Source organism: Pelophylax lessonae (assembly GCF_965119305.1).
Source record: "Pelophylax lessonae genome assembly, chromosome: 5".
In the NCBI taxonomy this organism is placed as follows: domain Eukaryota; kingdom Metazoa; phylum Chordata; class Amphibia; order Anura; family Ranidae; genus Pelophylax; species Pelophylax lessonae.
In genome coordinates, this window is record NC_138772.1 from 399,804,121 (window position 1) to 399,948,299 (window position 144,179).

The following is a 144,179-nucleotide window of genomic DNA, read 5'->3' on the forward strand; positions in this document are numbered from 1 at the left end:
TAGGGACTTACAGTGATGTGTGACAGATTGGGTAATGCTACTGCCTTATAGCAGATTTCCTGAGGACAATCTCACCAGGACGCTAAGTAGATGAAGCTAGTACAACATTCTTATAAATTGAATATTTTGTTATCTGCTTAAACTGTTCCTGGGGTTAAGCCTCGCACACACTACTAGTTTTTTCATTCAACCCTGCTGGTTGATCGAAAAAAAACAAAACGGAGGCACTGTACTAACTATGCGATATTGGTACAGTGATCTTCCCTGCTGAGCTATTGTGTTCTGACAGGGGGGACGGCCCTCCCGACAGAAAACCCGGGTCAAGCGATGATCGGGAGCCTGTTGGCAAACCTTTTTCGGTCACAAGCCTTTGACAGCAGCTGCCCGAATGGCTGGCTTCTGTCAGGCCGGCTGCTGTACACATGGGCCGAATGTCGGCAGGTTTCTATTGATCTGGCCGATGCCAACCGACATTTTGCTGGTGTGTACTAGCCTTTACTCCGAGACGGTAACTAATAATATTGCTATAATTGATATTCCTTACAGTGGACTACACTGGACTATGGACAATGGTAAATACTAATACCACAATACCAAATAAATATGTATATTTAATACACTTTAACAGGTTGGGAAACCTTCCATGTATGCACAGAGGGTCTCCTATTTTACAAGTTCCAAACTTCATAATGACTGGGATTTTTGGGAGTGGGGGGGGGGGGGTGCATAAATCTGGTGAAACTCTGCACTGAAACCAATCAGCTTCCAGGTTTTATTCTCAAAACCTTAATTAAACAAGTTGAAGTTAGAAGCTGATTGGTTACCATGTACAGCTGTACCAGATTCTGAGTACTCCAGTTTTAGTAAATCTCTCCCATAGAGTTGCTGCAGGTAGTAATTTAGTGCCATAACCACCCAGATATAAATGACATCTTAGAACATATTTATATCTTAATGGTTTATTCCACTAAAGAAATGTGAATGTTGGGATAAGAAGAGAGCCAAATGCTTTGCAGTAGGGAAATAGCAATTTCATTTTCGTTTAGAGATACGGGTTGTAAGAAATCTATTCTTTTTTTTTTCTTTTTTGTGTTTTTGTGTGTTTACTCCAACAGCTAAATGTACTACAAGGTATTTCAGGTTTTTAGAGGGCACGTGTCATCTTTTTTTCTGTCTTTACTTGCATCTCTATTGCCTCTCACACGTTCCTGAAGACGCCTAGGCTTTAAGCCGTGGCCTCATGGGGCTACGAGACTCCCCCCTTACCTGTCTGGTCCAATTTCTGTCAGATCAGTGATGCTGGCCCCTGACTTTTATCTTACAGGTCACAAGGTCATGCTGTCTCTGGGTAGAAAAATCAGTTACGGTAGATCTTGATTATACCATTGCTGGGCAGAACAGTCAACAAGGCTTCTATCCAGGAAGATCTTTGAGCTATCACTTACCTCTGATTGCAATTTCATTATGCGAAGTGAAGATCTCTACCATTTACCAGGTTATTCTGTATTTTACTTTTTTTTCTCATGACTAGGCTGTCCGCATTGGATTGGCTGGATCTTGAGCTGTTCCCTCCCTATGTTTCCTTTTATTACGGTATAAACGATATGAAATCATAATCTTTGTGGACATTAGGAATTTTACACATTATTCTGCATTTAGGGCCTGAACGTTATGCTGGCCATAAAGTTCATAAAGTAAAAACAGTGCATGAAAAAAAAAATTGCATAAAGTAAAACAGTCTTTTACTGTTTATGTGTTATTCTAGTTATTTGGTGAGTTCTTGAGCCTTTATGGTCCACCTTTATAATTAGTTAATACTGCTTATGGTAAGTTTTTATTGTTGTTAAACCCTATAAACCTACTGTGTCTAAAATTAAGTTACTTTAAATTTAAACCTGTTTGGTCTGGTGTACATTACTTGTTATGCTATGATAATGTCACTAGTTTCATCAGCATTCTTTTAGCTGAAACAAAGGCCATATGCACTGAAAAAGCAAGACCTACTTATTAGGGTCCCCTTCCCCACAAAAATTCACAGCTTGAAAGTGTAAAAACAAAAATCTTTGGGGAAAAAGTTAGTATTTATATACCCCTGACTTCTACCCACAGTACCTAGGTGTCGTCAGGCTCTTCACAACAATATCCCAGGTAATACTAAGTACATGAAGCCTTGTAAGAAAACACTCCTGAATTGTGCTGGAGCGTCTTCCTGTGAGATTTGGGATATCCAGCAGTCCCTGGATTCCCACCAAAAGAATGGTGATAATATTCTCTGTAGCGTTAAAGCCAGTGCCTGCCAAAAGTTTTAAGAATTACACAAATAAAAATGTTCACAAAGTCTGCTGCTTCTGTGTTTTTAGCACTTTTTGTCAAATGTTACTATGGTATACTGAAGTATAATTGCAAGCATTTCATAAGTGTAAAATGCTTTTATTGACAATTACATTAGGTTTATGCAAAGAGTCAATATTTGCAACATTGACTCTTCTTTTTCAAGACCTATCCGATTCACCTCTTGAGGATTGATCACAAGTTCTCAATGGGATTAGGGTCTGGGGAGTTTCCTGGCCATGGACCCAAAACTTCAATGTTTGGTCCCTAAAGCCACTTAGGTATCACTTGTGCCTTATGGCAAGGTGCTCCATCATGCTGGAAAAGGCATTGTTCCTCACCAAACTGTTCTTGGATGGTTGAGAGAGGTCTCTCTTGGAGAATGTTTTTGTACCATTTTTTATTCATGGCGTTCTTAGGCAAAATTGTGAGTGAGCCCAGTCCCTTGGCTGAGAAGCAACCCCATACATGAATGGTCTCAGGATGCTTTGCTGTTGGCATGGCACAGGACTGATGGTAGTGCTTACCTTTTCTTCTCCGGATAAGGTTTTTTTCGAAATGCCCTAAACAATCAGAAAGGGGATTCATCAGAGAAAATTACTTTACCCCAGTCCTCAGCAGTCCAGTCCCTGTACCTTTTGCAGAATATCAGTTTGTCCCTGTTGTTTTTCCCGAAGGTAAGGGGCTTCTTTGCTGCCCTTCTTGACACCAGGCCAGCCTCCAAAAGTCTTCACCTTACTGTGCATGCAGATGCACTCACACCTGCCTGCTGCCATTCCTGAGCAAGTTCTGCACTGGTTGGGCCCCGATCCCACAGCTGAATCAACTGTAGGAGATAGTCCTGCCACTCAATGGATTTTTTTGGGCACCATTAACCTTCTTCACAATAATTGAACTCCTTGAGGTTCTTGATGATCCGATAAATGGTTGATTTTGGTGCAATCTTAGTAGCAGTAATATAATTGCCTGTGAATCCGTTTTGTGCAGAGCAATGATGACTGCATGTGTTTCCTTGCAGGTAACCATGGTTAACAGAGGAAGAACAATGATTTCAAGCATCACCCTCCTTTTAAAGCTTTCAGTCTGTTATTCTAACTCAATCAGCATTATAGAGTTATTTCCAGCTTTGTCCTTGTCAACACTGACACCTGTGTTAACTACAGAATCACTGACATGATGTCAGCTGGTCCTCTTATGGCAGGGCTGAAATGCAGAAATGTTATTTTTTTGGGATTAAGTTCATGTTCATGCACTTAATTAATTGTAATTCATCTAATCATTCTTCATAACATTCTGGAGCATATGCAAATTGCCATCATAAAAGTGAGGCAGCAGACTTTGTGAACATTATTATTTATGTCATTCTCAAAACTTTTGGCCAGGGCTGTATGTATATTTACCAACATTTCTCCCCCAAAGGTTTTTATTTTCTCTACCTTTCATGCAGGAATTTCCAATAGGGTCTTGCTTGTTAGTGCAAAGTCCAATTAAAAACTTTAGTAGTAATATGTCTGTGAAGAAAATGTAGGGGGGGGGGGGGGAGTACTGCGCTTCAGAGAAATATATGCGTATGGTAAGCTGATATATTCAAGTAAGTAAATATTATTCATATGTATAGCTGGAAGCGATATCGCTGGTGTGATACATACAATAAAACAAATGATCTCATATGAGTAATAAATTGTTCACGTAAAACCTTTTCACTTAGAGCAATAAAGATATCTGTGCAAAGTGCGTTCCTTATGTGCAAATATACAATAGTTAAAGTGCTTCATGTAAGACACGCCGTGATGGGTATGGGGGAATAAATAATATATATGCAGTGCCGGTAAATAGAAAAAAGGAATGGTGTAATAAATACCAATATATAAAGTGCAAATGCATAAATAGGTGCCAAAAGAACATAAATTATCTCCATTGAGACTTCATAAATTATAGTATTATTCACTAAAACTATGTGCTAAAGTGTCCAATCAATAGGTGATAATTTCAATAATTGCTTCTTAGATTCGGTCTTCCTTAGTTTACTTCTTTCACCTTAGAACAGTGACCCAGGTGCTCTTCAGTGCTGGCACTTCTATGTGCTCTAACTGCTCACCTCAAGATAGTAACAAATACGCCTGTGTTTTATATGCTTGAATCCTATGTCTCCTCCACTCCTTAATCTCCTTTGAATGGCCAGGTGACTGCAGATTTCCCTTATGGAGGGTTCCTTTCCTCTCTTTAATTGATCTGGGGGTTGTAGTTCCTTTATCTTTATATCGACCTTTTGCAGCTCATCAAAATAAAGGGGCCATCATTGTGTAGTAAATTATAATTCCTTTATTTTAAAAAATGTAGTAACTCACATTTGAAATTGTAGCGATCTGCTCGTATGTCTGCCGCGGGACCCGTTCAGTCCGTCCCGTAACGTCACTTCCGGTTTGCCTTTGGTGTACGCCCTACGCGTTACGTCACGGTACCACATGACTTCCTCAGGGGATCTGTCTGTGAAGGTTTTAATTTATCCTGCTCATTGTATAGATAGTAGAAATTTTTTTGTTTTAATTTATCCTGCTCATTGTATAGATAGTAGAATGTTTTTGTTTTAACTGGATGTGTTCTATAATGTTGAAGACATTTTGTCACTCATCCAAATAGTTCTCCGTTCAACAAGAATGAAGAACATTCAGTAGAAGGACAGTGAGATACGCATTGTGGACAAGGAGGACAAATGGTTTGCAAGGGGAACTGTAGCAGCCATCCCTAAGCCCCTGTTCACACCGGTGCGACTTGTCATGCGACAGTTTGAAATCCGCTTCCGACATGCACTGGTTTGAAAAAAGTTCTTGCAATATTTTCGGCAATTTCATGTGTGACTTGCATAGACATCTGTATATGAAGTCACACAGATGTTGGCAAGGCGCACATAAATTCACACTGACCAGCAACTTTGAAATCGCACTGAAGTAGCACAATTTCAAAGCCGCATTCAGTGTGAACAGCGTGTAAACAAGGATGAGGGTCTTTAACTCCACCTATTACACACATATACCCTCCACCTATTACACACATATACCGGCATTTTAATATCTTTATCTACGCAATCCACACCTTCAGCCATTTAACTCACATAATTAAACACATATACCAGACTGTACAGCACCATGGCAATTGGATTGTATAGATTAAAATAGGTAGGTTTCACAAACTTTAACACCCTTATTATGTTCTTGGAGAAAAAACATCTGCTTTGACACATTTTATGACACCATGTAACTAAATTAGGGCGAATGAGTTACCCATGGTGCTGTAAATGCAGGGGAATTTTCCTGACACATGTTGGAACTAACGAAGCCACTTAATGTACAGTATATGAGTGATGAAATACCTTTAACATTACAGGGCAAGTCTAGTTGACTGTGGATAACCAATACTAGCAAATACAGTGAAGTCTATGATAGATCCTATGAGATATTAAAGCTTACTTCCACTTTTGTTGAGAAAAAAACATACCCCTCTGGGTGATCTATGTACATTACAAGGATTTTAACAAAATTTGTTGCAGATTCCTACCTTTTATTATTCTGAATAAAACATTGTTTGCTCTGTGCTGAGTGAGTCAAATGGGAGTGGTTTCATAATTATCTATCAGCTGTGCAGCTGTAGAGCTCTAATGAGGAAAGCTGCTGGGCCTTTAGACGTGTTCCTATTGGGAGTATCTCACCAAAAATTACATTTTTGTTGCAGGGGATGCCAGAAATCTGACTTGTATCTTAGGCAGACTTCTGGGAAAAAAGGGTGAGCCAATCACACAAGCAGGAAATTATGTTTCTGGGGTGTGGCCAGTACACATTCTGTGTACAGAACAGCTCCAGGTAGCCATATTGCATTGCACTTTCAGAAAATTACAACAGCTGCAGATTGAAAAAGAAAGGTCATTTTTTATATATTTTTTTCTTTATATGCTATTTTTTTCCCCAAGAAAGTGGAGTTACCCTTTAAGCCCCATGTTCCTGTGTTTTCTTCAATTGCTGCAGATTAGCAGCTGAAATTGGAAAAGCAAACACACAACTGAGGACTAAGTTTACATAACCAGTATTACATGTACCATTAGGTAAAACATGATTAAAGAGATAATAAATGATACGATATCATATACATGTTAACAGTCAGTGAACACTTACCAAAATTCATATCAACCTTTCCGCTGCTTTTCATGTTGCAGACCTAATTAGAAACATAATAATTTAATTTTAATAAACTAAAAGCAGAAAATGTACCGGATTTGAATTGCATACTTCTTTCCAGACTTTACTGCCAAGCTGGCAAATGACAGTTAAGGGCCATACACACTATAAGATTTTCTGAAGACTATTTCCTTTAGACTTACCAAAACCATATAATATGAGGTCAAACCTAAACACTTTCAATTTGTATGCAATCTGGCAGGCCCTTGCACTACATAGAAAAGGTAAATCTGAAGGAAATCTAACCACAAAAGTTGGATAGTGTGTATCCAGCTTTAGGTCTTCTTTGTCCTGGAAACCTCTATCAAGCCATACACCATAACACCTCACAAAACTGTACTTTTCTCCAAGACAGGAAATTATTTGTATAGGATATAGGAACAGATATTACCTCTTCACCTAACCATAGTCGAACATGTCTAAACAGTGGAAGGCTGGTTACTTACGGTCTCTTCTTTTATGACCTGTGAAGCTTCAGCTACTGCTGATCTACTGTCCAACAGGGATAGTATAGTTCAGCCTTTTTCAACCAGGGTGCCTTGAGGTTTCTTCAGGGGTGTCTTGCCAAAATGCCTAAAAATTGATCAAAATTTGTATACAAGCAAGCAGGTGGTCCAAGCCTGCCTTTTATTTACACAAAGCCACAGGTTTTATTTATGCACCATTACAACTTTCTAGACACTGGCATTCTAACAACCAATGATGTCATCAGTTGACAAGGAGGATGTCTGTTGCCTCCACAGCATCCTTGTTTGACCCTCCCCTGCTCCTCTCCCTCACCACTGGGGTCCCATTAGCTGATTGATGGAGAGAAATTGAGGAAGGAGAAAAACACAGGAATACTAGTCAGTATCAGTGTGCAAAAGTGTATTTGCTTTGTAAGAATAAATCACTTCATAGGCAGGCCATAGATGGTGCGCATTTCTTTCCTGCAACCACTGGTTGCAGGAAAGAAATTCCCAAAACTCCCCCATCAACACTGTCAGTGCTGACAGGTGAATCCCTCTTGCTGAGCAATTGTCTGCTCCTGGGCGGGGGCGGGCAGGGGAAGCCATCACCACTGGGAGAAGGCAGTGATTATTATAAATCATGAGAGCGGGGCACATGATTACATGGGAGCAGGGCACACAATTACATGGGAACAGGGCACATGATTACATGGGAGCAGGGCACATGATTACATGAGAGCAGGGCAGAAGATTACTTGAGAGCAGGGCACAGGGTTACATGGGAGCAGGGCACATGTTTACACAAGAGTAGGGCACATGATTACATGAGAGCAGGGCACAGGATTACACGGGAGCAGGGCACATGATTACACGGGAGCAGGGCACATGATTACATGAAAGCAGGGCACAGGATTACATGGGAGCAGGGCACATAATTACATGGGAGCAGGGCACATGATTACATGGGAGCAGGGCACATGATTACATGAGAGCAGGGCACAGGATTACATGGGAGCAGGGCACAGGATTACATGAAAGCAGGGCACAGGATTAAATGAGAGCAGGGCACAGAATTACATGAGAGCAGGCACAGGATTACATGGAGCAGGGCACAGGATTACATGGGAGCAGGGCACATGATTACATGGGAGCAGGGCACATGATTACATGGGAGCAGGGCACAGGATTACATGGAGCAAGGCATAGGGATTACAAGAGAGCAGGGCACATATTTACAAAGGAACAGAGCACACAAGTACATGGGGGCGGGGTAAATTCCTACATTTGAATAGGGCACATTCTTACATTGGAGCACATTCTTACATTGGAGTTTCCTTTTCATGCAGAGGTACACAGGGAAGCTGTGATAGTCCTGACACTCGCACGCTGTTCCCGGCCAGCCCTTCCTTCCTTGTCCCTCCTATCACATACAAGCACCTGGGATGGATGTGAAGGGGGAGGGACTGGCCTGCAAGAAGACGTGAGTGTAGGCAGTGGAGATGCATGCTACCTGTCAGCGGCTTGCGATTGACAGGTAGATCACTGCAGAACCCCTGGGGACCTCTCGTGGACCCCAGTTGAGAAACACTGCTGTAAAGGTTCTCACTGTGGCAGTGCAGTTACAGACTTCAGGGCGATATGTAATAGACTGCTTGAAAAAATAGATCATTACATTTCTTGGCAGGATTTAATATTAACCAGTGACAAATAAAGAAATGCTGACATTGAAAATGTCACCTAACACCTATGACACCTCTTTTGTTCTAATTTCATGTAAAGGGAAGGAACAATCATTAGCTTTTGTTCTATTGATGACGTCAGAGGCTGACAAAAAGGTTTCTGTACCAGACCTAATGTCTTTCTGTACTCATTTATGATCTTACAGTGCTTCATGGAAGGCATATGAGGAGCTGGATCAATAATGTAATAGCTCGATCAAATAAATGGAATGTTACATAGTACCTATTCTATGGCCAAATTCATTACATTGCTAAGTCTGAAGGGTAAAATAAAAGAAGTGAGAATTGCTGCCATTTTCTTTACAGTGTACAATTTCCAGTACCGTAAGTGAGCAACACTAAAGTGGAGCTCCAGGATTTTTTTTTTATTGGAAACATCACAGGGCACACTGTTCAGACACCAACAACCGAGTTTGGAGCGATTTAATTTTGAGTGCTTCAACATCAGATTTGGGCCCCAATGTACTGGTCAGGAGAAAAGGATTTGACAAAGACTGCTGGACCATTGTCATAGCAGCGCTCCCTAGACAGGACTTTCCCCAGTATAGGGATTCAGGGTCACTTACTGGTCTGCTTGTTTATTACCAGATTTACTGTATACAATAATTTTCAACTGTTTTACATACTAAAAGTGTTTATTGCCATTTTCTACATGGGTATTTTTGTAATTTACACATTGTTGCAGTAAATATCTCCTCTACAGCTCAGGTGTGTCAGAGAGGTTGGTGCTGCTTACAGAGTCCTGGGCTTTTGGAACAGGAGACCAGAGAAGACAGAAGCTTCTTTGGAGGTAAGGATGCTGCGTGAGATCACCAATGCAAAAATAAAAAAAGTGTAAACAAGAATTTTATTTTAAAAAATCAATAATTTATGATATATATTAGATTAGGGTTTACATTTACTTTACATTTTTTCCATTAAAACATGTGAACCCTTCCTCCACCACCTTCTCATTGCACTTAATACAATTAGAAACAAGGAAGTAGTGATGTCATATAGGCACCTTGGCCTCTCTACCGACTCATTGTGGATATGTAACATCTTTCTTGTGTGTCCTCTTGTAAAGAAAATGCTCACATTTGCTGCAAGACCCACCTATTGCCTCTCTCTCCCTAACCTTTCAATGAGGGCTGCATTTATGGCATGTACCCCCTGTATTTTACTACAAGTAAAATTCAGATTTTACTTGTGCCTGCAGAGTATCTTCATGTATGCAGCTGTTAAGGGAAAGTCCCTACAGAAATATGCCTGCATAATGGTGGAGATCTTTACAATTATGTGTTATGTGGGGCGATTAGGGGGAACTTCCAACAAAGTCTATGGGCCCAAAAACATGCATGTCTGCCCCAAAGACACCCATGTACTTTATCAAGCTTCCTGTGACAGGCGAAACAGCACTCAGGTGTGAATGAGCCCAAATGGAAATCACACATCAAAATGTCCAGGTGTGAATGGGGGCTTCTGAATTGCAGGCCAGATACAAACATACACTATATTGTCAAAAGTATTGGGACACACGCACATGAATTTTAATGGCATCCCAGTCATAGTCTGTAGGGTTCAATATTGAGTTGGACCACTCTTTGCAGCTACAACAGCTTCAACTCTTCTGGGAAGGCTGTCCACAAAGTTTAGGAGTGTTCTATGGGAATGTTCGACCCTTCTTCCAGATGCGCATTTGTGAGGTCAGGCAGTGATGTTGGACTAGAACGTCTGGCTTGCAGTCTCCGCTCTAATTCATCCCAAAGGGGTTCATTTGGGTTGAGGTCAGGACTCTGTGCAAGGCAGTCAATTTCCTCCACCCCAAATTTGCTCATCCATGTCTTTATGGACCTTGCTTTGTGCACTGGTCTAAATCATTTGGTGGAGGGGGGATTATGGTGTGGGGCTGTTTTTCAGGGGTTGGGCTTGGCCTTTAAATTTCAGTGGAGGATATTTTTAAGGCATCAGCATACCAAGACAAATTCATACTCCCAATTTTGTGGGAACAGTTTGGGGATGGCCCCTTCCTGTTCCAACATGACTGCGAATCAGTGCACAAAGCAAGGTCCATAAAGACATAAATGAGTGAGTTTGGAGTGGAGCAACTTGACTGGCCTGCATAGAGTCCTGACCTCAACCCGAAAGAACACCTTTGGGATGAATTAGAGCGGAGACTGTGAGCCAGGTCTTCTCGTCCAACATCAGTGCCTGACCTCACAAATGTGCTTCTGGAAGAATGGTCAAACATTCCCATAGACACACTCCTAAACTTTGTGGACAGCCTTCCAAGAAGAGTTGAAGCTGGTATATCTGCAAAGGGTGGGCCAACTCAATACTGAACCTTACAGACTAAGACTGGGATGCCATTAAAGTTCATGTGCGTGATAAAGCAGGCGTCCCAATACTTTTGACAATATAGTGTAAAAGAAAATAGATAACAAAAACACTTTTTGACTTCGCCTAAAATAAAGACGAAAAACTCTGGTCAGGTTTTGAATCAGAGAAGTTATACTAGCATGCTATAGAGTCTAGGTGCTCTGCAAGAAACATTTTTTATTGTATTATTGTTATTATTAACACTTGACAATTTCATTTCCTTTCTTCCTGCAGTGCCAACAAAGCATTACAATCTCTGGCCTCCGTGACACCGAACAAAACAGGCCAATCGGTCTACAGGGGATCCCTTCCGTCTATTAAAAACACAAGCAAATGCCAGGGAGACACACAGCCCCACCAATATGTGTCCTCAGCTTGACAGGACCTGGTCAATGTCCCACTGCTGAGGGTCGTGGTAATTTACGTCCACTCTGTGTACTTTAACTTATCTGTGCTCTAGCTGGCTGGTCTCTTTCAGTCAGCCTGTCTCCTTGCAGGCTGTGAGACTTTCCTGACTGAGGGACTAAGTGGGAACTGGCTGCTTTCCTCCTGCCAAGTTCCCTAGCCTCACCAATAACAACAAACACAGCAACCCCATTCCAAGGCCCAGCAGATACTGCACTACGATTCAGCTGCATGCCTCAGCTCTTCCACATTTATTTCCAGCAGCTCCTTGCCTCATTTGGGCTCTTCTGAACAGAGGAGAAGGCTAATTGTTAATTGCTCCTAGTGGATGTCTTTGATGTCACTTATGCAGTGTTACAGTACTGAGGCCTGGCAGAGCAGTCGGAGTTTGGTTTGTGGATTTTTATCCCACAGTTCCTCAGGGATACATTAGTACACCACTCTGCTAATACACATCGATTTGTGTAACAACATAACTGCAACATGTTGTAATCTGCTTTCCTTCTCTCTGCTCCATGTCATCATTTATTAGTCTCTCTCCAAGCAAGCTTACAAGTGATTAAATGCACAAACAATGCATTTTTTTTTACAATTTCATTTGTGGCAAAGCTACATGGAGACTGTAATCACAGGATGACATACAAGAAATGTCTTGATGAGGACGCATGTAGTGAGGCAATAGCAGAAAAACTGTAAACGAATGTAATAGAATCTGTTTGCTGCGATTTACGGAAAAGATATTTAAATTCTCAAACTGCCAAAGTTTATTACCTGACCCCATTCATGTCAATGAACACTATCATATGATCGGGAAAAAAAGCGTGGTCTCAAAATCTGGTCACCTTAAACATCCCACTAATTCAACCTGCACACAATATAAAAAATTCAAGAAATCAATATTTTTTTGCATGTCGTGATGAAATATGTTGAGCATGGAACTGAGGGATGTCATCAAATTGCTTAGACCACATGTGTCAAATACAAGGCCTATTGGACAAATCTGGCCCTCCGGGCCCAATTTGTCTCAGCAGTCAGCAGCAGAGACGAAGACAGAACTCCTCTGCCAGATCCTTGTGGCAGAGAAGCTCGTCTCTGACCACCCCCCCCTCCGCCTCAGCAGTTGGCAGCAGAGAGGACAGAACTCCTCCTTCAGATCCTTCACCTCTCTGTGCAGCCACAGAACCCCCTCTTCTCCACCTCACCTTTTGCATAGGCGTGCGCACGGGGTGTGCCCAGGCACACCCTAATCACCCTTGTGCTTCCGCCATGGCCGCCGCTGCTGAGTCTGCTCTCTGCCCCTGGCTCACTGCTGGCTGGCCTCGGCTTGGCGGCTCGGCCGCTCAGCTCCAGGCCGAATCCGATTCAGTCGGCGCCGCCCACTGTGGAGTGGTGGGGGAGACAGGCGTGCGGTGCAGAGAGGGACTGTCTGGGGGAGGGACTAGCCTGGTCATCCCGGATCTATATAGGGGACCTCACCTCACCCTGGCCTGCTGTAAGGGGGATCCATATGGGGGACCTCACCTCACCTGCTATAAGGGGGATCTATATGGGGGACCTCATCTCACCTCACCCTGGCCTTCTGTAAGGGGAATCTATATGGGGGACCTCACCTCACCCTGGCCTGCTGTAAGGGGGATCTATATGTGGGACCTCACCTCACCCTGGCCTGCTGTAAGGGGGGATCTATATGGGGGACCTCACCTCACCCTAGCCTGCTGTAAGGGGGATCTATATGGGGGACCTCACCTCACCCTGGCCGGCTGTAAGGGGGGATCTATATGGGGGACCTCACCCTGGCCTGCTGTAAGGGGGATCCATATGAGGGACCTCACCTCACCCTGGCCTGCTGTAAAGGAGGATCTATGGGGGACCTGCCCTAGCCTGCTCTAAAGGGGGATCTATGGGAACCCTGCTCTAAAGGGGATCTATGCCATAGATCCCCCTTCAGAGCAGGATCCCCATAGATCCCCCTTTAGAGCAGGGCCCCCAGATCCCATTTAGAGTAGGCCAGGGTCCCCATAGATCCCCTTTAGAGCAGGCCAGGGTCCCCATAGATCCCCCTTTAGAGCAGGGTCCCCATAGATTCCCCCTTAAGAGAAGTGTCCCCATAGATTATATTTTAGTTTACATTTATTATTATATTTTAGTTTACATTTATTTATAAAAGTGTGTGTGTGTATATATATATATATATATATATATATATATATATATATATATATATATATACACACTGTGACAGAACCCACTGTCACTGTGTGTTTTGGAGGGGACTGTGCGCAAGCCTCCTACCGACAGACTATGGGCCAGAAGCTACTGGAGTTTGGCACTGCAGCCTTTTGACTTTACCATCCACTACTGGCCTGGGAAGCAAAATGGCAACGCTGATGGGTTGTCCCGGCAAATGGAACTCAGCCCCTAACCTAAATCCGGACATCCCCAAGTTGACCTGAAAAGGGTCAAGCCGGGTCTGCCGGAGTGTTCCACAAGGGGGGAGCACTGTGACGGATCACCCTGTCCCTGGATTGTAAACCCCTTTGTGTCATTTTCCTATGAGTTTGGGACATTGCACTTTTATTGCATTTTATTTCCTCTTTATTCATCCTCTGAACAAAGGAAGATGGCAGGACTCATGCCATTGAGTTAATGTAATGTTACAGCCCATCCCCCCCCCCTCCTCCTGTTCCTGTGTCTAAGTGTGTGGATTCATGATACAGACAATAGCCTGAGCTGGGCTGGAGACCTCTCTCCGCAGGGGGTGTGTATTAAGACTTGCAGTTTCAAATGTACAAATGTTCAGTTCTCATTGGTTGTTGGTTGGTCCTTGTCTCATCCCCCCCCCCTTGCAGGGCTAAGGGGAGTGCCCCTTAGCTGTGTGTAACTATTGTCTTGGAATGTAATAAACAGTTTAAGCTCTGCATGGCTAACCCTCAACACCTGTGTGGATTGTCTCGTGATTGAGGGGTTACGGGCTGGATATGGCTTCTCTGCAGGCTGTGGGTGCGTTTGGAGGACAGGAGACACAGATCCGGCGGATGTGCCCACCTGGGGTACAAAGATCCGTTACATTGGTTGGCAGCGGTGGGATGTCTCCTGCAGTCCAGGACATCCAAACCACCACCAGGATTCAAGATCTGGGCAGCTGCCGAGGAGTGATACGGGGACCAGCCAGCATGAGAGCGGAGTTCGGGAGGAGGCTGCAAGGCATGCGGAAGCACCATCGGGGACCAGCGACAGAGCACACCAGGCTCGGCTGGGAGGATGTGATCCGCCGGCAACTCTGGCATGAGGCGCTAAGCCACGAGCGGCACCATCAGGGGAAGATCCTTCCCTCCTCCACAGAGATGTACCGGAAGCAGTACCGTGCGCGAGAGGTGTTCCTGAGGGAACGACCGCGAGATGAAGGGAAGACGGAGCTCGGAAGATTGGTCCAGGAGGAAATGAGGCTGGACGCAAGCTACAGAGCCCTCCGGTGGTTCGCGGCTCAACTGTGGCCAGGTACAGCAGATGGCAGCCCAACAAAAGGCGTTGGCTATGGCGGCGTGGGGCTGCTCCATCAAAAAATGTACGGAGACCCAGACTTTGGGAACGATGAGGAGTGGCGGCTGGAACACATTCTGGATTTCCGAGATGAGGTGCTGGACCTCCCCGACGAGGCGTGTGACCTGGAGGAATTGGAGTTCCTGGTTGAGCAGGAATGGGAGCTCGAGATTGCCTACAAGCGGCTGTTTGACGGTGATCAGCAGCCTGGCATGGCTCCCGTTGCCTGGGACTGTCCGAGAGAAATAGCAGACAGTCACGAAGATGAGAAGCAAATGGGGCCAGGGGTGACCCTGCGTTTTCCCGTACTAACTGCAATGGAAGAAGCAGCGATGATACAAAGGGCACTGCGAGCGCTAGAATGCCGGAACGCACCGGAGGTCCACCAGGCAGCGAGACAAGCTGATAGCATGAAGGTCTCAGAAGGCGGAGTTGAGACAGGCGCTGGAAGGCTGGGAAATGGTGATCAGCAGCAAGTCCAGAGTATCTCATCTGGTGCCCCAGCAGAAGCATTGGCTACAGGGCAGAGTGCCCCTGGCATCTGCCCAGCATCAGAAAAAGAGTTGGATCCGGAGAGTCTGAGAGAGGATCTGCGTGAGCTGTTTTCCCAACAGCAGATACCCCCACCGGGAGTAGAAGAAGCAATTCTCCCTCCCCAACAATTGGACACTACCCCAGTGTTTATCCCCCCAGCAGAAGCGCTGGCTACGGGGCAGAGTGCCGCTGGCCTCTGCCCACCCTCAGAGGTAGATCCAGGGAGTCCGAGGGGTGACCTCAGTGAGCCGTTTCCCCAGCACTTGGACACTACCCCAGTGTTTATCGCCCCAGCAGAAGCGCTGGCTACAGGGCAGAGTGCCCCTGGCATCTGCCCAGCATCAGAAAAAGAGTTGGATCCGGAGAGTCTGAGAGAGGATCTGCGTGAGCTGTTTTCCCAACAGCAGATATCCCCACCGGGAGTAGAGGAAGCAATTCTCCCTCCCCAACAATTGGACACTACCCCAGTGTTTATCCCTCCGGCAGAAGCGCTGGCTACAGGACAGAGTGCTGATGGTCTCTGCCCAGCATCAGAACCAGAGATGAAGAATCCCGGAGGCAGTCCCTGCAAGATACCTTCTCAGCGGCTCGTAACTACACCAGGAGAAAAGCAAGTACCTTTTTCTCCCCAAATGCATAGCCCTACCAGCCTACATTCCCTACCAGCGGAAGCGCTGGCATCAGGGCAGAGGATTATTCAGTTCCCCCCAATATCTGCAACCCAGCCCCGGATCAGAGGAGTGCAGACAGTTGTTCCCACTCTGCAGCGGCTGTTTTTATTCATGGGAGACCCTATGTGCAATTTTGCTCCCCAGCGCCAGAGTCGTACTTTTACTTTTCCTGGTTGCCTGGGGTGGAAGTTTGTGACTAACGCAGGTCCAGACCAGTTGAGGGTCAGGAACCTGGTTAGTCTGTTTTTAAAAGGGGAGAAATGTGACAGAACCCACTGTCACTGTGTGTTTTGGAGGGGACTGTGCGCAAGCCTCCTACCGACAGACTATGGGCCAGAAGCTACTGGAGTTTGGCACTGCAGCCTTTTGACTTTACCATCCACTACTGGCCTGGGAAGCAAAATGGCAACGCTGATGGGTTGTCCCGGCAAATGGAACTCAGCCCCTAACCTAAATCCGGACATCCCCAAGTTGACCTGAAAAGGGTCAAGCCGGGTCTGCCGGAGTGTTCCACAAGGGGGGAGCACTGTGACGGATCACCCTGTCCCTGGATTGTAAACCCCTTTGTGTCATTTTCCTATGAGTTTGGGACATTGCACTTTTATTGCATTTTATTTCCTCTTTATTCATCCTCTGAACAAAGGAAGATGGCAGGACTCATGCCATTGAGTTAATGTAATGTTACAGCCCATCCCCCCCCCCTCCTCCTGTTCCTGTGTCTAAGTGTGTGGATTCATGATACAGACAATAGCCTGAGCTGGGCTGGAGACCTCTCTCCGCAGGGGGTGTGTATTAAGACTTGCAGTTTCAAATGTACAAATGTTCAGTTCTCATTGGTTGTTGGTTGGTCCTTGTCTCATCCCCCCCCCCTTGCAGGGCTAAGGGGAGTGCCCCTTAGCTGTGTGTAACTATTGTCTTGGAATGTAATAAACAGTTTAAGCTCTGCATGGCTAACCCTCAACACCTGTGTGGATTGTCTCGTGATTGAGGGGTTACGGGCTGGATATGGCTTCTCTGCAGGCTGTGGGTGCGTTTGGAGGACAGGAGACACAGATCCGGCGGATGTGCCCACCTGGGGTACAAAGATCCGTGTGTGTTTTGGAGGGGACTGTGCGCAAGCCTCCTACCGACAGACTATGGGCCAGAAGCTACTGGAGTTTGGCACTGCAGCCTTTTGACTTTACCATCCACTACTGGCCTGGGAAGCAAAATGGCAACGCTGATGGGTTGTCCCGGCAAATGGAACTCAGCCCCTAACCTAAATCCGGACATCCCCAAGTTGACCTGAAAAGGGTCAAGCCGGGTCTGCCGGAGTGTTCCACAAGGGGGGAGCACTGTGACGGATCACCCTGTCCCTGGATTGTAAACCCCTTTGTGTCATTTTCCTATGAGTTTGGGACATTGCACTTTTATTGCATTTTATTTCCTCTTTATTCATCCTCTGAACAAAGGAAGATGGCAGGACTCATGCCATTGAGTTAATGTAATGTTACAGCCCATCCCCCCCCCCTCCTCCTGTTCCTGTGTCTAAGTGTGTGGATTCATGATACAGACAATAGCCTGAGCTGGGCTGGAGACCTCTCTCCGCAGGGGGTGTGTATTAAGACTTGCAGTTTCAAATGTACAAATGTTCAGTTCTCATTGGTTGTTGGTTGGTCCTTGTCTCATCCCCCCCCCCTTGCAGGGCTAAGGGGAGTGCCCCTTAGCTGTGTGTAACTATTGTCTTGGAATGTAATAAACAGTTTAAGCTCTGCATGTTTAACCCTCAACACCTGTGTGGATTGTCTCGTGATTGAGGGGTTACGGGCTGGATATGGCTTCTCTGCAGGCTGTGGGTGCGTTTGGAGGACAGGAGACACAGTTTCGGCGGATGTGCCCAGCTGGGGTACAAAGATCCGTTACACACACGCACATGTGTTTGAGCTTTGGTTTGAGGTGCACACCCTAATGCCATAGGCTGCGCACACCAGTGACCTTTTGTCAGAATTCAGACTCCGGCAGCTGACTCCAGTCCTCCTCTAGGCCCTCCTCAAGACCCTGCTCTTCCCAGCTACACCCTCAGGTTCTTTCCAGCAGCAGTACAAGGTAAGGGAGGTGCACTGTGATATAAGGGGAAGGGTGGGAGACTCTTGACTTCTGATGCTGGGGGGTAATTGACATCTGATGTAAAGGTGGGGTGGGGTGCTATGAGAATAATACAATTCTGTGCCAGCTGTGACGCTGGTATTATTCACAAGAAACTTTATTGGAGACTGCTCAGGAAGAACACCATGGCAGAACCATCTTTGGTCTGAGCAGTCTCCAATAAGAATTCTTGTTGATGATACCAACGGAGTGTGACCCTCCTTTTCGGACTTGCATCATCTGGTACAGAGGTGTAAGTGGGCTCACTGCCGGTCTGGGCGCGCTTTTTACACCTTAAGTTATTACTAAATCCAGTAATAAACAAATGCAGAGGCAAATATTTAATATGATAAAGAGAAGATACATTTATATAGTCTTACAGATACAAGCGGCCCTATGAGGGCAACCATAATGCTGGTGCGGCCTGCGATGAAATTGAGTTTGACACCCCTGGTTTAGACTGTTCATGTGCTGGAGGAGCACTAGAAAATGTGAGTGTTTATTCAGTTCTAAAACCAAAGACAACATTTTAAAGCGGTAGTGAACACCACATGCTGACTTGTACCTACAGGTAAGAATATATTAAAGCTTACCTGTAGCGACTAGGAACATCACCTAAATGTCCACCTTTTAGGAGATATTTCTATTTCTGCAACCAGTGACATCAGCGACGCATGCGCACTGCTCTCTGGATGGAAGGCGTACTAATTATGCTGTCTTTTCAGAGTGCTGTGCCGTACCCGTGACTCCCGTGTGCATGTGCGGGAGTGACGTAATCGATTGCTGATGCCCGAAGGAATCCCAGGTAAAGATGGAAGCCCTATCAGTGGTGAGTCTATGCTTAATCAAGATCAACAGGTATTTCCTGTACTTGAAAATGTTCTTAGCCTGAAAAAAAAAACAGAACAAATGCAGCTACCACACTAGTAAGGACTAGCAATATACGGCGAGCTGCAATATATCACATTATTTTTTTGGGGTCCAAATACCCTTTAAGGCTGGGTCTAGATAGAATAGAGAAGGTTATTACGGTTGTTGCTGCCTGCGTCTTGCTGCAGAGATTTCACTTCACTACCTGTCCTAGAGACACAACAAGAGATGAGAAGAGAAATATTTCCAAAGTGAATGGAATTTTCCATCTTAGAGCGTTGTGATAGGAACAGTTGTCCTCATTGGAGAATTTTTCCATACTTCTAGTGACAACACAACATTTTTGAATTTCCCATCACTTTTTGTCTTAGTGACAATAGTTACCAGAACAAACAGAGAAGTGAATCTTCAGTGGGGATGCAAATGGCAATACCAACTGTACAGGAACCCTGTTCTGTTTTATACACTCCTCTCCCCCAAATATGTCACACTTGGGATGTCATTTTGGAGGGGGGGCAGGTACCTGCTCCCACTTCCGCTCGAGCCGCCTAGGTTCTCCTAAGTTCTCCATTCTCCCTCCCTCCTTGCAATCTTCTGAGACACATCAGAGGTCCCAGAAGATTGCCCGACCAATGGGGAAGCGCTGTGTGGCTCGCGCATGCACAGTACGTACCATGCTGTGAAGCCCCAAGCTGTCACAACTGGATGCCCACACGTGCAATGCCAGAACCCCAGAGAGAAGTGAGGCTTTGGGCGGCCGCATCGCTGGACCATAGGACAGGTGAGTGTATGTTTAATAAAAGTCAGCAGATACACTTTTTGTAGCTGCTGACTTTTAATAAACACAGAACTCTGGAACTCTGCTTTAAGTCTAGCTACCCTTTAATTGGAAGCACTGCATGTACTTGTTACACTGTCATTCAAAGGTACATGTACAGGTAAACAAGTTGCTGGATTACAAAAAAAAAACAAAAGAGACAAAAAATGACAAAGGCATACACTGGCATGGTCCTAGGACCTAGTCATGGTGCTGCCTAATAAAGGGACTTTTAAGGGTATGAGACTGTCAGCAATAAGATGAGCATATATATATAAAAAAGAAGAACATTTTATTTAAAGTACAAATTGCTTAAAAACATTATACATCAAAGACATTGAAAAATCCATCATAAATACAGACTGTATGAACTGTAAACAGTGACATGAAAAGCCGGCTCAACGCGTTTCGCAAATTGGTAATAACCAATAGCTCCTTCGTCAGGAACCACAAGAAAATGGCTATATCATCTTTACAGACATACTTTAAGCTTAAAAGCATATAGGAAGTAGTGATTCAGTCAGGTGTACTCCAACTGCCCATACGGAAGTCATAGTCCCCAAATTATCCCCACAGGAGGCGTGAAAATACACCCACCATAGGGACTCGTGATTTGTGATTGGTGTGGACTGGACCGAGCCTCAACAGAATAATAGAAGCCAGTAGGCAGCAGATACTATGGACCCTACAGATGGCATACTCTGGGAAATATACACAGCCTCTGCCGCTTGTCAAATATTCTATTTCAGTGGCGCGCCAAAAGGAGCCGACAAAACATAAACAGCTGCATATTTATAAAGCAACGAATGTGACATTTACCATTTATTTACCGCAGGTGAATCTTCCTGGTATGTATTTTAGGGACACCAAACATTTTACAAACTGATCTTTGTACAATCAACTTTAGATTTACTAAAGCTAGGTCCATTTTTTTTGCATGCTAGTCTCTATTTCGAAAACGAATAGGTTACTAAAGTACAAAAATTCTTGTACAACAGAATAAAAATTCGGAAGTATTGTATTTTCTGACGAAAACCGTACTGATTAAATGAAAGTTGTACAATCTGGTATCGTATGAGAAAAACTTTCGTGTTTGTCCCTTTGGAAAATTTCAGACAAAAGCTGTGTACTAACAATCAGATTATCATACGATCGCTTTGAAAATGGCATTTTTTGTAGGATATTCTGATCGTGTGTACAGGTCTTGGGAAGATTGTACAATCAGATTGTAAAGTGAGCAGCAGTTGATGACATCACCGGAGCATGTGCTCTGAAAGAACGGCATACCTCTGCCGCGGCCGTTGCTCCTGGGCACATGTGAGGGAGTGACTTCATCGTGACTCAGCCAATCAAGCAGCCACAGCCCGCGAACCCAGAAGGAAGACCAGAAGAAGATTGAAGCTTCTGCTGTGTGACAGCGCGCCACTGGAGGGCTTTGTTTCAAGGTATGTCTAGCACATTACACCTGTACATTGCAGAGTTTGTTTATTTTTGTTTTTTTAAACCTTTACTACCACTTTAACCACTGCTGGACCGGAAGATTTTCCCCCTTAATGACCAGGCTATTTCTTGCCATTCGGCACAGCGTTATTTTAATGGGCAATTGCGCGGTTGTGCCACGTTGTACCCAAAAATAATTGATGTCCTTTTCTTTTCACCTGTGCGATTTTTATTATTTGCACTATAAACAAAAAAAAGGACAATTTTGAGAAAAAAAAAAACTATTTTTCACTTTCTGCTACATAACATTCCCCCCAAAAAATTTAAAAATCAAATGTTTTCATCATTTTAGGCCAATTTGCATTCTGCTACATATTTTTGGTAAAAACAATCCCAATAATTGTATTTTGATTGGTTTGCGCAAAAGTTATCGCGTCTACAAACTAGGGGATAGATTTATGTTATTTTTATTTATTTTATTTTTTTACTAGTAATGGCGGCGATCTGCGATTTTTAGAGGGACTGCGACATTGTGGCCGACAGATCGGACCCCTAACTGACACTTTTGGGGGGGCCAGTGACATTACTACAGTAATTAGTGCTAAAAATATGCACTGTTACTGTAATAATGACACTGGCAGGGAAGGGGTTAACACCAGGGGCGATCAAAGGGTTAAGTGTGAGCCTAGGGGGTGTTTTCTAACTGTGGGGGGGATAGGTTTTTGAAATCAATACAGAGACGTGTGTTCCTAAATAGGAGGAACACAGGAGCTCTGCACTGATTCCTGAGAGAACAACGGTCTGCTGTGTTTACAACAGCAGACCGCCGTTCTCTCTTCACGGGGAGCGATCGCGGGTGTCCGGCGGCAATTGTGGCTGCCGGCCCCATGGATCGACTTCCACACTGGTGAGTGAGCACGCGTGCCCCCCAGGATCACTCCCCCGGCCTGCCGTGCAGGTACGGCGATTCGAGGGAACCTGCCGACCTGCTGCCATATAACTGCGGCGGCTGGTCAGCAAGTGGTTAAAAAACAGTGATTGATTCACTTATAGTACCTATTTAGTGAATGCCACATTCACTGCTTTATAAATATGCCCTTAATGTTCTAGCAAAATATTCCTCTTGTCCGTGTGAAATGCTGTGCTATTTCAATAGTAAGCTCCACAGCCCAGTCAAGCAAACTGTAAAAGCTCCTGTACCTGTGAATTTATAGCAAGACCATGGACTGATCAAAAACCTTCAGCGGCATGCTGTTTTTATTGTTAGATGCAGTGCAGAAACAGCTGACATCTTAACTTATCTGACATCCCCCTAACAGAAAATGTTCTGAATGTTCACAGACCTGTTGTAATACAGTATAGTCAAACCAAACCAAAATCTGCTGTTAAACTGAAGCAAACAGAACCACAATAGAAGATATTTATGATGTGATCAGAGGCTTCATGCATGATTTCCCAGTTACATGCCACACCTGTATATCTGTAACCCAAGACTGTTGGTATACTTTCATTCATTTTATTAAGCTTATGATCTGGATTTTCAGGGACATTCCCCGAGTTGTATTACATCTGTTTGGTTTTCCAGAACAAACATTTAGAACATTGAAATTGTTTGTTCATAGGGGTATGTGGAGTATACGTTTTTTAACAAATGCTGTATGGTGTATGAACATACTGTAGTTCTATACATTAGCTTGGTCAACGACCTGTTTGTGGAAAGTGTTAACGGATATTTTCTTGTAAAACATATTGCAAGCCAGTAAGCCAGACATTTTTACAATGCAAATATTGCCCCAGTTTTATAATATGGCTGGTCTGACCCTAACACAATTTTTTGGGGATGTAGTGCTTACCCCCGCAGTAGCCACTTGATATGATGGGTTTTCTGTTCACCCATGACTCTTTAGGCTACTCAATCCCCACTGACAGACCTGTGTTACTTAAATGTTAGTATGCTACCACTCACATAATAATGCACAGAAAATAGGCTACAAGCAACTGGATGGTAGACTAATAGACAAACAACTGGATGCTAGACTAATAGAATGTATTATGGCAGTGCAGTTAAACAATGCATGAATCAAAAAACAGGCATTTGTACAGGTTTAAAGATGCTCAGTTAGATAATGTGAACACTGACCCAGAAGAGGGCAATCAACTGAACTGTAGTGATGCTAAATCAAATTATGACTGATGCAAACATGGTTAAGAGTATTGGCATTAATTAACCCAAAAGTAAAGGTCCTCGTGTTAACACTACGCATACAGCCCCAATAGAGGGTGGGCAAATGTGTTCCTGACAAAGGGGTACACCTGGAGGTGACTGCAAAGTACCTGTCGCCTAATTGTCAATATTAGCTGGCTATCGTTGGGGCCCCTCTGTAACGTGGTGCATGTGAAATTGCTCCCTAAAGATGGATGGCTGATGAGTTTCTAAGCAAAGGGCAGTCTCTATTGGCATTCACTGTGTGTGGCAAGGGATTAGGCTAGGTAGTTCTGCTCATCACCCCTGGCTCAAGTCTGGTCCAGATCACTTGGCGGTCTGCCAAGTCCTAATGATCAGGTCCACCCAATCTGGTCCTCACTGATGTAGGCACACTTGTCAACAGGGTTTCCCCAGCTCTGATCCCAAGACACAGAGACTCTCTTTGGCTCAGTCGCTCACGCGGGCTCTCACAGGCTTTGTTCTATGTCTCTAAGGATGCAGCAAGAATACCCAGCTCTGTTCTCTGCACACCAGGCTGCACTTTCTGGATGGGCATGCACAGCCACAAGCCGCACACACTAGTTCCCTGCACTCTCTGCCCAGGTCTCAGCACATTTGCAAGGGGAAAGCTCTGTCCTCTCCTCCTCTGTGTGGCGAGAATCCTTGCTATTAAAGTCCACAGCCTATTAGTCTCCTCCCACACACTACATGCCCCATGATCCCATGCAACTGCTTTCCACTACAGTGCTGCCTCCCTGCCACTGACTGGCTTAAGCCACTGCTGCCAGGATGGAGGGAGAGCAGGAGCGAGCAAAGAACACACAGCTGCTTGGATCCTCAGCATAGTTGCGAGAGGGGAGAGAGTGGTCTGATTGTCACAAAGCCTGGTGCTCCTCCAACAGCTTTATCACTGTGGAGAGTGGGTGGAGGATAACACAACCGGCAGCACCTCCTGGCTATAGTGACAAAATGGGTCAGGCGGAGAAAGGAGACATCATCATTCTGAATTCTGTGACCTGTGGGATACTACTATACATGGCTGAGGGGTGTCTTACCTTAGTTTTACTGCTGAACACGGGTACCAACATTGAAAAGCACTCTCCATAGTTCTGTAAACACTACCAACATCTTTTTAAATAAATAAGATTTTACTATTAGCAAATTCTCTACTTCTCTGAGATTTTTTTAGACAGAGTAAGGCAAATTAACTAAAGAACAACAAAAAATGATATAAGTCTATAGCACAAATGCTGTAATTAAAAGCCTGATATGAATAGGAGCAAATGCTAAAAAAAAAAAAAAAAAAAAAAAATAGGTCCTCCAAATGAAAGTTGTTATAAAGCAAAACAAACTTAATGCATTCCCTGCATTGAAGCGGTTTGAAACCCAAAGGCAAACATTTATTATATTGCAGCTCCCCAATTCTTAGATGTGATTGATGCATTCATTTTCATTTTTAGTCTTTCTTTTTTCTATTTTCATCTGGTGATGCAGCCAATAAGGCTGTTGTTTTTCAAAAGAACAAGCTCTCTAGGAGAATGTATCAGTTTGAGAGATGCGGAAAACCATTTAACACTAGCAAGGGTGCTTACAATAATCAGCTTTTATATAGGTAAAACCTATATCCCAAAAGTCAATATGTGGTAGAAAAGGACTACCAAAAGAAGTGGATGGGGGCTCGAGGTGTTTGAGCCTTCATCCAGAAAATACATGGAGAGCCATGGATGAGCATAGAAAGGAAAGAAATGTAGGGAGGGGAAAAAGCAAAGGCTGGGTAAAAAAAGGGGGGGACAGGAGACAGAAAATGAAGAAGAAAAGAGAGGGAGGGGAAGAGAAGGGGAACAGGAAGAGGGGAGAAGAGAAAAGAATATATATAGAAAAAGAGGAAAGAGAAGAATAAAGAAAAACAAAGAGACAAAAAATAGAAAAATGAGAAAAAGAGAAAGAAAAAGAAGAAAAAAAGGAAAAAAAGAAGAACAGAACAAAGTTCCAAGAAAGAATATGAATGAGGGCTGGTGGGATTTTAATGGTACCGTAGAAAAAATCATAGAAAAGGTGATAAAATCAAGTATTTTATTTATACATCATTAAAAACCAGGTAGGGGAAAACATTTATATATGTATAAAAACATATCAGCGGATACAAACAGTACAGTAACAAAGGTATGGACAATAAGTGATGATAGATTTATAGCTCATCCGGTGTGCAAGACCTCGGAGAATTAACCCAACATGTTTCGCAGCCTGTGTAGGGCTGCTTCTTCAGGGGTCTGTAACATGCTATATAAGAGGAGAGTTTTAATAAACCTATGTAGAAACAAAACAAGTAATGAATAAACAATTAAATACAACTTAATGGTTAAACATGCACATGCGGCTCCTGTGTGTACAATGCACAGCCCATCACCACAAATCATCACCCGGCAGTGCACCAAGGAGGGAGAAAGCCCGGGATCCCCACAATACGTCTTACCCACGGATGTGGAGGAGAAATAAGACAAGGGTAGTCAAATGGCGTAAGTGTTGTGAACCAGCCAAGGTACCCCGAGGGATACCAGTAGGGATCAAAAAGTGAAAAGAGAGAGCACACCAAAAATTTCCAAAGGGATATCCAAGGAAAGTGTTTGCTAGGGCAAGTAAAAGTAAAAATAGAACTTAAAAGGCAATAAATTTACCTTTAATGGTACTGAATTATATATGACTCGATAATGAGACCGAGTGGTTTGGAACCCTAAAGCTCCTATCTCTAAAGAGAGAAATATAGAATATATTAAGAGGCATAACTGATCCAGACAAAGAAGCAACTTAGAAGGACAAAAACGAAAGGAAGGGAAAAGGGAAGGAAACCAGAGAACATAGAAAGGAGAGAAAAAAGGATGAAACAAAAGAAGCAACACAGGGAAAGAAAGAGATGGGGAGAAAGAATGGAAAGGGAGACAAAACACACAACAAGCGTTAAAAAAGGGAAGGAGAAAAAGAGGGTGGGAAAAAAGGGGGGGAGAGGAGGAAAAACAAAAAAGGGGAAAAGCAAATGAATGAAAGAAAGGGAGACATGAAAGAAATGACTACCTCACAGAGAATGCTGATAAAATATGGAGAGGCCGATTGAGGAAGAAGTAAACAAGCGTCTATAGCTGCAGTGGGTAGTGTCTAATTGTCATGCTCGTTCTGAGGTACGCCAGAGGGAACCACCTATAGGTATCCAGATAGAGTTGACCAAGTAGCACAGAGCATCTAAAGGGAAGATACAAAAATAGTTTGAAATTGAGACATAGCCTCGGGGTTCGTATGATAGCAAACCTCCAGGCATGGCCATCAATCAGGCAACAGACCTCCGGGCATGACAAGCAACGCGTACTTACCCACATGTGTTCAGATGGAAAGCATGGCCTTCTCATAAGGGTATGAAACGCCAAAACTCCCGCTTATATACTACCTCAACCCGACGCCGGACGCACGTCATAGACATGCGCCACGGCGTGGGTCAGATCCTCAACGATGCGCGCACCGGAAGCGCGCATAGTGCTGCACTGGACTCGGCCGCACCACGCAGCCGCGTGCAGCCATGGAGAGCGGAAGTGGAGGTAATCATACCTCCACATCCCGCACCTCCATCCGAGGATCACACATCCGTGGGAAGCGAGAGGAGGAGCCAGGGCTCTCCAACCCATCACAGGGGCAAAGCAAACCAGGCGATCAGAGGGGTGGATGAGCGTGCATTGCAGATAGAGACAAAAGGAGCAAAAAAAAAAAAACATGTGAATGGGTGAAACACAGACAAAAAAAGAATTAACATATAAACAACAAAGTATACAAAGTCATACACCTAGTGCAACAATCAATGCAGCATACATGAAGCACTCCATTTAGCAATGACGTGGCGATCCGTGGCTGGGAAGAAAGGACGAAAAAAAAGGGGGGGGGGGGAAAGGGGAGAAAACTACAGGAGAGGAAGGGAAACATCACCAGCCAAGGACAGTCACGCTGTATACAGTATAAAGTATCACAAATTACCTTTCCACAAATACATCAACAATTTATGGAAATGGCCACAAGGGTCCAAAACGAGGATTGGTCAGGAACAAATCATGAAGAAAATAAATAAATATAGCTCCCAGGGAGCGGTTATCAAAAAAAGCCTTACAAAGGCACAATTCCGTCTATGGAATGAGCAAGTTTTTAGGTTTTTATTTCTCCCAGAGTCTTTGTGGCCCCATCTCATGACCGCCAGGTGAAACAAGGGACCAACGTGCAAGGGATAGGGGTCCCACCAGGTGTGAGTGGAGTAGTGTGTCTAAATACAAGAATGTAAGACAGTCTCTATCCAAGGAATGGTTTGTAGGTTAAAACCTCATTAATTCCTGGGGGTTTGATAGCATCCAGCAACTCAATCCAATAGGTTTCTTTTTGTAAGATGCGCTTGTCCCAATTACCCCCACGGGGGTCTGGGGCAATGACATCCAGGACTGTGAATTTCACAGTTTTATTATTGTATCCGTGATGCAAACCAATGTGCCTGGTAACACTCGTTTGTATGGTTCCGCCGTCAGAGTGGTAGATGTGGTCCCCAATACGTTGGCTCAACTTACGAATCGTCTTACCGACGTAGAAGGCCCCACATTGACAGGTCATCAAGTAAACAACACCTTGCGTGTTGCAATCAGCAAAGTGATGAGGCCTAAAGTATCTACCATTGGGTAATCGGACCTTAGATCCGCAACGGATCCAGGGACATTTGTCACAGGATCCACAGGGATAGGTGCCTTTTTTTGAAAATTGGGGGGTGTTGTATGGTCTGTAGTGACTTTTTGTCAAGCGGTCACGAAAGGAAGTCGCGCGTCTGAATACCAGATTAGGTCTGGTACCTAGATATTTGGCCAAAATATGATCCTGGGTAAGGATAGGCCAGTGTTTGCTGAGAATCTTACGCAAGAGGTTGTCATGTGCAGAGAAGGTAGTAATAAATCTAACATTTTGATTGACCTGTTGGTTCTTGACTTTGTAGAGAAGTTCAGTTCTCGACCAGGACTTAGCCCGATTGTATGCTTTTCTGAGCAATTTTCTAGAATAGCCCCTCACAAGTAGGCGTTGTTGCAAGTGTTTGGCTTGTATTTTAAATTTGTGTTCCGTGGAACAATTCCTGCGAAGTCTTAAATATTGGGCATAAGGAATGCTATTTATCAGGGGGGTGGGATGGGCACTTGCTGCGCATAGAATCGTATTGCCAGCACTGGGCTTGCGATAAAGATCGGTATCAATAGATCCATCTGGTAAAAGGCTGATCTTCACGTCCAAGAAAGGAATCTCAAATTTATTGAAAGAATAGGTGAATTTTAGATTCATATTGTTATGATTTAAAGCTGCAAAAAAGAGCATCAGATCCTCTTGAGTTCCCGTCCAAATAATGAGCAGGTCATCAATGAATCTGTGCCAGATAAGTATATAAGGCAGCCATCTGTCCATATTTTCGTCAGAGAAGACCAGTCGTTCCCAAGCGCCAAGGTAGAGATTGGCGTAAGAAGGTGCGCAGCAAGTGCCAATCGCAACCCCCTGAATTTGCAGGTATATTTGATCAAGGAAGGTGAAGTAGTTTCTGGTGAGTATGAATCTAAGGAGTCTGAGAACAAACTCCATTAGGGGCCAGGTAGTATGGTCCTGCTCTTTAAGGAAGGACTCAGCCATCCGGATGCCCTGGTCGTGCGGGATACTTGAGTACAGGGCCTCAATATCTATGGCAACGAGCAGGGCATCCGGAGGGACATGAATCTCTTCCAAATGTTTGAGCAGGTCAGTGGTGTCTCGGATGTAAGACGGAAGTCTCACAACATGTGGTAACAGAAACGAGTCCACATACCTGCTGGCATTCTCAGTAAGTGATTGGTTTCCTGAAACAATTGGCCTACCGGGGGGGCGCTTAAGGTTCTTGTGTACCTTGGGCAAGGTATAAAAAGTCGGGGTCTTGGGGTGTTTGGTATTCAAAAAATTATAAGTGTCTCTGTCAATCAAACCGTCGGTGAAGGCATTTGAACATAATGATTTAAATTCATGGATGAAGTCCTGAATATAGTCGGAAGAGATAGGAAAATACCAATCTCGATTATTCAAGACCTCAAGGCACATGGTTTCATACTGAGAAGGGGACAAAACAACAATATTACCACCCTTGTCAGCTGGTGTATACTTTGTTGTTTATATGTTAATTCTTTTTTTGTCTGTGTTTCATTGTCTGTGTTTCACCCATTCACATGTTTTTTTTTTTTTTTGCTCCTTTTGTCTCTATCTGCAATGCACGCTCATCCACCCCTCTGATCGCCTGGTTTGCTTTGCCCCTGTGATGGGTTGGAGAGCCCTGGCTCCTCCTCTCGCTTCCCACGGATGTGTGATCCTCGGATGGAGGTGCGGGATGTGGAGGTATGATTACCTCCACTTCCGCTCTCCATGGCTGCACGCGGCTGCGTGGTGCGGCCGAGTCCAGTGCAGCACTATGCGCGCTTCCGGTGCGCGCATCGTTGAGGATCTGACCCACGCCGTGGCGCATGTCTATGACGTGCGTCCGGCGTCGGGTTGAGGTAGTATATAAGCGGGAGTTTTGGCGTTTCATACCCTTGTGAGAAGGCCATGCTTTCCATCTGAACACATGTGGGTAAGTACGCGTTGCTTGTCATGCCCGGAGGTCTGTTGCCTGATTGATGGCCATGCCTGGAGGTTTGCTATCATACGAACCCCGAGGCTATGTCTCAATTTCAAACTATTTTTGTATCTTCCCTTTAGATGCTCTGTGCTACTTGGTCAACTCTATCTGGATACCTATAGGTGGTTCCCTCTGGCGTACCTCAGAACGAGCATGACAATTAGACACTACCCACTGCAGCTATAGACGCTTGTTTACTTCTTCCTCAATCGGCCTCTCCATATTTTATCAGCATTCTCTGTGAGGTAGTCATTTCTTTCATGTCTCCCTTTCTTTCATTCATTTGCTTTTCCCCTTTTTTGTTTTTCCTCCTCTCCCCCCCTTTTTTCCCACCCTCTTTTTCTCCTTCCCTTTTTTAACGCTTGTTGTGTGTTTTGTCTCCCTTTCCATTCTTTCTCCCCATCTCTTTCTTTCCCTGTGTTGCTTCTTTTGTTTCATCCTTTTTTCTCTCCTTTCTATGTTCTCTGGTTTCCTTCCCTTTTCCCTTCCTTTCGTTTTTGTCCTTCTAAGTTGCTTCTTTGTCTGGATCAGTTATGCCTCTTAATATATTCTATATTTCTCTCTTTAGAGATAGGAGCTTTAGGGTTCCAAACCACTCGGTCTCATTATCGAGTCATATATAATTCAGTACCATTAAAGGTAAATTTATTGCCTTTTAAGTTCTATTTTTACTTTTACTTGCCCTAGCAAACACTTTCCTTGGATATCCCTTTGGAAATTTTTGGTGTGCTCTCTCTTTTCACTTTTTGATCCCTACTGGTATCCCTCGGGGTACCTTGGCTGGTTCACAACACTTACGCCATTTGACTACCCTTGTCTTATTTCTCCTCCACATCCGTGGGTAAGACGTATTGTGGGGATCCCGGGCTTTCTCCCTCCTTGGTGCACTGCCGGGTGATGATTTGTGGTGATGGGCTGTGCATTGTATACACAGGAGCCGCATGTGCATGTTTAACCATTAAGTTGTATTTAATTGTTTATTCATTACTTGTTTTGTTTCTACATAGGTTTATTAAAACTCTCCTCTTATATAGCATGTTACAGACCCCTGAAGAAGCAGCCCTACACAGGCTGCGAAACATGTTGGGTTAATTCTCCGAGGTCTTGCACACCGGATGAGCTATAAATCTATCATCACTTATTGTCCATACCTTTGTTACTGTACTGTTTGTATCCGCTGATATGTTTTTATACATATATAAATGTTTTCCCCTACCTGGTTTTTAATGATGTATAAATAAAATACTTGATTTTATCACCTTTTCTATGATTTTTTCTACGGTACCATTAAAATCCCACCAGCCCTCATTCATATTCTTTCTTGGAACTTTGTTCTGTTCTTCTTTTTTTCCTTTTTTTCTTCTTTTTCTTTCTCTTTTTCTCATTTTTCTATTTTTTGTCTCTTTGTTTTTCTTTATTCTTCTCTTTCCTCTTTTTCTATATATATTCTTTTCTCTTCTCCCCTCTTCCTGTTCCCCTTCTCTTCCCCTCCCTCTCTTTTCTTCTTCATTTTCTGTCTCCTGTCCCCCCCTTTTTTTACCCAGCCTTTGCTTTTTCCCCTCCCTACATTTCTTTCCTTTCTATGCTCATCCATGGCTCTCCATGTATTTTCTGGATGAAGGCTCGAACACCTCGAGCCCCCATCCACTTCTTTTGGTAGTCCTTTTCTACCACATATTGATTATTCAACTGGGATGTCGGTACTTTGTTAACATGTCTCGCATATCAAACACTTTAATTCTTTACTATATCCCAAAAGGAAAAAAAAACGTTTTGTCGTAACTGATTCTAAAATGTTAGCTGGAGCTAGGCTTCAATTGTGATTCAATTTCAATTCATGATCGCGCCCATGAGTGCCCCCATCGCACTGGGATTGCTATGGGGGAACTCAGAGAAAGGGAGGAGCGAAGAGCGCCAGCGGGAGACCACCAAAGAAGAGGCAAGGGGGTCACTCTATGTAATACCATTGCACACATCAGGTAAGTATAAACCTCTTTTAAAAAGTGACTTTAATATCACTTTATTATTCAGTCAGCGTTCAAAAAATAATGTTTAGCAAAACATATCAAAAACAAAGACAAAATATAACACTGTGTCTTGTGTAAGAAATAAGTCTTGTCCCCATGTTGATGGGGACAAGAGCCTTTTCCGGACAACCCTGGGCTGTGGTTGTCGGGGTCTGAGGGTGGGGGGCTTATCGGAATCTGGAAGCCCCCTTTAACAAGGGGCCCCCAGGTCCCGGCTCCCCCCCATGTGAATGGATATCGGGTACATTGTACCCCTACCCATTCACCAAAAAAGTGTACAAGGAAAAATAAAGACAACAGCCCGTTTTTGACAAGTCCTTTATTAGAAAATAAAAAAATAGTGTCCCCCGATGTAAATCCATCATCAATAACGTCGCCCGCTGCCGCACTCAAAAAATAGAAAAAAAAGACGCTCCCGCCTCTTCACACCTCCCCCGCGTAATTAAATGTTTGAGCTGTAACAGATCTTTTATAGGAAAGGGGCGGGGACACCCAGTTACATCACCCGGTGGCACCGCCCCTTCTGGCGTGGCGTCAGTAATTTATTCACCATTATGGGGTGCTCGTGACGTCAGAAGAGGGCGGGTGTCCCCACCCCTTTCCTATAAAAGAGCTGTCACAGCTCATTATGTGGGAGGCGTGTGAAGAGGCGGGAGCGTCTTTTTTTCTTTTTTTTTCTATTTTGCGCGTGCAGCCGCAGGCGACGTGATTGACGATGGATTTACATTATTTTTTTATTTTTATTTTTTAATAAAGGACTTTTAAAAAAACTGGCTGTTGTCTTTATCTTTTTTGTACACTTTTTTGGTGAATGTGTAGGTCCATGTTGAGGGCAAGCGGCCTGGTATGGTCCAGGAGGGGGGGGCACTCGCCAACCCCCCATCCTGGCCACCCAGGCTGCTTGCTTGGATAAGGGTCTGTTATGGATTTGGGGGGGGGGCCATGACGTTTTTTTTTTCAATTTTGGCATGAAGTTCCCCTTAAAATTTGTACCAGACCCAAAGGGCCTTTTTTTAATTTATTCTGTCATAGGGTTCCCCTTAACCACTTAAATACTTTAATACCTGCCTAGACCAATTTTCAGCTTTCAGTGCTCATTGGCGTCTATGGGAAATCTCGGTCAGCTTGACATGGCACTTCTCTCTGTCTAACATTGGTGTCTATGGGGAAATCTTGGTCAGCTTGACATGGCAATGTTCCCTGTCTAACATTGGTGTCTATGGGAAATCTCGGTCTGCTTGACATGACACTGTTCCCTGTCTAACATTGGCGTCTATGGGAAATATTGGTCAGCTTGGAATGGCACTGTTCCCTGTCGAACCATGGCATCTATGGGAGATTTTGGTCGGCTTGGCATGGCACTGCTAACGCACTATAAGTGACAGGGACACAAAACTTGGGGAGCACTGAGAGGAGACCCAGGACTACAACATATCTATACATTATAAAAGTGGGGTATGCCTGTTCACTACACTGACTGCACTAAACTAACTCAACTCACTATCCACTAACTACCTGCCTAACCTCTATTATCATACACTATACATGGCTGCCGTGTAAGCAGCAGCCTTATATAGTGTGGGGCGTGGACTTAGCCCCTGAGCAATGATTGGTTAAAGGCAGCCTGCCTCTGGCCAATCATGCCTCTGACAGGACAGCTCATCCCTACTTAACTCCCTGGGCCAATAAAGAAGGCTACAAACTACAAAATAGAGTGAAATTGAGCACAACATATACTATACACTATACTCTCAAAAACTAGTATAACCAAAACACAAAAAAAAAAAAAAACGTGCATCATCAAGCAAGGGGAAGAATGTGAGGTAAAACATTGACCACAAAGTTAAAGGCTATCGAAGATGCAGATCCAGGTCCCATCTAAGATTTAACCCTTGGGGTACCCTGCTTTGTAACTTATGTATCCACCATGCTTCTCCTTGTAGTAACCTACGATGTCTATCATCTCCCCTTGGTAGTGGAAACACTCTCTCAGTCCCATGAAATCTAAACGGATTGATGTCACCTCTATGCTTCTCTCTAAAATACAGAGAGGCATTATCTGTCTGGCTTGAACATTGGTTCAATCACAAAAATGTTCCCCAATACAGGCTCTGAGAGGGCAAATTGTGCACCCAACATACTGCTTACAACATGCTGTGCAATAAATTAAATACACAGCAAAAGTTGTCTCATAATTTATATAATATTTGATTTTAAAGCTTTCTCATGTAATGAGAGATTCAAAGAGCTTAGTACATAAATTTGGGTGGCAGTATCTGCACGTGTTCACTCTGTAGGAAAAAGAACCAAAACAAGTAGGCCAAGTGGAGGTCTTCTCCTTAGATGTAAATAAACTAGTGGACAAAAGTCAACCAAGTGTAGGTGCCCGACGGCTTGAAAACCTGCAACCGCCATGCAATACTTGATATAGCTCTTTATCTGTGTATAATAAGGGAAGGTTTCTTTTGGTTATGTTCACTATATGTTGGTACTTCTTAGAAAATGTAGTTACAAAGGTAACAGTAGAGTTCCCAAGTTTTTCATTTCTATTCTTATTCCTATCGCATTTTCTAGCATGTCTCACAAGCCACACTGTAGCCTGAAGTTTCAAAGCTGCTGGAGAGTATTCTGTGTTCTTTGTGGAAACTGGATTTAGGACACTACAGCAAGGTTGTGTAAATAATATTACATTTTACAAAGCCAGATAATATTCTATCTTTATATATTTAAGTAGTGGCAGTGAATGTATTTTAAATTTTCAACTCTAAAATACAACACCTGAAGTCATGGATGCCATTATTCTGCTAGGTAAACTGAAGCAGCAGATACTGAAGAGATAAAATGACCCAGTCCCCATAAGGTCAGTTGTAAAAAATGACCTACCTATAATAAAAGAGGCTCTGTACTTTCCTTTCAAGCAGCCTCATTGGCCCCTGCATATATCCCCTACTTTCGAAGTGGGGTTTCAACAAATGGCCGCTGCATATCCCCCACTTCTGAGGTGGTATTTCCTATGGAAATCAGTGGGCTGCTTTACTGGCCATCTTTAGAAATGTGGAGTTGCTTCATTGGCCTTTGACAGAAAAGGGAGGGACACTTCATTGAGCACCAATAGAAATAGGGAAGGTGGTCATCAAAGAAAATTGGGTGCTGCTTCACTGGCCACGAATAAAAATGGGAGAGGGGTGCTTCAATGGCCACCGATGATAATTGAGGACTGCTTTACAGGCCACCCATGAAAATATGAGGGCTGTTTGACACAATTCCCTACACATGGCTAATGTGTAAGCTAAAGTCTACAGGCTTAGAAAATCCGGTTTGTAAATGGATAGAAAACTGGCTAAAAGACAGAATTCAGAGAGTAGTGGTTAATGATTCTTACTCTGAATGGTCTAAGATTAGTAGTGGTGTACTCGAAGGTTCAGTGTTGGGACCCTTTCTTTTTAATATCGTTATAAATTATATAGGGCCTTGGATTAAAAGTACCATTTCAGTCTTTGCAGATGACACCAAGTTATGCAGGAATAACATCCTTACAGAATGTCTCCCACTTACAAGCCAACCTCAATGCACTGCTTAATTGGGTAACTATGCGGCAATGAGGTTTAATATTGATAAATGTAAAGTTAAGCATTTGGGAGCTAACAATATGCATACATCATACATACTAGGCAGGGGCGTTGCTAGGTGAGAAAAAGGCCAGGGGCTTCAGCCCGAAGGTAAATTTGATAACCCCTCCCACATTTCAAAGTAAGCCCCGCCCAAGCTCCACCCAATGTCGCTCCCCACTCAACCCTGCCCAATGCCCCACCATAAAATGTTATAAAATGTGACCACACGCATGTTAATCTGTCAACTTTCTAATCTCCACTTTTACTTGTAACTCTTCCCATAAAGCAATTAAGAACACCAATTATGGCAATCAGGGTGCCCCATGTAGAAGCCTTTCTGGAGGCTCCTATGGAACTTCTTCAGCCATTTTGGAAATAGCAGAGGTCCCAGAACATCCAAAACACACAAGAGAAATGATTTCCCAGTAGTCTAGATGAAGCACTAACACCAAATCTTTCCAAAGTAGCTGTAACCAGAAAATGGTGAGTCAGCTCCTCTATGACTTCCTGGGAAAGTTGAACATCAAGGGCTTGTTCAAGAAACCGTGCACAAAGCAAAATTTTAAGTGCAAAATGCGGCAACCCAGAGTAACCGATCAGCATTTACTTATCTGACATCACACTAGCAAAAGATGAATTCTAATTGGTTGCCACAGGGTTTAGGGTGCCTTTGTACAGTTTCAGTAAATTAAGTTAAAAGGCTAATATGGGCTAAGGTTTCAAAAATCAGCCCTCCGTCACTCACCCACAGCCATCTGTGCAGTGGTGTACCTAGAGCATTTGGCACCCGGGGCGGATCCTAAATCTGGCACCCCCCAAACTTAAAAATGTACAAACACCCAAAAAAATTTGTAATGTTTTCAAGAATATTTATTGTACACATTTCACAGCCCCCCCCCCCCCCCATCTCTCTAATCACAGTGCCCCCTTTTGCACTCTCTGCCTTCCCTGCACAGTCCTTTCTTTGGCATAAACAGATCGCTGATACTATTAGCAATGTGTTTAAATTTGAGTAAGAGATTGGAGACATCCTACAGGAGATGGTCAGAGACTGCGGACATGATACAGGAGAGGGTCAGAGACTGCGGACATGATACAAGAGATGTTCAGAGACTGCAGACATGATACAAGAGATGTTCAGAGACTGCAGACATGATACAGGAGATGGTCAGAGACTGCGGACATGATACAGGAGATGTTCAGAGACTGCAGACATGATACAGGAGATGGTCAGAGACTGCAGACATGATACAGGAGATGGTCAGAGACTGCAGACATGATACAGGAGATGGTCAGAGACTGCAGACATGATACAGGAGATGGTCAGAGACTGCAGACATGATACTGGAGATGATCAGACTGCAGACATGATACAAGAGATGGTCAGAGACTACAAACATAATACAGGAGATGGTCAGAGACTGCAGACATGATACAGGAGATGATCAGAGACTGCAGACATGATACAAGAGATGGTCAGACTGCAGACATGATACAAGAGATGATCAGAGACTGCAGACATGATACAGGAGATGGTCAGAGACTGCAGACATGATACTGGAGATGATCAGACTGCAGACATGATACAAGAGATGGTCAGAGACTACAAACATAATACAGGAGATGGTCAGAGACTGCAGACATGATACAGGAGATGATCAGAGACTGCAGACATGATACAAGAGATGGTCAGACTGCAGACATGATACAAGAGATGATCAGAGACTGCAGACATGATACAGGAGACGGTCAGAGACTGCAGACATGATAGTAGATGGTCAGAGACTGCAGGCATGATACTGGAGATGGTCAGAGACTGCAGACATGATGCAAGAGATGGTCAGAGACTGCAGACATGATGCAAGAGATGGTCAGAGACTGCAGACATGATACAAGAGATGATCAGAGACCGCAGACATGATGCAAGAGATGGTCAAAGACTGCGGACATGATACAGGAGATGGTCAGAGACTGCAGACATGATACAAGAAATGGTCAGACTGCAGACATGATACAAGAGATGATCAGAGACTGCAGACATGATACAGGAGATGGTCAGAGACTGCGGACATAGTACAGGGGATGGTCAGAGACTGCAGACATGATAGAAGAGCACTAGGGAGGCTGGAGAGCACAGGAGGAGCTGAAGGGCATGGGGGGGCACTGGAAAGAAATAGGGGGGGGGGGGTTGGAAAGCATTGCAGGGGGCTTAGAAAGCAAGGGGGTGGAGAGCAGGGGGGGGCAGGGAAAACCAGGGGGACAGAGTACGGGGGAGGGGGGGGAACTGAAGAGCACTGGGGGGGGCTGTAGATCACTGAGGGGGGAGCCAGGCAGCACAGGGGGGTGGAGAGCACTGGGGGAGTCAGAGAGCATGGGGGGGAGCTGTAAAGCACTGTGGGGAGCTAAAGAGCACTGGTGGAGGGGGGCCTGAAGAGCTCTGGGGGGTACTGGAAAGGGGGGTGTAAAGTATGCATTTATTAGATACAGAGCAGAAAAATACATCAACATCAGCAGTTCTATGGCACATCATTCTTTGTCAGTTAAACACTCTGACCTATACATATCTGTGAACACTTGCAGATTAACATGTGCACATTATTCTAGGTATATTTGGGACAGTGGCGGCTGGTGCTCAAAATTTTTTTTTTTGGGGGGGGGGGGGGGGCGCAAACAGAAAAATGTAATAGGTATTGCTTTGCGGCAAAAAACGCTGTAAAAAATTGCGGGACTTTGAGGTTGCAAAAGTGTGAAAGGGGCCTTCAGTAATTAAGGTATAGTGTGCCCCCTTTCAATGCAGATGGGCCAGAGTGCCCCCTTTCAATGCAGAGTGGCCAGCGTACATGCCCCCTTCATTGCACAGTGAGCCAGCGTACATGCCCCCTTCATTGCACAGTGAGCCAGCGTACATGCCCCCTTCAATGCAGAGATCAGCGTACATGCCCCCAATGCAGTGACCAGCGTACATGCTCCAATGCAGAGATCAGCGTGCGTGCCTCCAATGTAGTGACCAGCGTACATGCCCCCTTCAATGCAGAGACCAGCATACCATTCCCCCAATGCAGAGATAAGCATACCATTCCCCCAATGCAGAGATCAGCATACATGCCCCCAATGCAGTGACCAGCATACATGCCCCAATGCAGAGATCAGTGTGTGCCTCCAATGTAGTGACCAGCATACATGCCCCAATGCAGAGATCAGTGTGTGCCTCCAATGTAGTGACCAGCATACATGCCCCCTTCAATGCAGTGACCAGCATACCATTCCCCCAATGCAGAGACCAGCATACCATTCCCCCAATGCAGTGACCAGCATACATGCCCCCAATGCAGAGATCAGCGTGTGTGCCCCCTTAACTACCTGGAGCAGCAGCGGTGGCGGGCGGCTTCTTCTCAGTCCCGGTGACCGGCGGCGCGTCTCCACGAGTCCTCCCAGCAGCAGCGGCGGCGGCGGGCGGCTTCTTCCGAGTCCCGGTGACCGGCGGCGCGTCTCCACGAGTCCTTTCGCTTCTGCCTCCTCCTCCTCGGCTAATGGCAAGGGGTTTGCCTTGCGGCCAATCAAGAAGCGCGTATTGGACGCGCTTCCTGATTGGCCAGGAGGAGGATCGGTGTGACAATAGCGAATTTTCATTCGCTATTGTCACACAATGGGTGGGATCGGGACGCACTGCTCTGCGCCCCGGGTCCACCCTTTGCATCGCCCTATTAGAGCCTCTGGCTCTAATCAGGTGATGCCAAAAAAAAATCCCATTGAACTCCATGCGCCCTCTGTACACCGGCCACCACTGATTGGGGGTCTTTTACAACCTTATGGCACTAACCTTCTTCCTCCTCCCTCCCCCCCCCTTGGGCATTCACCTTCTTCCTCCTCCCTCCCCCCCGCAGGCACTAACCTTCCTCCCCCCCCTCAGGCACTAACCTTCTTCCTCCCCCCCCAGGCACTAACCTTCTTCCTCCTCCCCCCCAGGCACTCACCTTCTTCCTCCTCCCTCCCCCCTCAGGCACTCACCTTCTTCCTCCCCCCAGGCACTAACCTTCTTCCCCCCCCCCCCCCTCAGGCACTAACCTTCTTCCTCCTCCCCCCCCTCAGGCACTAACCTTCTTCCCCCCCCTCAGGCACTAACCTTCTTCCCCCCCCTCAGGCACTAACCTTCTTCCCCCCCCTCAGGCACTAACCTTCTTCCTCCTCCCCCCCCTCAGACACTAACCTTCTTCCTCCTCCCCCCCCCTCAGACACTAACCTTCTTCCCCCCCTCAGGCACTAACCTTCTTCCCCCCCTCAGGTACTAACCTTCTTCCCCCCCCTCAGGCACTAACCTTCTTCCTCCTCCCCCCCTCAGGCACTAACCTTCTTCCTCCCCCCCCTCAGGCACTAACCTTCTTCCTCCTCCCCCCCCTCAGGCACTAACCTTCTTCCTCCCCCCCCCCTCAGGCACTAACCTTCTTCCTCCCCCCCCCTCAGGCACTAACCTTCTTCCTCCCCCCCCTCAGGCACTAACCTTCTTCCTCCCCCCCCTCAGGCACTAACCTTCTTCCTCCTCGACCCCCCTCAGGCACTAACCTTCTTCCCCCCCCTCAGGCACTAACCTTCTTCCCCCCTCAGGCACTAACCTTCTTCCCCCCCCTCAGGCACTAACCTTCTTCCTCCTCCCCCCCCTCAGACACTAACCTTCTTCCCCCCCTCAGGCACTAACCTTCTTCCCCCCCTCAGGCACTAACCTTCTTCCCCCCCCTCAGGCACTAACCTTCTTCCTCCTCCCCCCCCTCAGGCACTAACCTTCTTCCTCCCCCCCCTCAGGCACTAACCTTCTTCCTCCTCCCCCCCCCTCAGGCACTAACCTTCTTCCCCCCCCTCAGGCACTAACCTTCTTCCTCCCCCCCCCTCAGGCACTAACCTTCTTCCTCCCCCCCTCAGGCACTAAACTTCTTCCTCCTCCCCCCCCCTCAGGCACTAACCTTCTTCCTCCCCCCCTCAGGCACTAACCTTCTTCCTCCCCCCCCTCAGGCACTAACCTTCTTCCTCCCCCCCCTCAGGCACTAACCTTCTTCCTCCCCCCCCCCCTCAGGCACTAACCTTCTTCCCCCCCCCCGGGCACTCACATTCTCCTTCTCCCCCCCTCCCCGGGACTCACATTCTTCTTTTTCTCCCCCCCCCCCCGGCACTCACATTCTTCTTTTTCTCCCCCCCCCCCCCCGGCACTCACATTCTTCTTTCCCCCCCCCCGGCACTCACATTCTTCTTTTTCTCCCCCCCGCACTCACATTCTTCTTTTTCTCAACCCCCCCCCCCCCGGCACTCACATTCTTCTTCTTCTCCCTCCCTCCCCCCCCCCCGTGCTTTAATTCCTTCGGCTCTCAGCTCACCTCAGCGCTGCAGCCAGAAGACGGAGGGGGGTGGAGGCGGAGCCAATGCTAGGCGGCAAGGAGAGGAATTTGAAATCCTCCTCCGCTCTGAGAACCTCTTCTGCTGTCACATGAGGAGAGGAGGAGGATTGCATTGACTCCGCCTCCACCTCCCTCCGTCTTCTTCTGACTGCAGCGCTGAGGTGAGCTGAGAGCCGAAGGAAGGAGGAGCATGTTTGACACTCGGGGCTATTAATTAAAAACGATCCACACGGGATCCGGGGCTTTTGGGGGCACACTTGGGGCTGAAGCCCCGGTCAGCCCCCCCCTGCCGACGCCACTGATACTAGGGAGACTACACCTGGGGTGATCATTGGTGGAGAAGGATCTGGGTGTTCTTGTAGATCATAAGCTTAATAATGGTATGCAATTCCAAGCAGTGGTTTCCAAAGCAAGCAAAATCCTTTCTTGTATTAAGAGAGGTATGGACTCCAGAGAGAGAGAGATATCATTTTGCCCCTGTACAAATCATTAGTAAGACCTCATCTGGAATATGCAGTTCAGTTTCGGGCACCAATTCACAAAAAGCATATCGAGAAACTGGAGAAAGTGCAGAGAAGAGCAACCAAACTGATAAGAAGCATGGAGGAGCTCAGCTATCAGGAATGATTAGAGGAACTGAATTTGAAAAAAGGTAAGAGAATCCGCGCTAAGGAAAGAAGAGAAGGAATCAGGCTGCAGCCCACTTCAAAATATAGCCCTAAGGGGGTGATATGTACAATAGATTGGGGGGTATGTGAAGTGATTGGCGCTGCCTATATTGTATCACCAGAGGTGTTACCAACACTTGTATTTGTAGCACATGCACCTTATTTGTTCGCAATTATATATATTTTCTCCATTGTATTTTAATCAGATTATTTATTAATTCATTTTACCTCATTTGGCAAATAGAGGTTTGCACAATCACTCAGCACTTTATTTATTTGAGTCACTTGATATATTTATTAGCAGCATCTACCTGTTCAATTAATTATCACCTGTCACTTTATTGCATTATCTGCACATTATTTATTTGCTTTTTACATATATGCTGTATGTGACATCACTTACCTATGTTATTTTCGATCAATATTAAGTAACAGTATTTGAATGTTTATACCACACCTCTGAGGAACTGAATTTACATTTGGGGGATATGCTCAACATGTACATATACATAAGTGGTCTATATAGTGAACTAGGTGTTGAGCTTTTCACTTTAAGGTCATCACAGAGGACAAGGGGGCACTCTTTACATCTAAAGAAAAAGAGATTTCATCTCCAAATACAGAAAGGCTTCTTCACAGTAAGAGCTGTGAAAATGTGGATTAGACTCCCTCAAGAGCAGGTTGTGGCCAGCTCAGTAGATTGCTTTAAAAGAAACCTGCATTATTTCTTAAATGTACATAAAATAACTCGATACTAACATTTTATAGGTAAAGTTGATCCAGGGAATATCCGACTGCCTTTTGGGAGATAAGGTAGGAGCAAATTGGATCAAGCTTTGGTGTTTTTTTTTGCCTTCCTCTGTATCAACTGGGGGTATAGGTTTGTGTATATAGGATCGTATAATTTTTTTCCCCTTTTATTGGTTGAACTATATGGACTTGTGTCTTTTTTCAACCAGACCACCAACAGAAATAGCGTGCCACATCACTAACTGATGGAAATTGGGGTTCATGTCACTATTCAGTGATGGAAATGGGGTGCCAATTCTCTGGCCAGCCACAGATAGTGATAGAGTTGCTACTTCTCTAGCCACCAAAGAACACAAATGGGATGCAGCTTTACTGGCCACATATCAAAACAGGAGAATGCTTCACAGGCATTCAATGGAAATAAGGCAGTCTACTTTACTGGCAACCAACAAAAATGGGGAACCTATTCCCTAGACATCAGTGCAAATAGGGTGCCTCTTCATCAGAAATAGGGGAGAGCTTTAGTGGCAAAGTTATGAAAATGAGTGGCTCTTCTACTGGCCAAGGACAGATACATGAGAGGTGCATTAAAAAAAAAATAGGGGGATGTTTTACTGGCAACTGGTCAATATATGGATCACTGTCCTGGCCATCAAGTAAAAGGTAGAGTCCCTTCACTGGCCACCGATAGGAGAAAAGAGGCCTCTTCACTGATATAAAATGGGAGGCTGTTTCACTGACCATGGGTAGAAATGGGGGTGCAGTATCATTGATCTCCTATGAATATGGGGTGCAACTTTACTGGAAACTGGAAAAAATGGGGCCATGTCACTGGCCATCAACAAACATAGGGTACATTTCACTGGTCACTAAAGGAAAGGAAAACAACTTTTTTGACCACCAATGAAAATGGGGAGCCTCTTCTCTGTCCAGCAACTGAGATTGAGTGCTGCTTTAATAGCCACCAATAGAAATGGTGGGCCGTTTTACTGCTCACCAGCAGAAATAGGGTGACACTTGACAGGAAAATGATAGAAATAGGGGACTGCTTCACTGGCATTAAAAAGAAATGGATGGCCTCTTCATTGGCTGCTGATAGCAATTTGGTTCCCCTTCACTGAAGGAAATGGGTCAGCCACTTCATTGGCCACTGATGGAAATGAGAAGCTACTTCACTTGCTGCTAGCAGAAATGAATGGCCCTTTAATGACACACCATAAAAATGGGGTGCTGCTGGCCACCAACATAAAGGAGAAGATGGTTCGATGGCTACATACTGTCCATAAATCAAAGACTAATAATAATAAAGACTAACTAAGACCTTCAAAGACCTTCAAAGACCACCAACAGAAATGGGGGGCATATTAACTGGACACCAACAAAAAAGTTACTGAATCAGTGGCTACCAATGAAAACACGAGTCCATTTAGCTGGTCACCAATGCAAATGGAGCTGCTTTATTGGCCAATGATGTAAATAGAGGACCACTTCACTGACCATTAATGTAAATGGGAGCCGCCTTCTCTGGCCATCAACAGAAGTAGGGTGTAATTTCACTGACCACAGATGGAAATAGCTTCCCTTTACTGGCATTCAATGACATGGGGGAGCCGCTTCTCTGGCACCAATAGAAACAGATGGCTGCTTCACTGACCATGGATAAAAAGGAATTGGGGGTGGGGGGGGGCATTTTACTGGCATCTGATGAAGCTGTGGTGTGGCTACATGGGGAATTGAAGAAAAAGAATGGGGCCATTCCACTGACCACCGATGGAAATAGGGAGGCGCTTTACACAGATAGAAACAGGTCCAATTCACAGGCCACAAAAGAAATAGTTGGGGCAACTTCACTGGCTACTGAAAAAAATAGAGGGCCATTCAATGGCCAACAGTGGAAATAGAGGTAGGCTGCTTTACTGGCAACCAATGGAAATGGGGAACCAATTCATTGTCCACCAGCAGAAATAGGGTGCCACTTCACTGGTGTAACGCTCCTGCGTTTTTGTATATAGGCTGGATTTGCAGCTGCAAAATCTCCACTCCACTCCACTAGGTTAGTATTGAGTATGTTAGTAGGTGGTGAGGACAGCAGATGACAAATACAGGATAGACTAACCCAGTGCAAGGATAGATAGTAGTAGACAGGAGAGCTAGCAATCTGTGCAGCAGTGCAGATGATAGATGGTAATAGTCTCAAGAGCTAGCAATCTATATGATAGTGCAGATGATAAGATAGTACTAACAGTCCTTAATGCAAATAGTAGTAGTGTAAGTTATGGAGGTTTCCCCTGCGGGGTACTTATCACTATAGTATAGCAGTAGAAGGTCCGGTGATGAGGAAGTGATCCGGTAGCGAGATACAGGGATCAGTAGCGAGGTTCGGTTCTGAGGAAGTGATCCTGGTAGCGAGATACAGGGATCGTAGCGAGGTTCCACAGCGAGACACGCTTGTAAGCATATGAGCTTCAAGGCAGGTTGAACGAACATGTGAGTGAGAACGCCGGCGGTTGAAATAGCCGCTCTGCGGCGCTCAGTGATGACAGCATCGGTCTTAAAGGTGTATGCGTACCTACCAAAAGAGAATGGTGGGACGCATACATGAATGGAAAGTGGAATAAAGGGTACCAGAGGTACCAGAACATTACAACTGGCCACCAAAGTAAACAGGCTGCCACTTCACTGACCACTGACAGAAATGGTAGCCGCCTTACATTCATTTGAAGGAAATAATGAGCGTCACTTCACCAGCACTGGCCACCAAATGAAACTGGGGTCCATTTAACTAGCCAGTGATAGAAATGGGGTCCGCTTATATGGCCACCAACAGAAATAGGATGCTATTTCAGTGGCCACCAACAGAAAAACCTTTTCTCTAGTCACAGTCATATTTCTTTATTTTTTTCAAAGCACTTGAGCGTGTAGATTAGTATCAGCTCTGCTAAGCTTCCAGTGTCATGGTTTTATGCTGTTCAACTGCTACAACACCAAAACATTAGCCATCCATGCGTTGCAGCCTTGGCTTGTGTGATTAAACGATTAGTTAACAATCAATATCATTTACATGCATTCAAAGCCTTTGCTTTGACCCTCATCCAAGACAGTAAAGCATACAATTGTTTACAAATTCCCAAACAATTTGAAGAATACAAGACACGTTGGACAGTCTTCATAGACAAACTCAGGTCAGATGGACCCGACTCACTTACAAAGGATATACTTGAGTTTCAAGGACACTGCTTGCAATCTTTCTTCCCTGAGATTAAGCTGGCCAGATGCCATTGTCAACACTAAATCTCACTTACATGCTCGAAAGATTAAATATCTGATTCAAATTTCTGGCTGCTAATTTGTTGTACTTGGCCACACGAATCACTCTGAGCAATGAACGGCCTTTAATTGTATCTGTTGTTGTTTCACATGACGGAAAAGAGAGCACATTTCGGGTAGAAATGAAGTCCAACCGTTTTTAATGGTGTTTCTCCTATTTTTATGGTAACTTAACCACTTCAATGCGGTGATCTAAACATGCTTCTAAACAATATTTACTTGCAAAGCCAAAAGCCTGCATTTTACAAAAGCACCCTCTTTAAAGGTTGACATCACAAGCCAGGAACTGCAATTATCCAACAGAGCTAATTGATCCAAAGGATTTAGCTGATAGCTAGAGTAGCTGACTTTGTCAGATCAAATCCTTCACACTCAGTATTCAGAATACCACTTTGTAAAAAAAAAATAGTATATGTAGGAATAATTCTATTACTTTTGGTTTGCCAAAAGAAACCTGTTCTGAAGAAGGATTTGTATCAATGGCCTTTTGTTCGAGTCAGAACTGCTTATTGCAAGTCTATGTGAATGCAATAGCAGCTTGAAGCAGGTTGATGCAGCCAAGGAGGTCAACTGCAGTTCAGAAAGTCGTCAACTGCAGCTCAAATGCACCTGTCAATGAACTCTGAATAATATCAGAAGCATCCCAAACTGATCTCCAATATAAGCTGCATTTGCCCATTGACACAACACTGAAGTATGTCAGTCTAGCATTACTGACCTCTCTTTCTGCAAATGCTAAATCCTATGGAAATACCTTCTGTGCCACTAACTTTAAACAATTGTGCAAATCAGCAGTTGTAACTTTGTTCTAATTTGCAATCCAGATCTGAGAAATGTATCCAGATTAGAGAAAATATTGAAGACATTAAAGTGGAGCTCCAACTAAAAGGGGAAGTTCTGTTTTACACACTCCTCTCCCCCAAATATGCCACATTTGTCATATAATTTTTTGGGGGTGGGTAGGGGGGGGCATGTACCTAGTTTTGACAGGCACCTTCTCCCACTTCTGCTCGAGCCCCCTAGGTTCTCCTAAGTTCTCCTCTCCCCCTCCCTCCTTCAAACTTCTGAGACACATTAGAGGTCCCAGAAGATTGCCCGACCAATGAGGAGGCGCTGAGCGACTCGCGCATGCGCAGTGCGCACCTGGCTGTGAAGCCCCAAGCTGTCACAGCCGGATGCCCACACATGCAATGCCAGGGCCGCAGAGAGGAGAAGGAGAGAAGCGAGGCTTTGGGCGGCCGCATCGCTGGACCATGGGACAGGTGAGTGTGTGTTTATTAAAAGTCAGCAGCTACACTTTTTAAACACAAAAATGTGTGGCACTCCGCTTTAAATTAGCATGAAAGCTGGACAACTATTATTTGTCAGAAGGGGGGACAGCAATAGCAACCTCTATATTTCTCTCTGCACAAGTTTCCTTTCACCAGATATTAGTTACGGTGTATGCAAAGCCAAACTTTTTTTTTTAGTTTAGATAGAATAGAGAATGGTCAAAACCCCATCAGGTTATTAGTTGCTTCCTGTGTCCTACTGCGGAGATTTCTCTCTGCTACCTGTCCTAAAGACACAACAAGAAATGAGAAGAGAAATCTTTCCAAAGTGAATGGAATTTTCCATCTTAGAGAGTTAGGATAGGAACAACAGCTGTCATCATTGGAGATTTTTCCATACTTCTAGTGACAACACATAATTTTTGAATTTCCCATCACTTTTTGCCTTATTGACAGGTACAGGTATCCTGTCATCTGTACCAAAAACTTGAAGAAATTCGCTTTTACATGCATTTTAAGGAATATTAGGCTCAACTGATTAAGCTATAATTATAATTATTAGCCATTACAACCATTATTTTAGGCAATGACACCCACAATAATGAGCATTAGGAGAACTAACTCATGCATTATAGTGTAGTGATTAACCACTTTACCACCGGAGGATTTTGCTGTCTTCCGTCCAGGCCACTTTTTGCGATTCGGCGCTGTGCGACTTCAACTGACAATTACGCGGTTGTGCGACGCCGTACCCAAAACGAAATTTACGTCCTTTTTTTCCCACAAACAGAGCTTTCTTTTGGTGGTATTTGATCACCTGTGCGATTTTTACTTTTTGCGCTATAAACAAAAAAAGAGCGTTTATTTTGAAAAAATAACAATATTTTTAACATTTTTTTATATGAAATTCCCCCCAAAAAAGATGTAAAAACCAATTTTTTAAAAAATTTTTGGCCAATTTGTTTTATGCTACATATGTTTGGTAAAAAAAATCGCAATAAGCGTATTTTGATTGGTTTGCGCAAAAGTTATTGCGTTTACTAACAAAGGGAAAGATTTCTGTCATTTTTGGTGTTTTTTTTTTAACGCGTAATGGCGGCGATCTGCGATTTTTTTTGCGGGACTGGGACATTGCGGCGGACAGATCGGACCCTTGACTGACATTTTTGACACTTTTGGGGGTACCAGTGACATTACTGCAGTAATCAGTGCTATACATATGCACTGTTACTGTAAAAATGACACTGGCAGGGAAGGGGTTAATTTTATTGGAGAGGGAGGGGTTAATGTATGCCTGGTGCTTACTGACGTGTAGGGGGGGAGGTGACTGTGTGAGTCATGGACAGATCGGATGTCCAGCTATGCTGAACAGTCCGATCTGTCACTCCCTGTCACTATGGAGATCCGCCCGCTGTGTTTACACACAGCGGGCGGATCTCCAGACTCGATCCCCGACGATCGGGTAAGAGCAGCGGCGATCGCCGCTGCTCCTCCCCTGGCCCGACTCCCGCTGTGAATGAAAACAGCGGGAGCGAGCCTCCGGCGGCGCGCAAGCGCCGCCCAGAAGGGGGAGTGTCCAACGACGTTAATACTACGTCGCTGGACGATAACGAACCACTCTGCCGCAGTAGTATTACTGTGAGCGGTTCTAAAGTGGTTAAAGAAAGACTTCTGTGTACTTTGATATCATTGCTGAATTTAATATACTTGTCTAGTTACTGGCAGATAAGTCTGTCGATATGTAATGTGTATACATAATAGCCAGTGTTTCCAGCTTTTTGTAACATTTCTCACTAAGATAAAAGCCCATTTCCAGCCAAATATATTTTATATAGTTTTTGGATAGGGCAGGAAAAGGTAGAATCCGCATTAGGGTTTTATATCTTTCTAAATCCCAAATTGGTGAGATTTCAACTGCTTGTCTCCTGCGTCAGATATATTAGACTCCCCCTTCTCAAATATGAACAGAGACAGCAGTGAAAATGTTAGAGGTTAGAGATTCCCCAGTCTGTCCAAAACTTAAAAATTAAATTGGCTGGACTTCCACTTTAAATACAATAGGATAATCGGATGGAGAATGACAATTAATAAAGCAAAATTGACCTTGATTGCCCCAACACCGAGAAGTGACAGAGCCTTGTAAGTACTTGTTTCACATACACACTTTTCATACTTCCTCTTGGCTCCCTGTTTATAAAAAATGCATTAATTTTGCTTGTTTGAAACATATCAGTCTGGGACTTGTATTATATATTTATAACTAATTACAGATTGTATTATTTTGGTTGATTATTAATTTTTCTAAAATGCATACAAGTACTTTCTTAAATGACCGGGTAATTTAAGTCAGGAAAGTGAAAAGTGTACCCCTTTAGTAAAACAGCCCTTCCATGTAATTTTTTACAACAATCTCATAGTTGCTGGAACTTTTTTTTAATTTTTATAAAATGCACATTTTGAGTTTATAAATACGTAAAACCACCAAAACATTACATATTTTGGAAAGCAATTTACTTGTAGATTAAAAAGACGGTAGTTGTACTTTGTTTATTGCATATTTGTGTAACTCTTATTTTAAACCTATATTTTTAGTAATTATTGCACTTAGGTTAGTTTTAGTGCAAACAAATACAGTATAATTTCAATTTTTTCTCTAAAATGTAAAAGATGAGACTGTATTATGTAAGTAGATACCAAATATGTCAAACCATTCAATTGTATGTACATGGGAAACGTCCTAAAATGCAATACCCAAAACTGTCAATAGGTGACAGTTAAAACCTTTGCAGCTCATGCTGCATACCCAGGGCTTTTTATCAGCTGGAACTTGGTGGAACTCAGTTTCACCAACTCTGGCTCATGCCCTCGGCTCCTTGCTCACCACTATCGCTTGTAAACAAAGTCTGGCTTCTGTATTTACCCGTAATAACCTGTCTCCCAGTGCCTCCCACTAAGTGCAGGATGGGAACAAGGGAGAAGCAGGTGCCCAGGGTGCATTTCGGATGCCGACACCCCCACTGGATGATCTCCCTGCAAATGAGAGAGGTAGAGCCACCTACAGTGTGCGGGGAGGTACTAGAGCCAGATGGGTGCTTCAGCCTAATACAGAAACAAACGTAAGACATGTGAAAGATGGTGGAGCTTTTAAGGGGGGGGCAGTGAATGGGGGTTTGCATGCAGAGGTTAGAGCTGAAGAGGGGTGAAAGTAATATTTGGATGGGGGATGCAGAGGTAAGCAGCTGTGAAAGAAGGCTGAACTCTATATTCTGTTTGTAGCGCATCCCCAAAATCTGCACTTAGCACACCCCCAAACTAAGCACATAATGCACTCCTGGTATTTAATGCCCATTTAAGACCCTCCCACTGTTAGTGAAATTAGACTACACCCACTATTTTGTGCGGTTCGGAGGGTGTCCGAGGGGGCGCGAGCTTTGGCGGGTCGTGGTTAAGTTCCTACACCTATTTTCTGAGAAAAAAGCCCTAGGCATACCAAAGAACCTAATGGAGAAGCCATCTATTTGCAAGCCTGTAAGGGGATGACTTTGCCATCTTACAGTGAATCTGCTACACACCTTGCCTCATCACCCCAGTAAAAAGGACTAGAGCTTCCCCAAATGGTGTAGGCTGTAGCCATTGGGGAAGCTTGACAACTGATCTAAGGTAAGTAGATGGGGGGGTATATACTGGAAGGAGAGGGTTAAGGTGGCCAGCTGGAGCACATTCAAGTAAAAGGACAGTTGACCTTTAACTAACATCGTATTAATGTTTTTTAGATTTTTGAAGTTCCTCATGAGCTAAAACCTATTTAAATACATACTGTGTACATTCTTTCACACAGTTTGCTCGGTATTGTATCTGAATATCTGTGCAGATAGTCCAGTTTTATTATAAATAAAAGAAATACATATAGAGAAACATTTTTAACCTGAGTAATGTGTTATGAAGTGACAATTCTTTTGAAAATGTTGCACATACCGCTGTCATATAACTTGAAAAGACAATGCTATAAAATACAAATTCCCCAGTTTCATCTGGAGTAAAGATCAGGAGACGTGCAGAGGTCACTGACATTCCAAGTGAATGCTATCACCTCATTATACTGAATGGAGTATAACTATCTATCAGCTCTGGATATCTTATCTAAATAAAAATTAGTGATGAATTTTACAAGCTTTCCAAAATTGCGTAAAGCCCCGTACACACGATCTGAAAATTGGAAACAGATCGTCCTTTTTGTTTTGTATGCTAGTCGCATATTGAACATGAAGAGATTACTAATGTTACGAAAATTCTCGTACGACAGAATAAAAAATCGGAAGTGATGTAATGTGTTGTAGGGTATTTTTTTTTGTATTTTCAAACAACAACTTTACTGATTAAACAAAAAATGTACAATCTGTTATCGTACGAGAAAAAATTTCCTGCTTGTCCGATTGGATAATATCAGATGAACTGTCATGATAGGCTCTCGAAAGCCGCGTACTAATTTTTCGATTATCGTACGATCACTTAGAAAGCGATATTTTTTGTCAGATTTTTGGATCGTGTGTACGAGCCGAGCCTTAAGTTGTTTGTAGATCTAAACAGATTTGCGAGCTTTCTGACTCCAAAAAGGTATTGTTGATGGCCCCTGCATTATCATACTTGCTTTCCAGCTTTTTTTTTGCTATGGAAAAACCAATAAAAGAATATGAAATTGAAAAAGGTATTCCCAGATAAGGAAAATTAACCTTAGACAATACAGTAAAATCAGTATAAAGAGATACTGTATATGGGGGCTGACATTAATGACCACCTTCTAGCAATAAAATGGCTTCAATATTTTCTAAGCTTACAATCTGAAATAGGTATGCTGATTATAAAGTCAGAGTGAAATTGATCTGGAAACCTGTTTCAAGTCAATAAGATATTAATTCTAAACAGGGTTTGCTATAATCCTCAATACGTGCCAAACTATATAATATTTGTAATCTGAGTCTTCAATGATTAATGCAATAACTGTAACTACTAGGGATGATCGAACTTTTGAAAATTTCTGTTCGGCCAGAACACCCGAACTTCCCGAGGAGCGGAACCCCATTCCTGTGCTACTAAAAGTTCTAAGAAAAATGATCTTTTTTTTCTGGTTCTGGAGTCCAGAACCAAAAAAAACAGATAATTTTTCTTAGAATTTTTAGTAGCGCAGGGATGGGGTTCTGCTCCTTTCACACCTGGGCGTTTTTGTTGCAGGCATTTATTGGGCATTTTTTGGGCGTCTTTGGAGGCAGGCATGACATCTGAACTTCTGTATAGGGGTATCTATACACACACACACATATATATATACACATATACACATACACACATATAGGTGTGAAAGGAGCGGAACCCCATCCCTGTGCTACTGAAATTATGTCAGTAACGCAGGGATGGGGTTCCGCTCCTTTCACACCTATATGTGTGTATGTGTATATGTGTATATATATATGTGTGTGTGTATATATACCCTTATACAGAAGTTCAGAAGTCATGCCTGCCTCCAAAGACGTCCACAAAAAAGCCCAATAAACGCCTGCAACAAAAACGCCCAGGTGTGAAAGGAGTGGAGCCCCATCCCTGTGCTACTCCAATTCTAAGACAAATTATCTTTTTTTTCACACCCTGACATGGAAGAGTTTGGTCACCCTGGCATAGCAGTCAGAGTCAATTCACCCTAAACTACACTACGGTCACCCTGACACTTAACACTTTCCCTACAGAAACTAGATTATTGAATCTAACTATAGTGGTATATAGTACCCTAACTACACTGCATATCCCTTTCCTCACACTAATAATTGCTAAATGACACTGGAGCAACAGAAATGCTTCCACTCTCTTCCACAGCCTCTCTATTACAGTGCTAAAGATTTGGCGGGGCTATGTTATATACTGGGGGGCGTATTCACTACTGATTGGCCTCTGGACCCCCTAGTCACTCCAATCACATTCCTAGCAGACTCCTGCCCCCTCAATTGGCTTTTACTGACGTTTCTGGTCCAATCACGGGCTTTTAAAGTCCAGTTCCTGTCCCATTGCATTGTGGGCGGTTCTGGTTGCCGAATTCCGAACTTTTACCGCAAAAAGTTCGGAATTCGGCCGAATTTCGAACAGCCAATGTTCGGGTCGAACCGATGGTCGACCCGAACCGTTCGATCATCTCTAGTAACTACCATGACCTGAGGTGTGCCAAAGTCGTGCTGGTCAGTATACCTAAAAGAGGGCATACTCTAGGTATACAGGTGTCTGAAATAGAAAAAAAGGGTGGGATATGGGTGGGAGAGAAGCAGAAGGAAACACCCAAACATGTGCCTGCCAGAGGAGGAGGAATATATACCCCCAGACTCCTCCTACAAATACAGGCTGGCCAACAATGGCCCGCCTTTAAACTTGTAGTCTGAGTCTTCAATGATTAATGCAATAACTGTAACTACCACGACCTGAGGTGTGCCAAAGTCGTGCTGGTCAATATACCTAAAAGAGGGCAAAAAACACCAGAGTAGGTATGAGGGAAAATATATATCGACTGTAACAGGAGGAATTCCAGCGTCCCATATATTTGATGATGCGTGAAGGAACTCCCTGTTTGGAGGCTGCGGACGCTGCACCGCTTCTAAACGAATGTCCTGGAAAGTGTTTCGGGTTTAAACATAAATCCGTTAACAAAATCCTAACGTGAGAAATGAACTGCTTGGAGGTGAGAGGACGTGTGGGGAAAGGGAGTAACGGACTGTTAAGGGGAGCAGCTACAAATTCTTTGACGAGTAGGTCAAACACAACTACTGGGCACCAGCTACTTTGGTTCTGTAATAATTCACTACAAATCCCTGGCTCCTCTGCCTGTTTTATTGTTGGAAAGTTGCAGAGAAAAATGGTCAGGGAACTGAGTGAGACTGCCTTTGAGTAGCACAGGTGCATGACAACTGGCCTGGGACAACTCCCAGGGTCTGCAGAGACCAAGAAACTTAAATAAATGGCTGCTTTGAGAACTAAACTGGGACCTACATCAAACGGGGAATGGGACAACACGTCTGACATGCCTATGAAGAGCTAACCAGTAACTGGTAAATGTGTGAATATTCATATAATATTACTGTTCCATGCAAAGCAAAAGTAAACTTATAGTGCCCAATACTAATGTATAAATCACTTGAGCAATAAAAATGAACACATTAATAAATTAAAAAATAGTCCACACATAAATTAAAAATGTGCAAGTAAATGAGAAATAATCCTTAAAGATGTGAAGCCCACCCTCCTAGTACTATTCCGCCTCATGCTCATGTGATATCATCCGCACTCACCAGATTCCAGAGACCCCCTTGCTTTACAGCAAGAAGAGCCAGTAATGTACATCGTAACATTTCATTATTTGAACACATATTGGGGGAGATTTACTAAAACTGGTGCACACAGAATCTGGCGCAGCTGCACATAGTAGCTGATTGGGTACTATGCACAGCTGCACCAGATTATGTGTGCACCAGTTTTAGTAAATATCCCCCCTCCCCCATTGTGTTTTGCACAGCAGCTTAAACTTGATTTAATTTATTCATCTAAGCCCCGTTCACGCGATCAGAATATAGTACAAAAAATACCGCTTTTGAATTGATTTTATGATAATTTGATTGTTAGTGCACAGCTTTCGTCCGAAATTTTCTAAAGGGACAAACACGAAAATTTTTCTCATACGATACCAGATCGTATGATTTTCGTTTTCATCAGAAAATACAATACAAATACATTGCATCGCTGCCAAACTTTTATTCTGTTGTAATTTCCATGCTTTAGTAACCTCTTCATTTTCATGAGACCAGCATGCAAAAAAAAAAAAAAATGGATGATAATTTGTCTGATAATCTCAACATGTGTACTGGGCTTCACCTTGATGCGCGGGTGTATTAGCAGTAGTTTAAATTTATTCTAAACAGCAATTCCTTTTTTCTTACATCACAATAATTTTAAATATTGTCTTTTTTATTGGTAGTTAGGCTAAGTTCGCACTGGCATTCAAAGCAGGTGTTTGAGGGTTGTTTTTACGCTCCTCAAATGCCTATGCAAATGATACAATGGACAGCACAGTGCTATTCACATTATCAACACATGAAGCATTAGCTTCAAAATAGGCGCTTCATGTCAAGTTTAAAAGAAGTTGAAGCATTTCAGCTCCTTCCATTCAAGTCAATGGTAACGCATCGCAACCATGCCGCCATGCGGTTGTGGCGCGATAGTACATTATATTATTAATAGGAATTTGTAGTGCAGTTTTAACGTGCCAAAAACGCATGTAAACCGCGCCCTGCACGTGTGCTTAGGGCATTTTGGGGAGCATTTTAACACTTATTACATGCTTATCAAACGCACTTATTAACGAGCATTAATGCTATAGGTGCATTTGATAAGCGTCAGTATTTTGAGGACGTGTGAACAAGCTCTTGTGTTGTACTGAAATGGTGGCCAGCTTCAGTCCTTGTTAAGCTATGTTTTACATGGTTTACCAAGAACAACTCTATAGTATGTAGCAATAACCTATGCAGGGTGTACCTGTTCCTATTTGCTGAGTACATAGACAATAATATTATCATTTGTAATAGTTCTGCAAACTTGTTTTGTTATTGTATAACTTTATTTAAAGCGGACCCTAAAATCTTCAGCCCTTGTTTTAACTTTATATAGTAAAACATTTTTTTTTTTGCCAGTAAATACCTTTAACAGCCCACTTCCTCTTTCTTGTCTAGTAGTTAGCCTGGGCTAATGACATCATGCACAGCTCTCTCTCTCAATCTCATGAGAGTTTGCCAGCAAGGGAGGAGGGATGAATCATAGGAGAGCCAAGGAGAGCTGCAGAGTTGGAGGGAGCTGGATGAGGGCGGAGATAACAGGAGACTGCAGAGATCCATGAGTATTTATCAAGAGAGGCGAAATGTGCAGACAAGCAGTTGTGAGTGTGTCTGTCTGTATACAGTATATGTGTATGTGTGTGTATATATATATATATATATATATATATACAGTGGGTACGGAAAGTATTCAGACCCCCTTAAATTTTTCACTCTTTGTTATATTGCAGCCATTTGCTAAAATAATTTAAGTTCATTCTTCTTCCTCATGAATGTACACATAGCAGCCCATACTGACAGGAAAACACAGAATTGTTGACATTGTTGCAGATTTATTAAAAAAGAAAAACTGAAATATCACATGGTCCAAAGTATTCAGACCCTTTGCTCAGTATTTAGTAGAAGCCCCCTTTTGATCTAATACAGCCAGGAGTCTTTTTGGGAAAGATGCAACAAGTCTTTCACACCTTGATTTGGGGATCCTCTGCCATTCCTCCTTGCAGATCATCTCCAGTTCTGTCAGGTTGGATGGTAAACGTTGGTGGACAGCCATTTTTAGGTCTCTCCAGAGATGCTCAATTGGGTTTAAGTCAGGGCTCTGGCTGGGCCATTCAAGAACAGTCACAGAGTTGTTGTGAAGCCACTCCTTCGTTATTTTAGCTGTGTGCTTAGGGTCATTGTCTTGTTGGAAGGTAAACCTTCGGCCCAGTCTGAGGTCCAGAGAACTCTGGAGAAGGTTTTTGTCCAGGATATCCCTGTACTTGGCCGCATTCATCTTTCCCTCGATTGCAACCAGTCGTCCTGTCCCTGCAGCTGAAAAACACCCCCACAGCATGATGCTGCCACCACCATGCTTCACTGTTGGGACTGTATTGGACAGGTGATGAGCAGTGCCTGGTTTTCTCCACACATTCCACTTAGAATTGAGGCCAAAAAGTTCTATTTTGGTCTCATCAGACCAGAGAATCTTATTTATCACCATTTTGGAGTCCTTCAGGTGTTTTTTAGCAAACTCCATGCGGGCTTTCATGTGTCTTACACTGAGTAGAGGCTTCCGTCGGGCCACTCTGCCATAAAGCCCCGACTGGTGGAGGGCTGCAGTGATGGTTGACTTTCTACAACTTTCTCCCATCTCCTGACTGCATCTCTGGAGCTCAGCCACAGTGATCTTTGGGTTCTTCTTTACCTCTCTCACCAAGGCTCTTCTCCCCCTATAGCTCAGTTTGGCCGGACGGCCAGCTCTAGGAAGGGTTCTGGTCGTCCCAAACGTCTTCCATTTGAGGATTATGGAGGCCACTGTGCTCTTAGGAACCTTAAGTGCAGCAGAAATCTTTTTGTAACCTTGGCCAGATCTGTGCCTTGCCACAATTCTGTCTCTGAGCTCTTCAGGCAGTTCCTTTGACCTCATGATTCTCATTTGCTCTGACATGCATTGTGATCTGGAAGGTCTCATATAGACAGGTGTGTGGCTTTCCTAATCAAGTCCAATCAGTATAATCAAACACAGCTGGACTCAAATGAAGGTGTAGAACCATCTCAAGGATGATCAGAAGAAATGGAAAGCACCTGAGTTAAATATATGAGTGTCACAGCAAAGGGTCTGAATACTTAGGACCATGTGATATTTCAGTTTTTCTTTTTTAATAAATCTGCAACAATGTCAACAATTCTGTGTTTTTCTGTCAGTATGGGGTTGTAATGTTCCGGTACCTTTGGTACCCTAAATTACACTTTCCACAAGTGTATGCGCCCCACCATTTACTTTTGGAAAGGTGCGCATACACCTTTAAGACTGGAGCTGTCATCATCCAGCGCCGGACTAGATGGCTATTTAAAGCGCCGGTTCTCACTCACATGTGTTCGTTCAAACACCCTTACCTGGATGCTAACCTTGCTTGAAGCTTCCATGCTTGCAAGCTCACCTCGCTGACGGAACTTCGCTGCGCTGATCCCTGTATCCCGCTACTGGATCATCCGCCTCTCCTGAACCACCCTTCGGCTGTATCGCTAATAGTGCTAAGTACCCCGCAGGGGAATTCTCTATAAACTTATACTAAGCTTACACTATCTAGCTCTGCATAGTAAAGACTGTTTATCACATCTGCATAACTAGATTGCTAGCTCTTGAGGCTACTGCTACTTTCCTGCACTGGGTTGATCACTCTTGTATGTCCACCTGCTACTCTGTCATCTGCTACCATACATGACTGCTAAACCTTCCTGCATCCATCTGCTACTGTCTCACCTTCAAGTGTCTATCACCTACCACCTTCACTCAACCTATCCCTCAAACCCTCATCATTGTGTTACCACATACATAAAGTCACACTAGGAACCAGCTTGCTAATTGTGTGTATTTACTGGCTGAAATAAGACCTTCCACACATGATGAGTCATTGAGGTTGGGAATGGTATCTCAGCATATCTCTTACATGACTACTGACGTGGAACTATTTCTGCAGCTGAAAATCCACACCATATAAGAAACGCAGAAGCGTTACAGATTGAACGAACCAAAAAATGGATTCAGCAGAAATAACCACTCAGGTGACACAATTAAAACAGCAAGTATCTGCGTTAATACACGCACTTGCTGAATTAAAAGAAGACAATCAGGCTCTGTCGCAGCAGGTAATTAGACTGATACAACTTACCTCTGCTCAGTCCCCTGAACCCAAGATAAATCCCCCTTTGGTATTTACAGGCGATCGCAAAAAATTTCGCGAATTTAAAAACGCATGTGAGTTACTTTTTTTGCTAAAACCTCGTACCTACCTTACTGATCACATTAAGGTTTGTACTATTATTTCTTACCTATCAAACGATCCTCGAGCCTGGGCAGATTCTCTTTTTGAGAAAAACGACCAGCTTCTGAACTCCTATGCCTTGTTCCTGGCAGAGCTCACTAGCCTATATGATGACCCCAATAGGCAGAGTACTGCTGATCTTCAGTTAAGATCCTTGAAACAAGGAAGGAGGCCTGTAGAAGACTTTGTCGCAGAGTTCAAGAGATGGACCCTTGATTCAGAATGGAATGATGCATCTCTGAAAACCCAATTTAGGCTTGGCCTATCAGAAGCCGTTAAGGACGAGCTCGCCCGAGCGGATCTGCCAAAAACCCTGGATACACTAATACAACTCAGTATTCATGGATCAATGTTTTATAATACCTGCTCTGCAGACACCGGAAGTTAGACAATCTGCTTCCACCTGTATAAATAAAGCGGAAGTGACGATGCGCCAGTACTCCTGTCTCAGTAGAAGTCCTATGGGAAGAAACCGGTCAGATTAGGAGGCGCACACGTCACACACAACTTGCGGTCCGTGCTGCAGCCGGCCGCAAGCCTTTGCAGGAATTCGTATGCCTATGTTTATGCTGAATACAAGACATCTAATTGTAAGTGCATTATCAACTGTTTTTTGAATAAATCTCAAGGGTAATACACTATTAGCCCTCTTTTTTCCTTTAATACACGGTGGTTTTGTGAGCTTGTAAAGAAGGATGAGGCTGTGTTTCTTGCTGGTACTCGTTGCCATCTAGTGGAGAAAGAAAGGTAGAGCGGTTCTACATCCCACTTCAGGATTTTAAAGAGGAAGCAAGGCGGTGGTTTCACTGAACAAGTGCATACCTATTACCATCTGGTAAGAGGCTAATTCTTGGTGATTTACACGTGGTGTTTGTTCACAAGGAGATTGGATATTTTTTCAGCACAAGAAAATATAGTTGCACCTTATTTATTTCCGTTTGGTAAGGATGAATTTCACTCGGTGGTGGATACACGTATTATTCGGATAGAATACAATTCTACTCACCTGCAAAATATTTATGGACACTTATGAACTTTTATGTTTATGCACCAATGGATTTGCATTATTAATTGGCTTCACAGATTGATATATGTTATATATATTTACTTTTGTTGATTTGGTTCACACATAGATATATGTTATATATTCATTATTTATTTGTTGTTTAGCGCACCCCACACCACATATACATTTATCTATATTCAAAAGCACTGAATACCGGGAGCAGCTTCAACGCACTATCAGCGCACCCATCCCCCCTTACAAAATACAACTCAGTATTACCATAGATAGAAGACTACGAGAAAGAAAGGCTGAAAAGATGGGAATGCCATTATCCGTTTCCTCTCGGAGTCTGGCCGATGACCCCGTTCCTATGGAGATAGGAACCATACGCCCACCGCTATCAACTATGGAAAAAGCCAAAAGACGAAATGAAAATCTCTGCTTGTACTGTGCATCCCCGGATCACAAGATAAACGTCTGTCCCCTAGTCAACAGAAAGAAGGGTGAGTGTTCACATGTCTCCCTAGGAGGATTGACAACTTCATTCACTAACCCCTACATTTCTGTTTTTTTGACATTACAGTGGGACCAGAACAGGATTACTACTAGGGCCATGATTGACACAGGATCTTGTGGAAATTATATGGATATATGTTTTGCTGCTTTAAATAAAATTCCTATTATTTCTAAACTCAAACCTGTCTCAGTAAGTCTTATTACCGGTGTTCCGTTATCCTCTGGTCCGATCACCGATCAGACACAAGCACTTCTAGTCACTATTAACGAGTCTCATAGGGAGACTTCTACCTTCGATTTAATACCATCACCCCACTTTCCCATTGTGTTGGGACTTCCCTGGTTGCACACACACCAACCAACCATAGATTGGAAGAAACGGTCCTTGACCTTCCCTTCTTGTTATTGCGAGGAAACGTGTAACCTCCCGTTTTCCGGGAAGATTCTGTCTGTGGTGACAGATGAGATTGCACCACTATGTTATCAGGATCTTTCTGAGGTTTTTCTTGAGAAAAATGCTCAAGCATTACCTCCTCATCGAGACTATGATTGTAGCATTGATCTACTCCCAAATAGCAAATTGCCGTTCGGTCATGTTTATCCTCTTTCACAGGATGAACTTGCCCATCTCAAAACCTATTTGGATGAGAACTTGGAAAAAGGTTTTATTAGACCTTCCACTTCTTCCACAGCAGCAGGACTCTTTTTTGTTCGCAATAAAGATTCAAGTCTCAGACCTATCATCGACTACAGGAAATTGAATGCTATCACAATAAAAGATCGCTATCCTCTACCGCTTATCCCTGAGCTCATTGAGCAGGTGCGTGGAGCTACCTATTTTTCAAAATTAGACCTGAAAGGAGCATACAATCTCATTCGAATCCGTGATGGACACGAGTGGAAGACTGCATTCAGAACTAGATACGGATTGTTCGAATATCTTGTGATGCCATTCGGCCTATGCAATGCCCCTGCAGTTTTCCAACGATTTATAAACAATATTTTTAAAGACTTACTAGATGTCTGTGTTGTGGTATATCTGGACGATATAGTTATATATTCACGGACCCTGTCTGAACACATAAGACATGTAAGACTTGTATTATCGAGATTGCTTGCACATAATCTTTATGTGAAGCTGAAGAAATGCTTGTTCCATAAAGATGAGGTACTCTTTCTAGGCTACATCATATCCAAAACAGGAATCGAGATGGACATGAGTAAAATATCCTGCATTCAGGATTGGCCTACACCAACTACACGCAAGGCGCTACAGCGATTCCTGGGATTTTCAAATTTCTACAGGAAGTTCATAAAAAACTTTTCTGCTATTGTGAGACCCCTCACGCAGCTCACTAGCATAAAAATACCATTTAAATGGTCAGAAGAAGCAAATAAGGCTTTCCACTTGTTAAAGACAAGGTTTACTTCCGCTCCCATATTACGCCATCCAGACCCATCCCTCCAATACATTCTGGAGGTAGATGCGTCAAACATGGCAGTAGGAGCAATACTCTCCCAACGACCTACCCACACTTCACCACTTCATCCAGTCGCTTTTTTTTCTAAATCCCTGAGCAGTCCCGAGATAAATTACCCCGTGGGTGAAAAGGAACTGCTTGCTATAAAATTGGCTCTGGAGAATTGGCGACATTTACTCGAAGGCACCCAACTACCAATAATTATATACACGGACCATAAAAACCTCCAATATCTTCAGACTAGCAAAACTCTCTCGCATCGACAGGTACGATGGTCACTATTCTTTCTAAGGTTTAACTTCCTAGTGACCTACACACCTGCAGATAAGAACAAAAAGGCGGATGCACTATCACGACTAACTGAAGAAAACTACTTTGAAATCCCTTCCGTTCCTATAATACCTCACAAACGCATTATTGGAGTTGTCCGTTCCTTAAAGGAAGAGGTTCTGCATGGTATAAGTTTGGATTCACCCCCACCACAACTAAATACTGATGCAGAAGGCTTCCTCTACTACAACGACAAACTTTACATACCACCTACCCTACGCACCAAGATCTTGGAATTATCGCATGATGTGCCTATGGCAGGACATATGGGTATGACAAAGACTTTCAATTTGATTTCTCGACAATTCTGGTGGCCTGACATGAAAACATCTATACAAAAATTCGTCTCTTCATGCAATGTCTGTGCCAGGTCCAAAATTGACACTACGAGACCATCCGGTCTACTATGCAGTCTACCAATACCCCAAACTCCATGGGAGGTTTTGTCATTGGACTTCATCATAGAATTGCCTCCTTCCAAAGGATTTAATACCATCTTGGTGTCAGTGGACCATCTGACAAAGATGGCACATTTCATTGCTATTCGCAGACTACCTTCGTCCATACAAACGGCAGAACTCCTGATGAAACATGTCTTCAGATTACATGGTATCCCAAAAACTCTTCTGTCTGACCGTGGATCCCAATTTATTTCTAAATTCTGGCAAGAACTATGTCACATACTACGGATTGAGCGGAAGCTCACTTCTCTTTACCATCCGCAGACCAACGGACAGACTGAAAGAGTCAACCAATGCATCGAGCAGTATTTACGTTGTTACACTTCTTACCAACAGGATGATTGGTTGGATCTTCTCCCCCTGGCAGAATTTGCCTACAACAACGCAACTCACAGTACAACCAAGCAGAGTCCGTTCTACTTGAACTATGGGTTCCATCCCTCTATTCTCCCTCCACGCATCTTTCCTTCAAATAACCCAGTAGCCTCAGACTATCTTACCCAAATAAAGGATTCTCTGGGTTTACTAAATACTACCATTGCACACGCTCACAGTCAACAAAAGAAGTACTATGATCTTCGTAGAAGACCTTCTCCACAGTATACTATCGGGGACCTCGTTTGGCTCTCAACAAAAAACTTGAGACTGAAGATCCCTAGCAAAAAGCTTGGACCTCTGTTCTTGGGACCTTTCCCAATCAAGAAACTTATTGGAAAAGCTGCAGTGCAGCTTACATTGCCAATGGACCTAAAAATCCATCCCATTTTCCATGTGTCGCTACTAAAACCCCATGTTCCGGACCAAGGAATAAGGCCTAATATTCCACCTCCCCCTCCTGTACAAGTTGAAGGTGGAGAAGAATACGAGATAAAAGAGATTCTGGATTCTCGTATCTACAGAAGAAGACTTCAGTACTTGGTTAGATGGAAGAACTATGGGCCCCAAGACGACACCTGGCTAAACACCTCTGACATACATGCCCCTAGATTAATCCGCAATTTTCATGCGAGATACCCAGACAAACCAGCTCCAGAGGCCTTCAGGAGCAGGCCTTAAGGGGGGGGTATTGTAATGTTCCGGTACCTTTGGTACCCTAAATTACACTTTCCACAAGTGTATGCGCCCCACCATTTACTTTTGGAAAGGTGCGCATACACCTTTAAGACTGGAGCTGTCATCATCCAGCGCCGGACTAGATGGCTATTTAAAGCGCCGGTTCTCACTCACATGTGTTCGTTCAAACACCCTTACCTGGATGCTAACCTTGCTTGAAGCTTCCATGCTTGCAAGCTCACCTCGCTGACGGGAACCTCGCTGCGCTGATCCCTGTATACCGCTACTGGATCATCCGCCTCTCCTGAACCACCCTTCGGCTGTATCGCTAATAGTGCTAAGTACCCCGCAGGGGAATTCTCTATAAACTTATACTAAGCTTACACTATCTAGCTCTGCATAGTAAAGACTGTTTATCACATCTGCATAACTAGATTGCTAGCTCTTGAGGCTACTGCTACTTTCCTGCACTGGGTTGATCACTCTTGTATGTCCACCTGCTACTCTGTCATCTGCTACCATACATGACTGCTAAACCTTCCTGTATCCATCTGCTACTGTCTCACCTTCAAGTGTCTATCACCTACCACCTTCACTCAACCTATCCCTCAAACCCTCATCATTGTGTTACCACATACATAAAGTCACACTAGGAACCAGCTTGCTAATTGTGTGTATTTACTGGCTGAAATAAGACCTTCCACACATGATGAGTCATTGAGGTTGGGAATGGTATCTCAGCATATCTCTTACATGACTACTGACATGGAACTATTTCTGCAGCTGAAAATCCACACCATATAAGAAACGCAGAAGCGTTACAGGGGTGCTATATGTACATTCATGAGGAAGAAGAATGAACTTAAATGATTTTAGCAAATGGCTGCAATATAACAAAGAGTGAAAAATTTAAGGGGGTATGAACACTTTCCGTACCCACTGTATATATATATATATATATATATACATATATATATATATATATATATATATATATATATATATATATATATATATATATATCCTTGTGTGTGTGTGTGTATATGTGTGTGTGTGTGTATACAGGGCAACCATCAGAAAATTTGGGGGCTTAAAGCCTGGGACCCCTGGCCGTCCCACCAAATCTGCACACTGGCCATCTTACAGCGTTCTTTTTTTTCACTCTTACAACTTAGTATATGAAAATGAACCCAATCTAGCAAAGAGATGGCCCCATATATTCAGCAAAGAGACAACAAAATCCAGTAAAGCGACAGCCCCATATATTTAGCAGAGAGACATCCCGATGTAGCAAAGAGACATCGGCTCATTCTGCAGCTACCTTGCTTTAGCAATTGCTAGTTACTACAGCAACAACTCTGTCTTTTTAGTTGGGGCCTGGGTGGCCAGGCCCCTTGGGACACCAGGGCCCCTTACATGTGTATGGGCTGTCCCCCCCCGATGGTAGTCCTGTGTGTATTGTGACAGGAAGTCAGGTAAATCTGTGGGTGTTGTCACAGGCGGGAGATACATTTCTGCCTTGTTTAGACAATTCACCAATTACTATCATCTGTCGGCTGCAGAGATAGCCAGAAAGGTTTAAGGACGTTGGAAAGCTTCAGCTATTCAGAATGAGGCAATTAAGGCCTCTATAAGTTATCCAGAAGATGACTACTGATTGCTGCCTCCTGAGGATTTTTGCGTTAAGGAGAGCAGTGAGCTGAGAGAGACTTCTGAAGGTGAGGTGGTGTTGACTTTTTCTGTGCGAAAGGAAAACAAATGGACTATTGGTTTTCTGCTGTATGACCAGCAGTAGGTTGGGACAGACTCCATAGGTAGGTTCCTGTGTTGTAAAGGTAGACGCCCCAAGTGGCCAGGTTTTATTTTATGTTTGTTTGATTTATGCTGTTTGGATGCTTGCACTTGTTTCCAGCTAATTGGAAGAATAAAACATAGACCGTTGTTTTCAACCACTCCTCAGCTGTCTCTCTCTCTGTAGCTAACCCACCCAAGGGGTCACCCACACCCGCTACTGAGCTAACCCCTTAAACATGGTGGAGGATGCGGGTAGTTAAAGTAAACCCAAAATGGAGGAGATACTGAAACAACTGGCTATAGTAAATGCAAATTAACAGCAGACAAATGCAGATTTTCAGCGGAGCCTTGCAGCTCAACAACAGGCTCACCAAGAGAGCATTGCAGGCCTGGAACAGAGACACCAGCAGCAAATGGAGGCCATCGTGATACAGCTTCAGAGACAGCAGACCGAGGCTGGGAGTCAGGCCAGTAACATGCCGACTTTTCGGGTAACCCATTTATTGCCAAAGATGACTGCAGATGATGACCCTGAGATGTTTCTGACCACGTTTGAAAGAACAGTGGAGAAAGAGAGTTGGCCTAAAGAACAGTGGGCTGGACTAGTGGCCCCCCTATTATCTGGAGAAGCCCAAAAGGCATATTTTGATTTGGAGCTTGCAGATGCAAAAAAACTATCATCGATTAAAAGAGGAAATATTGGCACGTTTTGGGGTAACCTTGGCTGTCCGTGCTCAGTGGGTCCACAATTGAAGTAATCACCTGAGGAAGCCACCTCGGTCGCAGATGTATGACCTCATCCATTTGGCTAGGAAATGGCTGCAGCCAGAAATTCTGTCCGTACCAAAAATTTTGGAACGAGTAGTCATGGACAAATTTCTTAGGTCTCTTCCTAACACCCTGCAGAAATGGATGAGCCATGGTGGTCCGGAAACCGCAGACAAACTAGAAGACCTGGTCGAAAGGTACCTAATAACAGAGAATTTGACCTCTTTCCCCAGAGAGGCACAGACTTTTCACCCCAAGACCAGACCAGCCCCACCTATAGGTAAGACTGCATCAAGGGATGGGGGTGGAGAGAGGGACCAAAGAGCAACTAGAGGTATTATCGGGACTACTGCTAATGTTTGGCGAGAGCGGCCTGGAAGACCCATCCCACAGGAGAGGACCAGAAGGTTGATTTGTTACAGTTGCCGGGAAGAGGGACATGTAGCAGCGGTTTGCCCAGCGGGTGATGAACTCATGCAGTGTGACTTTCTGACAGAGAGACAACGGTCCCTTTTTGCAACCACATGCACTGCAGTAAAGGGGAATGAGAAACCTTTATATAGAATGTGCTTAGATGGTAAAGATGTTGTGGTATTGTTGGATTCAGGTAGCCTGGTCATCTTAGTGAAAAGTGATCTAGTGGTGGGAAAAACCTTACATCCTAGGAAAATGGCTGTAGTTTGTGTACATGGGGACACTCCAGAATATCCGGTGACTACGGTTTCCTTTGAAACCTCCCTTGGTAACTTGTGTCACCAAGTGGGTTTAGTTCCCAAACTGCCACATGACGCCGTTATGGGAAGGGATTTCCCAAAGTTCTGGGAACTCTGGGGTTGCCCAGATTCCCCAGTAGGTGGTTCTTCTGAGCCTGAAACATCTACTCCAGAATCCTCTAACTGGGAGGATTCTCCTGAGTTTCCATTCTCAGTCTTAGCAGGGGAAACACAAGTCCCTAGGGAGGAGCCTGCTACCTCAGAAGAGGAACAGCGGCCGATAGGGTTTGATGACCTCGAGGTGCACCGAGAAAATGTTATCACTGAGCAATTGAGGGACCCCACATTGCTAAGAGCCCGGGAGAATGTAGTGAAGATAGATGGGGAGTTAGTTAACCCTCCCTTACTTCATTATTGAAAGGGACCTGTTATATCGAGTGTCACAGAGGATAGAGGACACCCTTGAGCAACTGGTAGTGCCTAAACCGTACCGCAAGATGGTTTTGGAACTGGCCCATGGGCACATTCTTGGGGGACATTTGGGAGCAGAAAAAACCCGGGAGAGAATCACCCAGAGGTTTTATTGGCCTGGGATCATTAAGGAAGTGGAGTGGAATTGTACTGCTCGATAGATAGATAGATAGATAGATAGATAGATAGATAGATAGATAGATAGATAGATAGATAGATAGATAGATAGATAGATAGATAGATAGATAGATAGATAGATAGATAGATAGATAGATAGATAGATAGATAGATAGATAGATAGATAGATAGATAGATAGATAGATAGATAGATAGACTTTTATATCACCTATAATGCAGTTTTGTTGTGCCTATGTTTGCATACTCATGTTTTTTTTTTTTTTTTATTATTATTATTATTTTCCTATGTATAGAATAAAAAATCACACAAAATAAAATGTGTGTTTATGGCACACCAATTATTTGACGGATTTATATGATACAATTTCATAGCATAAACTTATGCTAGTCTTTTATGCAATGTTAAGTGAGATCACTGACCTAGCTATGATGCCTGGCAAAGGTGTCTGCGACTAAAGATTGAGTACAATTAAAATCCTTTGGCAGGTAAAACAAGTCATGTTTATGTTCTTCTATCACAAATTCAATGATACAACATTGTATTTCCCTCTTTAAATAGGCAGCTTTTTAAAGTTGACCAGTAAGATCCCGTTTACACTGGGGCGACCTGTCAGGCGACCTGGTCGCCTGACAGGTCGCCGTAGATCGCCTGCCATAGAGAAGCTGTGGACCCGTTCTAATAGGAGCGACACAAGTTGCTCCGACTTAGAAAAAGGGTCCATAGCTTCTTTGGGGCGACCTGGAGCGACTTGCATTGACTTCAATGTTGTGAAGTTCGTGCCGGCCGCTCCGAGGTCGCGGTGCGAGCTGCGCGCCGCGACCTGTGAGGTCGCCCCGGCAAGTCGGATCGCCCCAGTGTGAACGGGGTCTAAGATTGTAGTTGTTTAGTACTGATATTTTATGCATTGACAAAGTACAGGCATACCCCGTTTTAAGTACACTCACTTTACGTACACTCGCGAGTACGGACACAGCCTGGTCAGCTTGGCATGGCATTACTCCCAGTTTTTAACATTGGCGTCTATGGGAAATCTTTGTCAGCTTGACATGGCACTACTCCCAAACCATAAGTGACAGGGATACCAAACTTAGGGAGCAATGTGAGGGGACCCAGGACTATAACATATCATATTTGTGGCCAGCCAGCTTCCCTAGGAAATTAAAAAAGGTATTGCTTCACTTTAAGTACATTTTCGTTTTACATACATGCTCTGGTCCCGTTGTGTACTTAAAAGCGGGGTATGCCTGTAATAATGTTGTATATGGAGTTTAGATTATAGGAGACCAACCCTGACATTGTTAGAAATATTTAGGGAAATTAATAGAAATAATCTGGTGCTACACATATCGACTGGCCCAATGTGTATGCAATAGCAGATGTGTATGTTAAGTGAGATTGTTTAAGGGTTTGATCCTTTTTTTAAGAGATAGATTAAAGTGTACATATAAAGCCTGCAGCACTCTTCTAAACTGAGGATGAAATACAGAGAATCCTGCTCCTAATTTCTTCTTCCTTCTTTTGTCTTCTTTCTTCTTCATCTTCTTCTTCTTTCTTCTTCTTCTTTTTTTCTTCTTCGTCTTCTTCTTATTCTTCCTTCCTCCTTCTTCTTCTTTCTTTCCTCTTCTTCTTTTTTTTCTTCTTCTTCTTCTCCTTGTTTCTTCTTTCTTCTTCTTTTTCTTCTTTCTTCCTATTTTTTTTCTTCTTTCTTCTTTTTTTCTTCCTATTCTTTATCTTCTTCTTTCTTCCTATTCTTCTTCTTCCTCTTCTTTCACTTCCTTCTTCTTTATTCTCATTCTTCCTTCTTCTTTCTTTATTTCTTTCTTTCTTCCTTCTTCTTTCTTCTTTGTCTTCTTCTTCTTTCCTCTTCGTCTTTTTCTTTCCTTCTTCTTCCTTCTTTATTCTTTTTTCTTTCTTTCTTTCTTCTTTTTTCTTTCTTTCTTTCTTTCTTTCTTTCTTTCTTTCTTTCTTTCTTTCTTTCTTTCTTTCTTTCTTTCTTTCTTTCTTTCTTTCTTTCTTTCTTTCTTTCTTCTCTCTTATTATTCTTTCTTCTTCTTCCTGTATATACAGTATAGTCAGCTAGGGTTTCTGAATATTGACAGTTCACATAATGAATTAAATTGCTTTTATACTGTATATATTTCAAATAAAATGCACCATTTTACCATTAAAATTTTCACTGCAATGACACTCATTAATACAGATTAAAAATGCTTACTTCAATATCCTGTCCTTGTACAGAGCACAGGAGTGCAATACAACAGTAGATATCAAAGTGTGAAGCGGGCCTTACTTTTAAAGCATGTTTCTCAAGCTAGTAAAACACGACACCTTTTGGTCATGTTCTTTTCTAATGTCATTTCTAACATCTATTCCTAAAACACAAAATATTATGTTTTAACTAGGGTTGAGCGGACACCTAGATGTCCGTGTTCGACGGGTTCGGCCGAACTTTAAAAAAAAGTCCGGGTCCGTGTCCCGGACTTTTACCGAACTTTTCCCGGACACCGAACCCCATTGAAGTCAATGGGGACCCGAACTTTAAGGCACTAAAATGGCTCTAAAACACCAAAGGAAAGGGCTAGAGTGCTGCAAATGGCAGCAAAACGTAATTAAGAGCATGGCAAGTGCTCTGCAAACAAATGTGGATAGGGAAATAACTTAAAACAACAAAAAAAAACAGAAAAATAAAACAATGTTCTTCTTCATCTCTGAAGGACGAGGCCCATATGGAGTAGGAGGGAGGTTGAGGTGGTGGTGGATGTGGCGGTGACATAGGCGTGCGCACAGGGTGTGCTGGGTGTGCCTGGGCACACCCTAATCACCTAGGGCACATAGCATTGCCAGTGAGGAGATGGGAAAGATCTCCCTGGGACCTGCTCTGCTCTATTTCTCCTTGCCTACAGGTACATGGCCCCGATACATTACTCTCCCTGCTGGCAAACACATGCATGTGTATTTCAACTTTGGGGTGCACACCTTAATGCAATAGGCTGCGCACACCTATGGGCGGTGTAGGTGGAAGCGGCGGTGGAGGAGGACCAGGGCCGGATTAACAGCATCATGGGCTTGGTGCTGAGGATTTTGAAGGGCCTTAAGGGCCGTGCCTTGCCATGCACCCAGAGGAGGAAGGGTGCAGCCATGCATGCCTAATTCAACATGGGATGCTGTCTCTGAAGCCCATAAACACATCCATGCATCGCCAACTGTCCCTCCTTGTCCGGCCTTCACGCTGTGTGGGGAGGTTCTGAGGGTGCTGCCTGGGGAAGCGAGCATAGAAGCCAGACTTCTGTGTTTACAAGTGACAGAAGAGCGGTAACAGTGAATATGGCCAACCCGGGGCCTATATAAAAGGTAGGGGCCTGGAGCTGCAGCTCCAATAGCCCCTACATTAATCTGGCCCTGAGGAGGAGGACGAGGTAGCCAACACTGCTTCTTTTCAAAAATTTTAAATGAGGGTACACCCCAAAAGAGTGAGAAAGAGCAAAAATGGAACAATGGGTGGGTAAGGTCGGTATCCATTGCTATTCTGCATAAGGTACGGAAAAGTCCCGTGGGATCCATGCCTGGTTCATTTTAATGAACGTGAGCTTGTCCACATTGTCTCTGGACAGGCGGCTGCGCTTGTCTGTTATAACGCCCCCAGCCGTGCTAAATACCCGTTCAGATAATACACTGGCTGCAGGGCACGCCAGCACCTCCAAGGCGTAAAGGGCAAGCTCAGGCCATGTGCCCAATTTGGAGACCCAGAAGTTGAAGGGGGCAGACCCGTCATTCACTACATGTAGGCGTGTGCACACATACTGCTCCACCATGTTGGTAAAATGCTGCCTCCTGCTAAGACGTTCCATCTGAGCTGCTGGTGCTGCTGTTTGTTGTGGCGTGCTGACAAAGCTTTTCCACATTTCGGCCATGCTAACCCTGCCTTCTGAGGTGCTGGCGGTGCCCTGGTTGCGTTGGCGACCTCCTCCTCCTCCTCCTCTGCCTTGTGCTTCCACTGTGGCCCCGCTGTCAGATGGGAATGCCAGCAGCATGGCGTCTACCAGCGTGCGCTTGTACTCGCGCATCTTGCGATCGCGCTCCAGTGAGTGAATTAAGGACGGTACGTTGTCCTTGTAACGGGGATCCAGCAGCGTGGCCACCCAGTAATCAGCACAAGTTAGAATGTGGGCAACTCGGCGGTCGTTGTGGAGACACTGCAGCATGTAATCGCTCATGTGTGCCAGGCTGCCCAGAGGCAACGAAAGGCTGTCCTCTGTGGGAGGTGTATCGTCCGTGTCCTCTGTATCCCCCCAGCCACGCACCAGTGATGGCCATGAGCTGGCCTGGGTGCCACCCTGCTGTGAACATGGTTCCATCTCCTCCTCCAGCTCCTCCTCCTCCTCATCCTCCTCATCCTCCAGAACTGTGCCCCTGCTGGACAATTGCGTCCCTGGCGTTTGCGTGTGCAGGAACCCACCCTCGGAGCCCCTTGCGAATGACTGCCCTGAAAGCCTTGGAAATGTTACCTCTTCATCCTCCTCCTCCTCCTCATCCTGTGCCACATCCTCTTCCATCATCGCCCGAATTGTTTTTTCAAGGAGGCATAGAAGTGGGATAGTTAAGCTGAGAACGGCGTCATTGCCACTGGCCATGTTGGTGGAGTACTCAAAACAGCGCAACAAGGCACACAGGTCTCGCATGGAGGCCCAGTTAAATTAAATAGCGGAATAGAAAATATGATCCAAAAAAAGTGTATGTATATCACACGTACACAACCACACTAGGCCCCAATTACTATTGTTTGTACCCCTAAAAGGCTAGATGAGGAGTAGGGGGGGTATGGAACAGGCAGCACCCTCAAACCTTCAGAAGTATGAGATGAACCCCAACAACTTGGAAAGGTGGATCTCTCTCACACGTACCAACACAGACTATCCCCCAATTTAACTGATCCCCAAAGGTTTTTGATTAAATAGCGGAATAGAAAATATGATCCAAAAAAAGTGTATGTATATCACACGTACACAACCACACTAGGCCCCAATTACTATTGTTTGTACCCCTAAAAGGCTAGATGAGGAGTAGGGGGGGTATGGAACAGGCAGCACCCTCAAATCTTCAGAAGTATGAGATGAACCCCAAAAACTTGGAAAGGTGGATCTCTCTCACACGTACCAACACAGACTATCCCCCAATTTAACTGATCCCCAAAGGTTTTTGATTAAATAGCGGAATAGAAAATATGATCCAAAAAAAGTGTATGTATATCACACGTACACAACCACACTAGGCCCCAATTACTATTGTTTGTACCCCTAAAAGGCTAGATGAGGAGTAGGGGGAGTATGGAACAGGCAGCACCCTCAAACCTTCAGAAGTATGAGATGAACCCCAACAACTTGGAAAGGTGGATCTCTCTCACACGTACCAACACAGACTATCCCCCAATTTAACTGATCCCCAAAGGTTTTTGATTAAATAGCGGAATAGAAAATATGATCCAAAAAAAGTGTATGTATATCACACGTACACAACCACACTGGGCCCCAATTACTATTGTTTGTACCCCTAAAAGGCTAGATGAGGAGTAGGGGGAGTATGGAACAGGCAGCACCCTCAAACCTTCAGAAGTATGAGATGAACCCCAACAACTTGGAAAGGTGGATCTCTCTCACACGTACCAACACAGACTATCCCCCAATTTAACTGATCCCCAAAGGTTTTTGATTAAATAGCGGAATAGAAAATATGATCCAAAAAAAGTGTATGTATATCACACGTACACAACCACACTAGGCCCCAATTACTATTGTTTGTACCCCTAAAAGGCTAGATGAGGAGTAGGGGGGGTATGGAACAGGCAGCACCCTCAAACCTTCAGAAGTATGAGATGAACCCCAACAACTTGGAAAGGTGGATCTCTCTCACACGTACCAACACAGACTATCCCCCAATTTAACTGATCCCCAAAGGTTTTTGATTAAATAGCGGAATAGAAAATATGATCCAAAAAAAGTGTATGTATATCACACGTACACAACCACACTAGGCCCCAATTACTATTGTTTGTACCCCTAAAAGGCTAGGAGTAGGGGGAGTATGGAACAGGCAGCACCCTCAAACCTTCAGAAGTATGAGATGAACCCCAACAACTTGGAAAGGTGGATCTCTCTCACACGTACCAACACAGACTATCCCCCAATTTAACTGATCCCCAAAGGTTTTTGATTAAATAGCGGAATAGAAAATATGATCCAAAAAAAGTGTATGTATATCACACGTACACAACCACACTAGGCCCCAATTACTATTGTTTGTACCCCTAAAAGGCTAGATGAGGAGTAGGGGGAGTATGGAACAGGCAGCACCCTCAAACCTTCAGAAGTATGAGATGAACCCCAACAACTTGGAAAGGTGGATCTCTCTCACACGTACCAACACAGACTATCCCCCAATTTAACTGATCCCCAAAGGTTTTTGATTAAATAGCGGAATAGAAAATATGATCCAAAAAAAGTGTATGTATATCACACGTACACAACCACACTGGGCCCCAATTACTATTGTTTGTACCCCTAAAAGGCTAGATGAGGAGTAGGGGGAGTATGGAACAGGCAGCACCCTCAAACCTTCAGAAGTATGAGATGAACCCCAACAACTTGGAAAGGTGGATCTCTCTCACACGTACCAACACAGACTATCCCCCAATTTAACTGATCCCCAAAGGTTTTTGATTAAATAGCGGAATAGAAAATATGATCCAAAAAAAGTGTATGTATATCACACGTACACAACCACACTAGGCCCCAATTACTATTGTTTGTACCCCTAAAAGGCTAGATGAGGAGTAGGGGGGGTATGGAACAGGCAGCACCCTCAAACCTTCAGAAGTATGAGATGAACCCCAACAACTTGGAAAGGTGGATCTCTCTCACACGTACCAACACAGACTATCCCCCAATTTAACTGATCCCCAAAGGTTTTTGATTAAATAGCGGAATAGAAAATATGATCCAAAAAAAGTGTATGTATATCACACGTACACAACCACACTAGGCCCCAATTACTATTGTTTGTACCCCTAAAAGGCTAGGAGTAGGGGGAGTATGGAACAGGCAGCACCCTCAAACCTTCAGAAGTATGAGATGAACCCCAACAACTTGGAAAGGTGGATCTCTCTCACACGTACCAACACAGACTATCCCCCAATTTAACTGATCCCCAAAGGTTTTTGATTAAATAGCGGAATAGAAAATATGATCCAAAAAAAGTGTATGTATATCACACGTACACAACCACACTAGGCCCCAATTACTATTGTTTGTACCCCTAAAAGGCTAGATGAGGAGTAGGGGGAGTATGGAACAGGCAGCACCCTCAAACCTTCAGAAGTATGAGATGAACCCCAACAACTTGGAAAGGTGGATCTCTCTCACACGTACCAACACAGACTATCCCCCAATTTAACTGATCCCCAAAGGTTTTTGATTAAATAGCGGAATAGAAAATATGATCCAAAAAAAGTGTATGTATATCACACGTACACAACCACACTGGGCCCCAATTACTATTGTTTGTACCCCTAAAAGGCTAGATGAGGAGTAGGGGGAGTATGGAACAGGCAGCACCCTCAAACCTTCAGAAGTATGAGATGAACCCCAACAACTTGGAAAGGTGGATCTCTCTCACACGTACCAACACAGACTATCCCCCAATTTAACTGATCCCCAAAGGTTTTTGATTAAATAGCGGAATAGAAAATATGATCCAAAAAAAGTGTATGTATATCACACGTACACAACCACACTAGGCCCCAATTACTATTGTTTGTACCCCTAAAAGGCTAGATGAGGAGTAGGGGGGGTATGGAACAGGCAGCACCCTCAAACCTTCAGAAGTATGAGATGAACCCCAACAACTTGGAAAGGTGGATCTCTCTCACACGTACCAACACAGACTATCCCCCAATTTAACTGATCCCCAAAGGTTTTTGATTAAATAGCGGAATAGAAAATATGATCCAAAAAAAGTGTATGTATATCACACGTACACAACCACACTGGGCCCCAATTACTATTGTTTGTACCCCTAAAAGGCTAGATGAGGAGTAGGGGGAGTATGGAACAGGCAGCACCCTCAAACCTTCAGAAGTATGAGATGAACCCCAACAACTTGGAAAGGTGGATCTCTCTCACACGTACCAACACAGACTATCCCCCAATTTAACTGATCCCCAAAGGTTTTTGATTAAATAGCGGAATAGAAAATATGATCCAAAAAAAGTGTATGTATATCACACGTACACAACCACACTAGGCCCCAATTACTATTGTTTGTACCCCTAAAAGGCTAGGAGTAGGGGGAGTATGGAACAGGCAGCACCCTCAAACCTTCAGAAGTATGAGATGAACCCCAACAACTTGGAAAGGTGGATCTCTCTCACACGTACCAACACAGACTATCCCCCAATTTAACTGATCCCCAAAGGTTTTTGATTAAATAGCGGAATAGAAAATATGATCCAAAAAAAGTGTATGTATATCACACGTACACAACCACACTAGGCCCCAATTACTATTGTTTGTACCCCTAAAAGGCTAGATGAGGAGTAGGGGGAGTATGGAACAGGCAGCACCCTCAAATCTTCAGAAGTATGAGATTGTGTTCACTGTACCCCACAAAGATTGAGTTCACTGCACCCCACAATGATTGTGTTCACTGCACCCCACAAAGATTGTGTTCACTGCACCTCACAAAGATTGTGTTCACTGTACCCCCCAAAGATTGTGTTCACTGCACCCCACAAAGATTCTGTTCACTGTACCCCACAAAGATTGTGTTCACTGCACCCTAAAAGGATGTTGTTCACTGCACCCCACAAAGATTGTGTTCACTGCACCCTAAAAGGATGTTGTTCACTGCACCCCAAAAAGATTGTGTTCACTGTACCCCCCCAAAGATTGTGTTCACTGCACCCCACAAAGATTGTGTTCACTGCACCCCAAAAAGATTGTGTTCACTGTACCCCCCAAAGATTGTGTTCACTGCACCCCAAAAAGATTGTGTTCACTGTACCCCCCAAAGATTGTGTTCACTGCACCCCACAAAGATTCTGTTCACTGTACCCCACAAAGATTGTGTTCACTGCACCCCAAAAAGATTGTGTTCACTGTACCCCCCCAAAGATTGTGTTCACTGCACCCCACAAAGATTCTGTTCACTGCACCCCACAAAGGATTTTGTTCACTGCACCCCAAAAATATTGTGTTCACTGCACCCCAAAAAGGATTTTGATCACTGCACCCCAAAAAGGATGTTGTTCACTGCACCCCAAAAATGATTTTGTTCACTCCACCCCAAAAAGATTGTGTTCACTGCACCCCACAAAGATTGTGTTCACTGCACCCCAAAAAGATTGTGTTCACTGTACCCCCCAAAGATTGTGTTCACTGCACCCCACAAAGATTCTGTTCACTGTACCCCACAAAGATTGTGTTCACTGCACCCCAAAAAGATTGTGTTCACTGCACCCCAAAAAGGATGTTCACTGCACCCCAAAAAGGATGTTGTTCACTCCACCCCAAAAAGATTGTGTTCACTGCACCCCACAAAGATTGTGTTCACTGCACCCCAAAAAGATTGTGTTCACTGCACCCCAAAAATGATTTTGTTCACTGCACCCCAAAAAGGATTTTGTTCACTGCACCCCAAAAAGGATGTTGTTCACTCCACCCCAAAAAGATTGTGTTCACTGCACCCCAAAAAGATTGTGTTCACTGCACCCCACAAAGGATTTTGTTCACTGCACCCCAAAAAGATTGTGTTCACTGCACCCCAAAAAGGATGTTGTTCACTGCACCCCAAAAAGGATTTTGTTCACTGCACCCCAAAAAGATTGTGTTCACTGCACCCCACAAAGGATTTTGTTCACTGCACCCCACAAAGATTGTGTTCACTGCACACCAAAAAGGATTGTGTTCACTGCACCCCAAAAAGATTTTGTTCACTGCACCCCAAAAAGATTGTGTTCACTGCAGCCCAAAAAGATTGTGTTCACTGCAGCCCAAAAAGATTGTGTTCACTGCAGCCCAAAAAGATTGTGTTCACTGCAGCCCAAAAAGATTGTGTTCACTGCAGCTCACACACAGAAAAATGGATGTGGATCACTGACACCTGCCTATCTCCAATCCCACACCACACAGCAATATCGATTGTAGTTTGTAGAACACAGTTTCCCTAAAATTCAGCAGACTCTGTCCCTAACAGGATTGAGAAGAGATCGTAGATCAGGATTGAGTGCAGATTCACCCCACCCCCCACACAGCAATATCGATTGTAGTTTGTAGAAGACACTGACCCTATAATTCAGCAGACTCTATCCCTAAAATGCCTACAACTCGCCCTGCCTAAACACTCCGACCTGTCCCTCAATTCTATCCGGACACAAATGGTTTTTTCCTGCCTATCTTTCCCTAATCAGCAGCCAGCACATTGATGTGTGCTCTGTCCCTTAGCTAAGCAGCAGTATGACGCTGCTGCGGCGGCTGCCTCGAACTTATAAAGACTTGGTCACATGCTTCAGACGGCCAATCACAGCTACTAAGACATTTGCAGGCATGGCTGGGATGGCTTAAGGCACACCAGTTAAACGATTGTTGATTGGCTGTTGAAAGCCCGCCATGAAAAGAGCGCCAAAGCATGCAAAACCCGGAAATAAAACGACCGAACACGGATTTTTACCCGAACATACAGTAAAGTGTCCGTGTCCGTGTTCGGGTAAAAAAAATCCAATTATTCGGTACGAACACGAATAATACAGTCCGTGTTCGCTCAACACTAGTTTTAACTTATTTTTGCAATAATGTGGTACAAAATGTATGTAACATCAAAAGCTACCTTTTTGCAATAAGCTGGCCATAGTATTGAATCCATTAGTATAGTATCCATTAGGAGTTAAATAAATTACATCTGCGTGATTTGATGTATTGGTCAAAAGTTATAAATCTCACGAAATAGAACATTTATTGGAAAAATCCCCTATTTACACACCAGCCACCTCAATAGCTAAGCAGGAGTGTTGTATTATTACATTATCTCATCCCTTGCTCCAAATAAACCACGCTCAGCCGCAAAGAACAGTCACCCATACTTGGCACAAGTGTGTATGGGAAACTTTAAAACAAAAACAAATGTGTTTGTGAGCTGGGACTGTGCTGCAAAGTACAGCGCAGCACAACATTGTAAAGCAGTTTGAGAACGACCCCAGTAGTAATATGCGATCTATATATTCAGCACAAATGTTGCCATACAACACACAAACTAGCCGTGTTTTATGTACAGTTTTCTGAATTCTTTCAGAAGGGTTTTTGTGTTACCAATACATCTAAGGAGCAAGTAGGGACATACAGTATGTAAACTATTGAGGCTCTTGGTGCTGACTGCTGACCATCCTGGAGCTGCCAAAAAACGTGCCTTACAATAAAGTACCCACTAACACATAACTCCTAAAACAACTCTTTTTTTTCTTTTCTTTTCTTTTTTTTTAAATACCTGGTGATCCTGCCAGAAATCTAGCAAGCTGATACCTTCTGTCCTCTCTGCTTCTGCTGACTGTTATAGGTTAGAACTGTTCCCAGCTCTCTCTTTAGGGACTACAGAACAAAGATACAGTGAGTGATTATTGCCACCCTTGTAGAATGTTATTGGCAGGATCACCAGGTTAAAAGAAAGGAAAAAAAGCCTAAAAAAGAAAAACAAATTCTAACACCATATCTAAGAACTGGTAAGATGCAAAGTACCCGTGCATGGCTGCTGGAGCACTGGCTGTGCTGTGATTAGTCACAGCACAAGCCAATCAGCTGGTCACAGCCAATGTTTGACCTCCAGCACCTGCTGATCAGCGAAGAGGATGACAGGACAGAGCGCTGTGAATGTAAGCAATACAGAGCTCTGTCCTGTTAGCGGGGATGTGCCTGTTGTTGTTTCCCTGCAAAACAGGGAATAAAAACTGGCACATCTCTTAGTAAAAACAGCACATAGTGAATGCACCAAGCACTGTTAGGCACACATTTAACCTCTTGATTGCCCTAGATGTTTTTTTTTGTTATATAATTTTTATTTATTTTCTTTTCGGAAGTAACAAAAAATTAACATTTATTTTATAAACCACATATATTCAAACAGCTTCATATATAATCCCATTATCTGGTATGCGTGGGAATGATGGGGGAGAGGGAAAGAGAGGGGAGGAGACAGAAGAGGGGCCGGAGGTGGCAGTTCCAGAAGGGCAATCTTAAGTATATCCTAGAACACGGCTGCTGCCCTTCTGAACCCTTTTATGAAGAAAACAACAAAGCTCGAAGTCGCTTTTTGTGAAAAATTCCTAACCAGGTGGAGACAGCACAGCCCCTGCCCCGCCGCATAACTGTAAATGCGGCAGTGGGACCAGTGGCCCCGGCTCACGGTGACTGGCCATTAAATGTGCCCACATGAAAGGGCTGCCCCAGTGAGGCGTGGGTCATACCAGGCCAGGTGTCTGGAGTGTATGTTTTGGAGAAAACACCCTCCCTGTAGGGGTAGTTGGGTAGACATTCCCCATCCCCACAAAGAAAGGAAATGGATGAAGATGCGACAAACCAGTATTAGGCCTCCTGCCTTTTTCTTGCAGTATTGCTGCTCAGGCCTCAAGCTTAGCCCTTTTGTCTGCTGCTTTAGACCGTCTCACAGCACAATTGTGCTCACATGCATACTCTGAATTCCTTGCTACACTGGCCCACACCCTGACCTCTGGGCAGGGACCTCGTTTTCCTGTTGGAACCCTGAACTACAGGTCTCCTGCTGGTCTCCTGTGAGTGGGTTAGAGGCTTCATCCCTCCCAACACTGTTTGAAGTCTCTGGACTCCAGAACCCAATCCAGAAATTACCAATCCAGGAGAAAAATGAAAGAACTATTTTCTCTGCTTAGAACTGACATTCTGTACTGCTAAACTAGCTGAATTTCAGCATGTGTATACCCAGCTTTAGACTTGATGTGAAATATAAAAATCAACAAGACACAATCATTGTGTAGCACTAGTAAACAGAGCCTGCATTTATGTAAGGAACCTTGACTATTAGTCTATTAGTAAGTCAGAGCCTGATCAGAAAAGACAACTGGAAAGAGCATAGTGACCTTTTTTCTTTTTAATGATAAGTGTAAGTGGAGGGTATGCACCTTAAATGTCCTATTTTTCTAGTCTATTTTTTATATAAATCACTAAACTAAGACAGGTATATATAGTTTAGATATTCAATGTACTAGCAAGGGGTTAATCAAATGTAACCCTAACTGGAGAATGACATAACCACTATGATTACACACTGGGCTTTAAAACAGAGCTACTAATAAAATGCTCATACATGGATGGGAAGGATTCAGAAGCTTATCAGTTTTGAACATATTATAGATAAAGATGTGCCTAAGAATAGATACTTTCCTGCTCACTGCAGCATTCTACATGGAAAGCCATGTGCTGTAATATTTCCAGGGATCATGACCGGTATTACATATTTGTGGGTCCATATAACTTAAAAAAAGAGTTCATCTAGCCAAACCCCTTATTTCAGTAACTACCTAGAACATGGACAGTCCTCTTTGGTTGCTAGTGTTATTCTGGAGAGCTGTGTGGTGTGAAGTTTCTCTGGCACCTATCTGACAGTTGGTATGCAGAAACCTTTCAAAATGCTGATGACTGCTCCGTGGCAGAATATGCAGCCTGATATTTAACATGTAACAGCAGAGATGGATATGGAACGTTCACATGCATAGAGAACTTACATTTTTGTGTAAATCTTTAATTATATTTTCCTGTTTTTTTGTTGCAAAATGATATAAGGAAAACATGATATGATGGTAAAACAAGAATATGTTGCTCTAGGCCAAGGCCTAAGCTTTTTAGTAGAGTTGAATCTATGTAGTCAACTAGTTTAGACAAACATTGTACATGAGCACAAACTATACCATTAGCAGAAAAACTTTCCTCTACCACCACCACAAATTTTACAAATATACATGAGGAGTTTAGTCCCACTGTACAAGCCCTTGTGCCCATAAAAAATACTACAAACATAAATCAGAATTTCCCCCACTGCCTGTTAGGTCAAGAGGCTCTATTCTCTCCCAAGCCCACCTTCCACCCTGGATCATAGATCTCTTCTTTCCTGAAAGAGTTGAGACTTTGATTGTAGTCAACAACCTTCATGGTGTATGGCTTAATATATGTCCAATTTCCCCCTTGCTTTTCTAAAGTTGAGACAAACTAGGGCCTGGGGCACTGAATAGATTGTGGGGCTAATATAAGCCCCATTGTTGGTGCCAGTACCAGCAATGCTAACCCCAGCATGTGTCAGAGCCCTCAAGAGCACCCCCCACTTCCCAAATCACAAATCTCTCTCCAGCACAAATCACCCCCAAAGTACAAATTTCCCTCTAGCTTAAATTTTCCTCTTACATCCTCCCTAAAATTAACAAATTTCCCTCCAACACAATACCCCTAAAAAGCACACATCTCCCTCCATCAGAAATACACGCCTTTCTTGTGCAGATCATTATGACCTCAAATACAGCGGGACCATTCAGAAAGCGCATTGCGACCCGCGCATGCGCAGTAGGAAATAAGCTGTGAAGCCTGAAGGCTTCACTGCCGATTTCCCTTACTTACAATGGCGGCGCCTGCACTTGAAGCTGATTGACGAATCAGCTCAGGGTGCTGACATTGCAGGATCCCTGGACAGGTAAGTTTCCTTATATTAAAAGTCAGCAGCTACAGTATTTGTAGCTGCTGACTTTTAATTATTTTTTCACACACTGGAGCTCCTTTTTAATATAATCATGTAATTTCAAGAGTCATTTCCAATATTCTTTATTCTTCATATTGCTTTGAAATTATACCTGCCACAGAGTTCCGTCCTTTTTCAGACCCTCCCTGCTATATGGTAACAACATTCTGTCTCTGTCCCCGTATTGTGTTCCTGTATTGTCTTCCAATGGAGCTTCCAATGGAGAATACAAGTGGTAACAGATATGACACATGTGTGGCTCACTGTTGTCCCTACTAGAAAACCCACCCTGAGAAATACCATGCAGCCATCACTGGAGTGCATGCATGCAGACCAGAAGGTGCCGCAAAGAGATAAGTAGCATTGAGCCTGAACAAAAGAACATAAAATAAGAGTGAAAACAAGTATTTTATTTATAAAAAAAAAAAAAAAAAAAAAAGAAAATCAGTTGTTAATGATACACAGTGCTTTAGCAAACAAAATGTAATTAAAGCAGATCTTCACCTGAACATGAAATCTCCCACCATAATCTTCCTTCACTTTCCCCAAGCTTATTAAGAAATCACAGGGTTTTTATTGGTGTTACTCGCCCTACTTCCTCATTATCTCACCTCGGCCCGACCCCTTGCCCTCAGCCTCCTGAGAAAATGTCAGACATTCTAAGGGGCTACAGGACCATTCTCACCCAGGCTGCCATCTTGTACTGGCTATGAGTCATTAGGAAGTGACTGGCAGCTCCTGAAGCAAAGATGGCAGCAGCAGAAGATCTGAAGCCCCGAGAATCAGCTGCGTAGAAGACTTTATGGGCTGGTAAGTATTTGTTTCTTGAAAATCAGCTGCTAAAGTTTTTGAAGCATTAGATGGGTTCACTTCTACTTGAACCTCATGCTGCCCATGTAACGCATATGTGCGGCAGCAAGTAGGGTGGGTTTTAGTGCCCCACACTGCATATATGCCTCTATGGGCAGCAGAGTTTTCTGTACTGAGGGTGGGCTCATTCATAACTGAGCTCCTGGTTTCAAGAAATGATTGGAAGCTGGTGGAACTGGCTTCCAAACATGTGACCACTGTGGTAGCCAATCACGGGTAATATTGATGTGAATACTCCTGGGCATAATTCGTTCAGGAAACATGCTTGTTATCTAAAGCACTCGTATATCAAAGTGAATTTCCCCATATGAAATAATGGAAACTCAGATGATTCGTTCCACAACCATTTATTCCTAAACCCTTCAGTTTATAGTCCATATCAAAAGATTATAGCAATGTGATAGGTTGTGTAACCATAAAATGTCCATCCACAAATGGCGCCTCCACAAGGGGATTAGAAGCAAAATCCAGCAGAAGCTACAGAGTATAAAAGAGAAGAGAGGCGCCTCTAAGTGTAGTAATATGGTTACATTTAATGAAGGTACAACATTTAGCAACTCATATAGTTGATGATTTAAACAGGCACGTCTCAAGCCTCGTACACATGCGTCGAAAATCGGCAGGGAATTTTCGTCCGACGACTGATCTGCCCATTTTCGGCTTGTTAGTATGATGCTTCCGACAACCGACTCCGACTTTTCGGCCGAAAAAAATCTGGTGTGCAGGCTATAAATTTTTTGTCCGCCGTCCAAACACGGCCGATTTTCATGCAGTCAGTACAGATTTCGACAGGGAAAAATCTAATGAGCAAGACTAGGCATGCTCAGAGAAGAAAGAACACAAAAAAAGCAAACCAACACATGACATCACTTCTGAAGTAGAATTTTGTCAGGCGAGAAAATTCGTGTGCAGTCTAGGCACATTCCAACCAACAAAACACCACTCTGGACAAAAGACGGACGATCGGTCGGCCGATAATCGTTGCGTGTGTAATAGACTTCAGTATGCGGGCATTCGGTGTAAAGCTGTCCACATAGACTGTCCTTCTGACCGCCGGCTCTCACTGCGTCAGTCTGCAATCATGCCCGGGAAGACCACTATGTAGTAGAGTGTCCTGAAAGCGGGGCTTGAAGCTCTCTTGGAGCGCAATGTGGAAGGGATGAGGTTGATGGCGGTGCGGAGGATGGTCTATGTGGACAGTTTTACCCCTAATGCCTGCATACTTAGATGTGCCTCTTTTAACCATCAACCATGTGAGTTGCTAAATATTGTACCTTCAATAAATATAACCATATTGCTACACTTAGAGGCACCTCAGTTGTGATATGATTCTACTTGTATATCAAGACATCGCTTGTTTATCAAGTCAAAATGTATTAAAAAATTTTGCTTGTCTTGCAAAACGCTCTCAAACCAAGTTACTCTCAATCCAAGGTTTTACTGTAATACAATCGTTTGACAAAATAAAATCTCTGTGATAGTAACTAATAATCCTAAAATGATGCTCAAATTGTTCTACCAAATAAGTAAATACATCAAGAATTAATTACAATATACAGTGATTAAGAGTGATAAAAAGTCCATATTCTCTTATTGCATCCACAAATAATCTAAAGGTTTTGCAGCGTATTGAAAATGTGCGTGCTGTATCCTTCACCTTCCACCAACAAGTTGAACCAAACCTGTGCTCAAATTTATATCAATAGCGCATGCATTGCCCAATACACCTTGTATTACTCCTTCTTTGGATGTGTACCACTTCTCCCCAGAGGTCCCTCTCCAGATGTCTCCTCTCTGTTATGCAGGTTGTGTGTATGGCTCATTTAATTCCACCTATAAAATATATGCGGAGAACCTGCATAGCACTCAGTGGAGAAAGTAGGAATACAGGGGTATCATAGTGTAGTATGTTAAAAGCTAAACATAAATTTATTGAACAGTTATGCACTCACACATAAACTGTTAAAAACGTGCATTACTGTAGTCACAAACAAAAACGAAATTCCTGGGTGTCCTACCGCGTCACTTCCGGTCCGTGTCAGGCTTTCCTCTCGCCCTATGCATTACGTCACAGGGGAAGAGGCGGGCTGACTGGATGTCTTTCTATAATGTGTATAATTGGAAGGAACGGTGGCCATTTTGTTGAAGTCTGCTGTTAAGCATTACATCGCCCATATTCCCTTAGTTACAGTATTCTATTTAAGAAAAATAAAACTTCCGCGCTATGGACTAAATGGATAGATAGGTGAATAAATGAGTGAAAAAGATGTATATAAGTAAATTTTAGATAGATAAAAAATATGTATAAATATATCTAAAAATAGGCTGCAGCCTCCCTGGATGATAGTCCGGAGACTATACACTGGATAAAAGAGAAATAGGGGTGATGGCGCTGCCTATATAAATTTTGATATAATAAAGATATAATAAACTGTGAATTAAAGTGCCTTATGCTAAAAACATTAATGTGTATACTCATACAGTAATATATTCCATAAAACATCAATTGGGTGCAAGTGCAAGGTATAAAGGTGCCTTCAAGAAAATTGGAAAGTGACTGGTGCAATAAATATATAAACAATAAATAATAGCTAATATTGATAATATTTAACATGCAATATTAATGTGCTAAAAGATATATGGTGCTATATGATGTGAACTGTTCCACTCATACCACGTGTTGATATTTATTGCACCAGTCACTTTCCAATTTTCTTGAAGGCACCTTTATACCTTGCACTTGCACCCAATTGATGTTTTATGGAATATATTACTGTATGAGTATACACATTATTGTTTTTAGCATAAGGCACTTTAATTCACAGTTTATTATATCTTTACAGTATTCTATTTGTAAGGGAATCAAAAATACAATAACTAAGGGAAAGCACAAATAGAATAACTAAGGGAAAATGGCCGATGTAATGCTTAACAGCGGACTTTAACAAAATGGCGGCTGTTCCATCCAATTATACATATAATAAAAAGACATCAAGTCAGCCAGTCTCTTCTCCCTGATGAAGTCATGTGAGCGTGATGTAATGTGTAGGGCGGGTAGGATACCCAGGAATTTTGTTTTTGTTTGTGACTACACCAATGCGAGTTTTTAACATTTTATATGTGACTGCAAAACTGTTCAATAAACTGATGTTTGGCTTTCAACATACTACACTATGGGAGCCTTGAATTCCTACTTCCTCCACTGAGTGCTATGCAGACTGGCCGCATGAATTATATAGGTGGAATTAAAGGAGCCATACACACAGCCTGCATAACAGAGAGGAGACATCTGGAGAGGGACCCCTGGATATAAGTGGTACCTATCCAAAGGAGAAGTAATACAAGGTGTATTGGGCAATACATGCGCTGGTATAAATTTGAGATGAGAGTTCTGGGAGCCTATAACAAACAGGTTTTTTTTTTTTAAACATATTTTATTAAATTTTCTGAACATACAAAGGTACTAAATAAACATCAGAAAAATCTGGGGAATCCCCAGGGCATGTCAAGGTACAATCGATAACATACTAGACAGAGTCATTGCCAGTAACTTGAGGGGGGGGAGGTGTGGGAGATGGGAGGGGGAGGTAAGGGGCGGGGATAAGTAGGGGAAAAAGGGAAAGGGAAGGGAGGAGTTGGGAAGGAAGGAGGGTGGAGAGGGAGAAAGGGTTATTTACCACTAGAGGGGGGGGGGGACAATATACACAACTGTAAAAAGTAGGTAGGCAAACCTTCTAAAGTGGGGATAATTGGAACAGGAGGCAGGTGAGGTAATCTAGAGAAAGAAACATTCAAGAAGAGATAGGCACTAGAGGGGGGGAAACGAGAAGGTAAAACAGAACATTGTCTTCCATAAGAGGAAGAAGTAAAAGGATAAGGCATAAAAGGAGTGAAAAGTCCTGAGAGTAGGTGCCATCAGGCCATGCGTTAATCACAAACAGTATAGCTGTATACCTGTTACCTCAAATCTTGTCAGGAGGCAATCACGATGATATTACAGCCCTTCAGTTGCTAACCCCCCTAATAGATGATGAATTCACCCTCGTCCGGCCGGGAGTTATGACAACACATAGCACTCAAACTTAGTGCAGTCACAACTAATTTTATTGCAAGTGAAGCTCATATTTAAAGCATGTTTGAGCAGGAAAAAAACTGCTTTAACTGGTTTACAATTTACATGTCTTACAGAAACTGTACATGAAAGGCTTTTGTTTCCCTATGCATTTGTGTCAATATGAGGTGTTTTTTTGTAGTATCGGTCCGTCTTGTGTTCAGCTTGTCTGTGTTAATGTAAGCAATTGTCAATTGTTTATGGTGGTGTCAGTCTCTCTTATGCAAAGTGTCTTGTAATCTAAATGCTAAATATCCATCTGTCAAGTGTTCAAATGAATGAATGGAGGGGTGGTTTAACATGTCGTCTAAATGCAAAATACAGCTGGCTAGTCTGGCTTGTTAAATCTGTAATTGCAGGGGGCCACAGTCTATCGTAGAATGAGCCCTAACAAATGTAATATGAAATATAATTTTTGTAAGGCACGTTGATACACTCTTTCAATACCATTACAAGTAAAAGAAGGAGGCGTCCAATTCATCAAGGAAGTTGAAAAACCGAGGTAGTCATAAAAGTAGGTTGTGAGGGGGAGGGGGGGAACAAAGGGTTGCAAAAACACCAGAATGTCGGGAAGTGAAGGAGGACCCGTCTGAATGGGGTAGGTTCACCGGGAGAGGAAATTTGGCCAAAAAGTTGTCCCATTTCGCATGGAGTCATAAAGATGCGCCTGAAGAAAATTGCAAATCCAGGAGTTCTTTACGGTAAAGATTGGAGAGTTCAGTTTTAAATTCAGTTATTGCCGGTGGGGTTGTCCTTATCCTTTTCATATCATGAGGCATGTAGAAATCCAAGTTTTATGTCGGTTGAGCAACTGTGATTGACTGCTGGTTAGGCCCAAGGAGAGTCCGCCAAGGTATCCAAACAAGAGGGGTAGTGGATTCCCACATGGCTGAAGACACGTTACCTCTGCCACTAAGTTTTCTTAAACACAGTTTTGGTTGAAGTTGAAGGGTAGTGCACAGACATTTTCAAAACGCTGCAAAACCTTTAGATAATTTGTGGATGCAATAGGAGAATACTGACTTTTTATCACTCTTAATCACTGTATATTGTAATTCGTTTTTGATGTATTTACTTATTTGGTATATTAATTGAGCATCATTTTAGGATTATTAGTTACTATTACAGAGATTTTATTTTGTCATATGATTGTATTATTTATGTTTTACACCTGGGTACACCTGAAGAGAGACAGTGGGGCTGGGTAGTAAGCTGGTGAATGTACCTCATATACCTTGCATCATCATCAGTCCCATCAGACCATCATCAATCCCATTTGCCTTTACTATTAGGCCTCATGCACACAGGACGTTTTGCTATCTCTCATAGACACCTTGACTAGGGGATTAAAGATGATTTGTCTCCATACTGCTCTGACCATCACTCTCCTCCTCCATTATAAATAACCACATGACCACAGGTTGGAGTTAAATGGCCATAGCAGCCTTTTATTAACAAACTGTATACATAACAGGTAAATAACACGTTAAACCCAGTTTTTTTACTGGAGCCTCAAGGTCCCGGTAGGCATCAAAGAAGGAGGTACCTGCGTCCAACTTAATTAGGCCTCCAGCCGCCACAGTACCGGCTTGGAGACAACCAGTCGCAGGTACCAACATACCAACTACTGGGAGCCGTACCTCAGACGGGTCCCTACCAAGTATAAGTTTGCACCATCAGGGAGCCGTACCTCAGACGGGTCCCTACCAATTATAAGTTTGCACCATCTGTGAGCCGTACCTCAGACGGGTCCCTACCAAGTATAAGTTTGCACCATCTGGGAGCCGTACCTCAGACGGGTCCCTACCAAGTATAAGTTTGCACCATACTAACCTACCAGGACCTTGTACCCCGCTTGCTGCCATGACAAAGAACCACCCCAAAAGAAGAAAGCCTCTGTTAAAACAAAAACAAGGGCGGTGGACCGCACAACCAAAAGTCAGAAAAAAACAAGAAAATACAAGACAATGGGAGGGAGGGTAGGAAATATTCTCCAATGCAGCTTTCCTCTGACTGAAGACTTCCTGAGGCCCCTAGCTTGACCTCTCCCTGTAGCTCCACCCTTTCCTGGCCAAAACAGGAATTAAAAGTCCCACCACTTATATTTTCTATTGTACTGGGTTGAAAACTCCTCCTTGTCCCAAACCCCTTTAACCCCTGTCATGCCGGCCCTCCGTCCATATCTCTTCTCTCCTTTAATCCGGGCCTCTCTTTCCTCCTGGCAGCAGTGTTATGGCAGAAAACAAAACGCTTGATGCTTGTAAATTCATGCATTTAGGTGCGTCAAGTTCTTCAAGTTCAAGTTCCTATGATGTATTCTCTCCATTAAAATTAATTAACGCTCAAACACTAATCGCACCTAGCGTTAACACACGTTTAGGTGCGTTTACATGCCTCAAGCATTTTTTGCTGCTCCTAGACACATTGGCTGTTGCGGGTTTTTGTTCTGCCTCTTAACACTCCTGCGTCTAAACTCCCCTAAACACCTATGTGTGCATGGACACATAGGCTAACATGCAGGGGTGTTTAGAGACAGAAAAAAAAAACACCACCAAAGACCCCTAGGAGCAGCAGAAAAAACGTCCAGTGTGCATAAGGCTTTGAAGGCCTCATGCACACTGGTTTCTTGTAAACACTGTTTATCCTGACAGGAGAAAATCTGTGTTATAAGCTCACCTAAGCTGCATTGTTTTCAGACCAGTTTAGGGGAGTTTGGCAAAGGTGAGCAGTGTTTGGAGTCTGAACGTCTATTTATTTTATTGGCCAGAATTTTAAATTATTCTGGCCACTAAAAAAATTAGATGCTGAAGTGCTAAACACGCCTAGCAGTTCAGCGCTTTTTTGTGGTCAAGATTTGCAGAAAACATCCTCTCAACTCCCCTTCTACTAAACTGCTAAAAGCGTCCACGTGTGAGGATAACATTAGAGTTCAAGGGCAGAAAAATAAAATGCCTAAAGAGGAGTTCCACCAGGAGAAAAAAAAATAAAGTCAGTAGCTACAAATACTGTAGCTACTGACTTTTAATACATAAACACTTACCTGTCCAGGGAGCCCGCAATGTCACCCCAGCTGATTTTCGGATCGGCTGCCGGGTGCTGCCGCCGCCATTCTTTTTAAGAAAAACCGGCAATGAAGCCTTTCAGCTTCACAGCCGGTTCCCTACTGCGCATGCGCGAAGCGCGCTGCGCATTCTCATAGACTCGGCGGTGGGGGAAGGAAAAGGAGGACAGCATTGTCTCCCGGAAGTGGGGAAGGGTACCTGTCACAAAAACAGGTACTTGTTCCTCCTTTTCCTTCCCCCACTGCTCGGCGGTGGGGGAAGGAAAAGGAGGACAGCATTCTCTACCGGAAGTGGGGAAGGGTACCTGTCAAAAACAGGTACTTTTCCCACCCCCCTCCCCTCTGAAAGGTGCCAAATGTGGCACCAGAGGGGGGAAGAAGCAAATGAGCGTAAGTTTCACTTTGGGTGAAACTCTGCTTTAAACTCACAAAAATGTAACAACAGCAGTGTGTATGAGGCCTTACAGATGAAAACAGGAAATACACCAAGCAATCGACATAGGATATGCGGTGCCTTGAAATATGTTAATCTAAGCATGTCCGAAGTGACACTGGGATTATGCTTTTATTAGAAAAACACAAGCCATTCCAATGAGCAGACTGAACTTTCCACCACTCAATGGTTTTGTGAAACTAGGAACACTTTATCAGAGAAATCTATCACTGTTATCGTAACATTTGACCTTTGCTCGCTAATGATTTGCGCTTCATCCCCGTCCACGCTGCCATTTTCTAAGATTGACAGATGTATTTTATAGGGTGTAAATGAGCCGACTTAAACGTGAATGCATTTTCTACCTGCCAAAGAGGAAGAAAAGGACAAAAAGAGGGAAGGAGATCTGCATGCCACCACCTGTTTGCAGTAGAAGGGGTGTTGTAATTCACTGTGTTTACCCTAACACACCGTTCCCAGCTCCGACAAAAAATAGTTTTATTATTTACAGTCTGCACTTAGCACAGTCATCAAGGTTGATTGTGGGTTTATTGTTGCTGGCCAACCTCCTTACACCAGCAGGTGCCAGGCACTCCGAATACACTCCCATGGAACATTGACCCTGGAATACGTGAACAAGCAGTGATGGATTCTGTTTACTTCGACTGTGAGCCTGCTCCTCCCGTCCTGTGGAAACATCCCACTGACAATAAAATGTTAGTGGTGAGCCAGAACTCTTGTACGGCCTCTTTTTTTTCTCCTGACTCATTCATGACTTATACAATGCAGTATTTAACCTCTTCACTAGCAGAAACACATGACCGCCACTACTGATGTCAGCGTTCAATATTTATTCATACTGATATGTGTCTGAAAGGCAAATAGGTCTTGTGATAATGATTTTTTTTTTTTCTTAGATAGTAAGGATTTATGACAGCGGAGGATCAATGTCATAATGAAGTTTTAAATTGTACTTATGGTCAAAATGTAAAATCATTATATTCATTTCCACATTGTATTTCAGTTGTTTCTACTCCTAATAATCTGAAGGGTTTTGAAGTTTGTACGCTTACTTTGCGAAGATCCCACACATTTACTTCCTTTAATTCTGGGACAGGTATTCACTATGTAGTGCTACCTCTGTAGGAGCCGCTGGATAGGATGGGTTTTCTGTTCTTTGTCTCGACCTTCTCAAGAGCCTTGGCCCCTCTGACACACCAGGTTGAGTGTACCAACATACAATATCACAGAAAATCACTGAAAGGAATACTTAGTACCCAATAGTATATATCAAAGAAAACAGGCACCAAACCAGGAAGTAAAGACAAACCTAATAAATTGTCACCCAATATGGTTGATAACTAGGTAAGCAAATGTAGCAGGGTTCCCAGCTGTTTTGCTGGATATGGGGTCCCCCTGGGCCAACGGGTGCAACAAAAGTACCCCTGTGCATGTTCCTCCAAGTGTGAGCACTGAGACAATGACCAGTCCTGTAGCTTTGGGTTTTTTGTATTTATTAAGAACTTGGATGGGAGAAGGGAATGAGTGGGATACTCCTTTGGCTCAATTATGCACAATTTGCTAGGGACAACTGAAAACGCTTCTTGGCGCTGACTTGACGCTGGCTAAATGCCGGTCAACGCCGGTTGGCGCTGGTTAACGTTGGCTTGCTGCCTGTTAACTCCAAACTAACCTTGGACTGCTTTCTCACATAAAGAAGTCCTTTTTTAGCTCCCTTAAGCACTCCTTATATTATGGATATGGTGACATCATCACTTTGCTGTAAATAGACTGTGAAGAGAGCAGAGATGTGGGAGGGACCCAACAGGCTCAGCCACGACATGCTGCCAGCAGAAAACTTCAGCAGGGGCAGATACAAGACCAGTCACTCTATTGACCAGTCTTTATTAGAGGAATCTCCTACACAAAGGAACAATTACACAATGTAGACGAGATTAGAAAACACACGTCTCTTGTCTCCACTTGCCAATCTCAATATTTCAATTTTGAAAAGAAAAAAACACATTTTTTTACTTTCTGCTATAAAATATCCAATAACAAAATTGAAAAAGATAAATTTTCTTCATCAGTTTAGCTCAGTATGTTTTCTGCTACATATTTTTGGTAAAAAAAATCCCAATAAACGTATACTGATAGGTTTGAGCAAAAGTTGTAGCATCTACAAACTATGGGATATTTTTATTTATTTATGTTAATAGTAATGGCGGCGATCAGCGGGACTGCGATATTGCGATGGACATTTTAACACGAACTGACACTTTTTCACATTTTTTTGGAGACCAATGACACTAAGACAGTGATCATTGCTAAAAATATGCACTGTCACTTTACTAATGACACTGGCTAGGGAAGGGTTAATCTCAGGAGCGATCAAAGGGTTAACTGTGTGTCTAGACAGTATTTTACTAAACTGTGGGAGGTACTTTTACTAGGGGAAGACATGGATCCTAGTCCCTGCTTTATAGACACACAGGATCCATGCCTTCCCACCTGTCAAGGCAATCTGCCTTGTTTACTGATTGCAGCTCTGTCTCTCTGGCTGATGATCGGCGGGTGCCGGTGGACATTGAGTCCGCGGTACCCGTCGATGGGCTCCCACTGTGTGTAATCACAGCAGGAGCGAGCAGCCAGTGGTGGACATTTGTGCCCCCTACCTCGAAGTGCAGAATTAAATATATACTGTATATGTGATCCTGGGCACAGCAGCCACCCTGTAGCAGTAAAACTGCTATAGGACGGTCAATAAGTGTTTAAAATTCAAAACAGTGTATTCAACGCCCTCTGTTGAAGTCACTTGCTGACGAAACGCGTCAGTGTGTGGTAACGCGTTCACGAGGGACGCCTTCGTCAGACGCCGGATCCGGATGTTCGGGTCAGCTAGATACCAAGCGCCGAACAAACAGCACGGGGACTGGCTGCAGCACACAGGTTGACCCTCCTTCCATAATTCATGCTTGATATGCTTGATTTATAGTTTTTCTTTGGAAGTGCAATTGCTTCAGGGGTTTTTATTTGATTGGGAAAATAGAGAGGTTTCACCTAACAATATTACGCTATGAGACCTTGTTATTTTTGCATGCACTACGATTTACCGTTTGGCCCCTTGTGAGATCTTCCTATGCAACGGTCGTTAGGCTGTCTGAGTCAAACCAGGGATCTTTCTGGTGGAGTTTGGGTCCTCATCCAGGATTCTGTGGTGGTCGGATGGTCCGATATCAGCCTGCTAATGGCAAGGTTTCTGAGCTTACATTTACCTATATCTGGTGAGTTCAATACCATAGGGGTGTGCACCGTGGTGAGGTGAAGGGTCCTTGTATCCTGTGTGTGACGATTCTGTGAGGATCTCAACCTTTATTTGGACTGTCATCTCTAGAGGATATTCGGGCACAGTGCATGAACTTTACTTATTGACTTTATTTTCCACATACCGATTGTCATTGTATGTTGGGACATACGATTTAGCGCTGCTAGTGCATCATTTATGTTGTGGTTTAACCTGTTCAACTAGTGTATGCACCTATATACATTTTATGCATTTTTATAGCAGCTGCTTTTACACCTATTGATGGTATTTATTTATGTCAGTTTTATGATATTTATTTATTGAGCGCCGGGTGAGCAAGTGTTTTAGTCCCTCTTTTGTCCACGTTTTCCTTACTTGCTCCCTTTTATTTATATACTGTATATGTGATCCTGGGCACAGCAGCCACCCTGTAGCAGTAAAACTGCTATAGCACGGTCAATAAGTGTTTAAAATTCAAAACCGTGTATTCTTTTAATAGCACAGTGGGGGAGTTTTCTTCACTTAGCCCGCTGGTTGAACGAAGAACTAAGGCAGCCCATAGATTAGTCTTTTTTTTTTTTTTTTGTTCAATCATAGAGCTGAACTAAAAAAAATTACTCTGTTCAATAAGTAAGCTAATGGGTGCAACAGTTAAAAAAATATAAACTCATAGATTCATAGAAACTGTAAATTTTTATTAAACACTCCACTCCCAACTGAGTATATAGGGCTTCCAAGTGCCCTAAAGGGAACATGTTACCTTTTTCTATGGGCACATCATATGCTTTCATTTTATAACATCAGAATTGTAATAACAATACAAGCAATTCCAATAACAATAGTTATCTTTAACAATCCATTATATTCTTACTTGAAAAATCTCCTTTCATGTTGTGAGTTGCTTGTCTCTTCCTTCATGCTTGCATACACAACTTCCTGGATTCCCTGCATGCTTTGCAGCTTCTCCTCTGCTGCTAACTTTCCATTTCTAAGGACTACATATCCCACGTTACCTTTCTGTCTGCAAGCATTGATTCCTGGACTGACTCCACCCCCAGAAACTCCTCCACTCTGTAGTTCAGAAGACAGGCTCTGTGAAATGTGTGACACAGCAGTGCCTACTCACAGGGTATAGTGATTACATGTAACAGAACTTGCTACCCACTCATAGTAATTTTTCCTGCAAACAAGCAGCAGCTTCAGGCCAGATGATGTACCTGTCTTTCACCCGGCAAATGGACACTAGCGCGTCCCCTGGTGCATACTGCGCACAGCTCCCCGTGGACACAGCGGACTATGGCTTCCGGTATCTGGCTGCTTTAAAGCGGTAGTATACTCTAATGAAAAAAAAAAAAAAACCCTGCAAGACAAAGGCATAATGAGCTACTTACCTTAGAACAAAGGCATAATGAAAAACTTACCTTAGAACGAAGCCCCTGTACGGACCCCCAGACACCGCTGTGGGAGCGGACATGATCCCTCGGCGTCTCTTCTGGGTTCGGCGGCTCCGGCGCTGTGATTGACCGGAGCCGCGATGACGTCACTCGTCATAATTTTCCAGCAATTTTCGGCAAGGAACTCTCCTGGCGCTCGTGTGACTCCTCGTCTCTCTGCTCGTCTCCCTGCTCTCCCTGGTGGGCGGGGCCAATCACTCCCGCTGACGTCATCTGAGGAGGAGGGAAGGAGAGCGCATGGCTGGGGTAATATATGATTGCTATGTGATTACATGATCACAATGTAAACACAACTGTTATGAATGAAGTTTCATTCATAACAGCTGTGCTTAGCACAGTAATACCTTGGTTTGCGAGTAACTTTGTTTACGAGCATTTTGAAAGACAAGCAACATTTTTTTTAAAAATCTGTCTTGATATGCGTGCACCGTCTTGATATACGAGCAGTTTAGTACACTATAAGCATGCCATCCCCTCTGTTAATGCCCTCTGTTACATACCATTATGTGTCCCTGTGTCTGTACTGTATATAAAGATGCTGATTTCTACTGTTTCAGAGCATCTCCCGGCGCTCGTGTGACTCCTCGTCTCTCTGCTCGTCTCCCTGCTCTCCCCGGTGGGCGGGGCCGATCACTCCCGCTGACGTCATCTGAGGAGGAGGGGAGGAGAGAAGCAGAGAGCTGAGGAGTCACGCGAGTGCCGGAGACGCTCTAATACAGTATAAATCGGCATCTTTATATACAGTACAGACAGAGGGACACATAATGTTGTTTAACAGAGGAGATGGCATGCTTATACTGTACAGTACTGTAATTTAGATCTTATAGTAGCATATCTTTATTCTTACCATTAAATGCTTGTGGAACGAATCATCTGAGTTTCCATGATTTCTTATGGGAAAACTTGCTTTGATATATGAAGGTTTTGGATTACAAGCAAGCTGCTGGAACGAATTATACTCGCAAAGCAAGGTATTACTGTATTGTGATGCTTTGCTTGGCTCACAGCTATCATACAGACCGTCCTTTGTCTCCCTGCAACCTCTCCAACAAACCTCTCCCACTCTATGATCACCACCTTATTAGTTTCGCACTTTCCCTGTCTTCCACCTCCTCTCCCTCCAACCGCCTAACAGCTACCCGTAGAAACCTTCGCCACCTCAACCCTTCTATGCTCTACTCTGCCACTGACCATCTATATGACGAAATATCACCCTTGTCATGCCCCAACCTAGCCACTTCCATCTATAACAGCTCGCTGTCATCCTATCTAGACAAGCTCGCTCCCCTCACTACACGCAGAATTTGGCCCCGACCCCTACAACCCTGGCAAACAGACAACACCCGAAGTCTCAAAAAATGTAGCCGCGCTCTTGAGCGCCTGTGGCGTAAGACTAAGTCCCTGGATGACTTCAACAAATATAAATCTGCCCTTCTAAAATATTATTCCTGCCTCCTCACTGCCAAGCAAACCTATTTTACCACGCTCATCCAAACATTCTCTTCTAGTCCCCGTCATCTCTTCTCTACCTTTAACTCTCTACTCTGTCCTCCACCAACTCCACCCTCTAACTCGCTCACTGCCCAGGAGATCGCCAATCACTTCAAAAATAAGGTAGATACAATTCGCGAGGAGATCTCCAAATGTGCAGAAACCTCCCCCACTCACCAACCCATATCCACAGGTACAATCATTACTTCCCTCGTTCCACCCTACTAGTATTAACGAGGTTGCTGTACTTTTATCTAACACCCATCTAACCACCTGCCCCCTGGATCCTGCTCCCTCGCACATGCTACGCTCACCCTCTGACTCTATTCTGCGCTCTCTAACTCCCATCTTCAACCTCTCCCTCTCTTCTGGCATATTCCCTAATTCTCTAAAGCACGCACTAGTCACTCCCATCCTTAAAAAGCCCTCACTGGACCCCACCAACCTTCACAATCTACGCCCCATCTCCTTACTCCCCTTCTCCTCCAAACTCCTTGAACGATTGGTCTACAACCAACTGAGTGACCATCTGACTAAGAACAATCTTCTTGATCCCCTTCAGTCTGGATTTTGCCCTCAACATTCCACTGAAACTGCCCTCCTTAAACTCACAAATGATCTACTAACAGCTAACACCAAAGGACACTATTCTGTACTACTCCTACTGGACCTCTCTGCTGCCTTTGACACAGTAGACCACCCCCTCCTCCTCAAAAAACTCCACTCCTTTGGCCTCCGTGACCGTACTCTTCACTGGTTCTCATCCTACCTATCCCAACGCACCTTCAGTGCTACTTACAACTCTACTACCTCCTCTCCTCTTCCTTTCTCTGTCAGGGTCCCCCAAGGTTCTGTCCTTGGACCACTCCTTTTCTCAATCTACACCTCCTCCCTGGGTCAGCTGATTGCCTCCCATGGCTTCCAATATCATCTCTACGCTGATGACACCCAAATCTATCTCTCCACCCCTCAGCTCACTCCTTCAGTTTCCTCACGCATCACCAGCTTACTAACAGACATATCAGCCTGGATGTCATATCACTTCCTCAAACTCAACCTGTCCAAAACCGAGCTCATGGTATTCCCTCCCCCACGGTCCTCTTCCCCTGATTTCTCTGTCAACATCAAGGCACAACTATCAACCCATCCACCCATGCCAAGGTCCTAGGTATAATCCTGGACTCTGAACTATCCTTTCAGCCACACATCCAGTCACTGTCCAAAGCTTGCCGCCTCAATCTCTGCAACATCTCCAAGATACGTCCCTTCCTAACCAATGATGCCACAAAGCTTCTAATCCACTCCCTGGTCATCTCTCAGCTCGATTACTGCAACTCCATTCTCATTGGCTTACCTTTAAAAAGACTATCCCCCCTTCAGTCCATCATGAACGCTGCTGCCAGGCTCATCCACCTTGCAAACCGCTCTATGTCTGCTACCCCTCTTTGCCAATCCCTCCATTGGCTGCCACTCAACCAACAAATTAAATTCAAGCTACTAACCATAACCTACAAAGCCATCCATAACTTGGCACCCAGCTACATCACTAATCTGGTCTCAAAATACCGACCAATTCGTTCTCTTCGCTCCTCCCAGGACCTCCTGCTCTCTAGCTCCCTTGTAACCACTTCCCATGCTCACCTCCAGGACTTCTCCCGAGCTTCTCCCATCCTCTGGAATGCTCTACCCCCATCTGTCCAACTATCTCCAACTTTACTACTTTCAGACGATCCATGAAAACACATCTCTTCAGAGAAACCTATCTGGCAACCATCTAACAACTGTACTCTTATTTTATCCATCAGCCCATCCCCCACAGTTATTATCTCTTGTATCTCTTGACCGTCCCTCTTAGATTGTAAGCTCTAACGAGCAGGGTCCTCTGATTCCTACTGTATTAAAGTGTATTGTATTTGTACTGTCTGCCCTCAAGTTGTAAAGCGCTGCGTAAACTGTCGGCGCTATATAAATACTATATAATAATAATAATATGGTACCTGGGCCAATCACAGCACCCTGTACCATGTGATAGCTGTGAACCAATCACAGCATCACAATATTAATTACAGCTGTTATGAATGAAACCCATTCATGACCGTTCAAAACATTGCTCCTACAGTGATTATTACTGTAACAGCAAACAAAGTGTAAAACAAAAATCCTTTTGTTTTCTAAAAAATTACGGCAAAAAAATGACAACTTCAAACAAACTCACTATGCCTCTTACTAAATACCTTGGACTGTCTACTTTCCAAAATGGGGGATTTGGGGGATATTTGTACTGTCCTGGCATTTTAGGGCCTCAAGAAATGACATCAGGATTGATCAATTTTCAAATATATAAAATATATATATATACTGTATATACCATAGTTTGTAGACGCTATAACTGTCACAACTAATATACACTTATTCTGGGTTTTTTTTTTTTATCAAAGACGTAGCACAATACATTTTTGCCTAAATTCATGAAGAAATTACATTTTGTTGGAAATGTTTTATAACAGAAAATTAAAAATATTGGGGCAGGAGGGATCAAAATGTTTAGACTTTTTAGTTTATATAGCAAAAAAAAAAAAAAAAACAGTGGTGAATATACACCCCTAAAAGAAAGCTCTATTTGCGAATAGTGTTGCATGACCGCACAATTGCCAGTTAAAGTAGCAAAGTGCTGAATAGCAAAAAATGCTCTGGTCATGAAGGGAGTAAAACCCTCCAGAGGTCAAGTGGTTAAAGAAAGTAAATGTGTGAAGTTTCACAAAGAATTTCTCCTATAGCCAAAACAGGAAGTGAGAGGAAATCCCTCCAAAATGATTGAATCCCTGGTAGTCACCAAAACTAGTGGCCCCATTGGAAGATTTCCCATTTATTCCAGGTCTGGGGACAACCCAAAATTTGTGATTTTCTTTTACTTTCACTTTTGATGATAATGGTAAACAGAACAAATAAAGAGGGTGAATCTCCCTAATGGGGGGCCAGAGAGATGAAAAAAAAACCTGAGAGGTGTTCTAATCCCTCTTCACTCTATCCAAAACTAAAAAAAATAAGTTTTGCCTTTAGTTACTGTATACTGTAAGTTATGCCAGCACTATCTTCTGCAAAGAAATATACACTATATTAGCAAAAGTATTGGGACGTCTGCATTTACATCCACATGAACTTTAACCTTCCTATCGGTATTCCCGAGCGTGGCTCGGGGTTTAATTGCAGTGCTGTTGTTTGTGTCCGTGACATCACTCGCGCATTCGCATTTTTTCCCTCACTTACGGCACACTCAGCAAGACGTCAGTCTGTGCAGCTATGTGCCGTGCCTCTGATTGCAAAGCTCCACGGCATTACAATCCCGCGAGATACCAGTGTTCTTGAAACACCCCATGTGACCAGCTACGTCACAGGGGGTGTGAACAATGACATCCACGGTTAACAGAGGGAGGATATTTACATGTGTACTCCTATTGGTTTGCTGGGCTTTGTCGCCAAGGTAACGGTATACTAAAACGAGGCTTGGTTAGTTTTTACTGAGCATGCACGGGATTCTGGCTGTGACAGAGAGGAAAGGGCGGAAGTACATATCAGGCTTGAATCGGAAGGCAACCACAAACATGGCGCCGGCTTCAGCCAGAAAAGATAAAAAAGAAACCAAACTGCACAATCAGTAAGAAAGATCCTGTAGGGCTAATTCGTATCCTTGTGAGTTTTAGAAATTAAATACATAGTGGCCATATGATTACTGGGAAAATTTCTTCAGAGTTTACTTCCTCTTTAATGGCATCCCAGTCTTAGGTCGTAGGGTTCAGTATTGAGTTGGCCCACCCTTTGCAGCTATACAGGCTTCAACTTCTTGGAAGGCTGTCCACAAGGTTTAGGAGTGTGTCTATGGGAATGTTTGACCATTCTTTCAGAAGCGCATTTGTGAGGTCAGGCACTGATGTTGGACTAGAAGGCCTGGCTCGCAGTCTCCGCTCTAAATTATCCCAAAGGTGTTCTATCGGGTTGAGATCAGGACTCAGTGCAGGCCAGTCAAGTTCCTCTACCCCAAACATGCTCATCCATGTCTTTATGGACTGTTATGTTTGAGCACAGTCATGTTGGACCAGGAAGGGGCCTTCCCTAAACTGTTCCCACAAAGTTCGGAGCATGAAATTGTCCAAAATGTCTTGGTATGCTGACACCTTAAGAGTTCCCTTCACTGGAACTAAGAGGCCAAGTCCAACGCCTGAAAAACAACCCCACACCATTATCCACCAAATGATTTGGGCCAGTGCACAAAGCAACCCTACGGACTAAGACTAGGATGCCATTAATGTTCATGTGCGTGTAAAGGCAAACGTCCTAATACTTTTGGTAATATAGTGTATTTTCATGTAAAAGGTATTTATAGTGTCACGTTCACAACCAGAGAAAGTACTGGCCTTCAGGATGCTTTGCTAGGCCTCAGCAATGGTACTTTTCCTGCTCACAGTAGAAGGAATTTCACTAAGGATAAGATAATTCTGTCTTCTGAGAGTGTTAGCTGAATGTGATGGATGTTCTGGGGTCTAGGATTGTGACAGTACAACTTGTCATGATTACAGAGGTTTGTTTACACAAAGCTGCCAGAATCTAGTCCATTGTGTCTAATGGCAGCTATAGGCAGACAGTTATCTACTCAAGAAGCATCATCAGGGAGGAATCAGGCCGTCATAAATTGTTAGAGTAGTGAGATCTGCTTTGATTTTGACCCTATACGGACGGGTTCACAAGATCACAGCATTGTAAAGCAGAACTAGGAAAGTGCAAAAATCTCTATGCTTGCACATTCATACTGTCATTGCTGAACAGTTGACAGTGGAAAGCCTACCTTTTTTGTGCCGATGTTCAAATCTTTGAAACCTTTGCATTACCTCCTGTATCTGTGATGATCAACTTACTAGATATAGGAGGCTTTGCATGTTTCTATGTTTTTGCCCCCTACAGCCTCCATAAAAATTAGAAATATATTTCTTTATTCACTCAAGTAAGCGCCAAAACACAGACTAGTGCAGAGGCCCAAGGGCTGCACAAAATGTGCCAAAGGACCACAGGCCACAGCTGGGGCATTGGACTCTAGATGGTTTGGATTAAAAGCACGTAAAGTGCTTATAGTTACCTGAATTTATACATTTAAACATAGACATGCAGCAAAAAAAAAAAAAAACCACACACACCACAAGATGCCTGCTGTAACCTTTTATTCCCAAAAATGCTTCTCTCGGAATTGGTTTCACCTTGGTACTGGGCCTGTATTTATTTGGCTACATGGCAAAGACATTCCTAGTATTCCATGACACTCCCTCAATAGCCAGTAAAGGCACTCTCATTGGACAGGGGGATGGAAGTTGGTGGAGTGTAGCCATCAGGTCAGACCCCAGTAAAAAACTGAAACTGAATCAGGGAGGGACACAGGATATGCGCTTCCTAAAAATAAAGGTAATGGTGGGCATCTTGTCATGTTCACTCTTATAGGCATGATGTTTTATTTTTGTTTGCTTAACCACTTGCCTACAGTGCACTTTCACCCCCTTCCTGCTCAGGCCAATTTTCAGCTTTCAGCGCTCTCACACTTTGAATGACAATTGCGCGGTCATGCTACACTGCACCAATATGAAATTTTTATCATTTTTTTCACACAAATAGAGCTTTCTTTTGGTGGTATTTAATCACCTCTGGGTTTTTTTAATTTCTTACAAAAAAAAGAAAAAGACAGTAAATTTTGAAAATAAATATTTTTTCTCCTTCACTGATCTGCACTGATGAGGCGGCACTCATGGGCACTGATAGGCTGTACCAATGGGCACTGATGAGGTGGCACTTATGGGCACTGATGAGTTGGCACTTATGGGCACTGATGAGTTGGCACTGATGAGGTGGCACTGATGAGCACTGATAGGCGGCACTGATGGGCACTGAGAGGTTGCACTGAGAGGCGGCACTGATGGGCACTGACAGGCGGCACTGATGGACACTGACCGCTGGCACTGATGGGCGGCACTGATGGACACTGATGGGCGGCACTGATGGACACTGATGGGCAGCACCATCAGTTCCCACAATCAGTGCCCATAGTGCTGCCAATCAGTGCCCATCAGTGTCTAGATGAGTAGGCACTGATGGGCACTGACTGGCAGCACTATGGGCACTGATTGCAGGAACTGTGGGCACTGATGGTAGGCAGTAATCAGAGTTGTATAAAGTACTCGAAACCCATACTTGAGTAAAAGTACAAGTGCTCAATCAAAAAGTGACTTGAGTAGAAGTGGAAGTGCTCGATCAAAAAGTGACTTGAGTAGAAGTACTAAAGTATTCAACATTTTTTGTACTTAAGTATTGCAAGTAGTTTTTTAAAAAAAATTGCTACTCAAGTACTGAAAGTAAAAGTACCAGTAGTTTTGAAAAAAAAATTGCTACTCAAGTACTGAAAGTAAAAGTACTGTGTTATGTAGTTATTAAAGAAAGAAGTCAAAAGTTTGAACATCATATTGTTTTTTATTATTTCAAATGCAGCTTTTATTTATACATACAGTAGCATTTATTTTCGTATGCGCTGATAATACACGTTTTGAGCTTCATGAAACCTGCCATCTACTGTTCTGGCAGTGGTAATTTTTAGAATTGTAACGAGTAACTAGGCAGCACAAAAAAAAAATATCAGAGTAGAAGTATTGAAATCATTGAAAAAATGTAGTGAAGTAAAAGTGGAAGTAGGAGAAAAAAATTATAGGAATCTAGGAAAGTACAGATACCGCCTTTTGGTACTTAAGTACAGTAGTGAAGTATTTCTACTTAGTTACTATACATCTCTGGCAGTAATTGGCACTTTATTTACATTTTGTGTAATCAGGGCACTGATGATTGGTGCCCTGATTACTTGTACTTGTCTCCCCTATAAGGAGGAGTCGCTGATCGGCTCTCCTCTGTGAGGCGAGGAGAGCCGCATAACGGCACTTCCTCATTTACATGTGACAGGCTGTGATTGGACACAGCCGATCACATGGGTAAAGAGTCATGTCATTGACTCTTTACCGAGATCGGGGTCGTGCCGTGTCCTAGCAACACAGCGCGGTCACGATCGCCGCTCCGCGTGCCCCAGGGGCGCGCAAGAGAGGCTGTTTTGGTGCGCCGTCATTTGACGGCGTCCCAGAACAATAGCTACATCGCTCCACCGTCATTTGACGGCGGGCGGGTAGCAAGTGGTTAAAATTGAGTTAAGCTAACTATATATATATCTTTAGATTTCAGTTGATTCCTACTTCAAGGTTAGACAGTGTGGATAAACAAATCTACCCCACTGGCTATTGTATTCTGCAGCCTGCAGAACTTGCAGCTGCTGAATACTTGAACAGTAACTGCATCTGATTGGATGCAGTCACTGTTCGATCAACAATTTTCCACCCTTTAATGAAAGTCGATTAAAAGATTGAAAATTCGACTTTTGTCAAGTTAGCTGGCGCCAACAGGGTTACTTACAGCCTAAAGTATAACTAAAAGCAAAACTCTTTTTTTTAGTTTTGGAGAAAGCAGAGAGGGGTTAGAATACCTATTAGGTTTATATTGCTGCCTGTGACCCAAAGGGTGATTCACCCGCTCTATTTGTCTTGTTTACTGTTATCATTGTAAATTAAATAAGATACCACATTTTGGGTTGTCCCCAGAAAACTAATAGAGGGGAAATTTTCCAATGGAGACAATACTTGGTGACCTGGGAGGGGGGTAGAGATGGGGATTGTCTTAATTTGGTCTAACTTCCTGTTTTGGCTATGGGACAGGAACTAAAGGTAAATCTCCACAATGGGACAAAGATGGCAAAAAAAGAAAACTGTTATAGGCCTCCCTGTGGAAAGTGAAGAGGTTATTTTCATACGAATTTTCCCGTACGACAGAATTCTACTTCAGGAGTGATGTCATGTCATGTGCTGGATTGTTTTGTATGTGTTCTTTCGTCTCTAAGCATGCCTAGTCTTGCTCTTAAGATTTTTGTCCCGTCGAAACCTGTACTAATGAGACGAAAATCGGACGTTCTTTTGACGGACGACAAAAAATATATAGCCTGCACATCAGGATTTTGTCAGCCGAAAAGTCGGAGTCGGCTGTCAAAAGCACCATACTGTAATGTTCCGGTACCTTTGGTACCCTAAATTACACTTTCCACAAGTGTATGCGCCCCACCATTTACTTTTGGAAAAGGTGCGCATACACCTTTAAGACTGGAGCTGTCATCACCCAGCGCCGGACTAGATGGCTATTTAACCACTCTACTACCGCTCACGGTAATAGTACTGCGGCAGAGTGGCTCGTTCCCGTCCAGTCACGTAGTATTAACGTGACTGGACTCCTCCCCTTCTGGGCGGCGCTTGCGCGCCGCCGGAGGCTCGCTCCCGCTGTTTTCATTCACAGCGGGAGTCGGGCCAGGGGAGGAGCAGCGGCGATCGCCGCTGCTCTTACCCGATCGTCGGGGATCGAGTCTGGAGATCCGCCCGCTGTGTGTAAACACAGCGGGCGGATCTCCATAGTGACAGGGAGTGACAGATCGGACTGTTCAGCATAGCTGGACATCCGATCTGTCCATGAATCACATAGTCACCTCCCCCCCTACACGTCAGTAAGCACCAGGCATACATTAACCCCTCCCTCTCCAATAAAATTAACCCCTTCCCTGCCAGTGTCATTTTTACAGTAACAGTGCATATATATAGCACTGATTACTGCAGTAATGTCACTGGTACCCCCAAAAGTGTCAAAAATGTCAGTCAGGGGTCCGGTCTGTCCGCCGCAATGTCGCAGTCCCGCAAAAAAAATCGCAGATCGCCGCCATTACGCATTAAAAAAAAACCACCAAAAATGACAGAAATCTTTCCCTTTGTTAGTAAACGCAATAACTTTTGCGCAAACCAATCAAAATACGCTTATTGCGATTTTTTTTACCAAACATATGTAGCATAAAACAAATTGGCCAAAAACTTTTAAAAAAATTGGTTTTTACATCTTTTTTGGGGGGAATTTCATATAAAAAAATGTGAAAAATATTGTTATTTTTTCAAAATAAACGCTCTTTTTTTGTTTATAGCGCAAAAAGTAAAAATCGCACAGGTGATCAAATACCACCAAAAGAAAGCTCTGTTTGTGGGAGAAAAAGGACGTAAATTTCGTTTGGGTACGGCGTCGCACGACCGCGCAATTGTCAGTTGAAGTCGCACAGCGCCGAATCGCAAAAAGTGGCCTGGACGGAAGACAGCAAAATCCTCCGGTTGTAAAGTGGTTAAGGCGTCGGTTCTCACTCACATGTGTTCGTTCAAACACCCTTATCTGGATGCTAACCTTGCTTGAAGCTTCCATGCTTGCAAGCTTACTTCGCTGACGGAACCTCGCTGCGCTGATCCCTGTATCCCGCTACTGGATCATCCGCCTCTCCTGAACCACCCTTCGGCTGTATCGCTAATAGTGCTAAGTACCCCGCAGGGGATTTCTCTATAAACTTATACTAAGCTTACACTATCTAGCTCTGCATAGTAAAGACTGTTTATCACATCTGCATAAACTAGATTGCTAGCTCTTGAGACTACTGCTACTTTCCTGCACTGGGTTGATCTCTTATGTATGTCCACCTGCTATCCTATCATCTGCTATCATACAACATTGCTCAACCTTCCTGCATCCATCTGCTACTGTCTCACCTTCAAGTGTCTATCACCTACCACCTCCACTCTACCTATCCCTCAACCTTCATCATTGTGTTACCACATACATAAAGTCACTCTAGGAACCAGCTTGCTAATTGTGTGTATTTACTGGCTGAAATAAGACCTTCCACACATGATGAGTCATTGAGGTTGGGAATGGTATCTCAGCATATCTCTTACATGACTGCTGACGTGGAACTATTTCTGCAGCTGAAAATCCACACCATATAAGAAACGCAGAAGCGTTACACATACTAACAATCTGAAAATCGACAGATCGGTCGTCGGACCAATTTTCCCTACAGATTTTCTTATTGTGTGTACGGGCCTCACTCTATCCAAAAAAGTTTTGGCTATAGTTCTACTTTAGAACTCACAGTGCCTGGACACTGCATAGAGTGTTCAAAATGGCTTTACAATGCATTTTGTATTATATTGTCCTAATAATTGGTTCTAAAAACAGAGGGCTTTTGACCTTAATGCATTCAATGCACTAAGGCAGAAAAAAAACTTCTGGGTGCAGCTATCCCCCCCCCCTTATGCTTACCTTAGCCAAATCTCGATCCAGCAATGTGCATGAGAGCGGCAGCTCTCCTGGGTCTCTCTCCCCTCATTGGCTACACAGCAGCAGCTGTCAATAACATCCAGTGAGCCAATAAGGAGAGAGGGGCCAAGCCGTGCTCCTTGTCCATTCACAAGAGCGAGCCTGCTCTGAGTGCCCCCATAGTAAGAGGTTTGCTATTGGGGACACTCGGCAGGGGGGAAGAGCCTGGACCATCGAGGGGGGACCCAAAAAAAAAAGAGGATCGGAGCTGCTCTGTGCAATGGTTTTGCAATTAATATAACATGTTTGTTATTTTTTATTTTTTCAAAATTACAACCTTTAGGCTTCATGTACAGGACGTTTGAAAGCCTCTCCTGAACGCTGGAACTTGACAGCTAATAACGGACGGCTAAAAACGTCCGTTTTGCTGCGTTTACATGCCGCGTTTATGTGCGTTTAGCACGGTTTGGGTTTAGAAGCGTTTTTACATTGTAAAATGGTCAGAAACCTATCCCCATGGAAAACACCTATAAGCGAAAACGCTTATAAGTGCGAGTTACCACGTAAGACACGTTTACATGCGGTTACAAACATTTGGCATGTCAAATGCCAATAAACTTCCATCTGAACGTGTTTTTTTTATAAAAAAAAAAAAAAATGCCACTAAACTAAGGCTCCTTTCACACGGTCCGCCTCTGTCGGCGGACTCCGTGCTGCTCAGCGGGGGATCGATACACTGATCCCCGCTGAGCAGGCAGGTGACAGCTCCGTCTCCGCTCAGTGTGCAGAGAAGGAGGTGTCAGAGCCCCCCCTGTCCGCTCTCACCTGATCCGATCCGATCCCCTGGACGGATGGAAAATAGGGTTTCCATCCGTCTGGATTTCATGGACAGGATCGCATGCGGATGGCAGCGGGTGTCAGCGGACATGTCTCCGCTGACATCCGCTACCCCATAGGGATGCATGGAGGATCCGATCAGATCCGCCTAAAAAACTGACAGGAGGATCTGATTGGATCGTTCGTGTGAAAGAGCCCTAAACTGCCTCTAAACGACTATAAATGTCTCAGTGTACATGGACAGATAAGATAACAGAGGAGAGTTTGGGGGCTGCTGAAAAAAATGCCCAATTGCTCCTAAACGTCCGTTTATCAGCAGCAGTGTACATGAGGCCTTAGAATCACTTTAATTTGGATACTGACAGACCTGGCCAAAATATGTCAGATGAACTAACCACAGCCTGTCCAATCTCCATGGTATTGGTGACATTTAAGTCACATTGGTGAGTCAGTTTAAAATTTGTGGTTAAGGAACGTCTACATTGTATTTTGTCCTCTGTAGAATAGGAGGGTAAGGCAGGAGCCTTGTACAGAAATAACAATTCATTAGAAAGTGATGATACGATCATGTGGACTTTGAGTTAGCTGTGTGCTGATTCACTCCCGTTCAATGCACAGACTCTGCTCAAATGTTGGGGTGTTTCCATAATTAATGGCCTTTTTCCTGCTGCCTCAGATGAATGCTCTATTATCTGCCCGTTGTGGTTACAATAAACATAAAGCAAACTATGCTGCTTATCTGAGGAGTCCTTGGTTTTTTTTATGACCATTTTTTCTTAATAAGGTTGAATTACTGAATCTTAACTATCCTATTTAAAGTTTAACTTCTGTTTTTCGCAAAAAAGGCATTTTCAGAAAAGGTTTATTAGTTATTATAGGTAATAAAGCTATAAATCAGAATAGGTTACCTATTTATTACAGGGGTGTTTTGCACATATAACCAATAGTCCACAAATAATAACTCTACCAAGCCAATCTTCTATTTACAATAACCTCAAATCATTGTGTAAATTATGGTGTGCTCATAACTCTACGTTTTCTGTCATGTCACCCTTCAAGACTATAAGGTCTAAACCAAAAAAAAAAATCCCCCTATGATGCAGCTAGAGACTTCCCTGATCTGCCCCTTCTTTAACTGCGCTGATAGTTTATCGCAAAGGAATTTACATCCTCGTAATAGTAGTGCCGCCATTTGCATTAGTCCGCCACATGTGAAGAGAGAAGATATCAGCCGGCTTGACAGCATCTGTTAAGAGAGCAGAATGCAGCCTGGCCATATCGTGTCCAAGCAGGAAAGAGCCCAGAGAAGATGCGACCCTACGCTTTACGTCCTCATCAGGAACCTTTCCCACTAATGCTGCCCCTACAAAGCGGGGTACCTTTCCCTACACTACCAACTCGCATAAAGTGTGCCAAACCTGGGATCCAGGGCCATTAACCACTGTAAGACCGGAAGGATTTGCCCCCTTAACCACTTAAGCCCCAGGCCTATTTCTGACACTTTTTGTTTACAAGTTAAAATCAGTATTTTTTGCTAGAAAATTACTTAGAACCCCCAAACATTATATATATTTTTTTAGCAAAGACTCTGGAGAATAAAATGCAATATTATTTGTCACGCGGTATTTGCGCAGCGGTCTTTCAAACGCCTTTTTTTTTTTTTTTAAATTACGAAAAATCACATTTCACTGCATTTAAAAAGAAGAAGAGATCTTCCAGTGGGACATGAGATCTGATGACAACTGTCTAAAAGTTTAACTTCCTTCATTATGAAGAAATTTCCTCTTACCTCCTGTTGTGTCTACAGGATAGAAAGTGATCTTTGGAATGGGCCCGAGATGATAAAAAAAGACTAAAAGGAGTTTTAACCCTTCCTAATTTTATCCAAAATGAAAAAAAAGTTTTAGGCCTTACATATTTCACAATATAATTTAAAGCCCCACTCCAAGCTGCTGTTAAATGCACTCTTTGCAGTGGGGATCACCCCACACTAGGTGGGTTAAATGCTTGTTTGGCTTGGAGGGAAAGGAATAAGTACAAATACTTACCTTATTTCTGCTCCCATATCAGTTGTTCTGAGATGTGAGCAGGCTCTTGATGTCTTCCCATACAACGCAGGACTGCTGGTGACTGATGTGATGACCTCAGAGAGCAGCAACCAGCTCATAGCAAAGTGCAGCAGCTTTAGAGGACCAGCCACATGCAGAGGAGGAAGTCAGAGAATTGTATTATTATTATTATTATTATTATAATAATCTATTTACTAATGCTAGCAGCATAAGAATTATAAATAGTCAATGTTGAGTATGAGTTACGTTCCTCTTTAAGAAAGGCTATTATACTGTGACATTATTATTTTCAATTAAAATGATCCTAGTATTCCCTACTACCCTGTGGTCTAGCAAACTTTTAGCATCATACACTGGATGTTTGGCCATCTCTCCGAGAAGCCTTTCCTCCTGGCAGCAGTGTTTTGGCAAAACATATGAAGCGCATTTAGATGCGTTTAGGCGCATCAAGCTCTTGAGCGTTCATTTTCTTTTAATAGTACCTGGCTGAAAACCCTCTTTTGGTTGGGACTTTAATGGCAACTATCTAAGCAATTATTAATACAAGTAAGGCCAAAAAGGTCTATTCTTAAAAATTCTTGGTATTTTATTATACAAAACACCATAAAGTCTTCAAATATGCAAAAAATGTATCAGAAAGATTACATCACATCGATTCATTTGCGTGAACACATATGGAATTGTCCACGGCATATGCTAGGTTGCAGCCAGTGGTATATTATTCCAACGCGTTTAGAGGTTATTATGTATATATCTTCATCAGGGATTGCAATACAACTCTGCGTCTCCCACATTGCAGCTCCAACATTGGGCAAGCACTCCATCCATCACCACGAGATTAATGCAAGAGCCTAGCGAGAAACTAAGCCTCCTCATGGGGTAGATATCTCTCAGAAGTGGATCTCTGCCTCATATCTTATACATGGGACATGTGAACCTACAAACATTTAGAGAAGAATCTCCCCCGTGATGAGAGGGGGTGCCAATAGGAGAGTATACAGGCCTATGACCATCTGCCTAATAATTTCTGGATTGACTGAACTTATTATCAGCCTTTCCCCACAAAAACAAAAGAGATATCTACCCCATGAGGAGGCTTAGTTTTTCGCTAGGCTCTTGCATTAATCTCGTGGTGATGGGTGGAGTGCTTGCCCAATGTGGGAGCTGCAGAGTTGTATTGCAATCCCTGATGAAGATATATACATAATAACCTCGGAACACATTGGAATAATATACCACTGGCTGCAACCTAGCATATACCACGGACAATTCCATATGTGTTCACGCAAATGAAATGATGTGATGTAATCTTTCTGACACATTTTTTGCATATTTGAAGATATTATGGTGTTTTGTACAATAAAATACCAATATTTTTAAGAATAGACCTTTTTGGCCTTTACTTGTATTAATAATTGCTTAGATAGTTGCCATTAAAGTCCCAACCAAAAGAGGGTTTTCAGATTGTGCACCCGCACATTTGTTCTGATACATTCCTTTACACTTCTCAATAAAATATATTTTGCACTTTATGTTATCAGCTATATTTTTTCACAGCACTTTATAGTATTGCTTGGGCGTATCACACTTAGCCCAGTTGTTTGTCTACGTTTTTGCACTTTGCACTTTATTCTACACCATTTTATTATATATTGTCTCACTATCCTTATGGTTTAAATAAGATCACTTTGTAGCATCTTGGCACATCTATAATATCAGGTAGCGCCAATTCCAACCTCTCCATTTTTTCCCAAACACTGTTGGCTCCTAATTTTTTAGGGGCTGGTTGGTTGCAGCTTCTGCACCTATATATATTTGCCTCCATTACTCCATAGCGCTGGTCACCCCCCACTTACACCTATTAGTTCAATTTGAACCAACAAACAACATCTTAATTTGTTCAGTAAGCAAAATAATGTGTATTTTTTATGTTTATTATAAATATACAGATAATTAAGGCCCCTTTCACACCAATAGACCGATCAAGTCCGCCTGTCCGTTTTTCAGGCAGACCCGTTTGGACCATCTATTGTTCTCTATGGGGCAACGGATGTCAGTAAACATGTGTCTGCTGTCACCTGCCGACATCCGATCTGGTCCACTAAAAACAGAGATGGGGATACAGCAAATCGGATAAGATGATAATCGGATGGAAACGAACAGGCAGTACCTTCAATCCTACCACCCCATAGAGAACAGTGGGCTGTGTCTGTGTTCGCTCTGCATAGCAAAGCAGATACGGACCTGTCATCTGCCTGCTCAGCGTGGACAGATTCTGCCCCATGTGAAAGTTTCCTAAGGCCTTGTATTGCATGAGTTATTCCCCCTAATGATATCTGGGGAGTATGCTCCACATCAGTATATGTAGAACAAGCACCTGTGAAGGCTAAAATAGGTGGAGGTCAATTGGTGGATTGAACAGCAATGATTCTTGCGGAGAGGCTGACCCTTGGTCCACAGGATAAGATATTTCCTTTAGGCTCTGATAAGCAGCACCTGCCTCCAATGATCCTCCTATTTCTCTCAATGCTGCAGAAATTCTTCATTAAACAGCTTCAGTGAGTGTACTTGTCATGTCAGCTGAGGAGGTTATCTATATTTTGACACTTCATAGATATCATTCTTGTAGATCTAAAGCCAAGTATTAATGTCAGGACGTTTCATAGAACACAGACCAATGTGCCAAGCAGAAGTAAATGAGTTGTTTCTGAGATGTCACAATTGCATACTAATGCTGAAATAGTGGGTTTGATTTACTAAAGGCAAATAGACTGTGCACTTTGCAAGTGCAGTTGCACCAGAGCTTAGTAAATGAGGGGCAGCTCTACTGACTTCCATCATCCAATCATGTGCAAGCAAAAATGCAGTTTTTTATTTTATTTTCCTTGCACGTGATTGGGTATTCTTTGCGAAGGGATGTTTCACCTCATTTACTAAGGCTCCATTCACACCTGAGCATATTGTTTTCAGGCGTTTTTATGGACTTTTCAGGCTTTATTTGGACTTTTCAGGCTGTTTTTGGGGGGCGTTTTTCTGGTGTTTTTTCTGGTGTTTTTTGGGTGTTTTTCAGGCATTTTTTCAGGCGTTTTTTGCAGGTGTTTGGAGGCAGGCATTGACAGCTAACAAAAATGCTTGTAATCTGCAAAAAATAAGCTCATGTACTTTTTTGAGCTTCAGGCGTTTTGCTTCAGGTGAAAAAACGCTCAGATGTGAACAAGGGCAATTGAAATGAATGAGATTTTGCTTGTTGGGCGTTTTGAGACTTCAGAGATGAGCGTTTGACGATCTGAAAAACGCTCAGGTGTGAACAGGGCCTAAGCTCTGGAGCAATTGCACTTGCAGAGTGCAACTGTACTTGTTTGTCTATAGTAAATCAACCTCAATGGGCATATAGGTATAATAGAGAGATAGATAATAATAGAATGAAAACTGCAGAGTATAAATAATGTAAATAAGCATCAGATTATCATACTGCAATGTCATTATGTCAATTTTTTTGCAGTTAAAAAAATACAGAAAGCAGCAAATTGACTTGGAGAAGTTCTCTAATATACTGTTATCAAGATAGTTCCAGGTCCATGACTCAGAAAGTATAGAAGCAAATGGAGGACCATGACTGTCAGGCAACTAGAAAAGTAAAGCCCCGTACACACGCACAGATTGTTGGCCGTAAATTGTCGGCCAACGTCCGATCTGCCGATTTTCGGCTTGTTAGTATGATGCTTCCGACAACCAACTGCAAATTTTCGGCCGAAAAAAATCTGGTGTGCATGCTATAAAATTTTTGTTGGCCAACAAAGAACGAGCGATTGTTCCTCAGTCAGTACAGATTTCGGCAGACAAAAATCAGATGAGCAAGACTGGGCATGCTCAGAGAAGAAAAAACACACGGAAAGTTAACCAGAACATGACATCACTTCTGAAGTTGGTTTTTGTTGGCCAACAAAAGTCCAGTGCAAGTCTAGAGCACATTTCAACCAACAAACAACACTGGACAAAAGACGGCCGATCGGTTGGCCAACAATCTGTGCGTGTGTACGGGGCTTTAGATAAAGTAACCAATGGCAGCCTCCATATTAGCTCGGTATAGGATTCCTATATATTGTGATCTCAAATCTCACATTGATAAGAGCTAAGATTAGACCATCTATGCTCATCTCTTCTGCCATATTAGGTTGTGTAAACTTGTTAACATTAAACTACTACCAACATCTTTTGAGGGGAGTGAGTAAGGATTAGAACTGCTTCTGTCAAGTTTTTAATGCTGCATGGATTCCATTAGAAACCACTCGCACCAGGACAGAAATTGAGGGAAAATTTCAATTCTTTCAGTTATTATCATAGTATTGATAGATTAAATAAAATGAGTTATAAAGTGCAACAGTGCTTATGCATATGAATATATGCTAGGCAAAAAATGATGTGTAAAATACAATAATTAAAGTGCAAAAATGATGTGCAAGATCACGTAATTAAAGTGCTAAATGTACAACACATGAAAATGTATGTGCCCTTCAATAGTAAATGTGCAATTGATCAATACAGTGCAAAGTTACATAAAATTATATGTGTACTTCAGTAATAAATGTGCAATAGATCAATAAAGTGCAAAGTTACATATGAATTATTGCAATACTAAACATCAAAATGCATGTATACAAATAAAGTGCATAAGTGATAAATTTGCTGATACTGTTAATGAAAAATGTTCGTTATAGCAAAAGTCCATAAATTCCACCATTCCACCATGGATGTGCAAAAAGTGCTGATAAGTCTTCTATTGTGAATTCAGGTTCATAACCATCACCAACAGGGCAGCTGTAATAAAGGCTTACCAGATGTAGTTGACCCAATAAAGTATACATTCAGGCTTATAAGCAATAGATGGACTGTATAGCAGTATGTCATCCAAAGATCAATGGCTCAATCCTTCATCATCATCATCCACTTATGTAGGGTACCGTAACCACTAGCAGTAAGAGCAGCAAGAATTCCTCCACTGGACAATTTAAAAAATAAAAAACTCACATAGTGTGTACCTTAAAAGCCATTTAATAGTAAGAAAAAGAAATACACTTACAGAGACTTAGATGGTAAAACGCTTGTACAAGTAGATAAAAACGGCATTTACAGTAGACCCGACGCGCTTCGTCTAAGAAGACATTATCTAGGTGACATCGCAGAAGCTCTAACCCTTTCCCACTCATATCCAAAATGTTAAAATCCTTGCTGCAGTTACACTTTAAATTATCATAGTAAAAATGTTATTAGAAAGAGATTGAGTGAAAAAAAAAAAAAAAATATTATAAGTAGTCCAACGTTTACTTCACAGTGTGAAAGTATTTTGCGTCATCAACACCCTTCCTGGACTCTAAAGATTTAGCAAGAACTTTTTTCATTTCAGATAAGCGTTGACTTGACATGTTTGTGCAATTCAACAACTATTTTTACACTTCATTATTGCTGTATTTAATTAAAATGTTCTCAAAGTAATATTAAAGCCAGCACACAGTTTACTCTTGGAGTACTGAATATCAGATTTCCATTGATGTTTTCATTGCACTCAACAAAACTACCCCAAAAAGCAACCAAAGACTAGAATCTCCCTCTTTCAATGTATGGCAGATGAACAGTCGGCAATTCTAATGTTTTTCTCCAAAATGGCACCAAGGTTGAATATTGCAGGGTCAATAATGCCTTTTTTCAGGTCTTGATTTTTTTTTTTTTTTGGTAATTGGGTCATAGTGCACAGAAACTGTACTTTTACTGGGGATTTCTGGAATTTGAAATCTGCAGTCTATTTAGGACCTACTATGTGGATACAAAGAATGACCCTCACATCTGGAGGACAGGAATCATTAGTTACACCTCAGAAATCTGAATTTAGAATTATTGTATATATCATTGGCCCGGTAATGTAAACACCCAAGGTACAGGAGAAGCTCTTGTTAAAATGGTTTCTACTATGGAAGTGGCCTCCTCTATAAGCTACTACGGGTAGCAAACCATTTTTTTATTTTTTATTTTTATTTATTGGAAATCTCCTCATTCGAAATCCCATGCAATTGCCATCATTCAAAATGATCTTACCTGTTCAAGTGAAAGAATATATTTCAAAGCATAGAAAAGAAAACAGGACAGTCTTTGCCATAATCTGTTATCTAGAATTATTGTCAAGTTGAGTTCTTCTTTAAACACTTCCGGACTGGAAGGATTTATCCCTCTTAATGACCAGGCCATTTTTTGTGATACAGCACTGTGTTAGTTTAACTGACAATTGCGCAGTCGTGCGATGCTGTACCCTAAAAAAATTGATGTTCTTTTTTTCCCACTTTGGTGGTATTTGATCACCTGTGCGATTTTTTTTTTTTTGCGCTATAAAAAAAGAGCGACAATTCTAAAAAAAAAAAAAAAAAAAAAAAATGTTACTTTCGGCTATATAACATTCCCAATAAAAAAATTGAAATATCTAATTTTTTCATCATTTTAGGCCAATTTGTATTCTTCTGCTACATATTTTTGGTAAAAAAAAAATCCCAATAAGTGTATATTAATTGGTTTGCTCAAAAGTTATTGCGTCTACAAACTAGGGGAAAGATTTATGTAATTTGTATTTATTTATTTATTTTTTTACTAGTAATAGTGGCGATCAGTGTTCGTCATTGCGGCAGACAAATCGGACCCCTAACTGACATTTTTGACACTTTTGGGGGGACCAGTGACATTACTACAGTAATCAGTGCTAAAAATATGCACTACTGTACTAATGACACTGGCAGGGAAGGGGTTAATACCATGGGTGATCAAAGGGTTAAATGTGTACCTAGGGGAGGGGCTTTCTAACTGTGGGGGGGGGTAGGGCTTGCTGCAGAGACTGGTGTTCCTAAATAAGAGGAACACAGGATCCCTGTGTTCATGGGCGTCCGCAGGTAGGGGCAAGGGGGGGAGCAAATGCCCCCCCCCCCTGGAATCACAACTTCCCCTTTAACCTCCCTGGCGGTAATCCCGAGCGTGACTGGGGTTGATTTTTCATATCAGGATCGGTATCCCCGAGTCACGCTCGGGGTAGATGTGCAGAGAGCGCAGCTGTGTTCTCTTACCTTCTCCTGGCGATCCAGCGATGATCTCTCATTGCTGTGACCACCAGCCGAGATCCCCGCCGCTCTCCGTCGGTCTCCGTCGGTGTGATCACTTCCTAGTTCCGTTCCCTACAGCAGCAATGCTGCATGGGAGCGGAACTAGGGAGGGAAATTCAAAAGAAAAAAAAAAAATTTGCACAAAATACAAACACATTACACATTTTATATTATATATATTATATGCATATATATATATATGCATATATATGCATATATATGTATATATATATATATATATATATATATATATATATATATATATATGTATATATATATATATATGCATATATGTATATATATATATATATGTGTATATATGTATATATATATATATATATATGTGTATATATGTATATATATATATATATATATATATATGCACACACACACACACACATATATATATATATATATATATATATATATAAATTATATTATTGATTCGATCATAATTCATGCGTTATATATATATCATGCGTTTGTGTTTCAAATTTATCACATCTTGGATGTCTACTAGAGTCTTGTTTTGGTCAGGTTTAAGTCAGTAATTACTAAGAATTGTAGGCCTATAATACATACCGCCAAATTTCCATGAAAAGAATTGTACCGCTTTTGGTATGTAATTCCTGACAGAATCATACCGCCAGGGAGGTTAAAGTGGCTGTTAAGCCACTTTATACCATCCTGTCTGGTCTGTTTATTAATCCTGTGTGCCCTTGTGTCTGTGTTTTAAAAACATAAGCCGTTCTTTACCAGTTTTTATAGCGCCGAGTGCCGCTCATGTGGCTCTCTCCATTCCCCGTCTGACAGCTGCCTGCCCCGGGTGGGGCCGAGGATTCCTTGCTGACATCAGTCAGGAGGGAGGGGGAGAGGAGGAGAGAGGCGCTCTAAAAACTTGTAAAGAATGGCTAATTTTTTATAAAACACAGACACAGGGGCACACAGGATTATTAAACAGACTGTAGACAGGATATGAAACGTTAAATTAAACTACAGCAGCAGGAGGGGAGGGGAGGGGGCGGACACTGACACATGAGCAGACAGGCAGGGAGGGAGGGGGGAGAGAGGATAGAGGAGGACAGGAGGGCTGCGGATGATGGAGACACGTAATCTGACCACGGTGTCAGGGCTCAGCAGCCATGGTATACCGTGGTCAGTTTACAGAGGGGAGGACATAGCCAGGCAGGATCAGCCAGGTATTTTAGGTGACAGAAGGGGCCAAATTACACAGCACAAGCACTGTGCTATATAAAATGCTTTAAAGGAAAAGGATCATTTTTTTTTTTTTTTGTTAACAAATGCTTTAAAAATAAATGCTGCCGTTTGCCCTTTAAAAATAAATACTCAAAATAAGTATAATGACTAAGCCCCTCCCCTTCATGACATTGTTAAAAAGGGGCGGAGCATGGGTGACCTTAAAATGATGCCCCCCCCCCCTGAAAAAAGTTCTGCGGACGCCCATGCCTGTGTTCATTACTGACAGAACGTTGTAAATATGGCAGACCCCGTTCTGTCTCCATGGGGAGCAAACGCAGGTGCCCGGAGGCAATCGCGTCCGCTGGACCCACTGATTAGCTTCCCCTGTGGCAAAGGGTGCATGCCCCCGCTAGCGGTCCCGCAAAGCGACGTACAGGTACGCTGTTTTGTGGTGCAGAGCCGATCTGCCACAGTAAAACTACGGCGGCTGGTTGGCAAGCGGTTAAAGTGGTTCCAAAGGTTTTTTTTCATCTCAATCCATTCTATGCCAGTGATGGCGAACCCTTTTCAGCCCGAATGACCAAAATGCAACACAAAACCAACATATTTATTTCAAAGAGCCAACACTAAAATTAGGCCTAAATACTGAGGTTTTAGTTTAGAAAAAAATAGACATGCTGTCCTGATGTTTTCAGGCCTCAAGAAATGAGATTTTCAAATATATATATATATACCATAGATTGTAAACGCTATAACTTTTCCCCCAAAGTTTTCAGTCTTTTTTAGTTTAGCAAAAAGTTAAAATCCCAGTGGGTATTAAATGCCACCAAAAGAAAGTTTTAGTTGTGTGAACAAAATGATAAAATGTTAATTTGGGTACAATGTTGCATAACCGCTCAATTGTCATTCAAAGTGTGACAGCACTGAAAGCTGAAAATTGGCCTGGACAGGAAGGTGGTAAAAGTGCTCGGTATTGAAGTGGTTAAAGGATTTGAAAACCCCCTAAACAGAATGCGGTAGCATGGAGGAGATTTTACTGCTGAACTATCCCAAGATATGTATCCCGACTTATATTGTTTGCAGCTTGGGTAGAGGAATGGCTGGCACTCATTCTAGATGATCTTTCCTCTTCCTTCTACCTCTAAAATGTTATCTCCACTTTTTCCAGAGCACAGAGACCATGGACAGACAGCAGCAGGGTGCAGGTGAGACCAGCACATTCGAATCTCACTCGGCCCCCAGTGTCCTACACGCCCCCCCCCCCCCCCTTCCCAGGACACATCATCCCTGGCCCCAGAGCCATGTGGGAGATATAGTTCTATGGGTCGGTGGGGGGGGGTGTGTACGAGACACACCTTGTATAGGATGGCTGGTCAGTGTGCGCTCTTCTTCCTCGCGTGCCCACAAAGAGAGCCAGCTGTGGTGAAATCAGTGGTGATTAATATGTAGGGCATGAGTGGAGTCCATGTCCGTGAGGTACCATGCAAGCCAACCAAGCTCTGTCCAAAGCTGGCCATATTTATACAGACTGTGCCCTTTTTTTCATGACCTATGGAATGTCTAAGGGGGGCCACAAACTGATTGCAGGGAGTTATGCTTCTAGCTTTAGGTTAAATGTGAAAATTCCCCTTGAATATTCTATAGAATTTAGGTACAAGTATGTTATCGTGGGCCCCTGACTACCACAGCCTACGGCCAAAAACAACTGTACAGTCTGCCAAATAGAGATGTCACAGATTCATCATGATACTATAATATTATATCTGGATTGGCAATTTTGGCATTTTTCATTAGGAGCAAGTTTGTTTTGCTTTAAAATAATTAAAAACTATGACGCTGCTCTTGGCCTTGAAGTAGTGTACTCAAAAAAAGTTTTGCTAATACATAAACACGCTTGTTTTCTTTGGCTTAGCAGGCATAGGTACTGTACACATAGGTTGGTGTGCTTTATATACCAGACCTGCTTTTTCAGGGCCATTCCAGACCTGCAAATATTGTGACCTTGTAGTATTTTGTATCATTTTCTGGATTCAGTTACATTATCTGTGTTAAATCTGAATTCATAAAGTCACATCTACCTCCTCCAAAGCCGCTGTTGTGCCAATCTGGCAGCTTTCCCGTGCACAATATAACATAGCACATTGCAGACAGTGAACAAATAGCAAGCAGTAGATACAATGAGTGTATGGAACAATAGTGTTTTTGTAGTGGCATAATGATAAGTTTCTTTTTCAATGCTCTTTGATACCAAGTTTCAAAGAGTAGTGGCAGTAGCAGAGTCGCTGTACAAATTACAGACTTAATGTTGAAAAAAAAGATAGCGTATATACTGTACAAGAGTGACCTCTATGGTCTGCCAATAAATGTGCTCAGAAAATCTCAACACGGTTACAATGTTTATAAATGTATCTCATGATCCAGGGTATTGAATGATTATTTTTTACTCCCTAAGCCCCAGTTTACACTGCCGCGACTTGTCATGCGACTTGAGAGTTCAAAGTCGCATGACAAGTCACGCCCTATTAACTGCAATGGAACCTGTCTTAAGGTTAGAAAAAGCTTTGTGCACTACTTTTGGTACGACTTGCATTGACTTCTGTTAAAGAAGTCATATGCAAGCTGCGATGAAGGGATGTCAGATTTAAAGTCGCGGCAGTGTGATCCCAGGCTTAATCATTGGCTAACTTTATAAGAACTTATTAAAGCGGAGTTCCGGCCACAAAATCGACATAATCGATTTTGTGGCCATCCGCTTGCTTTTCATCACCTGAAAAGGAAATGGATAGTTAGGATTTTTTTTTTTTTTTACTTACCTTGTTATTGCAGAAAAATATACTCACCTTTCTTCCACTTCCTCCCTCGACGGCACCGGTCCCGCTCGTCACTTCCGGGGCGACGCCGCATTTCCTGATAAACAGCTTCTGGGCATGCCCAGAAGCTGTGGAGGAATGCGGCGCCGCACCGGAAGTGAGGAGAGGGGCCGGTGCAGGCGCATTCTGGGAGAAGAGGACACGGAAGAGGACGCAGAAGAGGATCGCGCTGGCTTCAGCTGCCCACATCAGAGATGGCAACGCTGGAGAAGAAATTTTAAAAGTGAGTATTTCTTCTTGCAGGTAAGTGCGAACTGGGACAGATCAGAGGCTATCCATTGTGGAATGTACTAGCCCTGACTGTCCCGGGGGTATTTTCATTGAAAATATTTTTTGTGGCCGGAACTCCACTTAAAGGTTTCTGTTTAGGTGTTAACCTCCCTGGCGGTATGATTCTTTTGGATTTTAGGTGCTGAAAGCGGTACCATTATTTTGCATGTAATTCTTGTGAATGAGCAGCCCAAACCAACTGTATACATTTATTATATATATATATTATATATATATATATATATATATATATATATACATAATATATATATATATATATATATATATATATGTATATATGTATATATATATATCTATATATATATATGTATATATATATATATATACATATATTTACATAAAAAGTACAGTAAAACTGCAGGAAAGGGCACTGGGGGGCAATGTAATGTGAGTTTTTTTTATTTTGAATGATATCAGTATGTTTGGTGTGTTTTACATTTGAATTTGCCGCCGGTTCCACCCCCCGGCGGACGTCACGTCGCCGGAGACGGAAGCCGGGGCTCGCAGACGATCGGGAGAGAGCACCGCCACCGCACACCGCCGGGATACATCGCTGGATCCCGGAGAAAAGGTAAGTAAAACCTCTTCCAGGATCCAGCGATCTTCCTAGCGCTACCCCGAGTGTGGCTCGGGGTTACCGCTTTTGGCTCTGAAATGTAACCCCGAGTCCCGCTCGGGAATACCGCTAGGAAGGTTAATTGTGTATATTGTGCGGATCGATCCCCGCTGAGCATAACGAAATCCATCAAGCCCGTGTGAAAGGGGCCTTACTTTTATGATTATTTTTTTTTATTATTACTTTTATTATTTGTGAAATATTTTGTTAGTGTGTAAAAAAGTATGCATTTTCTTAAAGTATAAATAAAGGCAAAGCTTTTTTTTAGTTTTGGATAGTGAAGAGAGATTAGAACGCCCCGTAAGGAGATTCACTCTCTCTATTTGTCTTTTTTACCATTATCATTTAAAGTAAAAGTAATATAATCCCCAAATTTTGGGTTGTCCCCAGAAAAGTAATAGAGAGGAAATCTTCCAATAGGGACACTAGTTAAGGTGACATGGGGATCCCCAAGGAATTCCTTCAGTGTGCAGGGATTGCCTCCCACTTCCTGTTTAGCTACGGGGGAAGGAAGTGAAGGAAAATCTCTGTGATGGATCACACATGGCGAAAAAAAAAAATTTGACAGAGGTTTTAACCCTTCCTCTCTCTCTATCCAAAAACAAAAAAAAAGTTTTGCCTATAGTTCTACTTTAACCTAATGTGTAAAGACAGATATGATAACTGCATTTCACGACATAACTAGTAACCTTTGACTGTGTTAATTTGGCATCTCTGGTAGCCACAGAAGCTATTTAAATTGGAACCGTGGGTAGACTATAAATACTCAAATATTTACACATCTAAAAAGTTTTTGTTCTTACGTGAGGTGCACACATAAACTCTCTAATTTCAATCAGACAGAGAACATTTTTATAATTTTTATTTAAGGCACACCACCACTTCTTAGTAAATAAACCATATGTATGGGGTCACCTGTGTGCACATGATGGGCCCAGAAAGAAAATGCTATGATGGTGCAATCTGCTAATTCCTGCACAAGGGATACTGAAGCATACATCCATATGTTTTAGTAAGTCAATCCTGTTCTGGCTCATATTGGTTTCAGAGCTCGTGTCAGATATATTGTATAACAGATTCACTGTATGCCAGTATCATCATGACCGCATGTGGGTCACAGACACATGTCAGAGGTATTTACAGTATTTCACAAAAGTGAGTACACCCCTCACATTTTTGTAAATATTTTATTATACTTTTCATGTGACAACACTGAAGAAATTATACTTTGCTACAATGTAAAGTAGTGAGTGTACAGCTTGTATAACAGTGTAAATTTGCTGTCCCGTCAAAAAAACTCAACACACAGTCGTTAATGTCTAAACCGCTGGAAACAAAAGTGAGTACACCCCTGAATTAAAATGTCTAAATTGGGCCAAATTAGCCAATTTTCCCTCCCTGATGTCATGTGACTCATTAGTGTTACAAGGTCTCAGGTGTGAATGGGGAGCAGGTGTGTTAAATTTGGTGTTATCGCTCTCACTCTCTCATACTGGTCACTGGAAGTTCAACATGGCACCTCATGGCAAAGAACTCTCTGAGGATCTGAAAAAAAGAATTGTTGCTCTACATAAAGATGGCCTAGGCTATAAGAAGACTGCAAAGACCCTGAAACTGCGCTGCAGCATGGTGGCCAAGACCACAAAGTGGACAGATTCCACTCAGAACAGGCCTCGCCATGGTTGACCAAAGAAATTGAGTACACGTGCTCAGCGTCACACTCAGAGGTTGTCTTTGGAAAATAAACGTATGAGTTCTGCCATCATTGCTGCAAAGGTTGAAGGGGTGAGGGGTCAGCCTGTCAGTGCTCAGACCATACGCCGTACACTGCATCAAATTGGTCTCCATGGCTGTCGTTAAACAAGGAAGCCTCTTCTAAAGATGATGCTCAAGAATGCCTGCAAACAGTTTCCTGAAGACAAGCAGACCTAAGAACATTGATTACTGGAACCATGTCCTGTGGTCTGATGAGACCAAGATAAACTTATTTGGTTCAGATAGTGTCAAGCGTGTGTGGCGGCAACCAGGTGGGGAGCTACAGTTCATTGAGGGAACCATAAATGCCAACCTGTAGTGTGACATACTGAAGCAGAGCATGATCCCCTCCCTTCGGAGACTGGGCCACAGGGCAGTATTCCAACATGATAACGACCCCAAACACACCTCCAAGATGACCACTGCCTTTCTAAAGAAGCTGAGGGTAAAGGTGATAGACTGGCCAAGCATATCTCCACACCTAAACTCTATTGAGCATCTGTGGGGCATCTTCAAACGGAAGGTGGAGGAGCGCAAGGTTTCTAACATCCACCAGCTCCCTGATGTCGTCATGGAGGAGTGGAAGAGGACTCCAGTGGCAACATGTGAAGCTCTGGTGAACTCCATGCCCAAGAGGGTTAAGGCAATGCTGGAAAATAATGGTGGCCAAACCTATTATTGACATTTCGGGCCCAATTTGGACATTTTAACTTAGGGGTGTACTCACTTTTGTTGCCAGCAGTTTAGACATTATTGGCTGTGTGTTGAGGTTTTTTTAGGGGACAGCAAATTTACACTGTTATACAAACTGTACACTTACTACTTTACATTGTAGCAAATTGTCATTTCTTCAGTGTTTTTTTTACATGAAAAGATAATATATATAAAAAAAAGATAAAAATAATAAAATATTTACAAAAATGTGAGGGGTGTACTCACTTTTGAGAGATACAGTACTTCTATGCAAATTACACTATGTTCACCCTATGTTATGTAAAAGGGGGTAGATATACAAAAGGCGAAGAGCCCTGTTCACTTAGCAAAGTGAAAGTTTTTTAAGCTTAGTAAATGAGATTTGGATATGTTTATGTCAACCAACAAATGAAATGCTAAAATTAACATTTTTAATTTCCTTTACATATGATTAGGTATTGAACATGAACACAGATTCGCCTTCTTTACCAACATTATCTCTGAAAAGTGAACATCCACTTTGCAAAGTAAACAGTTTATAGTCCTTAGTAAATCAGCCCACTATGTATGGCTTGGATGTTGTGTTATGGCATATGTCCTATTGCTAAGATAAAGTGCATGTTCTAATTACCAACTAGTAAACATGTAGTGAACGAAGCTGGTACATGGTATTTAATCACAATAGGTACTGACTGTGGGTGGTCAGTGTCCTGGAATCCTGGCTACAAACAAGGAGAGGCAAAACATTATTTAGGGCAGATTTATCAGTTTGAGGCAGATCTAAGAGAAGATGCAAATCACACTACTTAGTGACTGGACACATTATCTACAAAGGGAAGAGGAAGTTGATGCTGGCCAATGGTCAGTAGGTCAGCACTGTTTATCTTCTTTGCATGACTCTCCATAGTAATAGAAAAGAACTGAAGTATGTTTTTACAATGAAAATGATTTTTAAACAGTCATTCTCACAAAAACATTGTTTGAAAGACAATAAATTAACATAGTTTCACTATGATGACTTACCTTACCTAGGGAATGAATAGTCTTTTCATTTCTTATCCGGTTAACATGTGAAAAAAATCAGCATGGCATAAATATTCGTATAAATATCTGTCAAATTAAAAAAAAAAAAAAAAAAATATATATATATATATATATATATATATATATATATATATATATATATATATATATATATATATATATATATACAGTGCCTTGCGAAAGTATTCGGCCCCCTTGAACTTTGCTACCTTTTGCCACATTTCAGGCTTCAAACATGAGGATATAAAACTGTAATTTTTTGTGAAGAATCAACAACAAGTGGGACACAATCATGAAGTGGAACAAAATTTATTTATATTTATTTATATTTATATTTATATTTCAAACTTTTTTAAAAAATAAAAAACTGAAAAATTGGGCATGCAAAATTATTCAGCTCCCTTAAGTTAAAGCGGAGTTCCACCCAGTGGCGTAGCGTGGGGGGTGCAGGGGGGGCCACTGGCACCGGGCGCAACATTTAGGGGGGCGCATCCCACGCCCGCAATCGGCGGGATCAAAGTGTCCCTTTATGCTGAAGTTGCCCGCCCGCACTCCACCTCTTGGCTCAGTGGCCGCCGCTTTGTGCAAGACGAGCGGCGGACCGCTAAAGGTGTCATGCGGCCAGGGGGCGGGGCTGGTCGTGGATGAAGATGCCAGTCTGTGGCGCGGTGCATGTGCAGCACCGCTTCCGGAGTCTCCCCCTGCTGTCCGGCCGGCCACCGACATGCTGTCTCTCCCCTCCTCGAGTCGCCAGTGTATTGGCACAGAACAAGGTAAGTGATGTCTTGCCTGCCCCCAGGGAAGTGGGGGGGGGGGGGGTGTCAGTGTAGTAGGGGGGTCAGCATAGGTGTCAGTGCAGGGGAAGTGGACATGGGAGGGAGGGGGGGGGGGTCAGTGTAGGTGTCAGTGTATGGGGGGGTCAGTGTATGTGGGAATGTAAGGGGGTCAGTATAGGTGTCAGTGTAGCTGTCAGTGTATGGGGGGGGGGGGTCAGTGTAGGTGTCAGTGTATGGGGGGTCAGTGTAGAGGAGGGTGTGTCAGTGTAGGGGGGTCAGCATAGGTGTCAGTGTATGGGGGGGGATCAGTGTAGGGGGGGTCAGTGTATGTGGAAATGTAGGGGTGTCAGTGTATGTGGCGCTCAGTGTAGGTGGGTCAGTATAGGTGTCAGTGTATGGGGGGGTCAGTATAGCTATTAGTGTAGGGGTCAGTGTATGTGGAAATGTAGGGGGGAGTCAGTGTAGGGGTCAGTGTATGTGGGAATGTAAGGGGGTCAGTATAGGTGTCAGTGTAGCTGTCAGTGTACGGGGGGGTCAGTGTAGCTGTCAGTGTATTGGGGGGGGGGGGTCAGTGTAGAGGAGGGTGTGTCAGTGTAGGGGGTCAGCATAGGTGTCAGTGTAGGTGTCAGTGTATGGGGGGGGAGATCAGTGTAGGGGGGGTCAGTGTATGTGGAAATGTAGGGGTGTCAGTGTATGTGGCGGTCAGTGTAGGGGGGTCAGTATAGGTGTCAGTGTATGGGGAAGGTCAGTATAGGTGGGTCAGTATAGGTGTCAGTGTATGGGGGGGTCAGTATAGCTATTAGTGTAGGGGTCAGTGTAGTGGGGGTCAGTGTATGTGGAAATGTAGGGGGGAGTCAGTGTAGGGGTCAGTGTATGTGGGAATGTAAGGGGGTCAGTATAGGTGTCAGTGTAGCTGTCATTGTAGGGGGGGTCAGTGTAGGTGTCAGTGTATGGGGGCGGGGGGTCAGTGTAAAGGAGGGTGTGTCAGTGTAGGGGGGTCAGCATAGGTGTCAGTGTATGGGGGGGGATCAGTGTAGGGGGGTCAGTGTATGTGGAAATGTAGGGGTGTCAGTGTATGTGGCGGTCAGTGTAGGGGGGTCAGTATAGGTGTCAGTGTATGGGGGAGGTCAGTGTAGGGGGGGTCAGTATAGCTATTAGTGTAGGGGTCAGTGTAGGGTGTCAGTGTATGCGAAAATGTAGGGGGAGTCAGTGTAGGGGTCAGTGTATGGGGGGGGGGAATCAGTGTAGGGGGGTCAGTGTATGGGGGGGGATCAGTGTAGGGGGGTCAGTGTATGGGGGGGGATCAGTGTAGGGGGGGTCAGTGTATGGGAGGGATCAGTGTAGGGGGGTCAGTGTATGTGGAAATGTAGGGGTGTCAGTGTATGTGGCGGTCAGTATAGGTGTCAGTGTATGGGGGAGGTCAGTGTAGGGGGGGTCAGTATAGCTATTAGTGTAGGGGGTCAGTGTATGTGAAAATGTAGGGGGAGTCAGTGTAGGGGTCAGTGTATTGGGGGTCAGTGTATGTGGGAATGTAAGGGGGGTCAGTATAGGTGTCAGTGTAGCTGTCAGTGTAGGGGGTGTCAGTATAGGTGTTAGTGTAGGGGTCAGTGTGTAGGGGGGTCTGTATAGGTGTCAGTGTAGGGGGTGTTAGTGTATGGGGGGTCAGTGTATAGAAATGTAAGGGGGAGTCAGTGTATGGGGGGTCAGTGTATGCGTCAGTGTAGTGGGGGTAAGTGAAGGGGGGTCAGTGTAGGTGTCAGTGTATGGGGGGGGGGTAGGTCTGTGTAGTGGTCTAGTAGGTTTGTGTAGGGGGTGCAAATGACTTGCCTTGCCCCAGGTGCTGACAACCCACGCTACGCCACTGGTTCCACCTAAAAAAAAAAAAAAAAAAAAATACATTAAAATACCCCCGGGACAGTCAAGGCTAGTGCATTCCACAATGGATAGCCTCTGAACTGTCCCGGGTTCAGTGGTGGAGCTAGACTTTTAAAACAGGGGTGGCAAAGGGGTGGCTAGGTATTATTTTGGGGGGTCAATATACAAAGTGTAATTTAGTGTCAGATTCGTCCACCGCAATGTCGCAGTCCCTCTAATGATTGCTGCCATTACTAGTAAAGACAGGATACAGGTGGTGGTGATCAGAGGATACAGACAGGATACAGGTGGCGATCAGAGGATACAGACAGGATACAGGTTTGCCCCCAATGATTATTGCAGAGTGCCACAGCCTTGCCCCCAATGATTATTGCAGAGTGAGACAGCAATGCCCCCAATGATTATTGCAGAGTGCCACAGCCTTGCCCCCAATGATTATTGCAGAGTGAGACAGCAATGCCCCCAATGATTATTGCAGAGTGCCACAGCAATGCCCCCAATGATTATTGCAGAGTGCCACAGCAATGCCCCCAATGATTATTGCAGAGTAAGACAGCAATGCCCCTAATGATTATTGCAGAGTGAGACAGCCTTGCCCCCAATGATTATTGCAGTGAGACAGCAATGCCCCCAATGATTATTGCAGTGAGACAGCAATGCCCCCAATGATTATTGCAGAGTGAGACAGCCTTGCCCCCAATGATTATTGCAGTGAGACAGCAATGCCCCCAATGATTATTGCAGAGTGAGACAGCCTTGCCCCCAATGATTATTGCAGAGTGCGACAGCAATGCCCCCAATGATTATTGCAGTGAGACAGCAATGCCCCCAATGATTATTGCAGAATGAGACAGCAATGCCCCCAATGATTATTGCAGAGTGAGACAGCCTTGCCCCCAATGATTATTGCAGTGAGACAGCAATGCCCCCAATGATTATTGCAGAGTGAGATAGCCTTGCCCCCAATGATTATTGCAGAGTGAGACAGAAATTCCCCCAATAATTATTGCAGAGTGAGACAGCAATGCCCCCAATGATTATTGCAGAGTGAGACAGCCTTGCCCCCAATGATTATTGCAGAGTGAGACAGCCTTGCCCCCAATGATTATTGCAGTGAGACAGCAATGCCCCCAATGATTATTGCAGTGAGACAGCAATGCCCCCAATGATTATTGTAGAGTGAGACAGCAATGCCCCCAATGATTATTGCAGAGTGAGACAGCAATGCCCCCAATGATTATTGCAGTGAGACAGCAATGCCCCCAATGATTATTGCAGAGTGAGACAGCAATGCCCCCAATGATTATTGCAGAGTGAGACAGCCTTGCCCCCAATGATTATTGCAGTGAGACAGCAATGCCCCCAATGATTATTGCAGTGAGACAGCAATGCCCCCAATGATTATTGCAGTGAGACAGCAATGCCCCCAATGATTATTGCAGAGTGAGACAGCCTTGCCCCCAATGATTATTGCAGTGAGACAGTAATGCCCCCAATGATTATTGCAGAGTGCCACAGCCACAGCATTTGCCCGCAATCATTGCAGAGTGCCAGCGTCCCCCCCCCCCCCGTGAGACCGGCTTACTTACCTCACGGACGGACGGTCATCACAGCAGCTTCTCATCGGTCCGCGGCTCCCTGCATCTTCTCAGTCCTCCCGCCGGCGCCTCCTCGACCAATGGCACGGCGTTTGCCATTCGGCCAATCAGGAAGCGGGAGGACCCGCTCCCTGATTGGCCGGAGGAGGATCCATGTGACAATAGCGAATTTTCATTCGCTATTGTCACAGTATGGGTGGGCTCGGCTTCGGGACGCACTGCTCTGCTGCTCCCTGACCCGCTGGCCGCCAGCTTAGAGGGATCAGCCGGTTCTGGGAACTGGCTGATCCCACCACTGCCTGTGATTCCTCCGCTGCCAGCCAGGATCGGGGTGGCAACAGGGGTGGCAGGGACTTTTTCTGGGGTGTCAATTGACACCCCAGCTAACCCTCTGGCTCCGCCACTGCCCGGGTTGCACTTACCTGCAAGAAGAAATACTTACCTTAAAAATGTATTGTCTAGCGCTGCCATCTCAGGTGTGGGCAGCTTGAAGCCAGCGCAATCCTCTTCTGCGTCCTCTTCCATCTTCTTCGGTCCCACGATGCACTGCATCGGCCCCGCCATCACTTCCGGTGCTTCAGCGTCATCCCTGCACAGCTTCTGGGCATGCCCAGAAGCTGTTTAGCAAGGTATGACGGCGCCTTCATTTGTTGCTATTATCCATTTGTTTTTCAGGTGACCCCGGGCATGAAGATGGACCGAAGTCACATTTTAGGGTGGGACTCCACTTTAATACTTTGTAGCGCCACCTTTGCTGCGACTACAGCTGTAAGTCGCTTGGGGTATGTCGCTATCAGTTTTGCACATCGAAAGACTGAAATTTTTGCCCATTCCTCCTTGCAAAACAGCTCGAGCTCAGTGAGGTTGGATAGAGAGCGTTTGTGAACAGCAGTTTTCAGTTCTTTCCACAGATTCTCGATTGGATTCAGGTCTGGACTTTGACTTGGCCATTCTAACACCTGGATATGTTTATTTGTGAACCATTCCATTGTAGATTTTGCTTTATGTTTTGGATCATTGTCTTGTTGAAAGCCAAATCTCTGTCCCAGTCTCAGGTCCTTTCCAGACTCCATCAGGTTTTCTTCCAGAATGGTCCTGTATTTGGCTCCATCCATCTTCCCATCAATTTTAACCATCTTCCCTGTCCCTGCTGAAGAAAAGCAGGCCCAAACCATGATGCTGCCACCACCATGTTTGACAGTGGGGATGGTGTGTTCAGGGTGATGAGCTGTGTTGCTTTTGCGCCAAACATAACGTTTTGCATTGTTGCCAAAAAGTTTGATTTTGGTTTCATCTGACCAGAGCACCTTCTTGCACATGTTTGGTGTGTCTCCCAGGTGGCTTGTGGCAAACTTTAAATGACACTTTTTATGGATATCTTTAAGAAATGGCTTTCTTCTTGCCACTCTTCCATAAAGGCCAGATTTGTGCAGTATAGGACTTATTGTTGTCCTATGGACAGAGTCTCCCACCTCAGCTGTAGATTTCTGCAGTTCATCCAGAGTGACCATGGGCCTCTTGGCTGCATCTCTGATCAGTCTTCTCCTTGTATGAGCTGAAAGTTTAGAGGGAGGGCCAGGTCTTCGTAGATTTGCAGTGGTCTGATACTCCTTCCATTTCAATATTATCCCTTGCACAGTGCTCCTTGGGATGTTTAAAGCTTGGGAAATCTTTTTGTATCCAAATCCAGCTTTAAACTTCTCCACAACAGTATCTCGGACCTGCCTGGTGCGTTCCTTGTTCTTCATGATGCTCTCTGCGCTTTAAACGGACCTCTGAGACTATCACAGTGCAGGTGCATTTATACGGAGACATAATTACACACAGGTGGATTCTATTTATCATCATTAGTCATTTAGGTCAACATTGGATCATTCAGAGATCCTCACTGAACTTCTGGAGAGAGTTTGCTGCACTGAAAGTAAAGGGGCTGAATAATTTTTCAGTTTTTTATTTCTTAACAAAGTTTGAAATATCCAATAAATTTCGTTCCACTTCATGATTGTGTCCCACTTGTTGTTGATTCTTCACAAAAGATTACAGTTTTATATCTTTATGTTTGAAGCCTGAAATGTGGCAAAAGGTCAAAAAGTTCAAGGGGGCCGAATACTTTCGCAAGGCACTGTGTGTATATATATATATATATATATATATATACATATATATATATATATATATATATATATATATTGCTAAAAAAAAGGAACACTTTGAAAACACATCAGATCTCAGTGGGGAAAAATATCATGCTGGATATCTATACTGATATGGACTGGGTAATGTGTTAGGAATGAAAGGATGTCACATCGTTTGATGGAAATGAAAATTATCAACCTACAGAGGGCTTAATTCAAAGATACCCTGAAAATCAAAATGAAAAAATGATGCAGCACGTTAGTCTATTTTGTTGAAATTTCAATGCAGTAGCTCAAAATGGTGCTCAATCGTTTGTATGGCCCCCCACATGCTTGTATGCATGCTTGACAACGTCAGGGCATGCTCCAAATGAGACGATGGAATGGTGTCCTGGGCAGTGGCGGCCGGTGTATTGAGGGCGCAGAGGCGCCGCCCCCCCATCCATGCGTCCGGCCTCCTAATCTGCGTGCAAGGGCGCGGACGCATGGAGCTTAATGGGTTTTTTTTTTAAATCACCTGATTAGAGCCAGAGGCTCTAATAGGGTGATGCAAAGGGTGGTCCCGGGGCGCAGAGCAGTGCGCCCCGAGCCCACCCATTGTGTGACAATAACAAATGAAAATTCGCTATTGTCACACCGATCCTCCTCCTGGCCAATCAGGAAGCCGGTTTAATACTGGCTTCCAAATTGGCCGCAAGGCAAACCCCATGCCATTGGCCGAGGAGGAGGCGGGAGCGGGAGGACTCGAGGAGAGTGGAGACGCGCCGCCGGGACTGAAGAGAAGCCGCTGCCGCGGCTGCTCCAGGGCTCCAGGTAAGTGCACTGGTCTCGGGGGGCCCACACTGCATTGCAGGGGCACGCACGCACGCTGGTCACTACATTGAAGGGGGCATGTATGCTGGTAACTACATTGAAGGGGGCATGTACACTGGTCACTACATTGAAGGGGGCATGTACACTGGTCACTACATTGAAGGGGGTATGTACGCTGGTCACTACATTGAAGGGGGCATGTACGCTGGTCACTACATTGAAGGGGGCATGTACGCTGATCCCTACATTGAAGGGGGCATGTACGCTGGTCACTGCATTGAAGGGGACATGTACGCTGGTCACTACTTTGAAGGGGGCATGTACGCCGGTCACTACATTGAAGGGGGCATGTACGCTGGTCACTACATTGAAGGGGGCATGTATGCTGGTCACTGCATTGAAGGGGGCATGTACACTGGTCACTACATTGAAGGGGGGCATGTACGCTGGTCACTGCATTGAAGGGGGCATGTACGCTGGTCACTGCATTGAAGGGGGCATGTGCGCTGGTCACTACATTGAAGGGGGCATGTATGCTGGTCACTACATTGAAGGGGGCATGTACGCTGGTCTCTGCATTGAAGGGGGCATGTACGCTGGTCCCTGCATTAAAGGGGGCATGTATGCTGGTCTCTGCATTGAAGGGGGCATGTACGCTGGTCTCTGCATTGAAGGAGGGCTGTATGCTGGTCTCTGCATTGAAGGGGGCACGCTGGTCAGTGTTTTGAAGGGGGCATGCTGGTCACTGTGCATTGAAAGGGTAAACGCTGGTCACTGTGCATTGAAAGGGGACACGCTGGTCACTGTGCATTGAAAGGGGGCACGCTGGTCACTGTGCATTGAAAGGGGGCACGCCGGTCTCTGCATTGAAAGGGGGCACGCTGGTCTCTCTGCTTTGAAAGGGGCAGGCTGGTCACTCTGCATTGAAAGGGGGCACGCTGGTCTCTCTGTATTAAAAGGGGGCACACTATACCTTAATTACTGAAGGCCCCTTTCACACTTTTGCGACCTCAAAGTCACGCAATTTTTTACAGCGTTTTTTGCCGCAAAGCAATGCCTATGACATTTTTCTGTTTGCGCCCCCCCCAAAAATTTTGAGCACCAGCCGCCACTGGTCCTGGGGTTTTTCCTCCCAGATCTGGACCAGGGCATCACTGAGCTCCTGAACAGATTGAGGTGCAACCTGGCCGCATTGGATGGGCCGAAACATAATGTCCCAGAGGGAGGTGTTCTCTTGGATTTAGGTTATATGAGCGTGGGGGCCATTCATCCTCCAGGAACTGGCTGCATACTCTCAACACATGAGGCGGGCAATGTCATGCACCAGGAGGAACCCAGGACCTGATACCTAATGGCAGACTGGGTGCCATTGTCTAGCCTGCAGAGGTCTGTGCGTCGCTCCATGGATATTCCTCCCCAGACCCTCACTGACCCACCACTAAGCCGGTCATGCTAAATGATGTTACAGGCAGCATACCTTTCTCCACGCCTTCTCCAGACCCCTTCACGTCTGTCACATGTGCTCAGGGTAGACCTGCTCTCGTCTGTGAAAAGCACAGTGCGCCAATGCCGGACCTGTCAATTATGGTGTTCAATGGCAAATGCCAATCGAGCTCCATGGTGCCTGGCAGTGAGCACAGGGCCTCAAGACATCAGGCCCTCAGGCCACCCCGATGAAGTCTGTTTCTTTTTTTTTTTTTTTTTTTTATTTATTGATTTTTTTTTTTAACATACAAAATCCAAACAAAACAAAAAAAAAAAAGATAGAAAAATATAAAGCAACAGTATTAATGCAGCCAAATACCCGGGAAGAACATGCGAAGACATTATATAATAGTTTAACCAAAAACAAAAAATGTACTTTCAAAAAGGGAAAGTCTGTTTCTGATTGTTTGGTCAGAGACATTCATACCAGTGGCCTGCTGGAGATCATTTTGTAGGGCTCTGGCAGTGCTCATCCTGTTCCTCCTTGCACAAAGGAGCAGATACTGGTCCTGCTGATGGGTTAAGGACCTTCTATGGCCCTGTCCAGCTCTCCTAGAGTAACTGCCTGTCTCCTGGAATCTCCTCCATGCTCTTGAGACACAGCAAACCTTCTGGCCTGTGCAACCTCTATAGGATCCAGCTTTATGCTACCAGTAATGACAATGACCCTAGCCAAATGCAAAACTAGTGAAAAACTGCTTCTAGATTGTAAGCTCTAATGAGCAGGGCCCTCTAGTTCCTCCTGTATTGAATTGTATTGTAACTGTATTATCTGTGTTGTCTTCCACATTGTAAAGCGCTGCACAAACTGTTGGCGCTATATAAATCCTGTATAATAATATAATAATAATAAAAACAGTCAGAAAAGATGAGTAGGGAAAAAAATGTCATTGGCCTCCACCTGTAAAACCATTCCTGTTTTTGGGGTCATCTCATTGTTGCCCATCTAGTGCACCTGTTGTTATTTTCATTAACACCAAAGCAGCTGAAGCTGATTAACATCCCCCTCTGCTACTTAACTGACCAGATCAATATCCCAGGGGTTTAATTGACTTGATTTTATACTGTAATTAAAAAGTGTTCCATTTTTTGAGCAGCGTATATTACTGAATGTATATATATATATATATATATATATATATATATATATAAATATTATTAAATATATACTGTATATTGGTAGATTTATGTACATGAGGCAGCCATACTTTCTCATTACATATGCAGGCTCTGCTTTTTTGCTTTACTGTCATACAGTAGTTTTGCTTTACTCATTATTCTCACAAAGCAAGTCAGTGGCAGCAATGCACTCTTTATGTAGCTTACATCAGTTGTTAAAGCTGTAGTAAAGTCCAAAAAAAAAAAAAAATTTGGACCCCCAGGCGGTTTAAGTCATAATGTGCTAGTATGGACCGCATACTAGCACATTCTGACAAACCTACCTTAAAACCACTTGCTTTCAAGGCCTTTTCTGGAACATTTGTTTTTTTCAAGTTTAAGTTAGTATTTTCTGCTAGAAAATTACTTAGAATCCCCAAACATTATATATATATATATATATATATATATATATATATATATATATATATATATATTTTAGCAGAGACCCTAGAGAATAAAATGGCTATTGTTGCAATATTTTATGTCACACTGTATTTGCGCAGAAGTCTTTCAAACATAATATTTTTGACATTTTGACTTAAAAAAAAAATCCCTTTATGCCCAAGAGCCAGAAGTGAGGTCATAGGGCCCTCTGGTCTTCCAAGGGCATAGAGCAAAGTGGGGGCCATCTTGCTCTCACTTAACTTCCTGCCTAGCCATTGGCCACATCAGATCGCTTCCAGGTTTACCGACGGCTCTGGTAAACCTGGAAATGACCGGGAAGCGTCGGGAGAGGGACACTTCTCCTGCTGCCTCTAAAAGTGATCTCGCGGCGAGTCCCTGCTGAGCAGAAGGACCAGCTGGACTGTCTTATTGCAGACACTAATCCTCTTCTGCCTCCCCCTGCAGTGCTATCAGCTTCTCCTCCTCTTCCTGCCTCCGGATGCACTGCAAGGGGATTGGCTCTAGAACATGCTCCCCCATTTCCCCCTTTTCCCTGCAGCGCTCCTGGCTTCCCTCCTCTCCTGCAGGCAGCTGCTGTGGGCACACAGGGGGATGTTTCAGGATGGAGAGTGGAAGAAGGGGCTAGTAAATGTGTAATTTACTGGCCCCTTCCTTTCCTTAATGAACACAGAGAGTGATTGGTGACAATCACTCCTTTGTCCATTAATCCCTGAAGCATAGTAAGCTGTGTCTAATATGCTTCAGTTTGTGAATGAGCAGGAAGCCTTGGAATGCATCCCAATCATTCATCTGTGCAGCTAAGGCTGCAAAGAAAGGGACTGATAATCTATGTCCTCAGTCACTTTCCAGCCGGGCGGAGGGGGGGGGGGTCTCTCAAGTAGGCTGTATAGGGCTCTTTGATTTCTATCAGCAGCCCCCCTCACCACCACCCCCCCCTCCCCAAAACCTCCACCTGTAAGCTACAAAGTTATCCAGGTGGGGTTGTATACTTGCTGCAGCCACAATGTTTTGCTTTGCAGTGCAGAAAGAATTATACCCTTGTCACAATCAGTGGGCAACCACTTGGGTTGCTGTGGGATGGTACAGACTTTTAAAGGTAAAATGAGCAGTAAGAAGGAGGACTCACCCTCTGAAAAGTGATCCATTGTAGATTACTATTTAGATGGCAACACTAATGTAAACTAGACCTCTGTCAGAGAACTATTATGAAAATGTAACTTCGAACGAGGCATCATGCTACAAATAATGTTATGAGTACACATCGGTCAGTTACCAAGAAGGCAACAGAGAAGCCAGCTCCTCCCATTCCTTCACACAGTGTTGTTTGTGCCAAGGAGCCAGGAAAGAATGCAGATTTGGGGTGCAGCGCTGGAAGCAATGTGCAGCGGGGCTCGGATGGATGTATGCCAAGGAGCCGTGAGAGTGCGGAGGGGGGTGCAGAGTTGGCAGCAATGTGCAGTGGAGTTGGAATGTAGAAAATTTTAAAGCTGTGTACAACGAATCGCTATCACTAATCAACCATATTTTACGCTCCTCTAAGTCTGCTGAATGTAACTTGTTTTATTTCTTATTTATAAATACTGAATATTTTAAACTTTCTTAAAGTATATATAAATCACCTTGTAAAAAGCAACCCAATATGTGTATACATATTGAAAAAAAAACATTATCAATATGATTAGTTTATAAGTGACCCAGGAGAAACAGCAGCACACTAGTCTTCTCAGTGAATGGCTGTGCGTGGGGGGGCGTTTCAGGACAAGTGTGATCATTGTAGAATAGCTGGCTTAGTACTCTGCACAGCTACAACACCGGCCATGCTGTGTTCTCCTGCCGATTGTCGTTAGTTTTTGAAAGGACTGGTGGGAACACCAGGGATTTCACACAAAGGAAGCAATACAAAGAGATCAGGAATATGAATGTTGGGTTAACATATTCTTTAACCCTAAGTGAGGATGATACCATGATTCTGTCTACAATAATCTGATTGACTCTGGCCCAATTTCCAAATGAAAGCACAATTCCAGGAAAAAAAAAACTAAATTCCAGAAAAAATGTATTTGAATTCACATGATCCTCTGCCATGCCTCTTCTGATGGTGACCACCAGTGAACCAAAACAGCTCTCTGTTCTCTCCACTGTTCAACCAACCAGTCTAGCGTTTGCCCCTTCAGTCATGATGTCAAACTTCAGAACCCTGCGAGCACTCTTTGATGGAGTCCTCCAGCTCCCAATGACCAATGTCCATATCACCAGGGAATGACGTGGCCACTGAAAGAAAGACTCTTCCACATTACAGACTAGAAGAAAGAAAACTTAGGACCAGGCCGGCAGCTAAGTTTTAGGCAAGTATTTAGGATCTTAGGAACATTTTAAAAATAGATCAGGGACAAGGACATGGCGTGGAAAAGGGTAATTATTTTCCTCTTGAAATCTGCTTTAAAGTGTTACTTGAAGTGGTTGTAAACCCTCACGTTTACCCAGTGAAGGGACTATCCTCAGGTGATACACAGAGATGAAACAAATCCTCCTACATAAGTTGTACCTGTTTATCTGTAGTCTTCTCTTCTCTACATCCGTTAAAAGTGCTCTATTTATAGGCTTGCCTGAGAGTTTAGAAAAAAGGGGGCAGAGAGCTGAAGTTACACTCTGCAGAGCTCAGTGAGGAGAAGTCTGAGAGCTGATTGGAGGGAAGAGAAACACCCTTCTTCACACAGCATACAGGAACAGAGCTAAGGCTGTCAATCAGCTGAAAGTCTCTCCGTCACCTTTTTTCTCTTAGTGTCAGGAAAAATTGTCAGAAGTGATTCATGCTGATAGCAGAGGAACGGGCGGCAGACAGAAATGACACTTAGCTCTCCTAATTGAGACAAGTAAACACTATAGAGGGATATGCTTTGTTCATATTTAATTTCGGAGATTTACAACCACTTTAAAGCGGTTGTATATCCCGCTGTATAAAGCGGTTGTATATAATAAGGCTTACCTGTAGGTAAAATGACTATCTCCTAAACCGTGATATTCACCCTGCATGCAGTCGTGGACATCAGCGGCGCATGCGCTCTGAAGGTCCGGTGTATTGTGCGGGAACTTTAGAGCTCCTTGCTGGAATTGAGGGCTCCCGCGCGCATGTGCAGGAGTGACGTCATCGCGGCTCACAGCGCCGGAGCTCGCAAACTCAAAAGAAACGCCGGGGGAACATGTCAGCTCCCTCAGCGGGGTGCAGGCGCCGCTGTGAGGGCTTCGTTCTAAGGTAAGTATTTTATATTGTGCTAGTATGCAATGCTATTGTCTTGAGGGTTTTTTTTTTTGTTTTTTAATGGGTTTTTTTTTTTGTTTTTTTAATGTTTTTTTTTCGCTTTACTACCGCTTTAATTATAAAATGCATGATAAAATGCATCACAATTTTCAGGTAAAGACTGGTTATAAAAATATAGAGTATATACGAGACCGGTGTTTTCAATGCAGAATCCCCTCATATTATAACACAAAAGGGCCTGATTTTTTAGCCAGATATCTTTCTCCTGTAGTGCCAACTGCTGGCAAAACCTGGAAAAATAAAATCCATTTGTTTCCTGATGGAAACCACTCAACTACACAGCATAAACACTAGGTTCACAATATTGTGTAGCAGGAATGCACACACAATCGCATTACGACACGGAAAGAAACGCTCTGCTTTTTTACGTTAATCCTAACGCCCCCCCAACGCATCAGCAAAATGCCCACATCTGTGGGGCGTAATTTTCAAAAAGGGTCCAGGATTTCCCCCACGTTTCTGTAGGAAACAAATGAGCTACCCTACCTACAGAACACGGATCAGCTAAATCTGAATGGGGCCCTACTGTTAAGGAGGGCTAGAGAAGAACTGGAAGGAAATCCTGAGATTACACAGGAAGTGTGAAAAGGACAGCACTGGAATTCTGGCAAGATAAACTGGTCATTTCTGCATTGATCAAACAGATTTATCAAAATACTTGTTAGTTTAACAGACCAAAGGGAAACAAATAAGAGATATTCTTTGCTAGACTGCTTTCACATATGTGGTGGTGTTTAGCGCCCACACTAAAAAACAATCCGCAGTGGATTGCTTTCCAGAGGATGATGAAACCGGTTTCCCGGTCGTTCAGAAGGTGATCTTGCCTTCTCCTGATGCCTGTTTTTTTTATCTTCTGTTTATTGCTGAGCAGCAATGTTGCATTGAGGGACCTCGCTACAACTGTGAGCCAAGCATTTGGCTTGCAATTACAGTATGGCCCTATTCACATACATGGGAAAGTTTGACTGGCAGCACCACCTGTCTAACTTGGCATGTAATGGTAAAATTGCTGCACCGTGATGCAAAGCACACAATATAGCTGTGGCAATGTATACTCATCTGAGCAGAACCATGTGCACTTGTAGGTGGGTGGGAGGCTATAGAAGATAGGAATTTTGCCTGTATACTGCACAAATTGCCCCCGCTCAAGGATATGGATCATTTCAATCTACATTATTTTTAACTTTAACACTACTGGCTTATTATATAATATGTAGCACCCTCCTAGGTAGGTGCTAGGAAAACACATTTGGTGGCTTTGTTCTGCTGCTCAGGAGAGCCAGATCTGTTCGTTTAGCCTGTCACATGTTTCCAGGTGTGACTCATTGGGTCTAAGGGAGTCTCCCCACTGTATCCAATGAGGGAGCTCGTTGGACGGTGGAGGAAACCTAACCAATGGCACACCAGGGTTTATTGTTGTCCCAGTGGGTGGGTATTGCTGCAATGCATGCTGGAATTGGGAATAAACACTGAGGAAGCATGTGACAGGGTGTTTTTTGGTGGGAGCAAAGTCCCAGGAGGAGGTGGACAGCTGTCTCTCCTCCTGCAGATGTGAGGAAGGTGGCCCAGGCAGTCGGCCTGTTGAACCAGGTGTGGAACTGGGCTGCAGAGGATCCAGTGTGCTGACCAGTACAGCTGTTGGACAGAGGACTTTGGGAAAAACAGTATCGTGAGTACTGAGGGATCTGCCTCAAGGGTCTGCCTAGGAGCAGGGCCAGATTAACTTAGGGGCTATTGGAGCTGCAGCTCCAGGCCCCTACCTTTATATAGGCCCCGGGTTGGCCATATTCACTGTTACCGGTCTTCTGTCACTTGTAAACACAGAAGTCTGGCTTCTATGCTCGCTTCCCCAGGCAGCTCCCTCAGAACCTCCCCACACAGCACGAAGGCCGGACAAGGAGGGACAGTTGCCGATGCATGGATGTGTTTATGGGCTTCAGAGACAGCATCCCATGTGGAATTAGGCATGCATGGCTGCACCCTTCCTCCTCTGGGTGCATGCCAAGGCACGGCCCTTAAGGCCCTTCAAAATCCTCAGCACCAAGCCCATGATGCTCTTAATCCGGCCCTGCCTAGGAGAGGAGACCACTTCAGAAAAATCAGGGGATCAAGGAGCCAGCTCACACAGAGTGTTACAGGAAAGGGGGTGCCAAGTAGTTAACCCTGAGGATTAGGGACAAAAGGAGGTGCCAGGAAAGGCCCTGAAGTTGTTCAGCAGTGCAGTCAACCTCAGAGTGCAGCTTACCTCAGGATACAGCTTACCTCGCAAGCTCTATTACTTCATTCACAGCCAAGGGCAAAGTTTAGCAGCGGCCTAGCCGTGACTAGCTCTATTCAGCGTTACTGAGTGTTATACAGCATTAATCAGCGCTATTCAGCTCAATTCAAGTTGTCCCAGCCTATTGTGCATAGTTCTTTAAGTTGGAGTATCCAACTCATTCCCTTCTCCTATCCAAGTTCCAAATAAAACCTAAAAACCAAAGATACTGGACTGCTTCTTGTCTGAGGTAAAACACTTGGAAAAATGCCAGACTGTTCTGTTGTTGCTAATGGTAACCCAGGGGAACCCACACACAGCAGCTCCCATGGGAGTAGTGCTATACATAGTACAGATAGCAGTAAAGATGTCCAGGGCACAGTAACTCATAACAATCACACTTTACACTTTGACCGTTTAGAACACTTAGATAGGAAATGTTTTAAATTCATTGTGCAAGGACAATGAAACATGACTTCTGATAGGTTGCTTTCGATTGCATTTTGCTATTTACGTGTAGCACTACCCCCTCAGGAGCCATTTAACCACTTAAGCCCCGGAAGATTTTACCCCCTTCCTGACCAGGGCCTATTTTGCGTTTCGGCACTGCGTGACTTTAACAGACAATTGCGCGGTCGTGCGATGCTGTACCTAAAATAATTTGACGTCCTTTTTTTCCCACAAACAGAGCTTTCTTTTGGTGGTATTTGATCACCTGTGCGATTTTTTGATCATGCGCTATAAACAAAAAAAGAGCGTCAATTTTGCAAAAATAACAATATTTTCACATTTTTTAATATGAAATTCCCCAAAAAAAATGTAAAAATCAAAATTTTTTAACATTTTCGGTCAATTTGTTTTATGCTACATATGTTTGGTAAAAAAAATCGCAAAAAGCGTATTTTGATTGGTTTGCGCAAAAGTTATCGCGTTTACTAACAAAGGGAAAGATTTTTGTCATTTTTGTTGTTTTTTTTTAACGCGTAATGGCGGTGATCTGCGATTTTTTTTGCGGTACTGCGACATTGCGGCGGATAGAGCGGACCCTTGACTGACATTTTTGACACTTTTGGGGTTATCAGTGACATTATTGCAGTAATCAGTGCTATACATATGCACTGTTACTGCAAAATGACACTGGTAGTGAAGGGGTTAACTTTATTTGTGCGGGAGGGGCTGTGTGTGTCCCTAGGGGCGTGATTCTAACTGTGATTGGCTGTGGCTTGAGCTTTAGAAACAGTGATCAACGGTCCTACATAGTAGAACCGTGTGATCACTGTTTCTACACAGGGGAGAATGACAGGCGGCTTGTTTACACTAGCCGCCTGACTTTCTCCCTCTGCAGCGACGATCGCAGAGTGACCGGCGGACATCGGGTCCACCGGTCACACGCGCGGGGGGGTCCGTGACCACGCAGGAGTGGGAGCGCGCCTCCGGGGGTGCGCGCTCGCTCCCTAGACCCTCACAGGCTAGCGACGTAGATCTACGTCACTCTGCCTGTGAGGGGCTGACTGCCGCAGTAAATATACTGTGAACAGTCGGCAAATGGTTAAGTAAAACGGGTCCCTTGCTTTGCCTTTCAACCCCCAAGATCAAGCTCCGCCCCACTGACACACCTGGTAATTATTAGGGTGTATGCACCTTTAAAAATTCAGGAGCTGTGTCCATCAAGGAGCTGCTTCAGTTTTGGTAGCACGGATGAGTTGGCTTTAATGCTGCGTTCGCTGTTAATTTGCTGGAAATGATGCAAAAGATTGGCTTTAAAATGTGTATTAGATCCTGCCACTGGTCTTTTACAAAATCTCAGCATACAGCTGTCTTTGTTATTAGTACTTGTGTGTCCGCTTACTTTGTGTTGTGTAAAATTAGGAAACACAAAGTAATTCTTGTCTAGTATTTGTGAGCTTTAAAATGATCAGTGGCTCTATCAAATCCACATTTGTAGGATTCTGTAATAACGTATGTTACAGTGTCACTCCACTGAACCCCAATAATATAATAGGGGTTTAAAAGACTGACACCTCAGAAAATAAATGCTTACTTACAAGGTAATATAATAAATGAATGAGGTTAACTAAAATGATTATCAGCTTTAACTATAGGCCTATGAAGGATATGTAATAACCATAAACCTCACTTTGCTTCTGCAAAAGCCAGGCCTAGAGTTATCTAGTATTATCTAATGATGTTTTATACTATTGTCAGGGGATCCCCTTTAAGAATAGTGAAAGTGAAGTTCCTGCTTT